Here is a 108,527-nt window from a genome sequence, read left to right on the forward strand (position 1 = left end):
CACTTCAACTCTGATTAGACTGACTCTCATCTTATCCCCAGACTGTTCAAACTACAGTAGTCATATGATAAACATAAGGACATCAGATATATTAAGGAATTAAAACTCGTGCCACTGCTGAGACTCTCATGCGTTAATAAGATAAAAGGTCAGTGTTTGCCACGTAATTTGCAAATCTGCTTATTTTAAATGATTTTGGCGTAATGTACTAACCCTTTGTATACACGTACAGAAAAGAAAAAAGAAAATATCACATTTGAAATACAAAAATAAATAAAGGTACAAAATATTTGTTTATTTTGAATTTCACGCAAAGCTACAAGAGGAGCATCTGCGATAGCTGTCTCTAATTTGCCAGTGAAAGCAGCTAGTGATTACAAACCACCACCAACTCGTGAGCTACTCTTTTACCAACGATTAGTGGAATTAACCATAACATTATAGTATCCCAATGGCTGAAAGGGTGTGCATGTTTAGTGGGATGGGAATTCGAACTCTCAACCCTCAGATTACGAGTCAAGCGCCCTAACCAGCTGGGCTGTCCTGAAACTATAATAATAAATACTTTATTGGAATATATTATGAATCAAACGTAAAAAATGTTAAAACAGAACATTACAAAAATATATAAGCAAAACTGAAACATGGAAATTTACAGAAAGTTTAAAGTAAAAATACAACTTAAATACTTAAATGTAAAGATATGATTAAAAGAAATGAGAAAAAGTAAAAATATATAAACATATATTTTATGGCTATCAATAGATTGCTGACGAATACAGCACAATGTTCCCTTCAATGAAATTCTATATGCATCACTTTAGTTACCCAGGCCAATTTACATTTGGTATCTGTTTCTTGTGAAGCCCGTCATTAACCTTGCACTTTTCCATCTCCTTACCCTGATGAAGATCCCTTTCTCCTGAAGTGAATACCCAGGTGGTATTCTATCATGTTGTTTTGGCCTGGAAGTAATATCTCCACTGTATCACAATGCTTAAGTTATAATTTCCTGATATGTTGCTTGTGAATTACGCAGAGGGGTCTTGGATCCATAGTCAGTTTGCTAATGTTGAAAAGGCTGACTGTATTTACATTAGGGAGAATGTTTAAATTCTACAACATTTGATGAGTGTAGCCCAGTGGTCTTCATGCTGGTCTGTCGATCTGAGGTTCCTTCGTTCGCATTTTGTTATCTCAAAACAAATTAGACTCCGCATTTTGGAGTCATATGTGCATCATAAGAATGATGGGTACCACAGTTTGGTTTAATATAATTGGCTAGCTGCCTTCCTCTAATCTATTGCTTCAAAATTAGAGAAAGCTAGTGTTCGTACATTTTATGTTGATTTGCAAGAATTCCGACAAACAAAGTTACAAAACTCTCCTTTACTTCATTGGGTTTTCTACAGAATGTTAAATGAGTTTTTCTGTGATTATTCTGGATGGTAGTTTGGAGAATTATTTTTGTTGGCTTTTTAAGGACTTGATCTTACAATAGTGGACCCGAAATATAATATCTATTATACGTATATTCTGAACACCCATGTGACAGGCACTCAATATACTGTTAAGTTTCACATACTCTGGTTGTCATGAAGTTGATACTGTTATTGTCATCTGTAGTTTTGACTCGTTGTCTTAATACTTAACTTGACAGATACAGCAGATGTAGTGGAAGGCAAAGCCCATTTCAAAGAAATATAAGTGATTTACATGCTACTGAAGTATACCAAAGCCACCCACAATTTTGTTGCCGGAACTAATGTTCCTTCTCCATCTTCTGTTTTTTTATAACCTTTTTTCATCTATTTATTAAGATGTGAATTTTTGTGCACTTACTAATGTGAATTGTTACTACTTTATATATTATTGTGAACATATAATTATACTAACTCTTCATCTGGTGTGGGCTGTACTTAAGATCTTTTGGTATCACACTTTCTCCTCAGCTGACTTTTGAAATCTGATCCTTGAACAATACGGATCTATTTATGTTTCTCAAAACTAAATATTCCATGTTCAGTTAATCCGTCACCAGTTGTTTAAGCCCATATATCAGCTCTATCAGTAAAATAGTTAATCACCATTAGGGTATAAAATTATTCGTGGTTGTTTTGTTTGCAAGAGGGCTACAGAAATATCTGGAATTATTTTCTGAAATAGAGAATTTTCAAATTGCAAGAGGTGATTCCTTACCTGAGACACACGGGCAATATAGTGTTTGGTAGATCTAACATTTTCAGAACAAGGAAGCGTTATCTGTATCTCAAGAACGACTGGTATGGGTATTAACACTTTTACTAATAAAGCAGGAAATAAGTTTCGACCTTCCTAGGCCATCTTCAGGTTAATCTTTGTTAGTAAAAGCGTTTATACCCATACCAGCCGTTCTGAGATACATGTTTTACTTCAGGTGGGTTTCTCGTCATCAAGAAGGAAGAGTAATCTATTGTGGGTTGAGATCAAGTGGCTTATTTTAAATTTTAAAATTTAAAAGCTAATCAAATAGTTTATTTCAAATTAACAAAACTATCTATTCTCAATGATGAGGTGGGGCATATACCAGCTACATACTATGCCGGACTCACTAGTAAAACCTGTTTCCACCTATTGGCTGTAGCGTAAGAAACTTCCCCGATTGTCTATGGTCTATGTATTAGGTAATATTTAAAAATCTTAAGTGTTAGAAGATTTGGAACAACTAGGTGCTTTAGAGGTAGAGCTCGGCTTTTGTATGGTGTATAACAGTGATACAGCACTCCTTCCCGTACCTTCAGTTTTTTCAAATAGTAGCCATAGGCTGTGTGCTTTCATGCTATTTTCACTGACTTGTGATGATCATGCTTTCTTTTACAATATAGCAGGTAGTGCCCAAGTTAGATTTGGATATCCTGATCGTCATTTTTACGTTTTCTTCTTATCCTATTTGGTATCTCTTCATCAGTATATTTATATGTTTTTCTTTGCATATGACTCGCTATGAGGCTTTAGGTTTTATGACAACATTATTATGTCTAAAATCTGAACAATGTGAATGGACAAACTCATACTGAGAATGAGGTAGTTTATTTGCATTTTCATGCCGTCAGCGTAGTCAACATTTTACAACGAAGTTCTTCTCTTGCAACGTGTAATCATATGATATTATTTTATGTAATGTTATAGCATTTATTCCTAATTTTTTCTTTGTTCCGAATATTACAGGTTTTACATGAAATGTGGCCCAGAAACCATTAAGCTGTATCTTTTGGTTCTTTATTGTTCTCAAAAGTATATAATATCAGTTACCAATCGGGGAAAACGTTGAAGTGTTCCATATATTGTTTAAGGATGTCAACAGCAGTTTTCTTCAATAATTTATCAGATGATATTTTCAGGTTATGGTCCCACTTATGTTGAAATGAGAAAAGCCAATCCTATGTAGGTGGAATATGCTTTTCTGGGTGAATGCAAGATCTTTTGTAAACTAAGTAATTTCTGATTTAAACTTTTCACTCTAAGATCTCAACTCACGAACTGAAAGGAAGATCCAGTAAAGAGTGACAGGCCAGCATGTTTAAATTCAAGTAAACACACACACACAGCGTTTGTGTTTCATTGTATAATAAAGACTGTGAATTTTATTTTTAATTTTGTGTTCAGTTTCATCATTATGTTTACCATCTACTATGTTAATAAGATTTCTGATATTATTCCATCATTGATATCCTGAATGAATCTTCAGCTATTTAATGGATCTATCTAATAGCTCTGATGTCAGTTTGTTTCACCTGAATACATACACAATCATACCTTCTAGTTCTCTGGAGTTGTTTAACGTGAAGATTGAAAAATACAAAGAGTTATGTGATATTTACATGTTGCATCCTTTCTGATGCATTGTGGGTTGCTAAGCGTTGAAGTGTAAAAAATATGTGTTTGTGTGTGAAAGTGTGTGTGAAAGAAGTCAGAAAATAACTGTGAAATTGAATCTCAGTATTCTCATAAGTAGAAAGTAAGAATGTACATAGCATTGAGTTGGTCGACCTTTTATTAATCACATCATTGAAATAATGTTTGAAATATATTTGAATCATGCAAAGTAAAAAAGTTAATAAGATATTCATATATATATATATATATACTTTAATATTTGAAAATCTCTCCTTCTTCGTTGCCACCACTAGTCGTTAAAAAGTTAAATAAAACTTTTTGACAAGAAACACCGCCTTTAACTAAACATGTAATAAACATTTTGTTTTTTAATATAAGGATGATGTAGGGATGGCAGTGCCAAAACGTTCAGAACCAAGGTAACGATGAATATACAAAACCACACAAAAATCCCAGAATCATATCATAATTTGATTAAAAAAATATTACGGTACTTTAATTAGCAATTTTTGTATTTTTTTAATAGAAAAAGTCATTTAAAAGAGAAATCTCTGTTATATTTTCTAGTAAACTTGTGTTAAATTTTGCCTTTCAAAATTGATATTGTGAGGATAAATTAAGATTAAACCAAATAATTACCATTGAGGTGATTATATCGTCAAATAACTTGCTAAAACTTCATAATATACTAGTGAAAATAGTTATTAATATTACCATATTTATTGTTTTATATTTTCTTCTTTGTGCTACTTTATTATTTTTACTCGTTTTGGGGAATGCAAAATTAGACATATAAACACATATATATATAGTTACGTTGAATATGTGTGCTGTTATTTAGTTCTTGTAGGATTAGCATTACGAATGGAAAGGTTTATGTATGTAGTAATTTCTTAAGTTAAAATTATGGGGCGGTTATTATTTTATGATGATCATGTTAAAGATCTTATAAATAACATGATTAAAGAAAAAACTCAGAAAATTGGTTTAGTGTTTGGGCAAGTAAGTATATAAATTATTGATTTATAAGTAGGACCCGAAATGTATTGTGTCCTGCTTTTTAAATTATTTTTTCTCGTATACATAGGCCTAATAGTCTTCGCACTGGTAGTAGTGTCGTGACCATATGTTATATGGCTTAGTGGGGTTTGTAGTGAGTAGTCCTATAGCGTAAAATGTACAACATAAGTTTAATTTTTACATTAGGCCTGAGTCGTCATTAAAAAAAAAAAAAGTTTGATCTTAAGTTATTGCTATTGTTAGTTAAAATCTAAAGACTAAGACGTTTTCATTCTATTTTAAAATGTAAACAGTATGTCTTAATTATCTATTACTGGTGTCAGTATCAAAGATGTTTCATGAAGTTTGATTAGATAATCTGATGTAATTGTGTTGTAATAAAGTACAGGATATATTTTAATAATGCAATGATAATTTTAAATTTTTTTAAAATTAAATATCAGAATGACTGAAGCTTAACAAAACCTTGAGTCTTTAATTCCACCATACCTTGTTTCAAAGGTTGTAAAATTTTTGTACATCAAATTATGTGCTTGGGAGCATTGTTTTTGTATTGATATATTGGAAAAAATGTCAAGGTTCTCATTGAGCACTTTCTAAAAGCTGTTTTATTTATTTATTATATTTTTAGTATGAGCATAATCTACTCTTAATATATAGGAATAATGTGTTAACAGATCACACTAAATCCATATTTTTGAGATACTTTATGTAAAGAAAATTGAAAGCCATTTAATTTTGATCTCAGATGTTTTATAAGCATTTATGAAATTTAAAAAGTATTAATCAAAAAGTATATAAACACTGCATAAAAAAAACTGACACAACTGGTATTTTTACCCTGCTAAAACATCTTAATGATTATGTTTTGCTGGAATAGGATGGATCACCTGGAGAAACTGCTCTAAACATCACAATCAGTAAAGCTAAGCATGAAATGATTCTTCTTTACAGAGAATAAACAAAACTTTTAAATGAATTCAAGTCTGAATTGTTTAGTAACAATTACAATTTGTTTGACAGTATAGAGGAGACTCCTATATAGGTAGTATATAAATCTACAGTGAAGTAAGTTGCAGGATCATTATTATACATTTGGCACTGCATCTTAAACAAAATAATGGCACACTGATTGCCTGCAAGTACAGGTAAGTTCTGATCCATTCATTAATTGAGTGAGGTCATTTCCAGCAAGATTATAATCCCAAACACACAGCAAAATGTAGTGAAATGATCTATCAATGGTAAAGAGGCTTGTGGAACATTCACAGTTGTAACATTGCCTGTATATGGTCCTTAGATTAACATCATTTAGGCTATATGAGCTTGTCTGAAAATATAAGATGAAAGGATGACCAAATGATTTGCTTAAACTGTGATAGACATTTGAATTTCTACTCAAAGGCCATAGATCTGGGCAAGTTATTCCTAATTTTGGACTTAAGTACTAGAATGAAAGCAGCTAGTTAATGCTTCCATTCCACCTGTTTGGCTACTCTTGTTTGACCAAATGGTAAATACGACTGTTGTACACTCTTATGACATGTCCATAAATGTAAATTGAAAAGCATATTTTTTATGGTAATGGAACACAGACAGTGGATCTGCAGATGTTGGTGTGCTAATTGCTGGGCCAAGCTCAGCTCAAGATATTTGGAATAATCTTCCAAAATTGTACATTGATAAACTGTATTGAAGTATGAAAACAAGTTGAAATGCTAACTCATGATGATGAGAAAACCCACTTGTAGAGAAAATTATATTTTTAAAAACAGCTGGAATGAGTAGAGAAGGCACTAATAGAGGAGCAAACATTTCGACCTTCTTCGGTTTTGTGAACCTGACGATGACCAAAGACGGTTGAAACATTGTTCACTCCTCTCCAGCTGTTTTTAAATATACAAGTTGAAATGCTGTGTGTGAAGCAAAGTGCCCATACACCAATTATACTAGTGCATTATGGAACTTTTACCATCATTCAGTATCTTTCAGTAATTTTAACTAAAACAAGGTTATTTAAGAATTTGGCACCACTTTGTGCAGATGTACACCTTGAACTGCATATAAAAGCACGGCAGTCTTACTATACTGATATGGTTCAATTTCATGTTAATTAGTGCCTCGACCATACTGGGGGCAGAATACTAACTTCAAGAGGTAAGTTCCATTTTACTTATTCCCAAATGGTAGTACCTTTTTTTTTCTTTTCTTATTATATTTTTATTTTTTTCTTATTCTTATTTTAACTTGGGAGAGCGGTCAACTTTCCACAACTGTCTGTAGCAGTGAAGGGTGATACAGATGTTGGATGTTGTGGGCTTGAGCACCCATATCTCGCTCTCCTAATTTCTAATCTTCTGATGTGAGACTATTGAATTGGAGGTTAAGACTGATAGATGGTGTATCTCCAGTGCAGTGTGGGTTCTACTTCCCCAGTCACCTCCAAAACCTAGGATAAATTTTATAAACCCACATTGTAGCTTGTATCATAGGATCTTTTTAATAATATGTAGCATATTTTGTTTAATTTTAATGTGTTTTGTTTATGGTTTAAAAATTTATGGTTATAATATATTTATATAAATACATGATTACATTTAAATTCTTGACTACACATTTGGTTTTGGTATATATATATTTTTACTTCAAACTAAACTTTTCATCCACTAACTTCGATAATTTTTATTTTTCATTATACACTCCCTTCTTGTAGAACACGGTAGAGAAAGATTTTATTGTGCATCTAACTGAAGTTCCATCAAAAGAAAAAGAGGAGGAAACTGGAACTGAACAAAACAGTAAAGAGTTGAAATCTTCTAAGGACAGAATAAAGACAAGAGAAACTGATGAACTAGATGAAGCATGGATTTCCCAGTATGGAAAACAGGTATAACCTACAAAATATAAAACCAGATGTTGCCCTTAACCCTTTTAATGTCTTATTTTATTAGTGAGTAAAAAGGTATGTTCTACTCGAAGTTTGATCTTATTATAGTGTCCATGTAAGTTGTAATTTTTCTGAATTAATAATTATTTGCTGCAGGCCGCAAGTAATGTTTAATTTTATACATAGTGGTTGATAAGAGATATCTTGAAGCGATTCTTAATGGTTATCTTTACCATACTCTCTGTTCGTTGCTATTCCTGATGACAACTCATTCCATAAACCATTAAATCTGTTAATGAAACAGTGTTAAATGGAGTCATCTTTTTTATACGTCATAAATTTGTCTTATTGTCTTTGGAATACATCATAAATAAATTAAAGGCCTGTGTTCTATTAATTCCACTGAATAATCTTGTAAACTTCAGTAAGATCATCTCTTACCCCACCAAGAGGAAATAATTTAACAGATCTTAACTTTTCCTTGTAAGATAATCCTTCCAACCCTTAAAACATTGTAATAGCCCTCTTCTTTACCTTTTCCAGTAAGTTAGTGTCCTTTCTTTGGTAAGTACTCCAAAACTCTAAACAATGTTCAAAATTTTCCAAGTGAGGCATTAACTAGTGTTAGGTAGGGAAAGATTATTACATCTTTTCACTTGTAATCAGTATGTCTGTAAATACATATTAATGTATTTAAATTATTATTGGTCTTAATATTAAGATTCATTTCTTTAGTCGTGTCATCGAGTTTTTATCTATATTAAACTTGGAACCCAAATTACAATAACCTAAGTTTATAATTGGGTGATTAGTGGAATTTGATGATTGATTAATCATTGGGCTCCTAACATTCAAATAATGGGTTACTCTCATGTTAAGAATTGAAAACAATAATAGTTGGAAATGCAAATTTCAATTCCTTGATTATTTTCCTGAGTCATGAACATTAATCAATTAAGCTTAATCATCTTGAATTAATCAAGAATAATAAGAGAAATCAAATGGTATTATTTTGATTACTTGGATGTGTGGAAGAATCGAAAATAAAATAGTAATGATTGGAGACACTTTTTTCAATTAGATGATTATTTTGATACTACAAATCTATTTAACCATAATTTTTGATTAATCAGTTGTTTCACATGATGTTAATCAGCATAATCGATGCTTGTATGTAAAACATATTGATTGAGTTAACTGTCACCACCTTTTGCCCAAGTACATTACCTCGCACTTACTGTAGTTAAATATTTGTCCAATTAACCTGTTGATAAAAGTGAGTCTAACTGTTTTTGAGTACACAGTGGTTTGCATATTAAGATTAAAAATACTTTTTTCCTCTTAGCTTTCAAATTTCATTTGTAGAACTTCTAGATGCTCCAAAATAAATATCAAAAGTTGTTTTCACAGACATTTTATCTTATCTGTTATTTTATCCTAAATTTTCTACAGGTTTGATCCATTTGACAACCTTTAAAAAAGACAAAATGAAATAAATCTAAATTACCCACATCTTCTTTCTAGAATGACTGGAGGTTGCAAGAGAAAATTACAATTATTTACCCTAAATATCAATAGTATAGATTTGTAATTTTCTTTTGAAACTCAGAAGCTCAAATAGAGGTGTAAAAGATTATTTCAAATGTATTGCTTAGAGCAAACAGCTGTTATGATACAGAAAAATGAAGGTTGAGAATTTATTGTAATGTTTTGTTTTGATATTAAGAAAAATGATGTAAAAATATTGTTACCCAAAATTGTTTAAAAATATGTGAAACATACGATAAAGAGGAATTTGAGTGTCTTAGGATCTTGCACATTTCATAGTAGAAATATTTGTGGGGGAATTTAATTGATGTTCATTTATTAGAAAGTATAGTACATATTAATTTTTTTTCCCCTTGTGTGTGTATGTATGTATATTTTTTCTTTTAAAGGTAACAAGAATGCTCCCTGGAGGACTAGAAGTGTTGGGAATCTTTCTTATTTCTCCATCCGAAATCTATATCCATTTACAATCCAAATTACGACAGGTAGGAAGCCAGTTGTTTTGTGAAACTTCACTTTTAGAAATGCTTCTTGAAGAAATTGACCAAGGAAAAAGACTTTAAATGCATTTATTGAGAGACAAACAAAAATATATTTGATACATTAAATTGTTTATATTAAAGAATATAGGTAATCAATATTGACATTTTGCAAGCCTACTGTGTGTCTTATGTTTCAGAAATAACTATTCAGCATTTTAGTATTTTGTTATATAAAGTGAAATTCAAGAATGGTAACATTGCTGCAGGGTTATTCATTCACAAGTTTTAGAGCTTGTACACAAAAAATGTCATATGGTTACATTTATTCACATACATTTTGGTTCATGTATATGAAAAAGTTAAAAAAGCATCAAATGTTCTAAAGCTGTTATTAAGTTATGAACATTTGCTAACACATTTAAATTTTGAAGCAGGTGTTACGTATGTGGATATAGCATACATTACAAATTTGTTTGACTCATGTAAACAACAGTTAAGCTCATTTATGTCATGTGGTATCCTTGTACGAGGAGGAATTTGAGTCATGTATTCTTTGGGGAAATCCTACAATACCTTAAGGTCCAAGCATGTTAAAAAACAAACGGGGGACCTATCAAAGAGAATCCCAAAAATGTCATTATGAAATTCTGTGTTCCTGCAATGATACATACATTGGAGAAACAGGAAGAAAACTTGTGCCAAGAATAAAAGAACATAAAGATAGTACAAGATTTATAAAAACACAAAATTCAGCCATTGCAAAGCATGCCACATCAACTGGACACAGAATAAACTGGGAGAAAACTAGAATCATTGACACAGACAAATTCTGTAAGACAAGAAAAATCAAAGAATCATTTTATTAACACTATTAAATCTTCACTAAACAGGGATTTTGGATTAGAGCTGAGTAACCTATGGCTACCATTGGTTGAATCTACAGGAAATCTTTCCTCTAATCAGAAAAGTGATAATCCAACCAATCATAACATGCTCTCCACAATCCATCAGAACACTATAAAAGACTGGCAACACCTCATACACTCACACTGACCTGAAGATGAAAGGCAGAAGATTTTCAAAATATCATCCTCTATGCTTGTGTCTCTACAACAGTTTCATCTTGAGTCGTGTAATTGTGAGTGAAATTGAAAAGCACTGTTGGATTGCTTTTCATTTTTATAGGTAAGCTGTCAAATGGGCATGTTTAACTGTTCCAGCTTTTATATATCTACAGATTATAATAAAAAGAAATGTAACTTTAACCCTATTGTCATGGTTCAGAGGCTACATTATTGTGTTTAACTTGCTTTCAGAATTTTATTTTAACAACTGTTTTATACATTTATATCAGTAAGTTTGGTGTTAAATTAAGAATATAATTCAAATTTGAGCATTATATGTTAGTTAATTTTTTACTTTAAAAGTAAATATTAAAAAAATGCACTTAAACTTCAATCTTATTTTTTTTTCTTTATTTCTTGTTTGTAACGTGGTATGTTAAATGGAACATTTGTTCACATTAAATGTTTGTGGTGTCCAAATACGAAGTGCATTGTTTTTTAGAAATTAGGAATTCACATTACTGATATTATTAAGCTAGAATCTAAAATACACATGCACTAATTGCATATTTCATGATATGAAATTACTCTTTAGTCTTCCCTGTCTTGGCTACAATTTTGTGGACTAGTATTTCATTATATAGTCACATTTCAGTTATTATACTTTATATATGTATTTTGATTATTGCTATTTATAAATAAATTATTAACTTTGTTTTTCTTAAAATATAGAACAATAAATAAAGAAATAAAGCAAACAATTATCTTTTCCAGCTATGTCCTATGAACTGTTGCTGTTAGATGTAGGTTGCTGAGCCTCTTAAAATTTTGTTTGTTTGTTTTTGAATTTCGCACAAAGCTACTTGAGGGCTATCTGTGCTAGCCGTCCCTAATTTAGCAGTGTAAGACTAGAGGGAAGGCAGCTAGTCATCACCACCCACTGCCAACTCTTGGGCTACTCTTTTTACCAACGAATAGTGGGATTGACTGTCACATTATAACGCCCCCACGGTTGAAAGGGCGAGCATGTTTGGCGCGACCGAGATGTGAACCTGCGACCCTCAGATTACGAGTTACACTCCTTAATGTGCTTGGCCATGCTGGGCCCCTTAAAATTTTACATGTGAAGGCTTATGAAACAAACTTTTTTTTCAAATATATATACAGTGGAATAACCAAAAAAAATCATAAATAAATATACTGATACCATAGAATTGCATTTTTATATGTTAAGCTTAGTAACTATGATGTATTTAGGTTTAAAAAAAAAAAAGAAACTTTGAGCAGAATAAAGATACAACCTACCTTCTACCTTCTTGAAATTTTGGTTTGAGAGAATGTGGTAGCCTTTACACAGATTTAACTCTCTGCTAGTACAGCGGTAAGTCTCCAGATTTACAATGCTAACATCAGGGGTTCGATTTTCCTTAGCGGGCTCAGCAGATAGCTCCATGTGGCTTTGCTTTAAGAAAACATACATACCTACATACATTCACAGATTTAAATAGCTGAGAAAAACCACTAGGGGGACATTCTTATTTTATATTCTAGCTTGTTGGTATATGGTAATTTGAGTTTATAATTTGTATGAAATTATACACTTAATATTTTGATGTCACAAACATCTAATTTTAAACAATGCTGCATTACATACCACATGACTCACTCAAATCTATATTTAGGTGTGTTCTTTTAATATTTACTTTTAAGAAATTAACTTCTGTGTAATATTAAAGTTTGAATTGTAATCTAAAGTTTAGTTCCAAATTTACTGACATAAATTCATAAATATAGTAGTTCAATAAAACTTTGAATGTAAGTGAATAAACTTGATGGCATGGCCTTTGACCAGTGACCCATTGTGAAAGGGTTGGCATATGAGTCATGCTCAGGAATTGGAGTTGATCTAGATTCCCCCTCTCTCATGAACTTTAGGTGAAAATGGATGTGGGTTCTGAACAGCATGAATTTTAAGTGTAGTTACAGCTAAGGGCACATCCATTGATTTACCCACTTTTATGCTTAGTGGAATTAAATTGCGTATATACTTCAGGGTTAGTATAACTATCCTACTACATTTCTTTCCCACTTGGATGTACTCCCTTTTTTTCTACCCTTATCTACTACACGTTTCATGATTGGGTAGAAAGTATACCTGGTTCAGAAGTGGTCTTATTCCTCTCATCTAATCTTTGAATCTGACTCTCATTTCAAGGGGTATCCTTCAGAAACTTCTGGAGGTATTTTTGTCATTACTTTGCACTGGTCCTTTCACCTAATCACTGTGGGATTCTTACTAATCTTATGAATGAAGGAAGTATTTTATTGCATGTTATAATTTTCCTGTACTGAAAACGTATTTTCAGTAGGTACTTTCCTCCAGTTGCACATCCCATCCTGCTTTCATCTGCTGTCTACATCTTCTGCCAGACTTTTTGTGATAGTACTGTATAGGCATATAGAGGAAGTCAGATGAGTACGTCATGCTTCTGTTGATTGTAAAGTGACAAATGATGATATACATAAGAGATGTGTTAGAATAAGTTGATTCTGGCAGGGGGAAGCAGAAAGCTTGTTGCATGTGGAGAAAAATTTACATATGAAGGACAGCACTGGATGAGAATAGCTACTCTTGTAAGTGGATGAAAGCAACTATTTGAAATATATTTTGGGTATGGGAAGATTATAACTTCAGGATGACCTACTTCAAGGAGAAACTATTAAGTTGAAAAATACTGGTAAAATTTCATCTGACTATATGAATGTAAAAGCCATCAACACAGATCACTAGATTACAGTGAAAATACATTTTATTTTTAATTTTCTTTCAGATTTTGTTTGCCTTAAATAAAGCATTGAGTCGAGATTTGAGGTTCAACGTTAGTTCAGACAGTTTGGAAAGGATTTTACTTCACATTTGCCCCATAACAAACAAGTATCCTTGTGTTCTGGACTGTACATAAGCACACAAAGCTATGATATAAAGTGTGTAGAAGATGTAATGAGGTACATTTGTTATAGGCTGTTAAAACACTAAAGTATTAATGAGAGTTCTTTAATGATGTATTGGTAAAATAGAATGCTACCATTGCATGTTTAAATTGTATTATACTTACTGAACTTTCAGGTGATCAGTATAATGTTTTCTACTGTGTGATAACTTGTACTAACTGAAAAAATGGTGGAAAAGTACTTACTTTATTGGTTATTAATTATTAGTAAGTAACCGATATGTTATAAGTTTGTACCAGTCTAGTTCACATACTGATTAATGTCACCTGATATTTATTTAAAATTTATATTAATAATATATTTTTTATACACAGATTTCTTAAAATACAGTTTGTAGTATTAATATATTTTACAGGTATGCAACATAAACATCTGCTATTGCATTTTCTACTACAATTCACAAATAATTAGGAAACACACATTGTATGTGATCAGCATGTTTAATTTTTTGATTTATAGTCTCTTTGGATTTGGCAGTTTAAACAATGAAAGATAGACGACATTAGAATATATTTGTTAATAAAAATTTTGTTCTGTGAATTAAAAATTTCCAAAAAGAGGAGAAAATTTTCATGTGTAGATATAACCTAGTTTTGAGTATTATGTTTCATGAATTGCTGTTGTGTGTAATTGGAAAGGCTTTTTTTTGTAATTCCCCCTTAAAAAACTCTTACCACCTCATGCATTAAAACTTTTTTTAGCTTATTTTCTGTTTATTTGCAGGTTTATAAGGACTGAATTTATTTTAATCTTGTGTAAGTAGCTTTTCTGATTAGAAGTTAATGCTCAGTAATTCCTCAGATTTACAGATGTTATGATTTTTCATGCATCCATTGAGTTTTCTTCTTTTACATCAATACCAGTTTGTCTAAAACACTTAAAAATTCTAATTACTGGCACTGGTTCAAGTGTATTATATTTTTTAGCTGTGTAGGTTGGTAGCAATATGCTATATAAAGAATGATTAAACATCTGGTAAGTTACACCATTTCATTATTATAGTTCATGTATTTATAAGCTAACAATGATCATTTTTGGCTTTTAAAAAGCAGGTGTAACTTGTTAAGCAGACTGTAATCTTTTCTGTGAACTTGTACCAAATGGGTGTTTTGTAAATGTACATTGTCAGTGAGTAACCCTAAAATGTAAATGAAACTAGCTGTTTTGGATCGTGCTATAATTACAAAGTGTAATAATTTCAAGAAAGTTCAGTGTTATACAAACTAACACTAAATAAGCTTCTGTATTCTTATAAATAGTTTAATCTGGGTATAAAAACTTACTTTTTTTCATATTTATATGTATATGTAACTTTATTTTGTATGTGGAGGAAAGATGACTTAAATTTACCCAGTAATATAAAATGCTGATGGCATTTAGACCATCAACATTGAAACAAAAAATTAAGTGAATGGCATACATTTTACCCCAGTATTTATTTTCATCATTCCATATTTAATTTAATTTATATCTGTTTCATACAAATTGACTTTAAGTCAATTTTTCAAAATTCTTCATAAGTTTTTTTTTTTTTTTACTTTACCAATACCATTTGGTTTAATGATTGTTTATGAAACTCCATTTTTGGAAAAGCATTAAAATACAAGATCATGTATGTATACTTTCATTGTGTGATAAAGCATAACACTTGTTATTCGTCAGGTGTTTGTGTATATTGCAATACTATGACATTATTTGCTTTATATCTTGCGAAGTATAACTTTTTCAGTACCATATGTTGGTAAATGTTGATACACATATTGTTAAGATGAGGTTTGAAATGTGATAAAATTGGAACCTGTTTTAATATTTTTTGTGCATAACTTTAATGCTAACTTTTTTTTCATAAAATTTGTGATTTCTAGAGTCAGGTATAGGATACAATATAATATTACATTTGCTGTTGTAACTTCTTAACCACAGTTTAGAATCACCACCCGAACCTTTGATGTCAATGATTATAAGGTAAGAAATTATTTTACTATTTTAAGTAATGAAAGCCCAAAATAACTCTGAAAACCTCTAATTAAAGTTATGTGAAAGATGCTAGTGATTTCATTTTATTTAAAGTTTAAAATACTAAGAATTTCCATCTTTGTCTGTTGCAGCACGTTTAAAAAATAACCCCTTTACAGACTCTAAGTATTTGACGAAATATTACTTACATAAAAAAAAAAAAAAAGGAAAAAATTTTCAGTGAACTTATAATAACCAATTGCACATTTGTGTATTGAGTTTATTTATCCTCTTAATGCTTACCAGCTAACCTATTCCTTCAAGGCATGAAAGACATAGGGGGCTCCCATGAGGTCAGATCCAAAGGCAATCATCCTATATCATTCCTTGAGGGGCTCTAAGGGTACATGACATACATGACAGATTTGGTGATGAGCAGTCTAGCAGAAATATTCAGACTTTTATCAATTTGTGGTTTAGATTATTATAAGACTTCAGTTCATTCTAGTCATAATATTACATTTCCTTTAAGTTTAAGAAAGTCCAGGTATGATTGTTTCCAAATTTGCAAAACAACACATTCCTTTGCTCTGTATTAACTTTTATGTAAATTGTTGGTTTGTATCATTGAAATGAAGATAATTTTTTCAATTATTCTTATTCTGAAAATGCCTTATTTTAATGTTAAATGCTTCTTGTGAATTTATTTAACTGTATTCTTCAGAAATGCTGTTTGCCTTTTTGTATCACAAAGAGAGATCTTGTGCATTCAATGCCATGTAAATTCTTGTGGAAGCCACAAACCTTCAACAAAGCTACCACCCCTACACATATCAATGTATGATGTAATAACCATTAGACTTGCATCCTCTGTCAATAGAAGGATGTGCATATTCTTCACATGCGTTAATCTCAGAGTGCTAGAATGTGAACACTGCTTTTCTTCAAATTGTTTTTTCATAAGATTTACCAGAAATTTTGCATGTCTCACTTTAACCTTCTGTAAATATTCATTGTATAGTCTTTTTTTTCCTTATGTTTCTTGCTTACTTGAAAGAATGATAATTAATTTTACACTCGTCAGTTAGAACTTTCAAGTGAATTATCTTTCATTGGATTTTCTTTTAATTGACCTTGTACATTTAGGGGCATGTGCCCCATTGTATGATCCTGTTTTTTAACCCAACATGTGGATTTTGTCCAGTACTTCTCGAGATTGTCATTAGGCCTATGCTCCATCATCATACCTTTTTTTGTTAACTGAAAGGATCACCACAACAGTTTTAACTAGATTATGCTTTTATTTTTTCATGTTCTTCTTATCTTCCCAAATTTTTCACACCCTTTGTCAGTCACACACAAGTCTGGACACCTAACCCTCTCCAACCATCTAAGGTTCAAAAGTCAATCAATGGGCTCCATCCACTTACATATATGTGCATTTCTACATCTGTGGTGGGCATAGCATAAGTGAAAATGTTTACTGATCTGCCCTTGCAACTGGCTTATGCTTGCTGTTTTTAATCATGATACTACTTTGCAATGTGTCTCAGTATGGGACTTAATCCAGGTCATTGTACCTAATGACAATGGTTTATGGTTCAGTGTTTTTCCCTACATAATTTTCTCCTTCCTCATTTCTTCTGGTGAAGTATGAGTGAACCCCTGTTTCTCTAGTTCCAAGTTGATGTGAAAGTCAATTTGAAGAGTTCTTCATTGGTAGTGTAATCCCACTTGTATGAGACTAAGTGGATGAATCCCTTATTTGGGATGTAATGCTTGGGTGTTACCTGCTAGTAACACCTGATAGGACATCTTACTGTGGTATGAACCAAGCTTTTTCCATTGGATAGGTCCAGTTGGTTAAGTCTTGGGTTCACTCCAGGGCACAAGATACTATTCTCTGAATCTGATCTTTGTAATGATTACCTCACATAAGTATATGTTCAATATGGAATAGCCTGACCTATGTGCGTAACCATGCTACACATTCATTATCAGCTGTCCACTTTTAAGATAATGGACAACTGAAATATCTTTTATTCTGTTTGCTTTGTGACATGTTAACACCAGGCTACTTTTGATTCTTGGATGCCATATTTTATTGACTTTCCTTTTCTAAAACTGTTTTCATAATATAACTCATCTTTGTAATTTCTTTGGACTGAACCCCTCCACCATCTTCAGTGTGCGATCCTAGCTCTTTGTGGTGTGGAGAGGCAAGTAGTAGTTCTGAAGTTAACATTTTTCTTACTTGAAAATGTATTTTGGATAAAAAGTCACCTCAGTTCATCACTTCTCACACTTTTTCTCCACTTCTTTTGCATTTAGTGTGCCTCATCAAGAATAATCCTGTGTTCATGTGCTATTGCCTGCAGGGATTATCACACATGGAGGATGTGTAACCCTCCTGTTCATTGAGGGTTATAGTCAATGGTGATTGCCATCATAAATGTTACCATACATTTTGGCACATAAAAAGGTGGATGCTTTGTTGAAGGCTTGTGGCATGCACTGGAGCTTACACAGCAAATTAATTATAGTGTAGAAAGGTAAGGAAAATGTTAACTTTATTTTTCTCGTATATCATATGATAAATTAAAAACTTTTATTTTCAGACTATTTTTGTTAAGTGTATGCCAGCTTTAAACTCTAAGTAGTGGGACATATTGAGTTTTAAATTTGGTATCCCTTCCTTTTCTGAAACTATACACAAGAGTGGTTAACTTTCCAGCATTCATTAGAAATGTTAAAAATAGAGAGAATCTTGTAAAGCAAGTGCTATTAGTTCATATTTTGTGGCCATTTATGAAGTTATGTAATAATAATAATTTTCTTTTTGGGCTATAGTTTTTTAACCTGTTCTTTCTGCTTTTGAATAATTTCAGAGTACAGCTAAGCCTGCAGACTTTAAGTACCAGAGCAATCCTCTCCGCTGGCACAGGTTAAATTCTCGATATACAATTGATGCATGGATACCTGTTAGCAAAGATCAGTGTAAACAGAACCTGTTAAAACAGATTCATTCTGGACTTAGTCCATCATATGTTGCTGTTATTAATGCCACTGCATTGATTGATAGAAAAATGAGACAAGATGGAGATTTACTAGATCCAGTAGGAGAAAAAAAGAAAGGCAAACAAAAGTCAAAGGAACATTCAGCCCAGAAAAGCTTTAATGTGGACTTGTTTCTTTCTCTTGTAAGAATTTTTGGTTTTGAGATATGTAAAACAAAGAAAATAGTAAACAGATTTTATTGATTCAGGAAATTCTGAGCATGTGATTATGCTGAATTAAAGCCTTTATTTGTTTTTTACAAAATATTCACTTTTATCATTAGTGTTACACTTGAATTTAAATCTAACCTGCCAGTGTAAAATACAAGTAATGGGTGTGCTAGCTAATCTTCTGTGAGAAATAACTTAATTCTTTGCTTTCATTGAAAAAATGAAATACCAGGAACATCTAGTATTAATACTAATGTTTTGTATATGTGTGTACAAGCCTACACATAGAGTTGAAGGTGTTTTTTTCCTATTTGTAGTTAACCAATAACAACAACTTGAAGGAGGTAGAGCCTATAGATTGTGTAGCTTCCATGGTTGTGAAAGGAACTATGCAGTGTCGAGGCTATGTTCACATTAAGGCTACAGTTTCTGATGCAGTAAGGGTATGTATGTATTGTTGAATATGTTTGTTATCTTTGTTTATTGTAAATAATCTTTTTCATTTCTGTATCTAGTTTCAAAACAGTTAACAGTATTCCTGTTAAGTCTTAGAAATGTTTATTTATCAGGCCATCCTTTAAGTAATGTTTGATTTTGGGTTCAGAAAAAGAGAAAGGATTTCAAATGCTTTTAATGTTATTTCATCAATAATGTATGTTCTGTTATTATTAATTACTTCCTGCCAATGTTTCACAAGCTTCTGAGTGCCATTTCTATAAAATTCTTGAGGTTTGAAGGAAAAAAATGTAGACAAGGTAGTTTTGACATCTTCATGTGTTCCAAGCTATTTTCCATCAAGATAATGCTGCAAACTTCAGAATAGATGATAATCGGATGGGGCAAGGTCTGGAAAATAAAAAGGATGTGGAAGTTTCTCCCAGTCTAGCTCTTCAATCTTTGCAGATGTGATCCTTGTTGGATGGGGCTGTGCATTATCTTGGTGTAATACAACACCTTTACGATTGATTAAAACAGGCTTCATTTCATTCAGTGCAACATTCAAGTGCTCTAACTGTTGATAGTAGAACTCTGGTGTAATCATTACATTGAGTGGCAGCAACTCAAGGTGGATCACACCAACAATATTTCACCAAATGCTTAACAAGACTTTCCTAGGGTGGAGATTCATTTTGGGCTGTGCTTTAGCCAGTTTACCTGCACTGAGCCATTGTCTGCAGTGCTTAATGTTTTTTATAATATATCCATTTTTCATCTCCAGTCAGTAACCTGTCCAAAAAAAAGGTGAGTTACATTCATGAGAGTGCAGAGAAGTGCAAATGTCTATTCTTGCTCTAAGGTTGGCTTTTGTCAAATAATTGGGAACCATTTTTCAAGTTTTGACACCTTTCCAAGCTGTTGCAGATGACAATGAACTGTTGAATGGGTTGAATTGAGCTTTTGTGCTGGTGTTTCAACTGTTACAACACAATATTCATCAAGTGCAGCCAGCAGCAAGTCATCATTAAACTCAACACGACGACCTGAACATGGTGCATCACTTAAGTTGTACTTACCTGATTTGAACTTCTGAAACCACCGTTGACAATTTCTTTCATTGAGAGTTTGCAACGTAAACACCTTTAATGTTTTGTGTAGTTTCTGCTGCACTATTGCAGTTTTTAAACTCGTTGAGCATTATATGCCTAATGTGCTCCTCAGACACGTCCATTTTTATAAGGGTTTATTTGATTAATGATCTGGAAGAGTGGATTTGGGTTAGTTTCTTTTATTTGTCTGAACATTTTTATACACGTCTTACTACATATTTTAGTCATTAAAGGGTTCTACAAAGACAGAAATGGTAATGCACTTTCTGTATTACATTTTTGGACATTCCTTGTGGGATGACCTGATATTTTCCAGTGCAAAGTTAATCACAAAAGTATAAAAAGATTGTTGATGCTTTTGTTAGTTTTTGTAACAGTCTGTAAATAGGTTTTATAATACTTGTGTATCATGTTTTTTAAAAGAATAATGAAATGATTTGTTTATCATTGTTTAACATATATCCTGATAGTCGTTTTTTTTGAACCCTTTAAATGTTTAAAGTGAGAAGCAAAGTTCTTAAGTGTATATTTAGAGCAAAATTTGAAGCCATATAGATATTAGTGCAGGAATATTATTCAAAGCTTTTTATTGCAACTAAATTAATTACAATTGTATACATTTTAGGCTGAAAAAAGATATTTAAGAGTGTCATGTATCTTTATTGTTACAAACATATTCTGTTATCCTCTAAACTGTGAGTAAAACATCATTAAAAATTGTACATTACTCTTTATTGTAACCAGGACAATAGTGGAGCACATTATAATAAAACAACTTTGGAGCCTCATCTTGTCATTATATTCCCCATTACCTTGTCTGGTTATCTGATGACCAGGTATTGTGACTTTAATCCTGCAGCATAGTTTTCATTGCAAAAGGTTATGTCCAAAGCACAATGCTCGTCCTTGTATGTTGTACCATAGACCACACAGTGTATGAAGATACCTGTTTTCTAGCATTGTTTGAACAGTCTGATTCTACAGAAATACATATGTGGTGCATCTGGTGACTTGATAGTCATATCAGTATGGTCTAGCATGGATACCTGTTTCATTATCTACCTAAATTTTGGGGCTGTAGATGTTTTATAAGAGTGGTGAAGTCCCATTATTTGATTAGCATAGCTCAAGAGTTGTCAGTAGGTGTTGTTGATTAGCTGCCTTTATTCTAATCTGTAAGTTCAAGTTTATGGATAGTTATTGCAGATGGCCTTTTGTGACTTTGCCAATATACAAAACAAACAATCCTACAAAAGATGTTTCTAAACAACATTTGTTTAGAAAAGTAGAAGTTAGTTTCAGATATTGGTTAACTGGAACTGTTATTCCTCTTCTGCTTTGAGAGCAAGTGAATTTAACTGATTGATTAAGCTGTATAACCTTGAAAAACTTGACTATGATAATTATAAATCTTCATGGCAATATTTTGATTTATTGAACGATGGAATAATTAGAAACACTAATTTTAGTTAATTTTATTATCCTCTGATTATTATTAAACTAAATTTTAACTAATTGGTTATTTTACCTAAAACTTGATATTTGATGCTTACAAGTAATTGATCACATCAGTTAATGGAGTTAATCACCCAACTATACCAATGGATGTAGGAGACCATAAGCACTTTGTTTGTGTTTTCAGTAAAATGATATGAGAAGTTAATTAATAGTTCCATGGGAAAGTGATCATGTATATATCTTGCAGAATATAATGAAATTTAATACGAAATTTAGAATACTTGGGAACAAACCACAAGTTTGGACATTTTTTTATATATTCTCTTTGTTTCTGAAACTTTTTAAATAAAATTTTGTTTGAAAGTTCTTTAAACTCTTCTCTGTTACATGAAATCAAGTAAACTTAAATTTAGAGTAGGCAATAGCAAAATGTACAATGACTTGAATCTTATTTAATGACTGTTGTTAAATGTATTGAAACAATGTAGATGAGTGAAAGAAATGAGTTGTTACAAATAAATTATTTGATATATCTCGTATACATTTCATTTAATCAATAATATTGTTAGCATTAATACTGTTACCAAGCCCAACCTGACACCATTAGTTGAATAACAGATGCCTTAAAGCTTTAGTTTTTGTTTAGTTTTGATTTATGGCAGGAAGTTGTGAATACTGCAATTGACAAAATAAAGTATTAAATTGAACTTTTTATAATAAACAAAATTAAATGAAAAACATAAGATGAAAATAAATATTTTCAATGTTTCTGAAACTTCGTTCTTCAACAAAATTTTAGCAGTTTTACAAATGATATAATAAATAAATCAAATTATATGATTTTGTTAAAACTCAAACTAAATACTATTGAGTAAGTTTTTCACCAAGGCTTATGTGATTTGATAAAGCATTTCAACTATGAGATCAACATCTGAAAATCCAGAGAGGATTGTAATGAGTGCCAAAAGGCCACTGCAGACAAATGACTAATAAAAGACACTAAATGATTCAAGAAGTAAATTATATATTGAAATGAGTACCAGTGTTAAAATGGAAGAAATGTACAGATACTGAAATAACATTTGTAATGTCTAATATATCTGAACTATTTCATTATAATTTAAACTAGTTAAAGCACAAACAATGAAATGTGTGATACACGAGTGAAAAGATGTAATTTGAACAATTTTGGCTTTAAAAAATGTCAGACATTTCCTAATACAAAAATAAATAAGCTTGTGTTTGAAACTGCAGATCTTAGTTACTACTTGTAGAATAGGATATACTGTATAGTGTAAGTTTATGTTCATATGGAACAATTCACAAGGGCTCTGAAACATTAGATTATTTATTTTTATACAGCTTCATTGTTATCAGTGTATGAAAAGTATGTAATATTCTAGGCTGTCAAACAAGACATTATCCGAAGTCTTATGGCACGATGTGAGATACAGTGTGAAGATCTGCTTTTAATTGAAGAAGAACAGAATGGTAAGTGAGTGTTTCATGCACAAATGTACAGAATGGTGAGTGTGTTATGTGCACAAATGAACAGAATGGTGAGTGAGCATGTTACATGCACTAATGTGCAGAATGGTGAGTGAACGTCTTACATGCACTAATGTAGGTTGCTTTTCTTGATAGGTTTAGTTTATAATCATGAGACTTCGAAACTTTGAAGCACAAATTTTGTTTTTTGTAAGTATGAATATTATTTAGCATTGTTACTAGCACATATCATATTAAGAGTACTTATAACATGAAATACCAAATTTTTCCATATATTTTGCCTTTATAGTAATGTTAAGATTAGTGAACACTGAAAGAGCTTAATCATAAGAACCATACTGAAAATTCTCAAAAGGTTACGTTTGTTTTGCTGGACCCAGAAAATCAGAATGGAATTAAATGCAATTGAGAACAAAAGAAATGTTAAATTTTCATTATTATAAGTTTGAATGTTGCATGTTTGTGCAACCAAGATTGTGTTTTTTATAATTATTACTTTTAAGGTGTAGTAGAGTAGGTATTTTAAAATATATATTGTTGAGCTAAATAAAACTGAAAGAATTTAAAATGTTGAATTGAATATGTAACACTTAACAGAAGAGTCTGCTTTGATGTCTTAGAAACCCTTTGTTTTATTAATTTTTTTAAGTATTTGCACATTAATTCTCACTGTCTGTGAAATAAAACATATTCTGTATTGTAAGGGTACACGTGCTTTAAGTTATTAAATGATTTAATATGTGACATTCTGAAAACTGGTTGTGATCCTTCTGAAGTAATAAGAGTCCAAGTATTTCCATGTGATTTTCAAAATAGTGGAAGAGTAAGGACTTGTGTTTTGTGATGTGATTTTTTGGTCATATAGTTTGGCTCTATGTGACTTTTTACAGCAAACTTAAATTTTCATTGATTTTTATGTGTGAATGTTTTATATTCATTAATTTTCTTTGAGTAAACCGAGGTCAAGGAGTATGTTTGGTACCATACTGTTTCATAACAACTTGACAAATGTAGCTTGCATGATTTAAATAATGTGTTATATTCAAACTGTTGAGCACAAGTTAATATTGACATAGAACATCTTTAATAAATACAAATGTAGTAGGTGCCAACTCAAAATATTGAAACATTAAAAATAACGTGTATGGATGATTCATGGTATCATTTCTATCATATTGCAGTTAAAATGTGATTCCAGCATTTCATTATGATATTCAGATACGGTGGAAGTAATTGCTCAGAACGTTGTTCTTCTGCAAGTATTTTTATTTATTTGTTTTCAAACTATTTTCAAAAATTCTTATGAATTTAACATGAAGTGTGGATATGTTGAAACAAATTCAGCATGTCATGTACATAAAGGTTAACTTATAGAGATGGTTGTCTCCATTGCTGTTCATTTATATTCAGAATGGTAGTTATCATGGCTTGAAGACTTTTTTTTTTTTTCCTGGAGTATTGTATACTTCTATAAAGTATCAAATACACACTTGTAAACCTGCTTTGGAGTATATTTGTGGGTATTACCATGAAAACCCACAATGTTCTTAAATTATCTGTACAGTTATAACACAACTCATTCTTTGATGTATGATTGCTAAAATATAAAGCATTTCATTTTCAATAATAATATTTAAAATAAATCACTCAGCAGAAGTAATTTATACTTTTCCACAACTTTCATCTTCTTGCAAGGAGTTGTCTACTTGGAAGAACTTTAATTCACAGAAAATGCAAAAACAAACTAGGACATGGTATTGAATCCACAGAAAACAGTAATACAGTTGTAGCTTTCTGAACAAATCAAAATATATGTCTTAATCTCAATTGAAATAAGTTAATTTTGAATTACTCGTGGACATTGCTATTATTGATGTGCATACTATAGGTGGTAATAATCTGTATTTTGTCAGGTTCAAATAAACATCCCTATTTATTATAATAAAGTAACTTTATAAACATACATATACAAATCAAAAATGTCATATACATGTGTGTATGTGTTCACTGTTGCAAGCTTTGAGATTTTAGCAGTGTTTCTTTCTAGAGGAACATGAGTGAAATCTAGCATGATTGTTACACCTTTTTAACAGTAAGTAATTTCTTACTTGATTGTACAAAAATTTGAATTTGCATTTGTTATATTTATTTAGAAAATAATACTACTACTTGTACTGGTATATTTATAGTTGTTCCAATTTGCAGATCCATCTGTTGTCCATGAACTTCCTCGCAGAGTATTTGCTCCATTGTCTCAAAGTGAAATTACTGTTTGTGATTACTTATTTCAAGGAGACTCTGCAGGAGACTGTTTGAATGCTTTCCAAGATTTGTTAGGGTTAACTATTGCTGAGAATGAAGTAGAGATGGATTGTGAATGTGCTCCAAGTAAGTGAATAGTTGGATACATTTTAAACTGTTCTGAATTGTAAGTTTGTGAGGAAGAAGTAGAGATATTTTGGAAAAATATTTTTTATGTTTACATGTAGTAATGTTAATTGTTATTATGTAAAGAAGTGAAAAGGTATATATTTTGTGGTTAATTATGATTGTAATTTAATGATGTAAAGGAGATAAACAGCATTTTTCAGTTAAGTTACTGTTAAATTGCTTTTGAGATTTATTTAGTATCAAACATGAGTAGTAATGGATGGAAATGTTGGTTGTACATGTATAATATTTATGCTATAAAATTCACTGATCTATCCAATGTACTGTATGTTCCATCTATTAGTAAACATTTAGTTACATTGCAAGATTCTCTAAGACTGAAAATGTTTGAAAAGGGTAGGGATGGGTTTTGAGCATGGCCAAATTAATATTCATCTAGGTTCCTTCTATTATGTTTTAAAGTGGAAAGGATGGTTTGAATATAGAGGGTGGTCTGTAAGTCCCTACCCATCCATATATCTTATGTATCCAGTGTATCTGTGTGGTGTCACCAGTATTCCTGCACTCATGTACCCACATAATTGTCACAATATGCTCTTCAAGTGTAAATGGACTTACATTGGCCATATTTCTCTGAAAAAAAAGAAAAAAACTTGTAATGCGTAATTGAATATAACATAATAACATGTGGATGGGTAGGGACTTATGGGGCACCATGTATAATGTCCTGGTTAATTATTGTCCATTTGGGTGTTTTCATATATTCTTTTGGGTTGTAAGTTTGAGTGGAAAAGGCAGAAATGGATTCACAACATACATATGTTTGAAGAAATGAACTGTAATCATGTCCTGATTATTTTTTTATATTCCTTCCATATATTTTGCAATTGAAAGGAAGATAGGAATTATGAACATCTAAATATTGGCTTCCATTCCTTCAAATATTTTTGGGGGGTTAACGTTTGAGAGGAAAATGTAGGGATGCTGGTAATAAACTAATTTTTGTGCCCATTTACATACTTTAAAATTGCAAATGAAGATGTAGAACAGTATATGCTTAGCTTAATGCAATAATTCTTTTGAGGAAAAAAGTAAAGTTGGACAATTAATGTTTTTAGGTTAGTATTTATTTGAGTACTTTCAGTAGTTCTTTTGGATTGAAAGTTCGAAGGTAAATGTATAGAGAAACTGCTAACATTGCCAGAGGTTTAAATGTTTGCTTTGGTGCTGTCAGTGATTCTTGTAGTTGAACGTTTGAAAGGAAGAAGTGAAGATAGACTGTGAACATATCCAGGTTATTTTCAATTTTCTCTAAAGCTGAGGTCTGAAAGCAGATTGTTGAGACAGAATGTGTAGTTGTCTTAGTTAGGGTCCAATATTTGGTGTCTTCATTAACTCTTTTGGGTTGAAAGTTTGAATGTAAGACAGCAGTAGCCTATAAATATGTAAATAGTAATTCTTATATGAATGTCAATTTAGAGAGAAACATAGATGATAATGATGCTGTTGAGGATTGAAGGTTTGTGAAAAACTATGGTTTTAGTATGCAAACATTTGCTATGTAGAGGCTGTATACAGAAACTAATAAAATACAAATTTCATACAGAAGATATGAAAAACTATATATTCCTTTAGGTACATGGATGTCATCATGTAAGTGTATTTGTTTTTTGCCGTTATGTCTATCTTTTTGTGAGCCGTGCCTATTGAGTTTGGATGTTAATTTAAATAATTCCTGATGAGAGGAAATTTATATTCTGTCTTGCATATCAGTTAACAGCAGCTTGCTTTTGGCAGGTTCCATAGTCTGAAACATAAATACCATACAAAGAGGAGAGTGAAAGTAAAGTAAATAGGGCTTTATAATAATTAGTGCACTTTCTTTCCATTGCTTTACAAATGCAAATACTATAAAATTCCATGATGTAACTTGAACGTTTGTCTTCCTTCGGATCTGTGGAGAAGTGTAACTCCATATTTCTTAAATTTTTTCTGAAATTAATAACTGTTCTCTAATGTTGTAATGCATGAACAAAGTCTAGAGGTCCAGACACCATTCCAGTTTTTTAAAAAATTAATAACTGTTATGGAGTGAATGTCTTCTCTAAAGATGATCTTTTGTACTTACGCTTTTCATAAGATGTTAAATATTAGACCTGTTACTGGCTGAGACATTAACTCAATTCCTATACATTCCAGAAACATCAAAAGAATGTCTATGATAATAGTCAAATAAGAACAACTAGCTGTTACTTTTTTGCTAATTTCTGAAGAAAAATTAGGTTTTAACCCCCTTCTCCCAATATGCATCTACTTGTGTTATTTATTGTACGTTATATTTCTCGTGATCCATTAGTATTAGGCCAATAATATTTGTTTAATGGAACTTTTTTTTTACTTAATCCATTAGTAATTTTCAATAATTAGAAATCTCTATAATGAAAGCATTCCAAGCACTCAAGTGTTCCATCTCCACTGCTGGCAGTGTGTTTTGATCAATTTCAACAAGTACAATATTGTTCAGAACACTATTTATATAAGCCACTTGTTATGGTGTGAATTATTTTTTTTCCAAGCTGGTGAAATAAAACATTGCACCACTCTACCTCACTTTTAACATTACATTAGAATAGAAAGTAAAACATGGTAAATTCTTAATATCACATTACAAAGTGAGATAAAACTTGTTACATAAATTTCTACCATATTTTTATGTTCTGAAGTGATAAACATTATAAGGAGTTGTGTATCTTGTATTGAGAAACATAAAATATTGTACTTTAGTCTGGATCTCAATATAAAGTTGTGGACAAAAGTTTGTTATGCTAGGTATTATCATCAGTTAGCTGCTATTCGTAAGTTGATTGCGAGGCCACAAAGTTTCAAACTGGTTGATAACGAAAACACTGCATTGTCATAACATCTAGAAAACTCTTGTAATGGTGGTATCTTCAAAAATTTCTAAACAGGAACACTTTTTGTTTTGTCCAAAACCACATTTGTATGAAATTGTGCCTCTTCTATCCAGCTGAGCTGTATAATTACTAACTGACAAAGACACAGTATTTATGCTTTCTGTTAGATGCAAGAATAACAGACAAGTAGTCTTCGGAATGAACTTTATATGTGCTTTATCTGTTTGACATCATTATTTCTCCATTAGCCTTTGTTTTTCAAACTGTACTTTCAGAAGATTAATTTAATAATGCATATATAAACAAGGCTGCTGATTTTTTAAAACTTATTAGCTTCCCTACAAAACTATGATGCAGATGTTGAGGAACGACTCTCCGATGCAGAAGAACTTGTAACATCGGGAGCAAAAAATCTGATAGGTAAATACATGTGATAAAATATTAACTGAGTATGGTAAATCTTTTCTTGTCAGAAATTTAAATAAGTATGTGATTATTTGTGTAAGCCACCTTCTTTATGGAATTATATCAGTTATTGGTGCTACAGTGTCATCATTATTATTTTTGAAATTAAATTCTTTTCAGAATTTCACAGTGTTGCAAAAACTAATGCTTTTGTGTTGTACTTCATGGAGGACTTTTATTAGTGCATTTTGCCACTATACAGGAATATACTGCTAATTGGTCAAAAAATAAACTGGTGTACTTGAGTTGCTTAATGTCAAAATATTCTTACATGTTGAAGTACAGTATTCAAATATATATTTTAATGTGGTACTTTGTAAATTTCTTTTTATGGTGTACTTACCTTAAACTGCTGCAGTTATTATTGGTATATTACAGTCTTCACAGAATTAATTTTATATTGGACATAAGATTTTGCTTGATTTTTTTTTTTTTAATTTTATTTTATTGGCTATTGATTCAAGGTCATAATAATTTCTTAGCACTAATTGTGGTAACCATTGTGTTGACTTATGCTATAGTTTTAAAACTTTCATTTAAATATTTCTTGCAGTAGTAGGTTTATTATTAGTTGAAAAAATCATTTACTTACTTAAAACATGAAAGAGAATACTTTTTTGTTGTTGTTGGTACAAAACTGCATGCTCATGTAACATAAAAGAGCTAATGTGGCTGAATGAGATAAATCAAGAAATTCTTTTACTTGAAGTAGTAGCTTAACATTTTTTAACCTTCATTTAAATTGTGAGTGCAAAATACTAATACACAGAATTATGTTTCATCTGATGCAAAAACAATGTGAAAAATTATTTTCCTTTACAACTCTATGTTGCCTCATGGTGAATAATTGTGAAATACATTATTGATTTTAATGACTGTTTGCTTGTACTTAATGCAACTTGAATGATTGTTTCATTTGTAGCTTTTAATTATACATTTAATCTTGTTTAAGACATTTATATATATATTTACACACTAACTTTTTCAGTTCCTGTGATCAGTGCAGCTGTGGCAGCTCTAGTAGCTGGTCTGTCTTATCTTCTCCTTCAGGATACATGAACACTATCAGGGGCCCTTGGTAGTGACTGTAAGCTGATTTTATATAATGCTGAAAAGTTTTTACCAGACATATGTATTAAGTTTTTTTTTCATTTATTTGGATACTTTATCTTCTTTAGAGGTAAAAAATTGAATATTATGCTCTACCACATCAGGTTCTGTTAAATGGGAATTTGAACTTTTAAATGTTTTGTGTTCAACATGGTTAACTGATGAAAGAAGAAATATACTAAACAAGTTTGCTTTTAAGGCTCACATTATTTCATGAAAATTCTTAAACTGAGTATCTTGTATTTTTTTCTTTACTTTAGCCAGTCTGTCTCCATCATTACAGAATTGGTTGAACTTGCCAGCTTGTGTACACTTAACCTCATATTATTAGTTAATATGATCCACATATTGTTATACAGTTTGTTGTAAACACTAGTTTTTCTGTTGAAAATACTCAACTCTATACAAATAAGACATAACACACAGATTCTACACTATGCATATTATCTACTTTAATGCCAAATGTGATGTTATAATTACAGTAATCCTGAATGTCACTGCTGCTACTCAGAAATGGCATGCAGGAATCTGAAGTTTAGTAAAGAATGGACAACAACAACAAACAATAATAATAATAATAAAAAAAAAATACAGTAGCTTTAGTATCACACTGTTTTAGTATTTAACAAAGAACTTGAAGATGTACAAACACACACCAGTCATGGACTACGGTTTTGGCCCTTGGCAGGTTTAGAAAAACTTCTTTTTGAAGAATTGAGTGTGACATATACATGCAGTTTTCAAATGTTAATGAAGTAAACTGGACAGTTTCACTCGATTATGAACTTCTGTTCAAGTCCTTGTCTGAAAACTGTGAAAAACATGTTCACTTACAGCATTAATCTCTTCTTCATATCATAAATGTTTGAATCCTAAAGACCCTAAAAATGACTTCCTAAAGAAACTTGAACCAGGGACATGGAAGCATTTTTTTTTTTTTTTACAGTAACAAACAATTTTTTTTTTTGCATAGTCCACTACAATACATATTTAAAGTCAAATAACTTTAATTAAAAACCTTTTACTTAGAGGACTATGCACTCTTTTATGACTTTTGATGCTTAAGAAACTTGTAAATATTTTATGTTCATCTATACAATCGTGTTCGTACCTTTGAAATATTGTAAATAATTCTTAAAGGAAATTGAATAGCTACCACAGTAAATTTATCAAATTTTATTTATAAATTTTTTTTCATGTTCTCTACCTAGTTTTATCATTTATAAAACACTTAAATATTATCTTCTGTAACCTAATTAGCTACAAAAACTGAAACAATCTGACAGGTTGCACCTGATAAAATAATTCATAATTAATAATAAAAGTATCATTTAAATTTAATACAACTACTACAGAAAAATACGATGTTTAATTTCTCTAATGAGTCAAAGCTATCATAATACGTCAAGTTGAAAGCTCATGATTTATGCTTTATTGTTTTTTGTTTTTTTTAACAAGCAAAATCATACACTCAAAATTAAAAATTGCAAAAGTATATTAGATGAAATAAGCAACAGTTTCATCTGAACAGGTAAAGATGGGCACCATTAAAATAAAATTGTTTTAATTTGTAGGATTAAAGTATTATTACAACAGTTGTTAGTTATGTACATTTCATAAATACGTACCCCCACATACTTCAGTATAATACCAGTTATATTTTTGTAACCTAGATTATGGGAAGATAGAACATAGAAATGTGCAAGCATACTATAAAATAAACCTTTGTAGATGAAACTATGATCAAACATTCAGTGACTACAAATAAAACAGTTTTGATGCAAGATACTCTAACTGCCTAACTACATTTTGAATTTACTTTTATACTAATGTAATTGTCATTAGGTAGAGGATTTCTAAGACAAAATACTAGGTTACGAGAAGAGAAACTATCTCTATAGTTAGACAACTTTTTGTTTCTGAATAAACAGACAAGGACCTGGTAAAACTTTAAGACTGCTTGACAATCACTTCTTAATGTATTCTTTAGAAGCCTAACATTTTTTAGACAAACATTCACAAGTCATTGCCGGTAACAAAGAAAGTACTTTAGTCATAACTTGTAACATTAACCTCTAGTATGTACCTTCTTATTTTTAAAGTATTACATCATTTCTGTTGAGGTTCTGAACAGTATTTTCAACTAAAATTCTGGTAAAGCATTTCAAGTATGGGCTTATAAACAAACACTTAATAGCACACATCAAATGATCTTAGATATTGATTTTAAATTTTTTTTTAGTGTTCTGTTAGTTGAGTCATTCACATCTCAGCCCATGCAGTGACAGGCATTTACTGTTGGTAGTGTTGTTTTTGCATATGTTTTAGTGTTCAGACAGTAATAATTTTACAACTTGATCACATCAGTAATATCACAGTATTGGCTGCAATTCTGAACATACACTTCTCAAAATGTTTTAACAATGACTTTTATAACCAGAACAGTAGAAGATCTATACACTTAATTTTCTTTACGTAGGCTGTAATAAATTAGTAACTTCAAATTAAGTAGCTTTTCTCTGAAGTACTGTGTTTAGTTCCTTATTATAAAAACTGAGAAATAAGTGATTCTACTTCAGAAACAAAAGCACAATAATGTGATCATAATAGCAGAATGTAGCTTTTTTAACTTAGTGCTATTATTCTAAATTGTAAGGTAAAATAATGAAACATAACATGTTCTTTAATTTATGAAATAAAATCAGCATGACTTTCCCTTGTACTTAATTTCAGAATGCTTGTTCCATAACAAGATATATAGATAAAAATAAGTTAAATCTAGAACTTCTTGTATATTGCTAACAGTAGATGCCTGCTTGTGAATACTGTAACTATTACAATGTTAAACATCTTGAAAATGGTTTGGTTTAAATTTCATTGATTGTCAGATTTGTAAGGTTCTTAATGTCACTATAGCAATCACCTTAGCCAGTGCTAAAGTTGAAGTGATTGGCTTTTGTTCATGAGTATTCTTCATTATAATTATATCAGAATTGAATACAGACCTTGCTGTCTAACAGATGTATCCACTTTAATATATGATACACTGAGTGTTTCTTTCAAACTGACAATAAGGAGTGAGCATGAAACAATCATTCATACCTTGCAGTTCCCCTTTAACCATATCCTTCATTTTGTCTCATTTACAATGTTTAATTTATTCACTGTCACTAAATTTCCATTGCACAAATAACATTTAATATTTCGAAACAAGTAAATTTTTCTGTACATAAAAATGCTAATAACTTTTAGAGAAATTACTCTCAAGTACAAAAACTTTAACACAGCTCCTTATCAATAATCACAAAATTATCTTTACCCATGATGTACACTTCACATAAAACAGTTAGCAGCTTCATACAACAAAATAAACAAATTAAACTTTCCATAAAAAATCTAATACATTTATCATAATAAAAACTTATTCTAAAATTTCCATTTCTAGGTATCAATTACACAAAGTTTGCTCACAAGTTAACTCTTAGTACTTTATGTTACAGTTTCAATAGACTTAGAACACATTTTCTTGTACTTTTGAGCTTTCCCAACAACGTAAAGGTACCTAAACTAACAAAGGGAAGTTCACTTTAACACATCTAATTTAAGTATTAATATAAGACTAACCATTTGAACTACATATTAAAAAACCTTTAAGATAGAGAAAGGTTCTCCACTAAGCAAGTGCACAGATAAAAATAGGCTTTTGCAGCATACCTTAAGTTTTTTGTTTAACTCACCCAGTATAATAATCAACTGGATACTACATAAAGTTCTTTTGATTTATATATACAGTGTTCTTCATAGTAAGGAGACAATTTAAAATTATAAATGGATAATTCATTATTGGGAAGTTTTGCTCTGAAACAATTGTGTAAATGGTTACATCACAAAATCAGCTCGGGAAGTATGATGAATACTTCACACTACCAACAAATTAAAAAAAAGCAGCCTATTTTCTTTAACAAAATTAAAAACAAATTATTTTTATTTCTGAACTTTCATGTTTACTTTTCTGGTTTTTTTTTGCAATTCATTACCAAGGTGATACACCTTCCTCGAGGTTAAATTATATCAACATAAAAATACAAATAATGTGAAAAACCATACCACTTCACAACCATGGTTTCAATGTCAAATTGTTAATGCACATACCATATTTTTTGTTGCAAACAGGAACATACATTATATAAATCTCTTCTTTGTAACATAAAACATCAAGAGACATTGAAATTTCACTAATCAACACTTGCTAATTATAATTACATAAGCTGAAAGCAGGTAGATTGAATTACATGGTCATGGAGTATAACAATGATGAACATGACCTGCTGGGTATGATTTTTAAAAGTTTTTTTTTTTCTTTCTTCTCTCTCTCTCTCAGAAAATCAACAAAAACTTGTAAACAATATAATTATATTACACATTAAATTGAGTGGACTAGTTTGTACACAGACTCAATGTCTTGACCAATTGAACTTGAAAACTTGGGAAAAACGAAGTCTTGCAACTATGTGCCAGCCTCTTCCAGAAGGAAAGTAAAAGGGGACTGATGTGGAAGCAATCTTTTTAAGGAAACTTTTCTCTATCTTATTCTTCTGTATGAATTCACAGCACCATTAGCTGACTGTTCTGGTATTCCATCTTCTATTGCATCAGCTAGATGATGTAGAAAAAAAAAATTGTTAAAGCAGATCCATATCTAAAATGTTTACTTTTTGGAGAATATGGAACTTATTTTTCATCATAAAGCAATAAGAATGAGTTAAGTTTTTATTGGCATTCATTGTTTGAATATAATATATCAAAATCAAAGTTTTTGGAATATTTTTCCATCATCTACCATACTTGTCATAGAATGAACTTTCTATGCTTTCAAACAAATATAAACTGAGGTGGTAGAACATTTAAAATAAATTCTCAAACACTTTCTAGTTTTTTGTGCACGAGCTAGTCTAAGCATTTTAACTCTACACTGACATTGTAGACTTTGCCTACAGCCATTTTTAAAACTTGAGTTTCATTAGTTATTGTTTATATCGTATGGTATATGACCATAAAAAGATGAGAACAGAAGATTGTGCTAATAAAACAAGTAAAAGATGAAATTCACACAAAGATCACATTGACAATTCCTTTGTAAACATAAATCTATGCATTGGAATAGGCTGAAGTATTCTAACACTAAAGCTTACATTTTCAGGAAAATCCCCTTTGAACTTTATCATTTTTTTCCTTGTGTGATTACCAATAAATAACTTCAAAAACGTGGCCTGGAAATAACTAAGCACAATGTAACTTTTTTTGAAATGAACCCAGGTAAAGCAATCATTTTTCAGTATCAATTCCTTAACATTTAGACCCATCAACATTTGAAACAGTTTCACAAACTTATAACTACTAAATGTACTCATGGTAATATATTCAGTTAGAAACTGTTCATTTATAAAGCCTATTTCTTTAAGTGCCTGTAATTAGCAGTCCAAGTCCTCTAACACTTTCTTCAGCTGTTAATTTTTACCCTTGGCTGATCTTCTTATGGTGTTTGATTTGGTGCAATGAATATTAGATAACTTCTGATTATACAACAAAGGTATTGGAAACTTTATTACACAACTTGGTATCAGTTTCTATTCTGTGTTTTTATCCAGAGCTGTCTTCCTTCTCATCTAAATAGACATTATTCTTTTTGTTTAGTAGAATGGATTATTAACCATATCTTACAATCAACAAGGTCAAGGCTTCTTTTACCCATGCTTCCATTTATCATTTATGTATAGTACTCACAGATAATTATACAGCATCTGTCACCTGAATGAAAACTTGCAATAAGTTTTATCACCAATTTTATTATATTTATTGAAAGTTATTTTTAAGCACATTCCATGCCCCTTATGGAAATATCCTTGGGTTCAAGGTATTGAAAAATACCATTTAAATAATGCTTTGAAAGCTACATAAAGAGCTATTTGGGCTCTGACCACCACGTACAGTGAAACCCTCTCAATCTCACTGTTAAGCCAACAAGTGATGAATAATTAATTTTCTAGAACTTAAGTTTTCAATGCCTGTGTAAATGTAGATGACAGGTATCATTTCATAATTTAATATAAATTAATAAATTCTTTTTTTGATATTAACAGAATAAAACGTTTAAGGTTACATTGAAAGGTCATTCTGAAAATATTTTGTTAAAAATTAATGAATTGGGTAAGAGGTGCATATTAAACAGAAGAGCAAAGTTTTCATTGAGTTCAAAATGTTTTTGATGGTGTCTGTTTATCTCTGATATGAAGAAGTTAAGTGCTGCTACTTGTTTACACAAGAACTTTAGTAGTTACCTGGTGAGTTTTCTGAATCTATCTTGTTCTGAGGGGTAAAGTACAACAAAACAAAAACTATTAAATGCTAACTATATAATTTAGTTATTTCATTCCCTTTAAATCAAATGTCATGTAAAAATACAATAAACTATGACAAGTTGATGACCTGTTGGTGTTGTTGTAATGACATGAGAAATGCTCTTATTAATGGAGTACAGTCCTATAGTTTCATGCAAAAAGGCAAATAGTTTCTCACAATGATGAATAAGAGCTCATCCAAGATGGTGATGCAATTATCCACCTACTTCCATTGTCTCATATGGGTTCAGAGAGCAGGGTAGTAATTTTCTTCAAAGGTTTGTGAACCAAATGCACATAATACTTCTTTATGCAGGTGATAAAAAAACAACAACTTTTGCCAAGGCTATTATCACAGCAAGAGCAATTCCAACTTACTACTGTGGCAAGTGTATATAAAAGAAAACGACTTCACTCAAATAGTCTGGAAGGCTACTCATTCAGATAATGTGACACCTAAACTGTGAAGATATTCAGATATAACAAGTCTGAATAAACAATATCAACTTTCAAAACACCATGAGGATAAAATATTTCAATGGCCTAAAAATCACCAAAGGTGCCTTATAATTCTTTAATGAGAGATTATCATGGATTAGACTGAAATGAATAAAGTTGTGGTTCATGGATTATCTAGGTATATTTTAATTTGTAAAAATTGGTTAACCCTATTGTGATGGGTCACAGATTGAAGGCCATGTCATTGCATTTGTTCACCTGCATTCAAAATTTTATTAATTTATCTCAGTAAGTTTAGCATCAAGTTATAGATTATAAATTAGTTAATTTCTTAATTTGAAAGAACACCTAAATATCGATTTTTATGTCAGGTGGTATGTATTGAATTGAACATTTGTTCAAGTTATACGGTTGTCATGTACAAATACAAAATCTGAAGATTCATATGAAGTAGGAACTTAATGATATTGACAAGCTAGAATATAAAATAAGAACTTCCTATCTTTTCTTGATGTCGAGATATTGCTGATGTTCTGGAACATACACAATGGCCCTGATCATCTCTTTCCATTTATGGAAAAACTTCCTGATGTATATGTACTTGTGTCTGTCTGAATAACCAAACAAAAACTCAAAATGTTCGTTGGGTGGCTTTGTCAGCCATTTTGAAATATTGTAATGTCAGCTTCTTCAATTAAACCAAGATTTCCAAGTTCAGTTTTTAGACCTGGATATAGCTTAGTGACTAAATTCGATAAATTATAGTAGAATTCTATGGTATTGATGTAGTCATGTATGATTTCTAGTTACTTCAAATGTATATATAAAAAAGATTTAATTCAACATCCTACGTGTGTTAAGTTTAATAGGCTTATCAATCAAATACACAGTTCATAACTAGCAGAGATAATAGTTTGCTAAAGTTCTTTATTTACCATTCTATGTTTTAAGAAAAGTAACTTTAAGAAATTATTTCTAAATAAGAATAATGTATTATAAATTAAATGCAACTGCACTTTGCAGTAAAACACAACCACAACAGGTCACTTTTTGAAGACCAGTTTTATATTCTTGGATACAGTAACATTAGTGCATGTGCAAGTTGTCAATGCAACTTTTGTAACATCAACCAGGAAGTTAATATAATAAAAATAATAATGTTATGAGATATAGTAAACAATTGTGTCTTTGTGTTATAATCTCTAGTCATCTTAGAACAAAAGAACATAACTTATATTTTCTAATTTTTTTGTTGTGGTTACGAGGTTGGTCAAACTGACCAGACCCATATAGTTAGGATAGAGAAAATAACAGACAGAATATAAAGTTTTACTGGAACCAAATGCTTAAAAAATATGTATGTGATTTTAGAGATAATATTTCAGATATTTGAGATTAAGAATAGATTTTAATCATAATTTGAAAATCACCTTGCACTTGCACTAGTAATGAATGAGACAATTTTCACAAACAAATCTTTAGTAAAAAAATCTGATTTTTTGTGTTCCAAAGACTTGCAAATATTTACTAAAAGTCTTCCAAAAGTTGTAAAGGTATACAAACTGCATAAAAAGTTAAGTATTTAAACTATAACTTGTATATGTTACACTGAGCCCAGTGAGAAAGGGTCAACTAATCTTATTTTTTTTTATTTACTTCACAATGTACCTTTGTCGTGCTTTTGTCTGAAATAAAACTGAATAAAAGCCACTTCCTGAATTGGACTTTTTTTCACATTATAATCTTGTTTAGTTTATTTTGCATTTTGTGCAAAACTACATGAGGGCTATCTATGCTCGACATCCCTAATTTAGAAGTGAAAGACTAGATGGAAGACAGCTAGTCAGTCACCTTCAACTCTTGAGCTACTCCTTAACCAACAAACAGTGGGATTGAATATCATATTTTAATGCTACCACAGCTGAACAGCAAAGCAAATTTTGTGGGACAAGGATTACTGTCCACAACCCTCAGGGTACAAATGAAATGCTCCAACCACCTGGCCATGCTGGGCCCTTTTAAGCTTGTGCTATCTTGCTTAAATAATACAAAGGACATATTTCTGCTACAAATGTCACTATGTGTATATAACTATTGTAGTTTTAAGACATTAACATATTTTTAACTGAATGTTATGGAAATGCTCAGAATAATCTCATTAAACTGTGATGTCAATTTAGAATTGTAGAAATCATTAAAACTTTGCTTATAATATCTGAAAAAAAAAACAATTTGCTCAATGTGGGCAAATATGTAAATTCTGATAAATGATTTTTTAAAAATGAAGCTTATAAAGTAACAATTTATTGGAATATTTTTGATTTTTTTCAGCATTTATCAAACTATGTTATGCCTTAAAACACAGTTTCAGAATTTTGTGCAAAGTTAAAGAAACTACTATATGCATATAGCTGTCTCTAATTTGGAAATGATAGATAAAAGAGCTAGTTAATGTCATCTATCACCACTTCTTGGGCTACTCTCATCTATATGAATAGTTATCTGATTGTTACTCATATAGTGCATTCATGTGTCCAAAGTGAAGAGATAGTTTGTGTGACAAGAAGACATAAAATTTGAACTCTCAGATTCAAAGTTTTAGTTAGCTAACTTCGCCTTGAAATACAGTACTCATGTGCTGTTATTTTTAAACTACAGGTAAAAAATTTGTTTTGTTGTTACTAAAAATATTTTCTCAGCATTTAAAAGGTTTTTACATGATGTAAAAATATCATTTACAGAAAAATATTTTTAAGACAATGTAAAAACATCTCTAAAAGAATACAACTGTTTCATTTCAAATAGTTTTAAGATTTTTACATACTTCTAATGTACGTGTCTTTCAAATTATGTCATATAAGACAAGTTTAACTTCTGCAAGAAAATTACACAGATAACAATCAAAATGTTATAAGGAAATTAAGCTGTTAAACCAAGTCCAGAGAAGAAATACTGGCAATAAATTATTTCCTTTCACTTACCTGCTTGAGAGTTGTGGTGTGGAGTTATTGATAAGCCCAGTGTATTGTGTGTTTGTTCATATTCCAAAACTTCTTCATAAATAAGTGCTGCAATTAAAATGTACATAAATAAAAGGAGATATCTTAATAAACAGATAAAAATTTATACTCAGGTAATAGAATTTATTAAGAGTGCACTATTTTACATTTTTATCATTTTAAATAAAACAAGACAATTTACTCAAATTACCATGACTTAAGTAAAGTGTACATATGCTAAATCTGGTCTTGACAGAGTACAGTTAAAAAGGGCATTTTTCTGTATTAGTGTTACTATGGCTTTGAGACCACTAACAAGACATCAGAAATCCAAGTGGCTCTTGGCCTATGCGTAAGGCGTGCGACTCATAACCCGAGGGTCGGGGGTTCGCGCCCGCGTCCCGCCAAACATGCTCGCCCTCCCAGCCATGGGGGTGTTATAATGTGACAGTCAATCCCACTATTCGTTGGTAAAAGAGTAGCCCAAGAGTTGGCGGTGGGTGGTGATGACTAGCTGCCTTCCCTCTAGTCTTACACTGCTAAATTAGGGACGGCTAGCACAGATAGCCCTCGAGTAGCTTTGTGCGATATTCCAAAACAAAACAAACAATCCAGTGGCTCATTATCCAATGGCTTCTCTGTATGTTGAGATTTTCGTCCAGTCATTACTAAAGCTATGCTCTTTGAGAAGTTTTCTTCTGCTACAACAGTTCTGTCACTGAGACGTAATAATCGGAAGATCGCTTCCCCTCGGTGGGTACAGTGAGACGTAATAATCGGAAGATCACTTCCCCTCGGTGGGTACAGTGAGACGTAATAATCGGAAGATCACTTCCCCTCGGTGGGCACAGTGAGACGTAATAATCGGAAGATCACTTCCCTCGGTGGGTACAGTGAGACATAATAATCGGAAGATCACTTCCCTCGGTGGGTACAGTGAGACATAATAATCGGAAGATCACTTCCCTCGGTGGGTACAGTGAGACGTAATAATCAGAAGATCGCTTCCCTCGGTGGGTACAGTGAGACATAATAATAATCGGTGGGAAGATAATCAGAAGCTTCCCTCGGTGGGTACAGTGAGACGTAATAATCGGAAGATCGCTTCCCCTCGGTGGGTACAGTGAGACATAATAATCGGAAGATCGCTTCCCCTCGGTGGGTACAGTGAGACGTAATAATCGGAAGATCGCTTCCCCTCGGTGGGTACAGTGAGACGTAATAATCGGAAGATCGCTTCCCCTCGGTGGGTACAGTGAGACATAATAATCGGAAGATCGCTTCCCCTCGGTGGGTACAGTGAGACATAATAATCGGAAGATCGCTTCCCCTCGGTGGGTACAGCAGATGTGGCTTTGCTGTAAGAAAACACACAGAAAATCGCTAGGATATGTAAATTTTCAGCAGCCTACTGATGCTGAAGGTGTGCTGGACACCACGAACTTTAACATAATTAAGGGTTGACCAATCAGAATTATGTGGTTTCAAAGAGATCCTTCACTATGAAAGTCTGGTTTAGGAAATGTCTTCATTAAAAATTTGAACAAAACTATTCTTTGTTTAGGCAGAGTATTCATGATGAAACTTCGTAGAATGCACGTCTAATATGAGATCTTTTCAACATTTGGTAATATGTAAATTTTAATTCTTATGGATCTGTACATATTAAGGCTAAAGATGCTATAAATAATGCCATCCAGAAAGTTGGTGGCATATTGCTTAATGGATGAAAAGTGTCTGTTGGAAAATTTATACCATACAATGTACAGGAGAAGCTAATGGATGAAAAAGCTCATAGCTTCACAAATGTCTATGAGAACAACTCTGGAGATAACCTAGATGACAAAAATCTGATAGAATTTGTTTTGGAAAATTATGGCAAAATCGCAAGTACAAAGCTAACGTCAGACAATGAAGGAAAATCAAGAGGCTTTGGTTTTGTAAGTTTTGAAGTTACACAAACTTTTATATCTCCTTGAACCATTCACTTTATGTCTCAGTGGGAATTAATAAAGTTCAACTGATATGATTTGTATCTACTTTCTGATTGTGCATAAATTTCTAAGTCTAAGTAACATCTTGAAAGTATGTTATAAAATTTAGGTATAAACTTAGGAACACCACAAATAAAATATGTAACAGTTTAGTATACAAATGCTGTGAATATACATGCACCAGGTTCAAGAAAAGAGTTAAGTTATATACACATGGAATATATAAAAACAGACAATAGTTCCAAATATAGTTTAGCATTATTACTGTGTATATTACAATCTAAACAAATGAATATGTGACATCACAGAAACAAGAGTGTGTTATACTTTCAACAAATGAAATACTGAAAGAATAATATTAGTTGTACAGATAATTGAACCAAGTTAGAAATTTATATTGCCTTTCAAGTTATCACATAATGTAACACTATCTGAAAACAAGGCACCACAAACAGATATAATACAGAATTAAACAGGTTGAAAATGAGGTAAAACATGAACATTTAACCATAGCTTTACTACCAAACAATACATAACATAATGATGTTGCAAGGATAACTGATGTTTAAAATATGACATTAAGTAAAAATGTAAGAAAGGTATATTTCATTAGCTATAATCATTACAAGGTTTATATTTCAATATAAATAGGTATCTTGTTGTGATCAGAACTAAATATGTGATAATATCTAGCAATATAAGATACAAAGATAAGTGATGACCTTTAATACAGGGTGTTCAGAAAGTCAATGTGCACTTATATATTTATTAACAGACATGTTTCAATATAGAATACAGGAGGTAAATATGAATGACAATTAGAAACAATGCTGAAAGTGATCCCTGTTGGCATCAATACAAGCTTGGATCCTTCTTATTTTGTTTCTAAACACTGCTATCAGTTGCTGGCTTGAAATAGACTGAATAGACATATGATTACAAAACTGCACAGTGACTTTCAGAACACCATGTATCTAATCAGCAAAATAAAGTTCAGTTGGTCACTTATATGGCTTTCTATCTATTAGTATAATAAAATGCCATACAGTAGTACTTAAAAAATAGTTTAACACACCTTTCCATTGCTCCACTGTATGTTCTCTTTCATCAACAGAGTGATCATAGGGGCCTGGAGCAGGCTATAAAAAACCCATAAAAACTAATAAAAACAGTTAAATCTTTTTTCCACAGGAATTATATATGATGTAATATCCAACTTTTAGTTTATTTGTTTACGTTAGCACAAAGTTATATGGTAAGCTATTTGTACTTTGCCCACCACAGGTACTGAAACCTGGTTTTAGCATTACAAGTCTACAGACATTCCACTGTGGGAGTCCAACTTTTAGGTAACTGTACAAAAGATTCATCCCTTGGAGCAGAAATTTTAGATGTCTTCATCCAGAACAGATTTAAATGGATGTCTTTTTTTACAATTTCTTGTAAGAATAAGAGGGTGGGTCTGTGTGTGACAGCTGTAGCTCCAAAAAGAAATAACCCAGAAACCTGAAATTTGTACCCATATTAAGTGAATCCTTAGGGTGTGCACTTGGTATTCCTCATCCCCATGCATGCATGAAAGCATGTGCATATCCTTTTTAATGAGGCAAGTTAGCAAAAAAACAGAAAAGAAGTAATTCTTTACATAAAATCAAATATATAGAAAAGTCGGTGTTTTGGTAAGAATGCATTTCAAAATTATTTTTGTAGTGTTGCTTAGCAACGAAAGTATTACCTAATATTGTTGTAGTCTATTTACTGAAAATATAAAATGAAATGTATAATTTACAAACTGAAAAATATTTGTTGATTTCTTAATTTAGAGTCTTTAGTGATTAAACTGAGAAAGGAGTTAAGTTTAAAACGATTGATATTTTTGCTTTTATGATGAATTTTATGCATTTGTCTCTAAACTATGCTATCTCACATTACACTTTTACTTTAGGCTTATATATTAATTTCTTTTAATCATACCAACATTCACTACACTTTACAAGGTTTCACAGACCAATCTCTAAAATATTAATAGCCAGACAGTAATCAAACTGTTCTATCTGAATAATTGCCTTTTGGCTTTCATGACACCTCTTATTTAAAGTTTTTATCTAGAATATATCAACTTAATAACCTGAGCAAAGCCAGGTACTTTAGCTAGAATATAAACAAAATGGTGATTTGAAATTTGAACTGAAAATTTCATAACTGAGATGCTAATCATTTTGCACTATTAGAGTTGAAAATTTGCCTTGTAATTTTCATTAGTTATTCATACTACTATAATCCACAGTAAAGTTTCTTAAGTAACTGTGCTTATTTTACATCAAAGATCACTTCATTATAAGCCTTGAAGATGATAATACAGTGGTGATGAGATAGTATGAAGTCAAGTAGTAACAGTTAACCTAACATATTTCAATGATGTGATGTATACTTTTATATGGATCAATAAAAGTTGATTGTTGATGTAAGACATCTTTGCTTACAGTGCAATGCAAAAGTGTTATGACAAGAGAATATTCTGTCACTTTTTCCATTTGATGGGCCTAGTTCTTCCATGCCATGACAGAATGTAAATTTCAACAATATGATAATGCATCACTGATCCTTGTTGACAACTGAATGAGCCAGGATGAGAATACTTATCATTGTTTAGAATTCCCAGGTATTTGTATGAAGAACATATCATAAGGGTTCTACTTGAATGAACATACTAATCAAATTTATGGTCTGAAATAATTGCCATAGTACCCATGCAGTGTCTTAACTACATAGAAAGAAGCTAGTAAGGAGATACCACAAGGTACTTCTGTATGTTAGAAGAAACGAATTTAATAGCACTCCAAGAATAAACCTTGACAAAAATCAGTGTTTTAACACCACATGTTAAGTTTTCTAGCAATGCCATGGCCCAAAAAGCATAGAGAATTGTCAGTAGAGCAGAGAGTTTGTGTAAAAGCTTTACAAGATGCTGGTTGGACCCTGAAAAATAGTTGCTGACTTGAAATGCTCCCCAGACACTGTCAAGTACACCCTAGATTGTGAAACTGATAAAGGTAAATCTGAAAATAGGACACTTTAATTAAATATGTTACAATAATTCCCAAAAAGACTGTCTGCAGTTATTAATGTAAAGGAGACACACACAAAGTATTAACAGTTTGCTCTCTTCAACAATTATATCGAGTTTCTGCTGTACTAAACATGAATATTAACACAGTTTTGATGTTTCACTTGTGATTTATCTTCCACTATTCTTTGCAAGTAGCCTGAAATCTAATTTTTGATTATGCCCTAAAATTTTTGCACAATACTTTATATAAATCTTACAACTCCAAACTAAAGTATTACTGGGTTCCTGTTTCTCATTAGAAAAAAAGTCAAATTTCAAATCAAATGTAATCAGTAAATTTACTTGTGGATAGAGATATTTCTTAATATTTTCACTTATTTTAACTAATGGCACGAATAAAATAATAAAAGAAAGCTAGCAAAACAGGTTTTTATTGTCAAACATTGTTTACAAAATTGACCAGAAAATGATAAACATTTGTTAGTAAAATTGACTTTAAAGGCTGTGGAAATATTTTCTTACTAAAATAAGCAATTAGATACTGTGGCAAGCCAACCTGATACAATCATATCTCCACCTTTACAACCTTTCTAGCACAATAAAAATGAGATATCAAATAAAAAGTAATAAAAAAAACTCACTATAAGAATGAACTAGTATTACATATATTTATTCAAAGTTTTAAAGTAATTATTTTGTTATAAACAATTTGCTTTATTTTCTTGCTCATTTTCCAAGTTTTTTCTCAGGTTATAACAAATTTTAAGGGGGGAAAATTCAAGGTTATCATTAAGAAAGACAATAATTGAAGATGGTTAAAAAAATACATTGAAGTAATTTTGATGGAGTGGAAAAAATATGTATTGGAATTCCCAAACTTAGAATCATAAAAGGTGTTTCTTTTTCAAAGTATTTAAATTTAAGCAGCTAATTTAATCACAACACACAATAGATAATAATTACATCAGCAGATAGTTTTAAGATGTTAAAGGGTACATTATAAAATTATTTACTTTTATAAACTTTAGAAAGGAGAGAAACAACTATTAGTTTGTAAAATTTGAAGAAATTTTGAGAGCAGAAAGAACTTTGTTTCCATATTTTAACAATTCTAATCATATACTTACAGCATGGACTTCAGTTTCCTCATACCAAACATTAATGTATGCATGCATGAGTGCCTGATCCACAGATATTCTTCTTTCAGGATCAATTACTAACATCTTAGACAACAGGTCTCGAGCTTGGCTTGCTGTTTGTAAACAAGTATTGAGAAGGAATGTTAACTTCAATTATACTTTACCTTATGGCCAATTTTCAATTACACAGCTAACTAAATTAATGATACTTACTTAATAAGAAAATTTCTTTTATGGTGTGCAGAAAGTAACATCATATATGAGAAAACGAAAAATGAATTTAATGGTCACAATGCAACCAAAATTAAATTTTGCATTGCTTTTAGAAGAAAAAAACATTTTCTCAAGTTTTACATTAACCATATTATATCATGTTACCTTTCAATTTACTATGTTCTGAGCTGTCGGCAGGAAAGAGTACATCTGGAAACATCCTCTCGAAAGAGTAACCTGCATATCTGGGCCTATTTTCCACATAGTTTCTGACTGTAGGCTGGAGTCTTCTCATGAAATCAGGGGAAGGAGTTCCTAATTGTTCAATGATTTTATTCCACTGGTCAATATCTACATAAAACTTTAAGGAACAATTATGGGGGTGATAAAAACAATAGCTTTACTTATTTACAAAAGCTGAAGATGTACATTACTACAAGTAGTTTAAAGTGTAATTTAATGTAATCATAAAGCATGGTTTCTATTTTTTGTCAGTTGTGGTTACAGTCGCAAATATATTATCAATTCCAAGCATTTAAAATACAATAATCACAAATGATACATTAAGAAAACATGCAGAGTTTTAAAAGTGGTTTCAAAAATATTTTGTAAATAATCCATAAAAAATAAAATAAAAAAAACTGCATAAAATCCACATTTACAAAAGTCCATACAAATTCAGTACCATTTCTTTATACATGAGGACTTCTAGGAAAGAATTAACTTATTTGCCCATAACATCTTATCAAAGGGTCAATTACTTATCAGCTGCTTGTGGCATTATTTTTGTAACATGTAACAGTATTACAAAAATAGCAACTGTGAGCAATCAGTTTAAGCAACAAACTTTGAGTTCTTAAGACATGCTAGCCAGCCACAATGTTAAACAGCTCTCTTTGACTATCTATCCTGAGCCTCTATCAAAATGGAAGACATTCTCCTACTAAGTATGATGCAAGGCTCTTTAATGCTTATTGTGTAATGCCTACTATTAAGAGACCATGTACATATAATCCTGTCACTACAGCTTGTGATTTCTAAATTGTGTGTTTTTTCAAGGATGTCCTATGTGTAAAACACTTCCAAATAACTGATGTTTTTGAAGCAGCTTTAGTGCTGTACAGTAATAGATTTGTACATCATACATCTTACAGAAGTGGCACTATGAAGTTCAAAGAACAAGGGAAGAAGTGTACGACACTTAACAGAAGCTCTACTGAAAAATGAAATTTGTCTTCTCCCATCTTTAATACCATCAATGTAGATTTGTTGGTTGAAACACGAGAGAGATTTCCTTTAAAAATACCTTTTGTTTCAGAGCACCACCCATATCAATGAATTTAGCAATGATTTACTTATAAGGATTCTTTATTTTGCTTTAATTGTACAGACAGTTTCTACATTTAGATCCTACAATAAAATTTAACATATTTTTTTTGTTAGGAAAATATGAGAAATAGTAAATGCTTTTGTAAATCAGTTTTTCTGACTTACAGCTTTTATTTGTTACTGTTTTATTTTTTTATACTACATACTACCACACTAGTAAAGTTATTCAAAGGATACGGTCAGTTCCTGGGAAAAGTACATTTCCACGAATCATTTCTCCCATGATACAACCTACTGACCAGATGTCAACTAAAAATAAATCAATCACATTTCTCATTACTGATTCCTCTTACCTAAGCAAACAAATTTCTTTTATTGTTTATCTTAATTGTCAATTTATTAGTTTCTTTTCAACAAAATGTAGCTGAACTTCAAATCCACTCAGTTTACAAGGCAATTTTGATCGAAACTTTTATTTTATTGCTTTTTAATAACAAAAATTCACTTGAAGTACAAATGTATTCTCAAGACAGCTGATATGGGTATTAGCACCTTAATTAAAATAAAGTACAGAACAATGTTTTGAACTTCTTTGCTATTCTTGTATAGCAAATACAGAATATAATGTTACCTAATAGTTAAAAGTACCAAAGCTATTTTTGAAATGTTGAACACAGCTCATTTTATATTGAATCATATATCTTGTAAAGTTTCTCATCTTTATTAAATGATTTATTTGTTTCAAAAATTCAACCAAAGATAAACAAGAACTATTTGTGCTAGCCACAACCTCTAATTTCCAACTTGTAAACTGTGCACAGTACAACTTGTTATCTCTTTGGGCTACTTGAAGAGTGAGATTTATCATTCACTTTTATAGTATACCTACAATTCTTAAAGTATGAAAAACATTTACGTTTCAATAGGACATGAACCATGGATCTTCAGATTCACAGTTCAATGCACTAACTACTAAGCCTGAACCACCTGTAAAACAAAAAGAATAGCTATTTGAATCTGTAAAAAGAATTAATATTTAGGGACTGCAAAACAAAGCATTCTGGTATGAAGATTCAATAAATACAAACTTGAATGGGCCATTTCAAGGCGAGCTATTCAATGAACAAGATGAAAAGAGAAAATATTCTTAAGGATGAGTGTTAACAAGAACCAAAACTGTATGTTAGCAGACATGAATTCAAGAACACTATGAAAAATCAAGTTTTCAGATTAGATGTAGCCATTTCAATTACTTTACATAATAGTGCATATTATTAATCCTTACTCTAAAAATCTTATTTGTAAATAACTTAAACTTAAAATATAATTCATATATTTTAGTTCACACCATAACAGTTACTGTTCATGATAAGTAATGATATAAACAGAGCCCACATCACTACTATACATGACCTGATGAGCCCTGGTACTGGACGAAAGGCTTCATCAGCTCTAAGGTTGCCATAACACATTATGTGTTTTCACTTGTAACTTATTATAATTTACATACTTACTCATCATTGCATAAGAAGTCAAGAACACCTAGAAAACACTTAAAAGGTGGCCTAAATCAACCAGGAAATGAGCAATCTTAATCATAGTTTAGTTGTTTAGTTTCTATGCATTGTCTAGATAAGAAAAATAACACAAATAAAAGGATGGAGGTTCACTTATTGGATATAACATGTCTAGATTATATTTTAACTAAGACATACCATTATCCTTATAACCCATTCCAAGGATAACTTCTGGAGCTCTGTAATACCTTGTCACTACATATGGGGTCATCATAAAAGTAGTTCCTGCTGTCCTAGCTAAACCAAAGTCTAAAATCTTCAGGGTACAGTCTGACTTCACTACTATGTTGCTTGGTTTTAAATCCTGTAAAACATTGTTAACAAATCTAAAAATGGTAAATTTAATTTTCTTATCAAAATAAAGTATTAATAAATCATGCCTATTTAATTTATAACACCATAGACAAAGGTACTGAAGAGCTGTTATGGTGCATTATACTAATATTAGAAAAATTATAATACCTATATACAGGGGGTCCCCATCATAAGTTGTGATGCTTCCTGAAAATTGGACATACATCTCTTATAATGTTAAGCAACACAATCTTCTGATGTATTATGGGGGGATGTGTTCCTGAAACAGTTCTGTCCACACTTGAACTTTTTTTAAGATGTTTTTTTAACTATAATATACTATACAAAACATGAATGGAAAAATGTTAAAGGACTAAACAGTTTAGTGCCAAGTTAAATGCTTTCCTGGACTTCTTGCCAAGGGGCACTACTTTACTATCACCAGGTGACTGCCGTGAAGGCATGTTGGAAGGGTTGAGATAAGGCTTTTCTCCAAAAGAAAAAAACAATGTACTTTCACAATGGTTTGTGAAAATAGTGTGTTTATATTCTCTGCCATCTTGGCTAGTGAACGATGTAAACTAATTTGGCATTGGTACACTCTGGTAATGGAATACAGCAATACTGGTTCACAAACATACAATTTGTACAGTAATTGGTTAACACTACATGTGGAAAAGCAGATGATGAAATTGGATCACTCTAGTAAGAGAACAAGGCAAAATTGTTTGATACGTGGGTTGTAATTGGTGAATGCTCTAATAATGACATAGATCGATTCAATGTAAAATGGGAACCCACTGTATTTATAAATTTAAAGGGTTCACTTCTTTATAAGAAATTTCATGCCATAAGCAATAATGCCAATTGACTTTCATTCACTGTTTTTGTGATTTTTTTTTCCATGATAAAACTAAATGCAACAAAAAACGTTAGCTTGCTTCTGCATAGGATATAAACCTATATAAAAGAATTCTATTATCCTCTTTGAACAAAAAAGTATTTACTGTCACCAATACATACCCTGTGTATAATGCCAGCTGAATGGAGATGTTTAATACCACATAACATTTGGTAAAGGAGATATGACATCCGTTCATGGTCTAAGTCCATCTGAATTACTTGGCACAGGTTAGCATCCATTAATTCCATTACAAGATACCTGGATAAGATGAGAACTTAAAATCAAACAAACTGTTGAACATGCAGATATAACAAAAATATATTGTATATGAAACATCAAATGTAAAGTTTAACTTTAAAACCTAAAAAAGGCTACATAAATTACTTTAGTCTCAGGTAAAAGCAGAAGTATTTTAATAACACTGTCATAATTAAATTATTGCATAGCCTAAACTAATTTTCCTTACACAAGTTTTCTACAAAACAAGTTCTATCAATATTGGCATGTGTGTGGTATTTAGAGACAAAGTCTATAGTTTCTCACAAATTAGGAACTCAAATTACTAATATTGATAAGCTATTAAATAAGAATCTCCTATCTTTTCTACTTGCTGAGATATTTCTAATGTACTGATCAAACAGTGTCCCTGTTCACCTCTTTCCATTTTTGGAAAGGTCACTTCTTCACACAGTTGTGTACATAGACATGTGAATTACCAACTTAAAACTGAGAATGTCCCCTTAGTGGCTTTTTCAACCATTTTCAAGTGTTAGAAAGGTATATCATTTTTTAAAACAAGATTTCAAGGAGGCAGGTTGTGTTTTTAGTCATTTGAAATTTAATATTCTTTTAGATTAAAATACAGCTTAGTTACAAAGCTTGGTAAATTACAGAGGAATTCTATGGTATAGATACAGCAAATTATGATTTTTTGGTTATTCAATTGTATCAGGTCATCCCAATAGTAATGTCCAAAACTTTAATACAGAAAGTGTGTTATAATTTTTGTCTTTGTAAAAGACTTTAATGACTAAAATATGTAAAAAGACGTGTATAATAATGTTCAGACAAATAAAAGAAACTAACCCAAATCCACTTTTTCAGATCATTAATCAAATAAACCCTTGTAAAGATGAATGTGACTGAGAAGCACATTAAACATGTAATGCTTTACAAGTTTAAAAAAGGCAGTAGTGCAGCAGAAACTACATAAAACATTCAAGGTGTTTATGTTGCAAAAAAACTGTTAACAGTGGTTTCAAAAGTTCAGATCAGGTGACTATAACTTAAGTGATGCACCATGTTCAGGTCGCCCTGTTGAGTTTAATGATGACTTGCTGCTGGCTGCACTTGATGAAGATTGTGTTGTAACAGTTGAAAAGCTAGCATAGAAGCTTAATTCAACCCATTCAACAGTTCATTGTCATCTGCAACAGCTTGGAAAGGTGTCAAAACTTGAAAAATGATTAGACACAAGCCAAATGTAGAACAAGAGTGGACATTTGTACTTCTCTGTGTTCTCGTGAATGTAACTCACCTTTTTTGGACAGGTTAGTGACTGGAGATGAAAAATGGATATATTATAAAAACATTAAGCACTGCAGACAATGGCTCAGTGCAGGTAAACTGGCTAAAGCACAGCCCAAAATGGACCTCCACCTTAAGAAAGTCTCGTTAAGCATTTGGTGGAATATTGTTGGTGGTATCCACCTTGAGTTGCTGCCACTCAATGTAATGATTACACCAGAGTTCTACTGTCAACAGTTAGAGCACTTGAATGTTGCACTGAATGAAATGAAGCCTGTTTTATGTTAATCATAACATAAAAAATAACTTTTCATTTGGACTAGTAATGAAATAGACTTGATATTTTTACAAATGAATATTATTAAAAAAAACTTCATTAAAAATATGATTTTTTGTGTATAAAAGACTTGAAATCTTTACTAAAATTCTACCAAATTCTGTGAAGATATACATAGAGCATTAAAAGTTATAGTATTAATACTTAACACATGCAAGTGTGTATATGAACTTGTGTATTTTATGCTGAATGCATTAAGAAAGGGAAAATTAACATTCAAAGTAAGGAAATTAGAAACATAGAAGAAACTTGTATTGATCTGAATTAACATGATACATAAGGACTTTGCTAATGATAAAAAACTTAAGGTTATTTTAATATTCATTAAAGAAGCTACATTAAAGAAGTGATACTAAACATTTGTGTAATAGTGTTAATTTTTCATTTTACTAAAGTGATTTATATTTCTGTTTGTTTTATCATAGTTACAAGGTCAGTCAAATTGATACTCCATATAGTTAAAAGGAGAAAATAACTGACAAAATATAAAGCTACTGAACACAAACCCTGAAATTTGAGCAAGTTTAGAGACAAATAATATTTGAGATTTTGGGGATGGCAGCTAATCATAACACCACCCAACTTTCATTTGGAACTAATGAAATAGACTTGATACACAAATGAATATTATTAAAAAAACTTCAAAAAATATGATTTTTTGTGTACAAAAGATTGACTAAAATTCTACCAAATTCGTGAAGATATACACCCCATGGCTGGGAGTGGCATATGAACATGTATTTTAGTGTGAAAATTAACATTGAAAGTAAGGAAATTAGAAACATAGAAGAAACTTGTATAGACTGAATTACCCTATACATAAGGACTTTGCTATGATAAAAAACTTAAGTATTTTAATATTCATTAAAGAAGTGATACTAAATTTGCATAATAGTGTTAATTTTGTTTACTAAAGTGACACACACCTTTTTGGAAAATTCCTCAAATTCATTTCTGATGATAGTTAGAAGATGCAATCTACCAGAATTTTTGTTATATCTTAGTTAATTAGACCATTTCACTTTGACTTGAAACAGCCATCAAGCATGATTGAATGATTGTCTTGAATAGATTAAAGATCTCCAGTAAAAAAAGAAAAATTAATAAATATGCCTTCCTTACAAAGTATTTTAACTAATTTATATCTCTTGCCTTTTAAAGCTATTACACATGTATATGAATTTAAATTTCATCACATTTCTACTTAAACAGATACCTGACTATGTCAAGAATTAACAGAATAAAGAAGTAATTCATTTTTCTTATAATAATTAAAAGTAAATCATTTATTTTTGTTTATACAAATCTATAATATTTTGGCACTTCTTTTACAAAGAAAACTACATGAACCCATTTAAACCAAAAAGAGGAGAATGATTTTTACAATTCCCAATATTTTTCAAAATTACCACACAAAAATATATTTTTAAAATAAAAATATTTATTAGCATTCATAACATCTTGCAAAAGTGTTCATCCCCCTTGCAAAGTTTCCACATTTTGTTACTGTTTGAGCTTACAGCCATGAAACTTTCAAATCAGACTATATTTAGAATTTACACATCATCTCTAAACTAAAAAAGTTAAAAAGTGCCAATACGATACAAGTAAGTTTATTTTCAAAGAACATTAGAATGCTCTTAGTTATATCAATATTCAATGACTTAGCTATGGCAATCCAACATCAGTTCAGGTTAAAAAAAAATTTGTTTGGAAGGTTAGAAAATTAGTGTAATGGTCTCTATCTGCGTATAATGAAAGTGGTTTAACTTGACTTCAGAGTAAATGCAGCTGTTCAAGCTAAAACTCACTTATTGATATGACAAACCAACCACACAGACCAAGGAACTTTCTAAACAAGGCAGTGAAAGTGTTAGAGAAACATAAATCTGGCAAAGTTTACATGTAAATTTCAAGGTTTTTTTTATCATTCTTTAAGTACAGAGAAGCCCGTCATTAAGAAGTGGAATGTGCTTTATACCAATCAGTCACTACCCTGATCAAGCTGCCCTTCCAAACCAAGCAAGCAGGAAGCAGGTTATGAACATTACTGTGAAGCCAACAATGACTCTGAAAGATTTGCAAAGTTCTATGTCTGAGATGGAGGTCAGTGCTCATACATTGACAATGTCCTAGCTCCTACACAATGCTAGCCTGTATGGGTGAGTGGCAAGATAGAAGCCATTACTGAAAAAGAAATATTTTAGATCTTGTATGGAGTTTGGGATAAACCATATAAATGATGCAGACATGCAGACATGTGGTAAGACAAGAAAAATTGAGCTTTTTGGCATAAATGTAAAGTGTTACATCTGACACAAGACTAAAACAACACATCACCCATTTAAAATCATCCCAAATGTCGAGCACGTTAGTGGCAGCACCATGTCGTGGGGATTATCAGCAGGGACTGGAAGGCTTGTCAGAATTGAGAAGATGGATAGTGCAAAGTACAGGCAAATCCTTGTGGAAATCCTGCATGAGCTAGACAAGAATCTAAAACCGAGTCAAAAATTCATATTTCAGCAGGACAATGAAATGAAGCACAAGGCCAGAGTCACATTGGAATAGTTTCAAAAGAAGAAAGTGAATGTCTTGAAGTGGCCCAGTTAAAGCCCTTATTTGAATCCAATGGAAAATTTATGGTAAGACATACTGTGGTTCATTAATGATCCCTGATGAACTTGTCAGAATTAAAGCAATTTTACCAGGAAGAATGGTAAAAAGACATACAACAGTAATTGCTGCCAAAGGTGTTTCCACCAAGTACTTAGAGGGCTGAATACTTATGCAATCAGCAAATTTCGAGTTTTATATTTTCTCTGTAGGTTTTGCTGACATTCAACCGCCTTTACATATAACATTGTTAAGTTTGATCATTATGTGAGGACCTGAAGACAAAAAGCAGATTTCAAAACAGGCAGATACCATCCAATCAACTCAATTTGATCATTACGGTTATGAATAAAAACAAGTCTATTAAAACTGTTTACATTATTTGCATTTCATCAAAATGTGAAATAATTGGTAGTGGTAAATACTTTTGTGAGACACTGTAAAAGATATACTATCCATGAAAAATATTAAAACAAAAACATATCAATATCATTGTTTTCACTGTCATTATATTGTATTTTGAAGGAATGTTTATCGAGATAATAAATTTATTATCATTTCTTTCTTAGAAACACAGAATATAAAATATGAATAGCTACAAGATCTTATGTCACTGTATACAGTATCACATTGTAAATGTTTATCCAATTGAAATTTTTTACTATTTTAAGCTCAATAAGATACATCATTTTGGACAGCCAAATAAAGTCAGGAACATTATTCAGTTCTAAAACTGCTAAGTTATCAATAATGTTAATATATGCTTTGACTAATTCTACATACCTAGTTCTACAATGAAATCTTAAAAACACCAAAAGGTTAAACTCTAATTCTAGTCCTATTCTGCAATTGCTTTTACTTAATAGTATAAATATTTGATTAAGAATAAATGCAGAAAGAAAAAATTATATCAGATTTGCCATCTTTTCAGTGTTTGTAACATATTTAACCAAACTTTTAACTTTATATAATCTATTACTTACACCCAAGGGTTCATTATGTATCTGTATTCTTTTGTTTTTCTTCTTCATTATTTGTACCAATAAAAATTAAGTATTTTTTTACAAAATGCATACAAAACTCAAGATTAATAACAGCATATCTATTTAATTTTTTTACCATTTGAATAATTGGAACTTTTTCTTTTTTTCAATTGAAGTTTACAATTCCAAACTTTTTAATATTTAATCAAAGTTGAATTTACTTATTTAAATTGTCAACATTAAATCAACAAAAGATGGAAGTGAGTTCACTTGAAATTAAAACAACAACAAAGATAATGAATAAGTTTAACATAAATATTATGAAAATCAGTATAATTTTTATAAGATTTAAAAAACTTCCTAAAAATAGACAAAATCTGAACACCTTTAAATATGTCAATAAGAGAACTGCATAAAAAACAACCAATTCCTAGTTAGGATGACATAATGCAATATCAGAATAGAATTGCTATTTTAAAATTTTTAACTGAATTATTATTTTTCTTTGTAGTTAATAAAGACAGAGAAAAATTGTTATTTTACCGAAAAATATACACTGGCTAACTTACACATCTTGAAATTCTTCTAAAGATTTTTGTGGAGTGAATGCATTTAGAAGACCTATAATCTGTAAAGGAAATAACATACGAGTTAACATTTATAAGAAGATACCTCATGCCTAATTAACTTCTTTATCAAACTTTTATTCAAAATATCAGTCTTAAAATACAAAAGATTAACCTTATGTGTTCAGAAGAGATGAAAATGCACATGATGTTTTTTAACACGTTACCTTCAAAATTTAATTAAACAATTTTATTATTAATATATATTTATACACTTTGCATGAAAATGTAGTTCAAAGTTCAAATTTTAATATTATAAGTTTTTATTTCAAGAGAAAATATTTAAGAAAACTGTCAATCTTGTCATATATCACATGACACCCGTTTGCCCCAAATTACCCATTTTTGATTTTCCTTTTATTCCTATATAACATTCAGATTATGCCACCAATTACATTTATCATAAATGCTGCCACTTATGGATGGAGGAATATAACAAAGTTCACTCTGAGGAAGGATATTTGTATAGTAACAAAATATGTAATACTTCAAAGAAATGGGTCTTAAACATTCTCCATGCAAGTGGAAATGCTGACATAGCAGAATGTGTAGCAAAGCATAAAACAACAACAACACATTTGATCCACAAAACATAGGCTATAATTAAGGAAGGGATCCCCTTTTTATAACAATAATATATTGGTGGAACTGAGTATATTTTCTGGTACTGTTAACAAGATAATAAACAAATATGTACAACTGACAAAGAACCACAAGTAAAACATTTACAAGCTTTTTTCAGCCCCATGTCAAAGTAAATGTAGAGAGATGCTCAAACAGTGAGGGTATTAAACAATGCACAGCCATAAGAGGGAACATTCTGTAGAATAGAACCTTCAGTATTCTCTATGTAAGAATAAAACACAGCAATATTATGGACAACAATGGGCTCAGAAATCACACTCCAACACAATCAAAAACAATATTCTCATACACAAAGTGAAAGAAAATGTATGGTTAGAAATACAAATGCTGTGAACCAAAACAGTATTATAATGAAGCTGGGTATATCTTTCTGCATTGTTATAGAGCTGAGTAGTAATGTATTCTTTATTAAAATGGATGGTATGAGTATTAAAATTTTAATTAAAATATAGAAGAATGTTTCAACCTTCTTAGGCCATCTTCAGGTCAATAAAGAGTTTGACAGAGGGCCATCTCACAAATAAAAAGTTCACAAACTTTCAGCTATTAGAGCTGGTTGATTAAGTGATATTTGATAACACTAGTAACACAAACTTTGTTCCTGGATAGTTTGTGGCATTTTGTAATTGCTTATGTTGTAAAAGTACAGAAAATGACCAGTATTTCCTTCAAACTTTGCTTTTGTGTCCTGGATAATGAAATTTAGAAATTAGCCTATTTTCTATGTAAAAACAGACAAATTTTCACATTTTCATTTACGTAAGGGTCTGCTTGAAACAACATACGAATCAAGATTTACATGTATTTACACTAAAGTTATACAAAAATGAAGAAAAATGTTTATAAGTGAGTAGTTTTTTGAGATTTGCCACTGTAATGTAAATCCCTTTCACTTATCAGCCCCCAAATATAGTCTCCCATCATATTTTCATTATACACTTCTTGGTAGTGGCATTCAAAGTCCACTATATCTTGGTGGATATGGGCTTTCAGAGACATCCTGCAGCCCATTTTACCATAGTTCTTCACCAGAGCCTCAACCAGTTCCACATAAATTTTGGCCTTGTGATTGCCCAAGAAGCCACAAACCAGTGCAACAAAGCTGTCCTAAGCTTTTTTTCATTCCTACTGAGCTTCTTGGGGAATTCTGTGCACTCCAGGATCTTCTTTATTTGTGGTCCAATGAAGACACCAGCTTTGACCTTTTGCCTCAGACAGCTTAAGGAAAACGTCTTGAAGAAACTTGATGGCTGCAGATTCCTTATCAAGAGCTGCGACAAATTGTTTCATAAGACCTAATTTTATGTGAAATGGTGGGAAGAACACCTTCTGGAGGTCCACTAGTGGCTCACTCTTGAAATTGTGTCTCCCCACAAAGAACTCGGTCCATTGTGGTCAGTGTTTCCTGTTGTAGTACGCTGCGGTGTCCCTGCTATCCCAAAGGCAAAGATAACAGGGAAACTTGGTAAAGCCTCCTTGGAGACCCATCAGGAATGCCACCATTTTGAAGTCTCTGATAACCTCCCAGCCATACTCATCATACTTCAAGGCTTCTAGCTTCTTGATGCTGTTGTATTCCTCTTTAAGGTGCACTGAAAAAAGTTAGGGGAAGAGACAGATAATTATTCCCATTATGGAGCAGCACAGCTTTGAGGCTTCTGGATGCCATCTCTGATAAAATCAGATAGGTCTATGTGTTCACTTAGGCAGCTAGAACTAATATGAAGTGGTGAGTGGTGAGCCCCTGTATATATATATATAACTATGGAAAGTTCTAAAAGGTACTTGAAAATTCTTGTAAGTTCAAGAAAATTCTCTATCAGCTACTCAGCAGTGAATCTAGCTGGAATGGGTAAATTTGAAAATTTCATTACCCAGGTCCAAAAAGCAAAGTTTGAAGAGAAAAATAGGTCTTTTCCGTTTACTTTAGGCATAAGCAATTGGGAAATAACACTTTCTGCCCAGGAAGAAGAAAAAGTAAAAATTTTGTTACATAGTGTAATCACTTAATCATAAGACTCATTAAACAATAATATTTAACTAATAAATTATTCTCATGAGACTTGGATACTTATAATAACTGGAAACATTAATTTTAATTAGCTGATTATTTTCACGAGTTATGAGACTAATCAATTAAGCTAACCAAATTTGTATTAACTAAAAATAATAATGGCAATATTTTGATTATTTGATCATCTGGATAGTTGGAATAGCATAGAAGTATAATAACTAGAAGCACTAATTTGAATTATCTGATTATTTTCTTAACATTAATCAATTTAATCATAATTCTGATTAATCATATATTTTACATGTCACTGATTGATATAATTGATGCTCTCATACAATAATTTATAGTTTTTAGTTGAGTTAATCACACAGTTCTATCAAACACATCTTGAAACCAACACCTACTTTCATAAAAAAGATGGCTCAAGAAAATATAATTAAAGAAATCTCATTCAACCACATGCAATTTCAATGGACATTTGTTTCTTTACTCTGTTTAAATGTGATCCTGAAATACAATGTCCCAAAAATGTTACCCTAATTTTTTTGAATACACATGATCTAATACTGATATCACTCTCCTTGCATAACCTTGTTGCAATAGCAATTGCTTTGTTAGAAACAACAAATAGCAAAAGAAAGAACAGAGATACTATGTTGAAAATCTATTCTGCTGCTTGTTTTAGCCTTACAGAAATTTCAAAGCTTCTGTGTGAGAAAATACAATGACTGACTTTTGAAAGATGCAAAATTACCATAAGGAAACTATTGCATCTCAGTGAATTTAATTATGAATATATCCCCAAATACTATTTTCTTTTTACTGATTTTGACACAATACAGATACATGTTTTGACATGCTACTTTATACCATAACCATAATTATTAATTTCAAAACAACTGCTCTGACTGTATTAACAAAATAAAATACTTCCTTAAAATCTTTTTCATCAATGTCATATAACAGGTATCTTGAAGGTAACCCTATCTTAAACTATTCATAGAACAAGGCAATTTTCAGAACTACTGATATCATAGAAAAAATGTTTAGGAAAAAAGTGAAAAAGTTTTTGGATTGTCAATTGAATATCTTTTTAAAATTTACTTCTTAGGCTGTTAATTGTGCTGAAGAATGTACTCTACCTTAAAATTAAAAGCAGACAAAAACAACAGGAAAAGCAACAAGGCATATGTAAGAAAGTAGACTAAAGAATTGATTACTAGAAAAACTACTCACGTTCTTGTGGTTCACTAGTTTCATCAGTTTGAATTCCCTATAAGCCCTTTTGGCATGAGTTACATTCTGGAAAGGTCTGCTGAGTTTCTTAATAGCTACATGTTGATCAGTTACTTTGTCAAGAGCAGAACTACAGAAAAAATAACAGCTTACTATAAAATTTCATTGCTAATCTATTCTTAGACATTTAAAGTGACCTAACTAACTACTTAAAGAGATTTAGTCTCTCTGGACCAAACCATATAGTAAAGACAAGTTTGTTCAGGCAAAATACAATTTATATCTCTTTACAAACACATTCGAGAAATAGCTTTTTTTTTGTCATTATAATAGAAATTTAAAAAATGTTTCTCAAAGTTATATGTTCAATTGCATTAGGGAATCAACTTAAAAAAAGACATCTCATTGCACTTAAATATAAAGATGTAGCTATTAACCACAAGTCATGCAATTTCACATTGAAATTTACATATCAGTGTAACTATCAACACAAAACAAATCAATAATTAATTAGCAAATGTTTATTTATACAACATTAACTAAACTTTATAAGTATTTTATAGGAAACTGAGAATATTTATTTTACAACAAATATAATTAATATCACTCCTTATCATTTTGCCAAAGATTAGAATATTAAGGTTCTCTAATCTCAATTCTTATTTTTCCTTAAAGATTTTAACTGTACAGGATGACACCAACCCTTAAGTTTTCCTAGTTAAGCCACTGCTAATTAACATTATCACAAATAATTTTCAAGTGAGAAAGCCCAAATATAAGAACTTTAAATTTTTACTTACCAGACAATTCCTTGAGCACCTGAACCAATAGGCCGAAGATTCTGGTAACGCTTAAGGATTGTAAACTGGGCATCACCTACTTCAACAGTGTAGAACATACTAGAATCTTTACTGGTCATGTCGCTGGATTGGTTGGATATACTAGACTCTCCAGAACACAATCGCATTAGGGGTTTCAGATCCGCTTTGCGGAAACAGTTCTGTTAATACTGAATATTAGAGATGTTAAATCCTATACTTCCTTAAAGAGCATCTCTAGATAAACCTACAAAAGAAAAACATTACATATTTAACAGACACATAATCATACCAGCAAATATTTAACAGCTTACAAAAACAGAATTACTCTTATATTTAACAGTGTTGACAATATAATATGCATTTATTATTAGGTTTGTAATCCAATGTTCACATTCTGCTGTACTGTTGTGCAAGAATGTGTGTCCTATTTTTCTTTAGTTTTTAAAACATGTTGGTTTGTTATAATATATAAACATGCAAGAAGCACTCTTTGCGTTATAGATTTAACCAACAGATGTCATTACTGCAAAGTTTTTGACTGTCCTAATGTGTTTGTTAAGTTTTGAAATTTCTGAAGTCATAACAACCTAACACAAAAAGATATTAAGCCAGTGTGTTATCAGACTAAATCTAAACACATTGTCCTCTGTATATAAAATCATATGAAACTTCAGCTACATAACACACTGAGACAGAATGTGTGACTAGTAGGAGCTAAGTATTATAATTATTCAGCTATAAAGTTTTTTAATTCATGGAAAAGTAAAGCTTATGCACATGTTTTTGCAAATAGTAAGTCTCATCCTCACACAACAGAAAGATCAAGGAGAACAGCAAGAAAGTTATTGTTTGGCATTTTATGGCACAAAGCAACTGGGCTATCTGCATCAAACAACAGGTAAAAAAACAAAAAAAAAACAGTGAAAGTATTATAAAGTGTAAATGGAAATTATGTTAAAACAAAAATAGTGGCCCAACACTGGATAAAAAGTTAAATAGAATTAAAAAGACCGATGATCCTTAAAAAAAAACATTTGTAAGATGGTCAGTATCACCATCACCGATGACATTGTCCAACATCAGGGGTAAACCCATAGTAAAAACATGTCTAAAATGGTGCAATCACTCATGGTCATAATGATGGCATGACAGTTAAATGTAGGTTATCATGACTTGAGTGTCACACAGACCACATACTGGTGCATCATTCCCAGATAAATGAAAATGATAAGTTATAAAACTGTGACCAATGCACACCTAATTAAGACAACTTTCTCCTCCCAATCCTTACGGAAACAAGATGATCAAAGTCCAATAGAGGGTTTTATCTGGAGAATCTCATCACGTCACTCACTCCAAGTCAACTGCCAACTGACGAGGAGCCAAGCCTTGAATACAAGGTCATAGTCCATGCATGGAATAGGCATAGCAGTGATAGCACCAGAGTAGACAGACTTAGCTGCAGTGTCAGCAAGCTTGTTCTCGTAAATGCTGACATGACCTGGTATCCAGAAAAACTTGATAGAAGTAGATGATGAAGAAAAATGGGCCAGTCAATTTTCAATATTGATAAGAATAGGGTGAGAACTAATGTGAAGCAATTCCAGGGCCAGAAGACAGCTAGTGAATCAGTATAAATTGTACAGTTCATGTACTACATAGATTCCATGTGAACCAGGGTGAGAGAAATGGCATACAATTTGACAATGAACACAAAAACTGTACAGGGGATCCTGTGTGCAACCACCAAACATAATAAACCATGGCAGAGCCCACAGAGTTACCTGATTTTAAACCATCTGTATAAATGGGAATGGAAGGATGGTTCAAAAGACGTTCAGCACATAGATGACAGTACTTCCAATTTGTAGTATCTGCCTTCTTCACATGACTCAAAGAAAGGTCACACTTGTAGATGGTAATAAGCCATGGTGAGATGGGCTGATCAGTGGAGACAGCAATGTCATCCAAGGACAGATCCAATTCAGCCAACTGCACCTGGATACAAAAGCCAAAAGGAACAGTGCTGAACCATCTATTCTGAAAAAGGCACGTTTCACTTGGGAAGGAAAACATAACCACAAGTAGGATGCTGTGGCAAAGATCAAAGGTTTGAAGCATACAATAAAGATAACTGCAAACAATGGTGGTGTAGAGGAGGTTCATGAGACTCAGTGTAAAACCTCTAGAATGAAGAAGTGTGAAAAGCCCCTGTGCAGAGCCAAAACCCCAGATGGTAAATGGGGTCCAACACCTTCAAGGCTAAGGTCCTGGTAAAGCCATAAACCAGAGACCCATAGTCCAGTTTTGATTGAATGAGGGCACAATAGATCTTGGGCATAGAACATCAATCCACTCTCCAAGAGATGGAAGAGAGGACATGGAGGATGTTTAGTGTCCCTATACATTTGATGCACAGCTGCTTGATGTGTGAAATGAGTCAGCTTATGGTCAAATATAACACCCAAGCACAACTTCATGAAGACAGAGCTCGGGATGAATGTGAGTGTGTGCTTTTCTTATAGCAAAGCCACAATGAGCTATCCGCTGTGTCCACCTAGAGAATTAAACCCCTGATTTTAAAGTAGTAAATCTGAAGATTTATCGCTGTCCTCTGGGGGATGGGGATAAGGGTGAATACAGAGATGCCAACTATTTCTAATGACTGAGCATAATGATTGTGGATAGAGCCCTTTCACAGTTTTAGTCCTATTAGATTCACCAGAAACAAGAGAATCTGGTGAACGAGACCTCTTTTTTTCCATCTTGTGAACAATCACATTGGTGTTTCTATGCTTAGAAAATGAGAAATACCCATCTACGCGAGTGCTGATTGGCTGATAAGCACTGATGACATAACTATGGATTCTCCCACGTACCCAGTATGGAGAAGCACCGCACTTAAACTATTGGTAGACGTTGGAGATACAAATATTTTTTATTATTTCAAGCACAAACATGATTATCACAAGTAGCCATTTGGGCTATGTCTTTTATTTATTATCAAAATTTATTTTTATCTCACTAGAAATTTTTTTTTCACACCTCTTAAGCCCTGGGGGAACAATTTATCACTTTATTGTATAGGCCTATATAATATATAATAATTTAGGAGTTGCAACAAGTTGTAATATTTGTCTGTATGAGCGTACAGTCGTAATGTATACACGAAAATCTTAATGATTACGCTCAAATCGCAATGGTTGGCATCTCTGTGAATACCCTGTTGGTGGAAAAATGTATGAAAATGGTTTTAGAGAGAAAAGGTTAAACTGTTTGCTGTTGTCCACTTTAGCAAATGATTGATGGCAGTCTGTAGCTGCCACTCAATAAACCTTATGTTGACAACTGACATGAGACGAGGAAGTAATCAACATAAGAGTTCATTTGCAACTGTAGGGAGGGTGGGGAAAAGTTTCCAGTAACAGCATTAATCTTTACAATGAAAAGTGTGGTACCCAATACGCAGTCATGAGGGACTCCAAGTTCCTGTAGGAAAGAACTGTAAAGTGTCAAATACACACAAACTTGGAATCTCCAGTCCATTACAAGATTTTTGTTAAAAATGGGTAAATAGCTATGCAACTCATATGAGAGGAGGTCTTGCAAAATTCTACAACTCCATATAGTATCATAAGCTTTCTCAAGGTTAAAAAACCCCAACAGAAACAAGATGTTGTCACTCAAGAAAGGTTTTCCTGATTGATGTTTTAAGTCAAATCAGGTGGTTCACAGTGGAGAGCTGTCGCTAAAACCCACACTGGGTAGATGAGAGGAAGTTGTTTGATTTAAGGAACCAACCAAGACAAGGATTAACCATCCTCTCTAAGATGTTATAGAAACAGCTCATCAAAGCAATTGGACAGTAGTTTGAAGGAATCTTGGGATCCTTCCTGGGCTTGCAAAAAAGGTACAACAATAACCTTAGGAAAAGCATTCTCCTGTTAGATCCAGTTAAAAACAACCAGAATAGTAGCAAGAGAGGCAGGAGAGACATGACGCAGCATCTTATAGTTAATATCATCAGGTTCGACTGATGTACTGCCAGACTGATGAAAAGCAAGCTTGAGTTCCACCAGTGTAAAGGGGCAATTATGGTCAGAGAGATGATCAGCCTGAAAGGAAAGAGGCAACTGCTCTGCCCAAGTCTTGATGGCTAAGAAGGTGGGGTATAAAGCAAAAGTGCTAGATGTACAAGAAAAGCTTTCACTGATAGTATTGGTGATGCTCTGGACAACAGCAACTTCTTGGCCATCAGAGAGGAAAATCAAAAGGAGGGCAGAAATATACTGTCCACTGACCTTCTGAATTATGTCCCATGTGATTTTGAACTGGTGATAGAAGAGATGCTAAATGTGTATTTAATCCAAGATTCCTTCTGGCTTTGACATCTGACCTGCTGAGCATGTGCATGAACCCACTGAAAAGCAATGTAGTTTAAAAGTGTGGGATATCCATGAAAGAAATCCCAGGCCCATTTTTGAGCTTTCCATGCTACATTACAGGCAGGATTCCACCATGGATGAAGATACTGTGTAAAACATATCGAGGTTTTAGGGATACAGTGAGCAACTGCCTGAACAATACAATCAGTCACTGCTGCCATACAGTCATTTATCAATGGCATACAGACGATGGCAGGATTAATTTCTGTGAGAGCAGTGAAAGAGGGGCAAGTTGGCCTGGTCCAACTTCCATCGATTCATGCAGGTTGTGTGGCATCGACCATGGACAGTCTCTCTCAAAATGATAGAAAAATGATCACTATCCTGTGGATTACTGTCAACCCTCCAATAAAAGTAAGAGAATAGTAAAGAGGAGCAGATAGAGTGATCAACAGCAGTAAAAGACTGACTAGATGCATGAAAATAAATATAAGTACCAGTAATAAAGAGAGAAAGGTTGTGATCCAAAAGCATATACTCTACAGAGCGATACTTCCCATCAATATCAGGAAAATAAGAATCAATCAAATCCTTAATGCCATCTATATTTGGGCAAAAACCCAGACAGTTCCACTGTATCATTGTAGCAATTTTTATTTATGTGGAGAAGAGTGAGGCAAAGAGCCCTTCTCTTTTAGACCATTTTTTTTTTCTTCATTGGACAGAGGTCTGTCAACCTTCACAAATCCTGCCCCGGGTCAAGTAAGTATGTCTCTGTCATCTGTGGATGAAGATTCCAGTGACTGAGAACAGGAATGAATAATTGTTTTGCATCTCAAGGCTGGAAAAAAAGATGGATCTGAGGGAATGCCCAAACCCAAAGCTAAAGAAAGTCAACCCAGGCAGCCACTGGAAAGGAGTGGTGAGAACAGAGACAGAAGTAGATGTTGACTTGTGAACTCTTTTAACCATGGAGGGCAAAAAAAGACTCTTCAGGTGTTTTGCAAATGGCTGCTGAAGGTATGGAGAGATCTGTCTTCATTCTCATTGTGGGAGTGGAATGGAGTGCACCAGCATATTCCCAAGAAGAAATGGGGGACAATAACTTCTGAGCCCATGGGTAGGAGATACTGTTTACTGTCTTCAAGCATTGCACCTCTTTCTCCTCCACCCACTTAGGGCAAGAACAAGAGAAAGAGGAGTGTGTGAACCACTACAGTTAACACAGTATCATTCCAGTTTACACTCATAGGCATCATGGTCTTTGCCACCTCAATGAGCACATGTTAAAGAACCATGAGATTATATCTTTAAATGACTGAATTGCTAACATTGGAAATATATGAGAGGGTTGAGAATGTATAGCTGTACCTTACATTTCAGATAACCTGCCTTGACTGTGGCAGGAGGATGTGGTGATGTAAATGTCAATATTAGAAAATTAGTAGGCATTCTTTGATAGATTGGTAGGCATTATAATTCTGTCTTTGCAGGTGGAGGTTCAGTGCACCACAGAAATGCCCTGGCTTGAAAAACCAGTGAGGATCTCCAATTTGAAAAAATATTCTTGAATTTCCTCTCAACAGTAACTCCTCTTGAGGAATTCGGAGTAGCATGGGGAGTAACCTTGATGGATATATTTCCAACACTCTTCAAAGTCAGGAAGAGTTTGGTGTATTGTGGTGAAGATGTTTCCACCAAGATATCTCCTGAGTGCAGCTTCCTTACTGACTTGGGGAGCCAGCAAGCCCCTCTTAATCCCTTTTGAATAGAAAAAGGGAGACAGCTGCCCTAAAGATTTCTCAATGAATTTAGAATGAAAAATCAAGGTGTTGATTCCAACTTTGATGGTGATTGTATAACAGTCAGACATATATGGCTGTTTTCTGATAATCTTGTTTTTCTGTTCATGAATGGGAGTATCTACAATAAAATAAAAACATTTCAGTCCCCAACTATCATGGAGCCCTATGAGGGGATATACTGCAATATCAAACAAGAACACTGCAGCAACACCAGAGTTTCATGAGCACTATACCCAAAACACCAGTATCAGACACAATGTCTACAACACCAGTTGAGAACGTCCAACACTGCTACTTTCGTTGACCCTAGCCCAAATGACCCAGCTGAGTGACCCTGGGGAAGGGTGGGCACTATCCCAAGGCCACCTGTCTACAGGAATTCAAATCCAAAGTGATGTGTTAGGGTTGGACCCTCAACCACCAGAATCCTTTCCTACCCATCACAGGTTGCCACTCACAACAAACACGTGGGTGTATGAGGTTCTGTAATGTCAGCTTACCTCCTATGAGAGGTACCCTCACCATGTATGGAAATCCACCTTAAGGGGAGCAAAACATAGTAGTATGGCTTGGACAATGCAACCTTATGACAAAACTACATTGTAAGTCTACTGTCAAGATACATGGCCATCAGATACAGCATGGCTTGATGTTACAATGAAGAGTGTAATGATGTGGTGTGCCTTCAAAATTGTTTCAACCCTATGTGCACAGATGGAGGCCAAAGTGCTCATGACACATATATGCAAAAACGGCTCATTTTATGAACCTGACGATGACCAAAGAAGGCCAAAACGTTGCTCGCTCTTCTACATAAAATATTTTCTCAACCCAAACGAGCCGTTTTTGCACATATACTTCTCTGCAAGTGGGTTTTCTCGACATCACTGCTCATGACACAACTTTTACAGAGTTTAGTTGCAAAATGTAGTTTGTAATTCAGATTTTATTATAACTTCTGGTTTCTTAATTTAAAACTTATTAATATTTGCTTTTATGTCATGTAATGCTGTTTTGCTATGAATTCTCCATTTTAGATTTTATTTCTTCTCTCATGTGAGTTTCAGAATGTCTACCAATTAGATACTCTAACTACAGATATTAAAAGATAAAAACTTTAAATATGAACTTCTCACCTTTATTTCTTGAGATATTAACAAATTTGTTACACCCATTAAAATAGCTTCTTCTAAATCTTCTTGCTTTTCAAAGAACTTACTCATACTTGTAAATGATACACATTTATAGCCAATATCAAGGACCATTCTGTAAAATACATGATTATGTTGTCTTAATTAAAGTTTGGTAGAAAGCATGCTTTATTGAGTGACCACCAAATTTGGTGCTCTAGTGAGTAAAGAAATTTTTTAGTACTTTCTACAGGTCAGTTAGAAAGCTAAATAAATTACAGTTGTTTTGATTAATTCTTTTTTTAAATGCATACATGAAAGACAAGTTACTTTGTTGGACAATCACCTCTAAGAAATATTTAGGGTTAATGAAGCCTGACTTCTGAAAGGTGCCTCAATCTCAAAGAGCTGAATTTATTTTTCTTCAAGAAACTTTTTTTCGATGGTATATTTTTTAACCAAAGTAGTTATAATGTAAACATTAAAGGAAAGAAAAACATTTTTTATTCTTCAGAAAGAACAAAGAATGAAAGTCTCACTGAACTCTCCATTCACACTGGGTGATTTACTACTATTTATAATAATTATACACTATTCAGAGAAAAATAAAATTACATGAAAACAAAAATAAACTGTACAAGTTTGGGGTGGAGGATGTTAAGGATTAAAAAAAACCAACTAATTTTCTTTGATAGATTGTTTATGCAGAGTATTCATGATGAAACTTTGTAGAATGGATGGCAGCTGCCTGTTGTGGATGATGTTTTGAAAGTCTTTCGTCAGTGTGTGTGTAGGTGCTGACTTGAAGACAAAAGGCGGAAAACTTGATACATCATCCTCTACACTTGTGTCTCCAGAACAGGCAGTTGCCATCCATTCTACAAAGTTTCATCAGATTTTTTGTTACAATCTACATTTATCATAGAAAGAAAGCAAAGAGTAATTTAGATTTATTTCATATTTCTGTGGTGGTTAGAAGATCAGTCAGATGGATCAAGCCCGTATAATGCTAGGGTAGAGAAAATAACAGATAAAATATAGTTTCTGACAAAATACTCATGATATTCATATCAGTAAGTTATAGTCACTATGTAAATGAAATACGAAACTGAGATGAATGAAATGTCTTTATTCTTAACATAAGAATATCTCTGAGCTTGAATCAGACTAAATTCTGAGACAAAGCTTCAGTAGAAATATTTTATAAAAATTCTGATTTTTTGTATACATTATAATTGTAATGGTTACTTAAAGCTTACCAAATTTTGTGAAAAAACATTAACTAAACACAAATTGTAGAATTTATAGCAACCCTTTAAATTTCAATACAGGCTTGGGCTAAAGGACATAGGGTTAAATACAATGTACTCATCTTTTGCATACAAATATTTCTACTAACTGACATGATTTTGGAACTTCTGTTCAGTATCGTATGTCAAAGAAATTGGAATTTCCTGTATTGTAGCATCCAATTAAGTTCCCAAACCACTGTTAGTATCTTGTTCTCATTTAACAAGATAATTTTCTTTTTATCAGGCCAGCAAAGTTCAGCTTTCTAAAAATCAATACCAAATATCAATCATTAGTTGCATATTTCTGCAATGTAATCACTAACTTTGCACTTGGATGGAGAATATATGACACTTTTCTCATCAATAGTGATAGTATCATTAATAAAACACAGAAACTAAGAGCTTGTGAGGCAAACCTCTCTTTTCTAAAAGGTGCCGTATTTTCAACAATAATTGTATCAGGTGTTTCCAAGAGTAAATTCTAAGCATGTTAAAAGGTGTTTTTGTACAGGATTTGAAGTAACCTTTTCTTTGGAGAAATAAGTAAAATAGGTGGACAGTTCTTTCTTAATAAATAACTATCTTTTATTTCTCATTCAAAATGAGAAATTCACTCATTTTTATTAGACAAGGAATAATGATATTTTGGTTACAAATTTCAAAAGCAAAATCTGAAGGGATTGGATAAGAATTACCTGTTGTAAATTGGGCAGCTGAGTTATTTGGAAACACTGATCAGATATGGAAAATGTTTTATGAAAGATAATTTTTTTAAGTATTTGAGAGAAACATATTCCTTTTCATGGATAGTATGTTGGAAAACAATACTGTTAAGCATGAAGATAAAAGTAGATCTTGTTCTAAGCCTTACTATCAATAACACTTAATAAGTAATCTGTCAAAAATGCTTATCAATAAAATGAAAACAAATCTTGTTGAATAACTTTTCAAGTGTCTCACACTGAGACCAAATTTGACATTAATTGTAGGTTGTACAGATCTATCAATGTTCCAAATTTGACATTAATTGTAGGTTGTACAGATCTATCAATGTTCCAAATTTGACATTAATTGTAGGTTGTACAGATCTATCAATGTTCCAAATTTGACATTAATTGTAGGTTGTACAGATCTATCAATGTTCCAAATTTGACATTAATTGTAGGTTGTACAGATCTATCAATGTTCCAAATTTGACATTAATTGTAGGTTGTACAGATCTATCAATGTTCCAAATTTGACATTAATTGTAGGTTGTACAGATCTATCAATGTTCCAAATTTGACATTAATTGTAGGTTGTACAGATCTATCAATGTTCCAAATTTGAAGAAAATCTAGAAATTAAGTTTTGCTATCAAATGAAATTTCTGTACTTTCAACAAGAAAAAAAGGAGTAAAAACTAAACCAAAATTAGTGATTTCATACATCACGTATTTTTAAATGGATTGCCTTGAAATATGGTATGCAAGGTAAGTTTCATAGAGCACATCCATGAAAAATATAAGAATTTGGATTAACACAGTCCAAACTACGGAAAGCAGAAAACTGATAAACTATCATGCCTGTTACTAACACACAGTGTTTCCTACAGATTGTTTTGGTTGCAGAAAACATATTCATGTGTCTTAATATAGTGTTCTTTCTTCATTATGAAAACTAAGAGAAAATACTTTTTGTTACTTGTAGCTTAAAATTCCATAATCAGTAGCCAAAATTATCTGCCAATTTTGTAAATTTGACTTTTATAATGTAATCCTCACTATCAGTTGTTTCTAGACAAGATTACCATTTAAGTAACAATAATGTTTGATCTCAGTTAAAACCTTCCATTTAGATACAACTTTCAATCTTTATTTTGATGTGATAAGTTAATATCAACACCTTATATACAATAATATTCTGTTTAGGTAAGCTTCTCTAAATAAAAACTGGAAGCTTCAGTTTCTTATCACCTTGTTCACAAATTGGTTAACAATATAATGCATCTATGCTTATTCAGTTAATACAATAAGTGAATTAAAACATTTAGATGAGGCATGAAGTTCTTGTTTAACTTATTTACCTTTTCAAGAAAAATTAGAAAATATTACATTTCAATGTATGTTCTTTTCAGATATTGTATATTACCATGCTTAAAAGGAATTAATGATTTTTTTTTCAAATTTTTAATGAAAATGAAGATTTTTGTGAGAACATCATAATAGGTTTCTGTCTTAGAATTATGGAAATTGTTGTAAGTAATATTATGATATTTGATGATTTTTATCTTGGTTTTACAATGCTTACTCATTCTGAAAATAAGTTTTGATCAACAATAATAACAGTAGATCATTAAATTTATCAATAAATTGATATTAAATGAATGATGCTGAAAGATGTAGTTACACAAAGAAAGATTTGGACTATTTGGTGAACTTGGGTAGTGCTTAGCAGATATATTTTATTGACCTTAATAAAACTCTGTTGGAAGAAAGACTTGATAGAGTTTAAGATGTAGAGATTTCAGACACAACTACAGTTCAAGCAGTGCACTTTTCTAATAAAGTAGCTAGACTACAAAATAATTTACTTTCAATGTGGTAGAAAAAAAAAGTTTAAGAAGAGGCTAGATAAGCTGTTTAGATATTATGGTTGAATATGTTATGGAGAGGTTTATTTATGTGGCTTGAGTACGGCAATAGCAAAAAATAGACAGTAAGAAATCATGGTTTTTCAAAGACTATCCCACCTTTGAGATAACATAAGAACTTAAATCTACCCTTTACTTTTCATGACATCACTAAGTCAGATGCCCCAAACTTATGTAGAGTGTTGGTCCCATCACCACCAATGGCAACTCACTCTACAAGTTAAGCTAGCTATTATAAAAATAGTATTAACCAGAGTCTTGTTGTCCCTTTCAAATCTCAAGCTCATTCTTCTCACTGTATCACTTCCAGAACAGTCCAAAAAAATCCATTCAATCCCTAAGATAATTTTTTTAAAAGTTAAAGAGGTCCAAATCCATATTCAGTAGGTAACCCTTCCATTCTCAGTATAATTCAAGTCGCCCTTCCTTAACCTTTTCCAAAAAGTAACATCCTTTCCTACATAGGTGAAAAAAAAACTACACAGCAATCTTAGTGAGAACAAAACAGTGACCCGTATAAAAAGATAATTGTCTTCTCCAAACCACAGTCAAAATATTGACAAACAGACATTACAAACCTATTAATCATGCTAACATTAACAGAACACTGTCTCAATGGCTTGAGTGACCCATATACTCCCATGCCAAGTTCCCTCTTCAGTGATGCCACCAAGTGAGCTTCATTTTATATTAAAAGTATAAATTTTTAATTGCCAAATCTCTAAATGTATTGTAATTATTCCACAATTTATTGTCCAGTTTTAGAAAAGTTTCAACAATTTTAAAGTAGTGATGCAAACATTATCATTAGGTATATATTCAGCTCCTAACTTATATTCATAACTGAGACTGAGGGTTACATTTGCAGTTTTTTTCCAAATAATAAATTTCTAGACCTACATTTACAAAGCTTTTTATTCCTAATAAAAGTTAGAAAGTAACATTTAAGTTCCCTTTTAAAACCTTATTTTCCCAACAGTAGTCAAATTTATCAAATTATCAGCAATCTTTAAACTAAAAACATGATACACAGTCCTAACTCATTCTGTGCTTCACAAAAAAAATTTCCAATTATTAAGCTTCTATTTGTATTTATACTAAACCAAAATAAATTTTTAAACTATTAATCATTACACCATTTTAACTCCAGTAGTAATGCAGTCTATTCAAACTATATCAAAGCAAATTTTTACCGTCTATATTGAAAATAAAAGAATAAGTTAATATTACAATTAAAGGATAGAAAGGGACTTGTTAAAACTAAAAGTATAATCAACTTAAGTTACCAGTCTTTTCATGACATACATGGTATACTAAATATATACATATGCAACTATTTGTCAACTGCATTCTGTAGAGTTCCAAGTTTTTAATAAACTACATCCTTTATATAGCAGGTTTAGAGTTCTAGCCCTGACTAAGGTAAATAACAAAAATCAGTTAAAATACGAACGTGATCTTAAAGTTGCTGCTGTAAAAACATCTTGCATTTTGCAAATGGACAACTCTAAGGAACTATTTAAAACTTATTAAATGCATCTTTAATTATCCAATACGTATTTTTATGACATACAAGGTATATCAAATATATATACACACTCGCAAATAACCATTTGTCAACTGCATCTTATAGAATAGCAAGTTTTTAATAAACTGCATGGCAGATTTAGAGTTCTGACTAAAGTAAATAACAAACAATTAAACAACAAACGTAATCTTAAAGTTTCTATCGTAAAAATATCTTACGTTTTACAAGAGGTTTTTGCTGAGGGGTAACTAAATTTAGAGTAATTTAAAGTTGAATTTTGATATACAACGTTTAACACGTTATTTTAAGACCACTTTTTAACTAGTCTGTTCTTACCTGAAACTTATGGATCTCTTTTTCTTTAATTAACTGGTCCACGACGTTAATGAAATGTAATTTAATTAGAAAACCATTCATTTTTTACCATAGTACAAAAACTGCATTAAGCCTACCTCTTATTAAGTTTTAACAGAACACCACAACACAAACTCACAATGGATTTCACGATAGACACAAATCTCTGACGTCAGCAATTTAGGAGTAAAATACCATAACGCTATAATAAATTAATTCAAAATATTCAATATATAAAATTCTTACATTCAAAATGGGTTACTTTCAAGCTTTAAAAACATGTTTTTTTAATGTGCAACTAAAGGAAAATATTTACATTTCACCCTTCTGAAATATCATATTATTATGAAAAACTTAAACAACGCAAAATTTAATATTTGTAACAATTAAATGTGAAGTTATTTTCCCATGTTTCTTCATGAACAATTTGTCAGACAATTTATGAGCACGAAATACGTCAAGCAAGCAAATATTATTTTGTTTCGTTAGGAACAACCAGCTTCACCAAAATATACCTGTAAAAATATAAGGTTTTCCCCTTTGTTAAGCATTTTCTCACACAGTGTATACTGCTACCTAGTGTTTTTAACTTGCAAAAACCAAAGACGTTATAATGTTTGTTTGCTTTTTTCAAATTCTCACATAAAGCTACACAAAGGGCTATTTATTCATATCAATTACTAATTTTCAACTGATAGATTAAAGGGAACGCAGCTAGTTAACAGCATTTTCTACCAGTTTTGGGGTTACTCTTATATGACTGAATAGTGAGATTTGACCGTTACTCTTATAGCAAATCATAATCCAAAGTGCAGGGCGCTAATATACGACTACTGAATGCGAACCATAAACCTTAGAATTCAAAGTCCAAACACTCTAATCAATAGGCCATGCACATTTCAAAAGGATTAGAATGTACTTCCAAACTATTTGAAAAAGTTCCTTAATTTGCTTCGTATTCTGACTTGACTTTGCATATGTATTAATGAATTTCTTAGGTAAAAAAAATGAGCGGATTTTACATCATCACATTTCATTATTTTTACAGCATAATTTGATTTTCTATTAAGATGAGTTGAAACAGGTAAATAAATAAACACTAAAAATGTATGAAATAAAAGATGTATCAGATTGTTTTATTTTATGGTTAACAAAAATTGCGTTCATCACCTTTATTGAAAATAATTCTCAACTGTAAGTTTTAGAATCTAGATGAAACAAAAGCCGGCTGGAGCTTAATATTGTAAAAAAGAAATTATTTACTTTGGTTTCTTTACGAAATGCAATGTTGTAATGAAAATAACTAGCCATTGTAACAGTAATGTTATTACTAATTAAACTTTGAAATTATTCTCTTATTCATTTTCCTAACAATTAAAGGTAATGCATTATGTCCAGTAATAAAATTTTAATTTCTTTTCATAAGACCAATCAACTTCTTAAGATATGTCAAATCCTCAAATATAGTTCTTTATAAATGTTTTGTCTTTAAAGATGAGTTCAAGAGAATTAAAATAGTAGATATAATAACTAAACTTATCAAATGAGTTAATGGAAATAATTTTGAATACTATCTACTTTAAAAATGTATAATCAAAAATTCATCTTCTTAAACAAATCTAATACTAATAAAATATACATTTAGCACCATTTTGAAATGTGAAAATAAAACAACTTCTCACAAACCATTCCTCTATTTGCGTGAATGCGACTATAAATACGATAGTGCCATCTGTTGTGCTGGAATACAACAATATCTCAATGCAAGAAATGATGATTTTGGATTACAAAATGTGGAACCATTTATTGAACAGCATCATAAACAAAAAAGAATCCACATTTCGGGTATTTATAATTCAGAAAATTAGAAAAATAACTATGCTATGTGCGACAACCATTTCTTTATAAAAGAACACAATTTAAAATAAAACAGCCTTACGACTTTCACTGTCATTGAACGTTAGGGATTGATCATCTCTTTATTCAAGTAATTTTTAAACGTAGTACTAAAAAGCTGGAGTTCTTAAAAGCTATTATTTTTTCAAGGAGCAGCACTTTTAATATATAAAAACGTTACAGTTTATATCAGTAAAATTAATTAAAATTTTGAGCCCTGAACATTGAATCATTTTGATGCAATAAGTTGCGTGTGATTTGAAAGCATAATCCGAACACTTTCTTTTAAAAAATATTATCTCTAATATTACGAATACCAATTACTAGCACAAATATCAGACATTAAGGCGGATTTTCAGCTATTATAATCAGTGATAGAAGAAAAAATTGCTGCCAAACCAATAGGAAAGAAAAGCGATTGAAAAAGAGAGAGAGAGAGAACAGAAAGTGAAAAAAGAACAACAACACAAAAACTTAACAAAAACAGCACATTTACTGAAGAAAAGTTAGAGTAAGTATTGTGTAGTATTTATTCAAATTCGTGCAGAGTTGAGGGAAACAGAAGACTGAGATTTCATAAAGGAATATTTACATTTCACCTTGTTGTGAAACATTTTTCTTTTCACTGAGTAGTTTGATACCTATGGAATAGTTTAATATCGCAAAAGCAGAAATGTTCAATTCTCGTCCAAGAAACTGTAAAATATCTAATGCAATCGAATTTTCTGGTTGACGACAGATACATAACTGTAAGTAATAAAAATATGTTGTCTGTAATCAGAGTTATTTTCAAATTATGGAAATTTCGCAAGGAAATTTTTTCTTGATGACCAGATTTTAAAGTTGAAAGTGTTAAAAGTGTTGAAAGTGATAGAAGTAGAGTAAAATATATGAGGATATCAAATTGAAATGTATTCACTTATCTGTGATTACTTATGTTCACACGCATTTGTATTTATAAAATATTTTACTCAATAATATTTTGCGTTACCTTACAATTTGTTACATTTTCATAAATACTTTAAAAATGATTTAAATAGCTTAGTTATAATCCGCTATACTGCACACGTACTGAAAGGCAAAGCGACAAATTAAACAACCTACATATCTTAGTTTTGAGGCACATGGTATTGAATGTAATGTGATAATATCCTTGTTTTTCTTTGATTACCAACACTAATTTCAGGGCTAGAATAAAAGAGAATGTGTGTGAGTGTTTTCTTATAGCCAAATCACATCGGGCTGTCTGATGAGTTCACCGAGGGGAATAGAACCCTTGATGTCAGCTTTGTAGACTTACCGCTATATGAACGTGGGACGAAGGGAATGGAGGGGAATGTTCTTTTCTTTGTTAAAACTAAGTATAAAATATATCCCTTTCTTTGTTAAAAATCATGAGCATAGAGGGAAGTTTGAAAGTGAGTTATTATTAACTTAACTTTGTACAAAATATTACAGTCATCAACCATTGGTAAAGTTGTGTTCAGTGTGCTTTCAATTTTTGTTTTAGACGACGTTATTGTTAAATCTTATTTCAATATAATTATTGATTAATCAATAAGATAATTAAATTCACAGTTTATTCGTATATTTGAAAGTAACAGTATGATAAACACTTCTTTCACTGTATATATTAAATTCTCCTCGTTGGTTAAGTAGTTACATTGCATACACTGACTAAGTTACCAAATGTACGAATAAAAACATGTGGCGAAAATGAGAGTTATACTCCTCATGGTTTAGGGAGACTTCGAAGGGCAAAGGTTGCTTGTTAATTAAACTGGTAAATTAGCTGTTTCATATCATTTAGCAGCTCATGTTTAAAGTTCGAAAAACATTCATTTCAATTTGGGAAAAGCACTGATAAGAGTGGCGGTCAACTTTCAATATTCGGTCAGTTTGAAGCAGCCAAAGTAGTCTTCTATTCTTTTAGTTGAATATTAGGGTGGCTATGAGCAGATCTTTTTTTTTTTTTTTGTATAGTTTGGCGCAAAATTTTTAAAATAGACAAACAAACCGATTAACAATAAACGTTGAACTGATTTGGTGAACATGATAGTACTTTGTCTTTCAAGTAATATCTAATAATTTTCAAATCTGTAAGTATAAAAACCAAAACATGAACAACTATTACTATAATGAAATAAACAACCACGTAAGAAATAACATAGAATTATGTAAACCACACTTTCCAGTCAACATTATAAACAGCAACACTAACAATACATATGACTACAATACCCAACTACTCACCAAAAAAATGAAACTAAATGAACTTGAACAAGCAATCAAAAATTCAAAAAACAAAGCACCGGGAAATGATGGAATACAAACAATTCTTCTCAAAAAGGCACTCCAAAATTATTTGACCACCTATTAGCCATATTTAATTTATATCTATACTCTGGATACATCCCAGTTTCTTGGAAGCAAGCTAATATTTTAATGTTCCACAAAGAAAGAAAACCAGCCAATAAACCAAACAGTTATCGACCGATCAACCTGACCAGCTGTGTAGGCAAAATTCTTGAAAGAATAATAAGCAGTAGACTCTCCACATTTTTGAAGATTAATTCAAAATTACCAAAAGAACAAAACGGATTTAGAAAATATAGACAAACAACAGGTCATTTAATTAGATTAACTGAAACAATAATAAACAGCTTTAACAAAAAAGAATGCACTGTAGCCTGCTTCCTCGTAATCGAGAAAACATTCGACACTGTATGGCACAATGGTCTTCGGTTCCGTATGTATGAAATGGGACTACCGCGTGGAATTATTCGCTGGTTATCTAACTTTTTGTAAAATAGAAAATGTAGAATAAACGTAGAGGGAACTTTCTCTGAGTTCTTCACTCCAGAAGCTGGCGTCCCTCAAGGAGAGGTGGTTAGTCCTATTCTCTTCATCATGTATGTAAATAATATGCCACTCAGAGACCCAAACCATGGACACGCGTCACAGTTCGCTGATGATGTAGCAATTAGGAAAAGTGCCCCTGCACCAGAAATAGCAGCCACTAACTTACAACCACAACTAAACAGATTATGTGAATACTGCCAAAAATATAGAATTAAAATAAACGCAGCGAAGACAGAATTAGTAATATTTTCAAAATCAACGAAACATCAAAAAGTTCAACCTCAGATCTACATGAACGGAGAGCTTCTCCAAACTGCTACATCTGCAAAATTTTTAGGGTTAACATATGATTCTAAACTTACCTGGATAAAATATGTAAATAACATAAAAACTAAAATTTGGCGAAGAATAAACTATGCTTGGAGTCTAACTGGTAAAAACTATGGAACAACACCAGAAAACATCATTAAAATATACAAGACATACATTAGACCTGTAATAGACTATGCAGCTCCTGCATGGATCAATGTAAGTGAAAAACAAATACAAACCAAACTCCAAACATTACAGAATACACTAATTACATCAGCATACAGAGTACCTAAAACCACTTCCTCAAAGTTCATGCACAATTACTCAAACACACAAAGAATAGCAGATATACTTCTACATAGTACAATAAAATATTTTGATAAAAATTGGCGAAAAAATGGGTTGTTATGCGAACTAGACAGATATTGCATATATGATGAAGAGAGACCTAAACACCTCTCCCCGTTAAACTTGTACATCAGATCTTTAAGATAAAATAAAATTTAAAATAATAATAATAAAATAGTGTTAAAATAAAACAGTCTACCTACGTTTTAGACTTATTTAAAATAAAAAACGAAAGAACAATATAAATGGACATTGCCCTGAAAAGGACCAGATATAAAGTTATGCTATTACTTCAGCCATTTTGTATTTACTCTAAATGTATTAATCCGTCCATTCCAACTAAGTAATGGAAGGAGGAAGAGGTCTAGTGTACCTGACCCTCCTGGATATACAAATATATATACCCAAACACCTAGAGAGAGAGAGACAGACCTACACCACGCATACAGTATCTCTTCTGTACTAAAGGCCTTCTCAGAGTTTCTCTGTGTTCTTGGCTTAATTATCCTTGCACATGTTGAGACTGCAAGATATACTAAATTGGCAAAATCAAACGCCATCTACTATTTAGAGAAAATGAACATGTGGGAATTTTCATGAAAACATAAAATAAGTTGAAGAACTTTAGTGCTTCCTCTATTCGCCAATATAGTGAAGGAAAAGGTTACAAACGTAACTTATTAAATTTTAATATCCTTTACACTATCTGGAATTACTGATTAAAGAAATTATCCAGGTTAAAGAGCTTTCATCAATACTGAATAACATGTACTCTTCTTTTAATTACACATTTGTTAATATGTGCAGTGTTTTGTTATTCCTTCACTTTCTGTTTTAGTTTTGATTAGATTATCGTTATTACAGCACTCTGTATTAATTAGTCACTTAAGTTCAGTTTGAATTTTGCGCAAAGCTACATGAGGGTTATCTGTGCTAGCCCTCTCTAATTTAGCAGTATAAGACTAGAAGGAAGGCAGCTAGTCATCACCACCCACCGCCAACTCTTGAGCTGCTCTTTTACCAACGAATAGTGGGATTGATCGTAACATTATAACGCCCCCACGGCTGAAAGGGCGAGCACGTTTGGTGCGACCAAGATTCGAACCCGCGACCCGCGAGATTACGAGTTAAGTGCCTTAACCACCTGGCCATACCGGGCCATATTTGTTTAGGAATTGTGTAATTATTTTATTTTGTTTTAGACACTATTGGAGGTGGAACTTGTAGACTCCTGAAACGTTTATCTGTGACTTCTTCTGTTATAAATCTGTAAGGCGTATAAATAAAATGCTCGCCCTCCCAGTAGTATCAATCCCACATCGTTGGTTAAATACTATTCCCTCTGGTTTATTATGGTATTCGAGTAGCTTTGTGCGAAATTCCAAAACAAACAAACAAACTAGTATTCATCTTAAATACTATTTCTTTTATTATGGTATTCAAATATTTTCATTCCGGTTCTATTTATCAATGGGTCTTTCACGCCTTGTAACTGTGTACAGATTCTTAGGTCCCAAAAGTGTTAATTTTGCATATCTTACATGTGGTCCTGTACGAGTTGGAATTGAATTTAAGAATATCATAAGAAAGGGTTCCCCTCCTTTCCAGTGGCACAGTGGTATTTTAACGGACTTATGCTGCTAGAAACCGGGTTTAAATAACCATGGTAGGTAGAGCACAGATAGCCATATGTGCCGCTTTGTGCATAATAAAAACAAACAAATATAAGAAAAACGAAGTCACAAAAGATTATTAATTTTATATACCTTACAACTGGACTTTTCATGAATCAGCCCCTAATGTTCTAGTCTCAGGAGCAACAATCTGACTGTCTTATCTGTATGTACGGACTGTTGTAAGTACCAGTTATTTTTCTATGAAAAGTCAATTGATTATTTTTAATTAGCTGTTTACCTATGATATAAATTTTGAGTCTGCCAATGAGACAGCGGTACATCTTCGGATTTGCAATCCTGAAATCATGGGGTCGGTTTCCGTCCGTTGTCACAGTAGATAACTCATCATGGCTTTGTTATAACAAAACATACACATACATAAATCGTGAATATGTGTTTGGTTAACCCTATTTGTAGAAACACACGCACTTAGAATTTAACGAATAAAAATAATATAAAAACAGTTTAAAAACAAAATCAATAAATTTATTTACCTATATATTCATACATCTGCATATTAAACACAGAATTATCTTTTATTTACTAAAAATGTATTTTTCCGACAAGACGTTTCGTAATTTTTTAATAAACACAAATCTATTTTTATATGATACAAATATTCTTTTTTCCGATAAAATATTTCTTTCTTTTTACTGTTATGATTAATAAACAAGATCGCATATACATACATTAAATTAACAAAAATAGTAATAGGCTATCTCTACTCTGCTCGCCAAGAGTATAGAAATCCATTTTTTTGTGGTGTAAGTCAGCATATATACCACTGAGCCATTGGGGGCGGGGAACATAAAATTAGTAACAGTATTAAAAAAACAAAAAACTATCAATTGAGGTACGCTCTACACATTTCAACAACATTGAAGAAAAATACAACAACATGAAGGTACATGATACTTCCGTAAGCAGCAGTTTATAAGTTATCTTCTGGATACCCCCAATGGCACAGCGGACGGTCTGCGGACTCACACCTCTAGAAACCAGGTTTCGGTACACTTAATGGGTAGAGGTCAGATAGCCTATTGTGTAACTTTGTGCTTAATTTCACACAAACAAACTCTTTTGGATTACATATTTAATTTTCTGAACATAAAAAATTAAAACGTTTTGCTTTAATATTTGAAAGTAATATGTGAAATTCTATCCATATATGTATTGTTGAAAATAAAAATCTTTTAGGGTACCACTTCTAGTTTCGACATAATAAGATACAAGTTACCATCAGATGTTCTTATGGTTAGATTTTAATGAGAGTTTATATCAGTTACTCTTCAAATTTCAACTAACAAAGTCTGACACTTTTTTATCAATGTTGTAAAAAATATTCGCCTTTTAGTTTTCGAGTTCTACAGCTGGGTTAATCTTACCAACCATCTTGTTCGCATTATCTTCAAGAACCAACTCTACGCTCTCTTTTGGACTTTGCGTTTTCTTGGTGCTCTCTGGAAAGTTAATCACACAGTGAAAGATGTCCAGTTTCGCTGGAAGGTAGTTCCTTTCAAATATCCACTTGGAGAAGGCTGAAATTACCGACAAGGTCATCAAGGTCATCAGACTTACCAACATGGATAAAGTTTTAAAAGGAAAGCGCTGACCAGTGGCTTCATCAAAGAATGGATAGTGAATAACTGGTCCAAGTCCAATAATTTTCTCTCCACCCAAAACTCGAAGCAAAAAGCCTAAAATGTATGCGTCAAATGATCCATAAGTGTTGAAGTATTTTTTAAAGTGAATAACACACATTAGTTGAGGGAACAAGATCACATACACGAGGTCAGAACATAAGTACCAAAGGTCATAAATCGACTCCACAGTCACCGCCATAACAGTAGCTAGTGCTCCAACAATCAGGATAGAGATTTTAATAACTCCAACAATCAGGATAGAGATTTTAATAACTCCAACAACCAGGATAGAGATTTTAATAACCCATATTAATTCTCGTTCGGATGCCTGTTTGGAATACAAAAATAGAGCAACAAATATTCAAAATTATTTACCAAAAAACTGAACATTTGTTTGCATTTTTTTCCTCACTCGAGTATTTTAAATATCAATTTGTTTACACTGAAACTATTGTGTTTTGTATTTTCCATACATTTATTCTGGATCACTTGAATCGTTTAAAACAACAATGTCATATGTATCATAGAATTTAGTAATGAACAACATATCGTAAACACTGCACCTAGGACCTTATAATGATCAATATTTTAAACCACCATATTGTTTTTATTCTTCTACAAGTAACCCGGATAACTACTGTAACTCTTACAAAGATTATTTCTGGTTATATTGATTAAGTGCCTAATAATATTGATATAGATTAAGCGCGAGAATATTTAAATCATGCATAAACTACTAATTATTATTTTCTTCAATGCATAGCGAACTATATTTTATAAGATATCACATATATATATATATATATTCATATACACAGACTAGTTCCCTATGTGTATATCAAAATTATTGTGCTCGCATATCAACATACATTTTGTTCTTACAATTTTATGTCAATATGATTTATTTTCTTTTTCATAATTTTTTGACTTAGCTCTCACTCTGCTGGAAATAACAAGAACTGTTCAGAGTTTGTTTAATTTCTATCCTGTCAGAATTAGGGCCAAATTATTTATTAGACAAATAGGCACAGTGCCTAGAGCCTACGAAAACTATGGTCCATGAATATTTTTCCTAAAAAGTTAATATTTGGTTTAAATATGCTTGCCTTTTCAGCCGATGGGGCGTTATAAAGTGACGGTGAATCCCACTATTCGTTACTAAAAGAGTAGCTCAAAAGTTAGTGGTGGGTGATGATGACTAGCTGCCTTTCCTCTAGTCTTACACTGCTAAGGTAGCCCTCGTGAAGCTTTGCCTGAAATTCAAAACAAACAAACGTATACGGGTGGTAGGACCTACGAACAGAAGGTGTGTCTTGGCCTTACGATCGTCTTGATCTGACATTGATCACAATGATAGAAATTACTGGATTTTTGTTGAGCAATTTCTCTCAGTGGATTTATCATGGGCAAGTTAAATAAAAGTAGAATAATTAGCTGATCCTTGGATATTTCCTTGATGTTTTCGGAAAAAATAAAAAAACTGTTCCTGACGTGCGAATTAGTGCACATGCCAGATATATGACATTAGAAACTTAACATTGATGTATCGAATGTAATTCTTACATTTTGACGAAATATTAATCTGTAAACATTATAGGCAAACATGGAACTGGCGCTAAGAATGGAAGAGTCTGAAGACGACATGACAGCAGCAGAAACAGTGCCGACCCAAAGAAAGAAACAGCCGGAGGAGTAAGATACTGTAATACCAGAGGGAGAACCAATGAATTCTGATCTTTCGTCAGAGGCAAACCATAAGCTGTCTCATTCCAAGCTGAAAAAACAAAACAAAAAACGTTTCAGTACAAATTATACAGAGAATTATTTTGCAATTAACTTTCGGAAATCTATGAAATTAAATCAGCAAATTGTTAAATTATTACATGATTGACCTAAAAGTTGTCATTTATTGATATAATTTCCGAAACGTAATTCCTTATTCAAATAATTTATAGAATTTTAATATATTTAACAGAATGACCCAATTTAACTAATAAAATATTTTAAAGTTATGTTCCATGATTAAATACAATCAGTTAAGCAAAATGTTTAGCTAAAATAGAAGGTTAAAAGGTTTCTTGTTTGCATGTCATGATTTGCTTCATATTTTAACCAGCTAAATGCTCTGTCACATGATGGCAAATGCTTAATTATTTTGCTTCGAGAATTTTGGTGTAAATAACTATTGTATTTACAGATTTTGTAAAAAAATGAATTAAGTTATAATAAAAATAAATATAAAAAACATCGTTTATTCTTTTATTAGTATTTCACGAAATCAATAATTTGTGTATTTTGTCATCACTTGTACAATATGCGTATGCCTGTGATACTTTATACTCGTATAAGATTGTGTATAGTTAAAACGTAACATCACTTTAGCAAAAACGAGAAGATTTCTATATCAGAGAACAATAGCAGTGGCCGACATAGCGAGGTGGTTAAAGCACTGTCTTCCTAATCGGAGGATCACGGGTTTGAATCTCCGTTGCATCAAATATGCTCTCCTATTTAGCCTTAGAAGCGTTATAATGTGACTGACAATCCCACTAATCGTTGGTAAAAGAATAGCCCAAAAGTCGGCGGTAAGTAGTGATAACTAGCTACCTTTCCCATAATTGTATACTGTTAAATTAGAGACGGATAGCGCGCGCGTGTAGCTTTTCGCGAAATTTAAAACAAACCCAAACAGTGGTAAATTGAAAAGTTAATCTCAAATGCAAATCAAACTTCTTGGAATTTCTCATATTCTAATTGTGTATGTTCGTGTAAAAAGTTAGCGTCAATTTCAAAAATAAAGGAACACTGTTGGAATATAGGTGGTTACAAAACTGATTTATTTTTCTTATAATATAACCAAATAATTGATTAATATTGCAGATTAAATTGTTAACTTTATCTTTGGAGAAAAGAAAAAGTTCAATATCAGCAAAAATTTTAAAGCGTTGAATTGAATGTTTTTTCAGTGCGTAGAAGGTCAAAGTTGAAGAAGAAACGATCCTTTTTAGACACATAAAAGACGTCAGATGAGACATACATGGGCTTAATTACTAACATTTTTATAGATTAAATACCCTGAAAATGCGTTTTCGTTTTATTCAAAAAGGTGGAAAAAATATTGAAACTTGAGACCATTTTATTACTAGTCAGAGTCAGTAAAGAAACTTTATAGCGAAGGGTTGAGCCAGCATTTTATATTGTGACAGTTCGTTTGCTTTTAATATTTTTTCTACTTTTAAAAATTTATAGTTTGAATTATCTTATAATGTTATCAATTCGTTCGATTTTTTTAGCATTGTATTGCAGTATTTCACGAAACACAACATTTATACATATATATTTTATTATTACCTACAAATGATCATTAATGAAAACTTGGACATATGAATATTTTGAGGTTATGTTCAAACGTACGTTTTCATAAAGCTGTATATAGTTGACCATGTAAAAAACTGGTTATAGAAGAAATGTTCCTACATGGTCAAAAGTATGATCCCGTGATTTCTTAACTGTGATACCAAAGGCAAGGAATTGGAGGGTAAATGGCAAGTCCATAAAGATATAACATCTTATAATAAATTCTTATACATTTTTTACTATATTAAAGAAAGTCTCCAACTGGCATAGCGGTATGTTTGGGGACTTACAATGCTAGAAACCATGTTTCAATAGCCACAGTGAATATAGCACAGATAGCTCATTGTGTAGCTTTGTACCTAACTTCAAACAACAACAAAAAACAATATATTAAAAGTCCCGGCACGGCCAGATGGTTAAGGTACTCGACTCGTAATCTGGGAGTCACAGGTTAAAATCTTCGTCACACCAAACATACTCGCCCTTTCAGCTGTGAGGGCGTTATTATGTGATGGTCAATTCCTCTATTCATCGGTAAAAGAGTAGCCCAATAGTTGGCGGTGGTTGGTGATGACTAGCTGCCTTACCTCTAGTCTTATACTACTAAATTAGGAACGACTAGCGCAGATAGCCCTCGTGTAGCTTTACACGAAATTGAAAAACAAACAAACAATATAAAAAATGCAACTTTTATGCGTTTTGTGGCTCCATCTACTGGTCTGTAAAGATATTTGGTTGCATTTCAGACATACAAACAGGCACTGATATTTATATGTATGATATTACACGTTTTCGGAATATTAAAAAAAAAAGTATTGTCGCAGTAATTGTTGAATGCACATTTGTTTAGTATTTTTAATCTGAACGGCATTGTATGCAACACGTGAGTTAAGTGGCCAGAACAGATGTTAAGATCCACCCATTCCTAATACAAAACTGCTGATCAGTGTGTGTGTGTGTGTTGTTTCTTACAGATGTAAGTATACTTATGGTTAAGAACTGGTGTATTTAGTTTTAGTTATCTATAGTTATTGCTTTAATTTTAGTTATAATTATTATTGCAGTTAACTAGATATTAATTTAGTTAATTGAGTGGTGACGACCTTAACAAATGAAAACAAGGCAATACAGTGGCTCATGGGCGAATGGAAACAAACAAACATTATTCTATCTTTGAGATTATTTGCAGAAGTCTTCGGTAAACATACATTCGGTTTAGTTACATTTTTTTGTTTGCATTTCTTACACATTTTATTCGCATACACAGGAATGTCAGTTTAATCACTCGTGCCCGATTGCACATAACTAAGTAATTTTCGTTAACATTACATTCTTTTTTACATGTTTTTTTAAAAGTTATAGTTATACTTAGTATTAACCGATATGATTTTTATTCGTTAATACACATTTTAGTTATTTTATAGCCAATTGATAACGGTGTTGCTACTAATTATAAAGAGCCCAAGGGAGAGCAACCAATTGCTTATGTAGCTACTCCTAACAAATAAATAATATTGGATGACACAGTTAGAACTCTACCGTAACTGAAAAAAGCGGAACGAGTTATTTGGTTTTGTTTTTGAATTTGGCGCAAAGCTACATGAGGGCTATATGCGCTAGCCGTTCCTAATTTAGCTGTGTAAGACAAGAGGGAAGGTAACTAGTTATCACCAACCACCGCCAACTCTTGGGCTACTGTTTTACCAACGAATAGTGATATTGAGCGTTACATTATAACGCTCTCACGGCTGAAAAGGCAAGCTTGTTTTGGTGCGACGAGGATACGAACTCGTGACCTTCAGATTACGAGTTGAGTGCCTTAACGAGTTCAACGCTACTTCGAAGCTTGAATCTTGAAACTTTCATTTCACGCCTAATATACTATTCATTAGGCCACGCCAAGTTAAGAAAATTATTGCGGATATAAAAGTAAAACCAATTTATTACAGTAGGACAACAGTTACACCATCAAACTTATAAAATTACAAAGTGACGGTGAATTTTTTTCCCTTTATCCTATATCATGCACATCTTCGATCCAGAAAGCTACAAAATGGCGACAGTTTCTTTTATAGCAAATACTTAAAATAATTTCAGCTAAAAATTACAAATTACTTTTGGTTTCTTATTTGTTCATGTGCTGTCTTTGTTAAAACATATTTAAAAATTTCAGAAGATGTTAGCGTAGTTTTAATGACATTACTAAAATACCTTCCAATGGAACGAATCGACAAAAACTGTGAGATTTATTATGATGTGTAGTTAGAGGTTAGCATTTGAAGCATTTACCATCAATTAAACATTTTATGATTTTTATTTCAGTTAATTCGTATATTATAATGTGAAAATATTACCATCACCATGAAAGTAAACAAACACGTTCTTTCTTCTCACACCTAATATACGTAATCTTTACGAGTTTGAGAATGGCAAATTTAAGTCATCATTTTAAATAGTTTATTTTCTGTGACGTACAAAGGTATTTAACGCTGGATACTGGGGACAATAATGGAGGGTCGCGGGTTCGAATCCTCGTTGCACCAAATATTCTCGCCCTTTCAGCCGTGGGGGCGTTATGAAGTGATGGTCAATCCCACTATTCGTTGGTAAAAGAGTAGCCCAAGAGTTGGTGATGGGTGGTGATGACTAGCTGCCTTCCCTCTAGTTTTATACTGCTATATTAGGGATGTCTAGCGCAGATAACCCTCGTGTAGCTTTGCGTGAAATTAGAAAACAACAAACAAACAACAATAGACGGGCGCCACAATGTATCCGTGCCGACTGACCGGCTGGCGAACGAAATGGTTTCCTCTATATTAAAGAGATGATAGTTTTCACGTAATTTCAAAGGTACAACGCGATTGGCCCCTTTTCTCTCTCTATTCATCATTGATTTTTGTTAGACATTTGGAAGAGAAGAATGATATTTTATCCCTCTTTCAATTATTAAGAGACAGGCCTTCTAAGAGCCCTCTGTTTCTACAACACTGATTTATTTGGTAGTTTAAAGCTGGACATCACTCTATGGAAAGCTGGATTAATTAATCAGGTCATTGATCTTCTACATTTAGGCAAGTCGTCTCTGAGAAAAGCGTATCTTAACGCAAGTGAGATGTCCGAACTGAAAATTCTAATTAATAAAATGAAAATTCAATACAGACTACGCGAGATTGTCTTTGTCGTATATAATGTGATAAGTTTTAAATATTTACAAACAGTTATAGAATAATTTCTTTATCTTGATAGGTACAACTGAATAGGTTGCTGAAGGTGATACTTTAATTTTTCCTTTGCTAAAATAAATATGTTGAAAAGTTGGAAAAATCCAAAATCTCCGAAAAAAGAGTTTATGTACTGTCCTGCTTCATATGGAATATTCGATAACGTCACTATGCTAAAAAAAATGCACAGAGTGAAACATTTACCTGTTGCTTTAGCAACGACTCCAATCATAACAGCTGGGGGCCTGGCATGGCCAAGCGCTTAAGGCGTGCGACTCGTAATCCGAGGATCGCGGGTTCGCGCCCGCGTCGCGCTAAACATGCTCGCCCTCCCAGCCGTGGGGGCGGATAAGGTGACAGTCAATCCCATTATTCGTTGGTAAAAGAGTAGCCCAAGAGTTGGCGGTGGGTGGTGATGACTAGCTGCCTTCCCTCTAGTCTTACACTGCAAAATTAGGGACGGCTAGCACAGATAGCCCTCGAGTAGCTTTGTGCGAAATTCCAAAAACAAACAAACAACAACATAACAGCTGGGACAGCCATCACTATGCAACCAACAGCAGCTACGTAAGAAAGTAACTGAGTCTTGAAAACACTCTTAGATGAAAGAACCCACTGAAAATACACCTGTAGAAACACAACCAATCTTAACATGGATACATAGTTCTTGTGAAAAAAAACGAAAAAGTGATTTAGATCCGGACCTCATGAATGAATATATTTCCTGTTTCAAAGTCAATTAAACTTCTAGCAGTTTGAAATTAAATGTAAATGTGAATTGAAAGTTCGCATTAGATTTATGCTTTCTTAGAGTTCAATATGTTAGCATAATAACTGAACAGGATTTTCAGCTTGAATTACCACTATTACAGGAAATTTTAAAAAGCTGCAAGCGTCAAAACGTTTAAACAAAGCCTTTGAAATATGAGAAATTGTTATCACATTTACGCATGTGTAGAATATTCGATATAATAAATAATACATCTGCTTGTCTCTGAACTGGCAATAACTTTATTTCTTCATTTGAAAGTTAGCTTGCAATGCATTAAACAGACATGAAAAATATTATAATCGAGCATATTATTCGCTATAAGATGTGCTACTTTCTGACTGTTAAGCCTACCTGCCAAGGAATTCCTCCGAGAATTAATAAGAACCAATAGTCGATGTATATACCAGCATCTGACAGCTTCACCGACCCCAGCCAATCGGTCGAGTTCAAAGACGTGTCACCAACAGCTTCGTGCAAGAAACTGAAGGGGATGCATAGCCACTGTGGGTCAAAAATTACATGCAATAATTAACAATGGAATGTATAAATCGCCCTCACAAATTTGCAGTAGATATGGATAAAAAAAAGTCCAGTCCACCTAACGATAACAAATTAGTTTACTTCTTCCTTAATTTTGTTGTACTTCATTTGTAAACTGTTCGAATGTATGAGCCTAACTTTAAATATGACATTCACACGGAAATATCTCACTAATCGTAATACGAATGACGTAAAAAGAAACTTATTGGTACAATTTTAGGGCTATTTAATTGAGTAACTAAATTCTCGCGATAATTAACATTAATCTAAAAACTTCATTGAAAAGAAATAATTCACTGGTCTACTAATGAAAACAAAAATGACTAACTCATTGCTAGCTCACTAACTGACCAACTAACTAGTATTTATGTCTAATGTCTCCTTGCTAGATATTTATATAAGTTACTGAATTTTCGTGACGCCATCTTGAATATTCTAGGTATTTAAGCCCACTTTTATAAACTCTTCGATATTAACGTCATGTGCCCTTCAGTCAACATCTAAGTCAAACCATTGAAAATAAAGCTTACAACAATGCGTATGAAGTGACAGTTATGTTAGAAAATAAAACGTTGAAGAATGAAGTTAATATAGTACAGATTATCCATGACACAAAGAGTAAATCTTGCTGGAATTTTTCTGCAAAATGGTTTAAAGGCTGTTTACTATTATTTGTAAAACGAACGACAACAAAAACTTTTAACAAGTGTAACTGTTCATATATGTTTTTATTTCACATAATATACTCTTCAAAACAAGAAACGCAAAAGGGATATTTTTGTTATTTTAAAGAGAAATATATGTAATAACGTTACAAGCTCAGAGTATGTGATGTTACACGTGTTAAGGCACTGATTGTCAGACCAAAATAACAATAAAAGTTGTGCACTTTGAAAACGAAGGAAAACATCGGATTTTTCGCCAAAACGCATGCGTGTCCAATAACTTTGTTTGAGAGATCTGCATGTTCTGCAAGTGCAACATGTGCAAAATCCCTATAAAAGTGACGGGTTCTCGGTTTCCATAGCTCAGTGTTAAGCCACCGACACGCAATACAGTTACGCCAAGACTAACTGAAGCACAACGCAACAACGCCATTGGTCGCTTGGAAGCAGGCGAATCTCGATCAGATGTTGCCAGAGCTGTGAATGTCCACCCAAGCATCATCACAAGGCTATGGAATCGTCACCAACAACATGGATCAACTCGTGACCGTCCACGATCTGGCAGACCTTGTGTGACCACGCCCACACAAGATCGCTACATCCGGTTACGTCACCTTCGGGATAGGACCACCACTGCGACGTCTACTGCCTCAACCATACCAGGGCTGCGTAGGATTTCCGATCAGACCGTACGCAACCGTCGACGAGATTCTTAGGCCCCATGTGCAACCAATCATGGTGAACGTCAACGACGTTTTTCAACATGACAACGCCCGTCCTCACACAGCCCGACTCACCACTGTCTTCTTGAGACACCAAAACATCAACGTTCTTCCCTGGCCCTCCAGATCACCAGATTTAAACCCCATCGAACATCTTTGGGACGAGTTGGACCGACGTCTGCGACGGCGACAACCTCAACCGTAGACTCTACCTCTGCTTGCAGCAGCTTTGCAGGCTGAGTGGACAGCCATTCCACAGGTTGTGATTCGTCATTTAATCGCTTCCATGGGCAGGAGATGCCAAGCAGTTATTGATGCTCACGGGGGGCATACTCGTTATTGACGTTGAGTGACGTTAAATTTCACCTAGTGAGCGTGGACTTCGCCTTTGCAGACTTTGGATGCTCAGCAGTGAATGTGCAAAGTTTCACACATGTCATACAGAACTACCCGGAATAAACTTGTTAACAATGTGTCTCATATTTTGCTTTTTGCGTTTCTTTATTTGAAGAGTATATATTACGATATATCCAATTTATACATAATTCATCAAATAATTTTGAAGAGGGACAAATTAACGTTATTTTTCTTCTGCAAAAAAAAAGTGTCACCAAACCTTTGGTCCAACAGTTCACATAATAAGGTATTAAGTATCATTAAATATATGCTTTGTTACACTACATTGATTAATACAGAAACATCAGATGAAATTTATTGAGATACTATCATTACCTTTAGGTGTTTTGTTTTTTTTCCATTAAAGACGTGTGGTGATTTCAAAGAAAGTACTTTATGCTAATAATGTTTTCATAAAATTGGCATGGAAAAGATATTTTAGGGATAAAATTGATATTTATAAATTTACACTACCATTTTGAAACATCGTGCAGAACAAATTTATTACTTCATGATGCTTAATAATATTACGTAGGTTAAACTTCTTGAAGTATTGCTCCGATTAATTGTTAAAATATTAAACTTGTCATGTAGGGGCAAGTAGTGAAATTCGAGTATACTACGCTATAGTGTGTCAATAATATCAGGGTTGACCCTTGAAATACTGTTTTATAATAAAGTACCAGTAACTTTAACATTATTAAGTAGGGCGTATATTAAACCATCAATCTTCTATCTTATTAATATTTTAAAAATTCAATGGTGAAAACACCGGAACTTTTAATATATCAGTTTGTAACATTAGATTCTTATGATTAATATGTTTTCTCACCAGACCTACGAAGATGCAGAACAACTGGATAACATCAGTATAAGCAACCTAGTATAAGCCACCAAAGAATGTGTAAAAAACAGCGATACAGCACGACACAATGATGGATGTATTAGGTTCGAGGTCGATGATCACACTAATAGTGACTCTTGGAATACAGCAAGACCACGTTTACTATTTAAAGAATGAAATGATGTTAGGTTCATTTATTTTATAGTATTCGCTATCTAAAAATCTGACACAATGTTTGAATCAATTAAATCACGGTGGCCACTAACCAAGCCTTTCGGATATTATACTGTATCAAACTTCTAAAAGTGCAAGAGTTTATGACTGATATACTTTTCAAGCAACTGGACAACAGAGCCAAAATACAAGAATGGTTTAAAGGCACCATTAACTTACTGATGACATTTAATAACTCAGTTTTATCAGTTACGACCTGTAAAAAAAAACAACAACAAAAAAACAAGAGACACAAACTTTGAAGTGACTAAATCTTGATAGAATCAAAGTATATTCTTTATATGTTGATCACTGATAATTAATAATTCCATATCGAGTCAATTAGCACTAGTTTGGCAATTTCTGATGGCTCTGTTGTGCAAATGATGACCGTTACAAAGTATAATTGACTATTCATGGCCTTTTCCTGGCTTGCCGATGTACAGATCAATCAATTATATGTTGTAGTTTGGTTTGGTTTGTTCTGAATTTGCGCAAAGCTACACGAGGGCTATTTGCGCTAGCCGTCCCTAATTTAGCAGTGTAAGACTAGATGGAAGGAAGCTAGTTATCACCACTCACCGCCAACTCTTGGGCTACTCTTTCACCAACGAATAGTGGAATTGACCGAAAGTTATAAAGCCCCCACGGTTGAAAGGACGAGTATGTTTGGCGTGATGGGAATTCGAACTACTTATTTGAGTAGAGCTTCGAAAGATGAAAATAAGAAAAGGGAAAAATAAAAATAAAAATCTTTTTTAGCATTTAATAGGGAAAATGTGAACACTATGAAATTAGCCTAAATACTAGCTGGTCAAAAGTTTAATACCATACTGAAACGAAGCGTTAATCGAAAAACACGTAACGAAACTTAATTATTTGTGTTCAAGCACTATCATTGTCAACATCTCCTGTGTTACATTGGGTAAAAACATGGCAAAGGTTAAAAAGTTGACAGAGTTTGAACGTGGCAGAATTGTCAAGCTGCAAAAGCAAGGTATCTCTCAACGTGCCATCGCTGGTGAGATTAGGCGTTGTAAAACTGCTGTTGTAAATTTCTTAAAGGACCCTGACGGATACGGAACGAGAATTTCAAGTGGTCGGCCCAAGAAACTTTCGCCGGTGTTGAGCAGGAGGATTCAAAGGGTTGTCCGGCAAGACACCAGCCGATCGTCGAACCAGATTAAGGTCGTTACGGACGCATAATGCAACTCAAGAACAATAAGGCGGCATCTACCAGAAAAAGGCTTTGAAAACCGTAAACGTCTTAAAAGGCCATGCCTTCTTCCACATCGCGAAACAGCTCGGTTAAACTTTGCTGAGAAGCACCAAACATGGGACGTAGAAAAGTGGAAGAAGGTTTTGTTCTCTGATGAGAAAAAAAAATTTAACCTGGATGGTCCAGATGTCTTTCAACGTTACTGGCACGATAAGGATATCCCATCGGAGATATTTTCTACACGACACAGTGGAGGAGGTTCCATCATGATCTGGGGTGCTTTCTCCTTCCATTGAACAATGGAGCTTTAGGTTATACAGGGCTGTTTAACAACAGCTGGCTACATTGGCATGTTGGAGAGAGCATCCTTATTGACTGAAGGCCCTCGCTTGTGTGGAAATGAGTGGATCTTTCAGCAGGACAACGCTGCAATCCACAATGCCCGCAGGACAAAGGACTTTTTCATGGCGAATAACGTGATTTTTTTTACCATCCAGCGTGTTCGCCCGAACTGAACTCCATTGAAAATGTTTGGGAGTGGATGGCAAGGGAAGTCTATAGAAATGGACGTCAATTCCAAACAGTGCATGATCTTAGTGAAGCCATCTTCACCACTTGGAATAACATTCCAGCCAGCCTTCTGCAAACGCTTGTATCGACCATGTTTGCAGTTATTCGCAATGACGGACATGCAACTCACTACTGAGACCTCTTGTTGGGCATTTCCTATCCTGTTTAGGACTTTTTTTTGGTATGGTTTTAAACTTTTGACCAGTTAGGCTGAAATTTAGGCTAATTTCATAGTGTTCACATTTGCCCTATTAAATGCCAAAAAGGTTTTTATTTTTATTTTCCCTTTTCTTAGTTTCATCTTTCGAAGCTCTACTCAAATAAGTAGTTGGGTCAAACAACACAGAATGCAATTTTTTTTACGTTCCTTGGCCTTAAGATATTGGCCAGCAGTGTATATATATATTACAGTAGTGTTAACTCTTCCAGAGTGCACATGCCACGAGTAAAAGTACAGAGACCACAACCACAGAGTTCTCTTAAACCTCAAGACGGCTGATGCCACAAGGCTGCAGTGGTTCACAAGTCGTGGGTAACAAGTCTCTTTCAAGAGGTCGGGAGTATGTGTGCAATTATAAAACGGTCATAACTGTTGATATAAAAAACATACCTTCATTCTACTGTCTTTTTCTTTCATTCGTTTCTTAAACAGCTATGTTAACATATTTTAAATTATTATTAATTTCAGTAGTCAATCTTGTGTTTAAGAAGCCACGCGCTCTATGTGCCTGGATTGTTTGAAAGTGTCACCTAGCAACGTTTATTTCGGGTCGAAAGCATTGAATACCCAAAGGTTGAAGGAAGTTTTAGAAAACTTCGTAAGAAAGAATGTACAAAGATTTTTCTTTTTTAATCTGGCTACCATTGGGAAACAGACGAAGGTCGTCTTCAAGCGATTTCCGTCTACCCATAAACCTCCTACGAAGTAACTTTGATTTTATTACTGGCCATGAAAAGTGTGTTGTGATTGATTAAGTATTGTTGACTCTGCCTTGTAATGCATATTTTACTTTACAATACTAATAATTCTTCTAAAAGACGTGTTTGTGGGATTGTGTAATAATTGTTGTCGTTTGGAGATGGTCTCAGTGAAGTTTGAGAACCAATTTACTAGATAACGTACTAAAACGAGCCATAGTAACCCTTCAGCAACACCAACATTTAAGAACTTCAAGTATAAGATCGCAACAGTTTATATAGCTAAAATATCTATCTACACACAAAACTTAAATAGGCGTGGTAACTGCGTACACATGTGAAACTTCTGGTTAGAAAAGCATTTTTACTTTTCTAAACTAAACGGTAAAAACACACCTTATGCTGCATACGTTCGTGATCATCATAAATATATGTCTAAAATTACAAATGACTTATATGATCAAGAGATGGAAAAAATGTTTTCCTTTTAAAATCAAATACTGACTTTTGCACGAAAAGCATAATTTAGTAAAAACTTCCTTTTTCATCAGCTGTGATATGACCTTGATAATGATGATTACTTTACTTGATCATGTAAACAAAACAATGTAGACATTTACCAAATTAACGGTTACATGTGAAAGTAATATAACAACATGAAAAAATCATTCGAAATTGACTCAGAAATAGTATAATTGTATCTTTGTCCATGTCAGAGGTAGGGACGTCCACTTTATAGTAAAAACAGACCCTTCCTTTTTTTAACCATTCAAGCTGTTTGTCTTTGCTTTTGTTTTATTTTTAACTCAACGAAGCCCAGAAATCTAGCATTATAACCATTGTACTTCTGTGCTACCAAGAAAAGTTTATTTTTGTACATCGCATCATAAAACAACTCAGTTATATAAGAATAACCATGTAGACTCTACGGAACATGATCTAACATAAATTTGTCAATATACATAAAAACTAGGAACAGATTTTGACAACACCTTTAGACTTACCAAGTGCAAGGCTAAGTGAATAGCTCAAGGGAGCCTGACACCAAGCAAGACCGTTACTATAGATGGCTTCTGCTGTTCCATTAATGTAACCTCCTCCTACCCAGATCGCTGAATTGACGAATAACAAGAATACAGCTCAAAACAAATGTATAATGTAATTTTATTCGCAATAACAATATATAAAAATGTTATTTTTCATTACTTCTTAATCATATGAGAATCATCTTCTAATAGGGTTTTGTAGGCAGTATCGAAATCCAGTGACTGTAATTAACATTTCAATATTAAATAAAAGTGTGATTGAAGCTAATGAAAGACACCCTATAGTACTGCTAATAGAGTTCAAACAAAACATAGGGTTACGATTTGAGATATAACATACTTCACTATCATGCAAACAACGTTATTTACAGTTTTTGAAGATGAAGTCATATCATGTTCTACAGAGGATTGAATACTTCATATTAAAAATATTTTGAACATGCAGATCAGCATATATCACACGAATTCCTTCTCCATACAAAATTGTGATTTAGACACTTCAATACAGGGGCATTCTTTTTCCTTCATTATATTGGAAAATAAAGGGACATGTTTTAACTCGCATTAAAACCATCCGGAAACAAATTAGCAACAAACTGCAGCCAAATGTATCTCAGAACGACTGGTGTGGGTATTAGCACTTTTGTTGATAAGGAGAGAACAACATTTTGACTTTCCTATATCATCTTCAGGTTGATAAAGGAAGGTTGCAACTGATCGTTGTCTTAGGGACGAGAGTATAAATGGGTACGGGACTATAGGGGATTGTAGTTAATAGTGGTAATATTCATACTTGCCTTTCTCACATAGATTTTTATTTCAAGTGGGTTCTCGTCATCAAGAAACTGTGCTCAAGCTGTGCTTATCTAAGTACAGGGTCCTGTAAGAGGTGAGAATCCACGAAAACAAAGGTTAGTGGTAAAAGTTGTACACATGTTCCAGGCAACAGTATGCAACATAATCAAGAAAAAACTTCGTCCAACAGGGTTTACACTTAGCAAAATAAAACTTCTCGTCATATCTCCTGGTTAACCACTGTTTATTTCAAACAACTGGAGAATAAAATGTATCCAAGCTATTTCATGTGAACACATAACAGTCAATCTCCGGATGCAGTGCCTATGAGTTCTGTATGACCCAATTGTTGAATTCGGCACTTGAGTATGGAGAACTTTAGGGAGGAGTGGCGTGTCTTGGATGAGAGTCTTATGAAGAAGCGTTTTGCAATGTAAGTTACCCTGCAGGGATATTGTCAAGATGCATGGCCGTCATAAAGAGCATGATCGGACGTCGAGACATGAACTGTAACTACGTGGTGAAATTCCGAAATCATTTTAATGTGATTTAATCAGCTTCTTTAGAATCTCCATTGAAAGTTACATTAGAAAATTAATATGCTTTCGTTTAATCTAGTAATGAAGTAAAACTAACTTATTACGTTTCTTAAAGAACAACAACAAGTAATCGAGTTTATCTTAACTTTTAATATAGTTAAAGTTTTTAAACAGCAAAGCAGAATCTGCATTAGTAATGAATGATATAAAACTTCTACCAGTCATTGTGAAAACTCCGACAAAAACTCCAATATTTCATCCAGCTAGCATCACCTCCTCACTTTTAACACTACCACCAGAGGTCTTCTTTTTCCGGCTGGCCAATATCCCCACTATCATGATGATGATGTAAAAAATAATGATAGAAATAAAACCAGGAATGTTGATAGCCATATGGACGTTTTATTGTCACTAACTATGTCTGGAAATAATGACTTGTCCTCTGCTGGGAACACAAAGACATATATAGGATTACCATTATAGTGTTGAGTAAGGTGTTTTTAAAACTAGCATCTGAGTTCACAAAGGTCAAACTTTTCGTTAAATAATGCATCTTTGAGTAAATATTAGCCATTAGAATTAGCACGTACTCCATTACTCTATATTTTTAATAAAGCGTTAATATTAAGAATTACACTAACCAAAGTGAAGCTGCACACCATTAGACTGGATATTTTCACAATTCAATATACAATGAGAGTATTTTCTTTCACTGTTTAAAGAATTAAGGAGAATGTGGATATTTAGGAAAAAAAATAGCAAAAATATAATACAAAGTATAAGCCAGTTAAACGTCATGCTCAAAATAACAACAATGGGTAAATACGAACGATGAGTTGAAAATATGCAGAAAAGCATAAGTTATGCACAAAAAGTAAACATTTCATCTTCCATTCACGAATATAATTGGTTACTATCTATCACATCTCTCTAATATTATTGGCTAAAATAAATTAAAATTGCAATTTAAATAACGCATATACGTTTATAGCCTCTCTCTTCTACTTGTTTGGTCGGAGGTAAACAAATGATTAGTGCATTGAGCTGTGGATCGAAGGGTCCAGGACTTGAGACTTTTATCTTTGGGTATATTATAAGAGTGACATTCAATACCATAATTCGGTTCAGAAACCAAACAAAGTCCTTATGACTAGATGTGCTGATAGCTAGCTGTTTTCCTCTGATCAGTAGCTGAAACTAAGAAGGTCTATATTTAAACCACAGAGGTCTCTTACCTGGTTGTTTAGGCTGTAAATTTCAAGTTCTCTGAGCTTTTAAAATAATTCATAGCATTATAATAAAGCGAAGTGTGCAACAAAACAGAACTACGTACTTTAAAGCCTACACGATCCACGCATACAAATACTTTCATACGAATGGCCATAATACGAAGAGTGCTTCAAGACAGTACAACTTATCTCCAGCTGTAGACAGTCATTACCTCTAACAAATAGTGTTTACCATATCAAGACTTTATCTTGACAGGCTTATGAAAATCGTCAAAAAAACTAAATTTGCCGCAAATATCTCACGTTGTTCGGATTCTTTACAATTGGTGTCTGTGACTCTTTGGCGATAAATTTGAGCAATAAACGGACAACAAACAATCCATTTGTTTTGAAATAATTTATATTCAAAACAAGTCATACGTTTGTACAAAAATTCTTTACACTATAGAAAATCACAGGGCTAAATAATCTTCCTTTTTAATATACTTAGCGATAAGTTCACTTACGTTACCACTTAGGTCACTACAATTGTATCCAGAGCTTAAAATAATTATATTTTACGTCAAAAGCTCACACAGACTGATTCAGTTACTTCAGAACCCCATGACAAGAATAGTTATTTTTTTCTCTACTCATTTATCACAATAGAATAAGTGCTAAGCTCACTTATGTTACCCCGTGGTTACCACAGTTGTAAAAAGAACTTGTAGTTGTCAGTATGATAGGACTATGAAAGTGAGGATTCAATGTTTACCATCCTTTGTTTGTGGGTGTTGAATCATAGGAGTTACGGACAAATTTCACTATTCCATTAAAAAAACGCAATAAAAAAGTAGGAGGTGGGTTTTGTTGATTAATCGCTTTCTGTCCACTCTAACATTTAAAAATTAGGAACAGATATGTGCAGATAGCCTTTATGTATCGTTGGGGAAAATTATAACGCAAACAAAAAATCGGTTATCTGTGTGTCTAACTGGCAGCTAGGTAGCATCTATGATATTCGACAGGTGTCGCCTTCAATTTTTTTTGGAATTTCGCGCAAAGCTACACAAGGGCTATCTGCGCTAGCCGTTCCTAATTTAGCAATGTAAGACTAGAGGAAAGGCAGCTAGTTATCACCACCCACCGCCAACTATTGGGCGACTCTTTTACCAACGAATAGTTGGATTGATCATCACATTATAACGTCCTCATGGCTGAAAGGGCGAGCATGTTTAGTGTGACGGGGATTCGAACCGGTGACCCTCGAATTATGTGTCAAGTGCCTTAACCACTTGGCCATGCCGGGCTACGCCTTTAACATAACGATAAAGAATTGTGCATTGCAAATTTAGATTTAATAACTTACGACGTGTAAAGACAATATCGAAATTTTGTTATTTCAAAATAATATTTAATTACTGTATTAGTTATGTATTAATATTTATCTAAAAGAATTATTAAATGAAAAAATATATATATTTAACTTCGAACACTTTCTTTGCTCGGTTTTTATCGCTTTTTCTTATTCTACAAACGATTTTTTTCCGACTTGTTTTTAACTGATATTGGGCACTCTGTATTTCATCGATATGTCTTTAGGCTTACGACGCTGAAAGCTGAGTGTCGATACACGTGGCTGATAATGTCGAAAAATATAAAAACAACTAGGCTATTGTTTCTAATTAACTAAACAAATACTTTATTTCTATCACAATTATAGAACAAAGGGATGAAGGGACCGATAAACTAAAGTCGATTTTGGAAAATTCTGTATTCCTCTACGAGATTTCTAAACGGATCAAGATTTGTTAGGAGTGTGTTGTAATAGTAGGCACCAAATTGTGATTCATAATTGCTTTAGTGATGTCTATAGAGATGCCTCCCTCACGAGCTTCGAACATTGTCTAGATGTTGCTAAATAAACTGTGATCATTTCAAACTCTTCAGTATATTCACTCAAAACGTTTTACATCCGTATTTTCAAACACTTATATAACCCTCAGAATACTGCATATGATCTTACTAACTTTCATTAGAGTAGAGAGTAGTTTTTTTCAAAGCTAAGATTAATTAAAATATACTTACGTTCTACCATAGCTCAGGAAAGACTAGTAAAGAATTAGCTACAGTGTGAATAAGAAATTAGATTGAAAACAAACTGTAATAGATAGATTATGCTCCACAATGGTACGCGGGCTTATTGCGTTAGATACTGAGTTTCGATACATGTGGTGAAAACAACACAGATAACCCATTGTGGAGTTACAAAAAATTTAGTTTATTTTTCTACAAAAATAAATTATATAATATTTGCCTCCAGATGGCTCAGAGGTAAAGTCAACAGGTTTGTAACACTAAAAATAGGGTTTCGATCATCAATGGGCAAATCGCAGATAGCCCATTGTGTAGTTCTGTGCTTTACAAAAATAACCATGATTGTCACTGAGTATATCTAGGATATTTTTGCAAGTTTTGTAACATGTTCACCAACTAATTGTAACCTGCAAATTTTGCCTAAGACGTCTTGATACCATTGAACAACATATAATTTATCAGTTCATTGTAACCTACAAATTTTCCCTAAGCCGCCGAACTATCGCTTACTGACATTTCACTTCTTGTATCTTGTGTTTTTTATGGCCAAAATAAGTTTCTGTTAAAGCCACGTTTGAAGTTCTAACACAATCTGGTTGCTTGATTTTCTTTGAACACATTTCATGCAGAATGAAAGGTCGCTAATTAAGGTGACAGTAGCTGGAAAAGTTTCCTGTAAGAGACGCTTCTTGTTCAAATATTAGTGGAGATCTGTTTAAATGTGAGCCAATGCCAATCCGTATCCTATTAGTTTAACAGAAATCTTATATAAATACGTCACAGGTCATTAAATTTTATTATACGTATGCATAGTTTTAAAAAATTGACCTGCTAGTCACCTATTGTTTAGTGTTCACTTATTCAGAAATGTGTACAGTTTTCTAGAGTTTGAAAGTTAAAGAGTGAAAAATTACGTGTAACTTCATGAGATTTGCCAAAAAACGTTGATTAATTACCAATAATGAGACTTGTGTGCATAACTTGTTGAATATGGTACATCAAAACAATTTTGAATGCATAATCACTAGATCGGAACAACCAAGCAGAGGTAAAGTCACGATAAAACATTATGTAATGCAACTACGTTTTGATATTAAGTAAGTAGCGTGGCGTTCTCCAATAATCACGACTTGTAGAGAAAAATATATAACAGCCTTTATAGATGCAAAATGTTCGTTCACACAGATAGTATGGGTGTGTTTAGGTCACGAATTTAGAATTTCGAAGATAGGGATATTCCTTGTACATAATGATAATTTGGGGTACAAAGACCATTCAACCTGCAATAAGTCATACCCTAACTGTTGCACTTAAGATGTCAGAGGCAAAAACCATCCACGTATCCCGGAAAAATGTACGTAACATAATCAATTCGCGTGTTCACAAGTTGCTTCCACCATACATCTGTACAACGGTTGTCTTCCCCTTACACTAGATGGCTTAAGGAAAGCCTAGAGGGAAAAGTGGTATGCTTTGGAAGTGACAGTTTTACGACAGAGCCTTTTATAAATGAATTTAATAGACGATTGTGAAGCTGCTAACATGGTCGTCAAAAAGAACATGATCTGACGTCCAGACATGTTCAGGAACAAAAAAAAAATTCAAAATCATTTTAAGTATAGGCACTGGATCTGCGTGTGCTCGTGACAAATGCGGCATAGCTGTATTTGTTTCGAGGATTCTGAGGGTTTTTTTTATTTTATTTTATTCAAGCTAAATGAAGTATAATGGTGCGTACGGAAGTATTAAAATTAACACAATTTAAATACTACAAAGTTTAGTATGCTTGAGTAAATAGCTAAGATACACATTGGAATATAAAGACATAGCAGTGTACCTACAGAAATATGGAAGATTTACAACAGTCAAGCAAGCGACGCAAGTGAATCGCTTGCATTTTCATTTCGAAATTATTATAATAGAGGACATTTAACGAAACACTAAAACTATGATGCGTGATGTGATCAAGGTTTTAACAACGTGAAATTTGCACTTTCGTCAAGAGGGCGTAACAACGGATCAAATTTCGCGAAACTTGCTGTCAGTGCGTGAAATTTGAATCTATATTTCATTATTTGTAAAATACTACAATCTGTTCAAATGTATCTTATACATTTAAATATTTATTCACAGAAAGGTAAACATGTTTTATAATAAAACTAAATCTACTCTGTACAGGTGTCAAGCGGGTACGATATATAAGAATACACAATGTAAAATCATGGGATGGAGATAGTAATACTGACTTTAATCAGTTTCTAGTTCTAAAATTAACAATGCTGATCTTGGACACATTGTCACTTCCATATCTATAAATGGTCTGACATGGTCTGATGGTTAAGAGGCTCGACTTGTAATCTCAGGTCAGCGGGTTTGAATCCCCTTTACCTGACATGCTTTCTCTTTTAGACATGTAGGTGTTATAACGTTACTGTTCACTTCTACTGTTCGTTGATAAAAAAATATCCCAATAATTGGAGATGAGTATTGTTGACTAGCTACCTTTCTTCTAGGCTATTACGGCCTGGCATGGCCAGGTGGTAAAGGCACTCGACTCGTAATCTGATGGTCGCGGGTTCGAATCCCCATCAGACCAAACATGCTCGTCCTTTCGCCGTGGGGGCGCTATAATGTGACGACCAACCCCACTATTAGTTGGTAAAAGAGTAGTCCAAGAGTTGGCGATGGATGGTAATGACTAGCTGTCTTCCTTCTAGTCTTACACTGCTAAATTAAAGACGGCTAGCGGAGATGGTCCTCGTGTAGCTTTACGCGAAATTAAAAAACAAACAATCTAGGCTATCACTGCTAAATTAAGAAAAGCTTGCGTAGATAAACCTCTTGTAGATTTGTGCGAAATTGAAACAAACCAGCCAACCTAAATCATATTTGTAGACCAGTTAGTTTTTGTGTGGAATTATCAATAAAGCATATATAAATAGTATATATAAAATATCCGTTCCTTACGACATTCATAATCTAATATAGGGAACAGCTTAAAATATACAATAAGATTATGTTAACCAGCAAGACATATATTTCAGAGTAACTCCATCTATTTTTTTTATATCCTTCTGCCGTTATTAACAAACAAACATCGCTGGTATGTAATTTTGCTTTTTAAGCTGTTTGAGAAATGTCAGACTCTTGTTTCGTGCCAGTGTTTATTCGTCATTGTTTCCTGGGAAACACATTTCCCAGAAAACATTTAACAGCGTCAAACAACTACTTATTAAAGATATTATTTATGTTCTTGTAATAAATGCAAACAAATGTCCCCAATAATTTTCTCCTGAGTTGCTGAAAATGAATTGGAATAGTGGTATATACGTTATTGTTTTTATGTTGACAACTAAAGAAACTTACCATCAGTAACGTGTATTTTTATCACTAACTACCTTTTAGATTAAAAAATCTAAGCCAAATGTTTTGTTATCACCTTTCAAAATAAAATAAATGTTCTTTGCTATTACACGGACATTTTTTTAATAATTTGCAAGACATTCAATTAGTTCAGTAAAAACCTACGAAATACTTATATCTTGCATAACTGAAATGAGAGTGAAAATTAGATAAACTCTTTCTGTCCGTTAATAGGGTTAATGAACTGATCTCACTGCACAATTTTCATCGGTGGATGACAACATTAAAAGGATTATAGTGTATTGAAGACACTATCACTGCTCTTTGTTTAATAGAAAAGTTGTGCAACGCATATTAGGAAGTTTTCAGCTAATCTGATAACGTTTTAATTGTATAAATCATAAATTCATTTGTACTTCGCACGCTAAGTTGTCTTCAGGAGAGAGGTTTTGTACATGAGTTTGGCATAGAACGTATTTCCTATTCTACAAAAAAAACAAAAACAAAAAACACCCCAAAACTATGAAATAATAGAAGGTTGTGAGACACCTCATTCTGGGAACTATAATATAGTATTGCATGAGAAAAACCAGAGAGACTAATGTAATGAAGTTAAAAGTCTGTTTTCGTATACGAACAAAGGTTGCTTTATAAAGCTGTATGAAGCCCATTAATCTTCTGCTATTCTGGCTTTGTAACTTTGCACCGTTGTTAAGATAACATAAAAATCGATATTGTAATATCTTATAAAGTATACAGTTGAAACATATTATAAGTCATATTTAAACTGCATTCTCTTTCTGTACCAAACATTAGTGGGCCTGGCATGGCCTAGCGCGTTAAGGCGTGTGCTTCGTAATCTGAGGGTCGCGGGTTCGCGCCCGAGTCGCGCCAAATATGCTCGTCCTCCCAGCCGATGGGGCGTTATAATGTGATGGTCAATCCCACTATTCGTTGGTAAAAGAGTAGCCCAAGAGTTCGCGGTGGGTGGTGATGACTAGCTGCCTTCCCTCTAGTCTTACACTGCTAAATTAGGGACGGCTAGCACAGATCGTCCTCGAGTTGCTTTGTGCCAAATATCAAAACAAAAACCACAAATTAGCAGAAAATGCCATTCTTGCTTTCTAGAAGAATCTGTCCTTGAACATTACCAGTTTCCAAATGTTTGTGGCAGGCGAATATCTGACAAAATCAATTCACTTTCAATTTATGGCCTTACCACAAAATTTGGGTGATTTAAATGGTGGCCTGATGGTTAGGGCGCTTGACTCGCAGTCCCATTCCATCAAATATGTTTGCCCTTTCAAACATTGGGGATTTATAATGTAACACTTAATCTCACTATTCGGTGGTAAAAGAGCAAGCTAAGGTAGCCTTCGTGTAGCTTTTCAGGAAATTCAAAAGAAACAAACAAACAGTACGATCTGGCGTTAGTTCTCGACATAACAAAAAATATATGAACGTATAATGCAAATATGAAACATGGAACGTAAAAGCAGTTTACATGTAAACGTACGTATTATTTTAGAATTAAGTACAAAAATGCCACGTCGGTAGATAAAAAGTACACAAACTGTTGCTATCACGGGTTATACAAATGGTTCTATTGATTAATTGAACAAATTCCACTTTCTTAATTCTAACGTTGTTTTGACAGTAAAGCTGCAACCAACTGTTATGCTTTGCATGCAGCTAAGATGATAAGGTAACATTTACTAAATAGGTTCAATTAACCACATATCTGAGTGAGGGACTTATACTGACCAGTTTTTAGTATAATTTTATATGAAATACTTTAAAATGATGAAGTAGTTAGTTGTTAGCATACATTTTTAAAACACGTGCTTCAACTGAGAGATCTTATATTATAACACTTATCGTACTACAAAACAGAGAAACTGAATTCACACTTGCTTCAAAAAGAATATAGCTAGAACTCTATTTACTCTATTAAAGCTGTGATAATGGCATTTCGATTGTGTTTACAAATTTTCATTAAAAACGATTTTGTACGTAAACTTGTAATGCTTGGTGTGTTAGTTTTTGTTGTTACAATAATTTCCTTAAGATAGAATATTTTATTTGCAGTTTTCATGCCAATATATGGAGTTTGTTGTCGTCAAAACTGTTGCTTTTAACATAATATTTGTATTTATTTTTTTAAAAAAAATACTACAAATTCCAAACGAAGAAACTATTTTTTGGCTGACGTTTCGGTTTCCGCATTTCCCAATGGTTAAATGTTTACTGCATGTTTTTCTGTTTCTAATTTCTGATTTTAACCTCCAGACAGCATGCTAATATCTGCAAATAATAAACTAACAAAAAACCTGAATATTTTACATAAAATTTATTAGTTAGAAACAATGTTTATAACTCCATTCAGCGAAATACACAAAAGAAAACGTAAAATGTCTTTGTGTGCTACCTTACTGTGCAAATCGTGTAAAAACCGTAAGTAACAGAAGAGGGATCACATTTTATGAGTAAGGCCAGTTTAGTCAAACATAAAATATATATTTCTATAATCA

The 108,527-nt window shown here is 32.5% G+C and overlaps 2 protein-coding genes and 2 pseudogenes across 8 annotated transcripts; 2 read left to right on the plus strand and 2 right to left on the minus strand.

Annotated features, from left to right (window-relative positions):
* Positions 1–4,251: 4,251 nt before the first annotated feature.
* Positions 4,252–43,620, plus strand: LOC143255922 (protein odr-4 homolog). Of its 6 annotated transcripts, none has more exons than XM_076512351.1 (12): positions 4,668–4,878; positions 7,610–7,783; positions 9,721–9,816; positions 13,709–13,812; positions 15,818–15,854; positions 18,734–19,045; positions 19,390–19,515; positions 23,481–23,568; positions 25,792–25,974; positions 29,226–29,312; positions 30,346–30,444; positions 43,602–43,620. In XM_076512351.1, the coding sequence occupies exons 1-11, from the start codon at positions 4,783–4,785 to the stop codon at positions 30,414–30,416; spliced, it is 1,374 nt and encodes a 457-aa protein (XP_076368466.1). In that variant the 5' UTR covers positions 4,668–4,782; the 3' UTR covers positions 30,417–30,444; positions 43,602–43,620. The 6 variants fall into 6 exon arrangements, with proteins under 6 accessions (XP_076368470.1, XP_076368466.1, XP_076368465.1 ...); XM_076512350.1 differs by lacking the exon at positions 43,602–43,620 and adding an exon at positions 30,728–32,254; XM_076512355.1 differs by lacking the exons at positions 4,668–4,878; positions 43,602–43,620 and adding an exon at positions 4,252–4,295 and having other exon boundaries at positions 30,346–30,695.
* LOC143255923 (stress-activated protein kinase JNK-like) lies at positions 33,643–74,943 on the minus strand. 2 transcript variants are annotated; one of them, XM_076512357.1, is made up of 13 exons: positions 74,757–74,942; positions 68,975–69,104; positions 61,628–61,892; positions 60,828–60,957; positions 56,876–56,934; positions 50,963–51,101; positions 49,784–49,949; positions 48,306–48,377; positions 46,905–47,090; positions 46,515–46,639; positions 43,393–43,456; positions 40,306–40,392; positions 33,643–35,123 (listed from the first exon to the last, which is right to left on the minus strand). In XM_076512357.1, the coding sequence occupies exons 3-13, from the start codon at positions 61,792–61,794 to the stop codon at positions 35,050–35,052; spliced, it is 1,269 nt and encodes a 422-aa protein (XP_076368472.1). In that variant the 5' UTR covers positions 61,795–61,892; positions 68,975–69,104; positions 74,757–74,942; the 3' UTR covers positions 33,643–35,049. The 2 variants fall into 2 exon arrangements, with proteins under 2 accessions (XP_076368472.1, XP_076368471.1); XM_076512356.1 differs by lacking the exon at positions 68,975–69,104 and having other exon boundaries at positions 74,757–74,943.
* Positions 41,394–43,595, plus strand: LOC143255924 (polyadenylate-binding protein pseudogene; annotated as a pseudogene).
* An 8,275-nt stretch (positions 74,944–83,218) lies between the features above and the next one.
* On the minus strand, positions 83,219–99,678 carry LOC143257690 (high-affinity choline transporter 1-like; annotated as a pseudogene).
* Between the last annotated feature and the right edge of the window lie 8,849 nt (positions 99,679–108,527).

Source organism: Tachypleus tridentatus, chromosome 7, assembly GCF_004210375.1.
Source record: "Tachypleus tridentatus isolate NWPU-2018 chromosome 7, ASM421037v1, whole genome shotgun sequence".
NCBI lineage: Eukaryota > Metazoa > Arthropoda > Merostomata > Xiphosura > Limulidae > Tachypleus > Tachypleus tridentatus.

Coding starts and splice junctions, on each gene's coding strand:
- LOC143255922 (XM_076512351.1), top strand. CDS start 4,783: ATGGGGCGGTTATTATTTTATGATGATCATGTTAAAGATCTTATAAAT. Junction 9,817..13,708: donor TACAATCCAAATTACGACAG/GTAGGAAGCCAG, acceptor ATTTTCTTTCAG/ATTTTGTTTGCCTTAAATAA. Junction 23,569..25,791: donor AATTGAAGAAGAACAGAATG/GTAAGTGAGTGT, acceptor TCCAATTTGCAG/ATCCATCTGTTGTCCATGAA.
- LOC143255923 (XM_076512356.1), bottom strand. CDS start 61,794: ATGCGATTGTGTTCTGGAGAGTCTAGTATATCCAACCAATCCAGCGAC. Junction 51,102..56,875: donor TTAGAAGAATTTCAAGATGT/GTAAGTTAGCCA, acceptor CATCTTATCCAG/GTATCTTGTAATGGAATTAA. Junction 40,393..43,392: donor TACAGTGGAGCAATGGAAAG/GTGTGTTAAACT, acceptor TTTTAATTGCAG/CACTTATTTATGAAGAAGTT.